Below are 144,179 nucleotides of genomic sequence, written 5' to 3'. Positions count from 1 at the left end.
GGAGCAATAAATTAAGAGAGATATTTTGCCGATCGGATTGATGTGTGAATTCGTTTTTCCCCCGAACCATAAAGGACTTTAAAAAATGCTAGTCGTTATTTCGTTAGAGCATTTTCTTTCATATGTAAACGGCTGGTGTTCTAACACCCCCTGCCGCACGCCTTTTTAGGCGGCTTACGGGGTAGTATGTAGATGTAACCTAAAGGGCAGTGAGTGCAACGAGGTCCGGTGCTAAGATTGGCTACATTCAGTTCGTGTTCCGCTCCCGTTGGGTATGGATGTGTTCTCACTCGGTATGGTTGACTCAACGCTATGCATCGCCGGCTGCTAGCCATTTAGTTTCCGGCTAAATGTGTGAAAATAGTTGCTTTCATTGAGTGGAAGCCTTATTTGTGCAAAGAAAAGTGTGATAAATCGAGCTTATATCCGCCAGGCCTACAACATCTTTCTGGCATTAGTTCGAGTGCAAAGTGTAACACATCTACACGGAATACCACTTTCATCAATAGCGATACCTGCCGCAAAACCTTCCATGGATTTTCTCTACAGGAGGCGATGACATCGAAGGATTTGAATCAAGAGGTCAATCCTGGAAATGTGTGGACTGCCAAAATTTAAGAAAGACATCCCGGATGGACAGAAGTAAATCGGAAGGTAAATCCCTTCAGGAAATATTTTATTTGTTCGTAGAGGTTATAAAATAACTAAAGATAACGGATCAAAAAAACTAGGGAACACTACTCATAAGCAATACGATAAGTTGGAAAACAGGTTAAAGTTATTTGAATCGTAGGGTAAAATATAAGAGAAATTTTTAGATCAAATATCCAAATAGTAAAATGAAAATGTGGTGCTTAAGACGCAACTTTCTGACGCACTTAACCGTTCTGATGGCCTTGACAATCGCATGTTAGGTATTAACACGGAAATCCATGGCATCCCCAGCCAATGTGATGACAATATGGAAGTAGTAGTGAATAAAGTTTGTGCTGCATTAGATGTAGAAATAAATAATAGCCAAATTGTCTACTACTACCCGGTTAAGACGAATTCTAGTTGGTAAACAGGAGGAATTCAACTCCGACTTCTGAATCAGCACGTAAATGATAACCTGTTAGCTAAGTGCCAAGTAAAAATTTTTTTTTTCTATTCGACTCTTGACCTTTTGATCCGTACCTCCTAGTGAAGTACAATCGTTTTCAATGATATGTAGACATCCACGTGTCCCATTTTAGTGACTTAAAATAATTTCCATACCCTAGGGCTATAAAATGATTTCAACTACGAATGTATCTGGTCAGTTATTGAGTATAGTTGATACTATAACTTGGGATTTTACTCAACGGATGTGACGGTAATTAGTAGCAAGGAAATTAAGATACAACCACTGTCACTTCCCCTACTTATTTCACCTCAGTGATTTAATCTGTTTAGAAAGAAATGTGTTAAGGTAGATAGAGCCATTATTTTTATAAATTTAGTATTGACTCTTGTATACTCTATTATTTTATAAAATGAAAATAATTATAATTCGAATTTAAACCCTCCTACATTTCACCACGACAACCGCACATGTAATGAACCTACTAAGCTATGGAGCGACAACTTCGTAAGTCAGAAACGGTCATTCACGTATGAATATGAAAAGAGGATATACCATGCCGCAAAGTCAACCTTTTTCCGGGGAGATATCGCGGAACAAAATATCAAATTGATGCAAAGATATCGTTCTGCCCACTAATTTCATTCCACTCCTCACAGCACGTGTTTCGATTCCTATACAGTCATAATCGGGTAAAAAAATTACTATTTCGGACAGAAATATATATCTTCAAAAGTAGCAGTGGCGAATACATATGCCCCTCCCTTGCGGGACCGCCCGCATCGCCTAATATTTCAGAACCTAAATTGTAACTTTTTAATATCATAAGATAGCATTGTCTTGTATATGCGTATAATCATTTTGAATAAAACTGTCTTAAAATTTGCATGTGACTTGTTTACTGTTCATTACGCTTAAAGTATAGGTAGCCCAAAATATCTTTTGCGCTCCCCCTTGAGTTTTTTCTATATCCGTTACTGAAAAGTAGTTAGGGGAAAGGGGGAAAGGATCAGAAGGAAGTAGGTGGAGGGGTTGTAGGAGGAGGCACAGACGGTAAGTCAAGAAGAGTTCATCATACAGACAACATAAATTCAGGACTTGCGGCATGTCACGATATAAAAAAGGTTTTGGGGAAGGAAGTGGGGTTAGGTAGCAGTCAGGGGAGTACATATAAGATAAAAAAACTCATTTCCGTTCAGTAAGTCAAATTTCTTCTTTTTCTTTTTCACTATTTCCCACTTCTCGGCCGCATCCCTTTTTCTTGGAACCGAATAATTTTAATATCGAAAATTTTATGCATGTTTTTGTGCCATTGGGCGCTTTGAAAAGTTGGGTCACGGTTCTCCAAACACCTTTTGCGTTCGGACACATGATTAAATAAGTTCCTCCCGGTGTGGCCGATATACACCCCCTCAAGTGAGTCACATCATAGTTTGTACTTGCCGCTGAGCCCGAAAGAAAACACTCCGACTGCCCAACGTGTGCGTGAGTTTCCTCAGTGCATTGAATCCGCCTGGGTTTTTGCCCCGGGAGTTCGACTCCCATTTCGCTAGCCAGGCTGCATCCGCGTCCGACCTCGTCGGCGACGTAAAGGCAAAGGAAGCAGCTTGCATTGAGTGCCAACCCTGTAAGTGATCACCGACACTGCCCCATCAATGAAATGGGACTGGTGGGTGTCTGCATATTATTGAAAACGATAATACTTGTTTACATTAATGAAACACTTTGCGCTGGTAGAAAGGTGGGGTGGCGCAGAATGATAAGCACTGTAAGTATATTTGGAATCGTGGAGGTGAAATTTATTTGAGAAAAGTAGAAAAGAAGCCAGCAATTGTAGTTAGCATCATGGATTATGTAAAACATCTTTTATCATTGCTTTTGTGATTCATACTTCAATGGTATAGAAGGTATGCCTAGAATATAAGCCTATTTTATGGATATAAATATTACTGTAAATGCGTTTAATGGAATGAATTCCCTATTGATCGTTCATCAGAATATCCGAAGTGCTAAACGCAATTTTAATTTACTACTTTCACATTTAAATAGCATGTAACAATTACCCGATATTATAGCTTTGAATGAAATATGAATACAATCTGATTAAAATAAAGTACAAGCAGTGAGTGGGTAGGTACTATTCTTATGGAAATTGTAATACTTTTGAAAGAGCTAGAGGTGTGTTAGCGTTTATAAGACATGACATAACAACCGTACTGAGGCCTTGTCATATAAGCCCTACTGATTGCTTGTTGATCAATTTTTCATGCAAGTTTTGATTATTTGATCTCTTTGTCGTCTACAGGGACAAAAAATTTCTATTGATCAATTTGTTATAGATTTTGAACCCTAATCAAGGGGCATATGTCAAAAATAGGTACTGGTCGGTGATATGAATGCTAAGTTACTATGCCCAGCTGCGATTCCAAGCTGTTAACAAATCCCATGAGTTCATGTGGCTTGACTGCCTTAATCAATGAAGCAACCAGAATTACTAGACAATCAAGAATTACAATTTTAATCTCCCATTTATGATTTGGGGTTTTTACACTGTGAAACCAAACTCAAGGAATAGAGAAATAGAGAAGAGTTTAGTAAATGCTAGCTAATCACACACTTGCACAAGTTCTTGGCAACCTTATAAGAGGAATTTCTTTTTAGACTTTTTAGCAGTAATTCATTCTATGTTGATGATAAAAATCGATATCATTGACGATACTAGTTATCCCTAAGTAACTTTTGCAGCCTTAAAAATATTGGAGTAATTTGTAAAACTAAAACGGAATATTTATTTTATAAATGCTACTTCATTAAATTTGGCGTGATTCTTGATGAATAATACTCGGACTTCGAAGCTAAAGCGTAGAATAAAACCGCAGACGCATCATTAAATACTTCTTAGAAATCCTACACCAAGGAATCAACGAATATATTCTACAAATACTGAGTGATGTGATAGTAAAGAACCTCGCAGGTTACAGCAACAATGTTAGGATGGACCTGAGGAAACTGTAAAACTTGCTCAAGAAGTCCGTTACGTAAGGTGAAAAATCGAAGGAACTTGAAGCAAAAGAATGTCGCAAGCAAGAGATACTCAGAGAAAATCTACAACTGTGGACTCGTTATTTAATAAAGATGGGAAACTTGTCAACGAAAATATTAACAAAGACAACGCGTTAAATTGTCACCTATAAAGTGTATGCACGATGATGCATGTAATTTCGACGTTGCATTCTCTGAGGAACCGATGAAAGAAATCAAGATTTAACGCGACGGCATACAAGTGGTAAAGAATAGTAAATCTCCGGGGCCCGAGGGAATACCCGCGTGTGTCCTCAAGGAGTTAGCGACACAGTTCACACCGTTCTTAGAGATAATATTCAAGAAGTCACTATCTGAAGGATAGTTACTTATACATTGGTAATTGCAAATACCGATATTCAAAAAGGGAAACAGACATGACCCAGGCAACTAATGTTCAATTTCATTAACGTCGATTATTATTAAATGTCATTAACGTCAAGAAAGGTTGCTTGAACATATCGTAGTTAGCAATAGCATGGCTTTCCTGGTCAGTCATAACTTTCTCCATAGCTGTCAGGTTTTCAAATTGGTGAATTGGAAAGACAGGTCGACGTACAACTTTAAGAGATTTCAAGAAAGCCTTCGAGACGGTACCTCACAACAAACTTTTATAGTAATTACAATCGTACGGATTAAGCGAAACAGTGGTTTACTCGATACAAGACTTTCGGAGTGATTGTAAGCTAAAAGTAGTTCTTAACGGAATTATCTCTAATGTTGCTAAATTGACATCAGGTGACTCAAGATGAACCGTAATCGGTCCCATTTTGTTCGTTATATACACAGATAAATGTTTTCTGATCTCGTATTAGCAGTAAAATACGTTCATTTGCTGACGACGCTGCCATCTATCGCGAAATTAACTATCTGTACGGCTTTGACATTCTATCATTGAATATAAACAACGTTCATGTGTCGAGAACCAAGTGTTGAGTCAAGACTCTCAAACTTAATCCGAGCAAATTTACAGCGGTACAATTCTTATGTAGGTTTTCTAACTATTCCCATTGATATTCAGTTGATTTTGTAATCATAAAAGGGGCAGATGACGCGAAGTATCTAGTAGTTACGATAACATCGAGGCTATCGTGGGAAACACGCAGAGGGAATATATATTTATTGCCGAGTCCAGAAGAAGCTGGTGTATGTCCAGCTTATTATGGGAATATTTTAGTATAAAAAGTAAAATAGAGGTGCTATTTCGCACTCGACCGACCACACCTTGAATATGCAACGAGTGTATGGGATCCAGTGCGCAAATAATTAATCCGTGAGCTTATTTATTTACAAAGTAAAGCGTCGTGATTCTTCAAAATATGGGCGATACACAGATGTTATACGAATCAGGTTTGAAGCCGCTGGAGACTCTGAGATTACGCGCAAAGCTTATATTGCTTGAGCAATTGAGAATGGAATTCTTTCAAAGCGGCACGTAGAATATTATAATAGAGCCCCACTACATTTCCATGTCCGACAGAAGCGATGCATTAAGAAAGATATTTTTCCTAACAGGTAGTCATGGAAATTCGTTTTCCCTCGCACGATGAAGGACTTGTATAAAATCCAGGAGTAATTCCGTTGTAGTATTTCCCTTTTATGGGTAAACGGCGACTGTCATTAAGTACACCCCCTGTCACACGCCTATTGAAGCGGTTTGAAGGGTAGTATGTGGATTAAAACACTCTGAAGGCCCAACGTATGCGTGGACGTGAATATTCTCAGTGCATTCCATCCGCTAATTTCTATCCGTTGTGGCTTTTGCTTATGGAGTTTGACTCTCCAGCGACGTTATCTCTTTCGCGTCCGCGTCCGTCCTCGTCGGCTCTTGGTGCTCTGAATACAAAGGATGTAGGTTGCTTCATGTGCCAACCTTCCAAGTTTTCACCGATCCGGCCACATCGGTTAAGTGGGACTCGTGACTGTCTACACATTATCGAAAACAACAGAATCCATACGAGGATTCGCAAAATAATAAAGGGAAAGTTGAAGCGGCCTACTGACAGGGTTGGGCTAAACACAGGGCTAGGAGTATTCGGAATGCAAAATACACAATACCTTTGACTTGGGTATTTGAAAAACCACCTACAAAATAGTATTAAAGTATCCCACCTTCTAAATAGTATTATACTATAGTAAAAAACTATCTTTTAAAATACAATATACCTTTGTATGGAGACTAAAGGATCTTAAAAAGAGATAACCTGCCTAGGCACATTATGGATAGCAAAAATATTTAGAAATCAATTTGAATGAAAATGAAGCAATATCTGAAACATAATGCCATAGAACTGATATCGGAGCTACTTCAAAAGTAAGTTAGCATTTGTTTTATTTCAAAATGGGAAAATACCAAAAATCTTTGTCTGAAATACAGAGTATAAGATACAATCAGGTCGTGTACTTGAAATATCAAACACGTATTACAAATGTATATAAAATATGTACGTGTTTTAAAATACTTTTATTTGAAAAACTGCCCACCCCTGCCTATAAAACTGTGAGTAGCCATTTCAAGGAATGGAGTACAAACTTAATACCCTAATGGACTAGTATAGAAATATTTTGACAACAGAAGCTTAGCTGAAAAATTATCGAAGAGGAAAGTGGGTTAAACAAGGATGATATGGGAGTCAGCATCTTAAGATCGGAAATTGACGCTTCAATAAGAGACCAGCGAAAGAAAAAGGCCCCAAAAATAAATGAAAATCCAGCAGTGCAAATTAACATGCAGGAGAGAAGTTCTTAGCTTAACTGAACTAACTAAAACTATTTTCGGTATGCACTCAACAAGAGATTTACCTAGTGACTTCGAGATGAAATTTCCTATTCCCAAAAAGAAAATAGCAGAGAATTGCGAAGATTTCAGGACCAGAAACCTGACGACAAATGCGTCGAAGATACCGACTAGATCATGAACAGGAGGACAGAACGAAGAGTCGAGGAATTCCAGGATGAGGAACAATTCGGATTTCAGAAAAGCAAGGGCATAAGAAAAGCGATTTTGGCTGCTCTTGGCTGCTCTTGGCTGCACATAGACAGCAGAATGGAAAAGAATAAAACGAATTTTATAGCATTTGCCGACTTGGTGAAGACCTTTGATGGCGTGGACAAACTCGATGCTTAGAATTCAGAAAGAATTTGGAATGCTCTAAAATAATTGTAGAATCGCTGACATTTTGAATAACAACCATGTAGCTGTGGTATACTGTGGACCCAACTGTGTAGAAGCAAGAAATGGAAAAGAAGTGGGACAAGGGAGTGCCTGGTCCTCCCTAATTTCTAATGCTTACGTTGGGGAGGCCATCGATTAAATCAAGGAGAGGGCCTTGGGTGTCAACATCCACGGAGAAAGAATTAATATGCTGCGATTGGTTGACGGCATTGGCTAGATATCAGTTGAAAATCAATAAAAAAGAGACTAAAATATTAGTATGAAGCCCAAGAGAGGGGTCTAGGACAAATATTAGCCTAGGAAAGCAAAAGCTAGAAGAAGTGAAAGAGTTTTGTCACCTAAAAAAGCAAAATTACCAAAGATAAACGACGCTCGAAACAAAAAGCAGAACAGCACAGGCGAAGAGGGCTTACTACAAAAAGAAGAATCTCCTAACAGCTGAGAATATAAGCATAGAACTGAGGGAACAGTTCAACAAACAAGGGAGGGGAGAATGCTAGAGATAAATGGATAGACCGAATAAGCAATGAGGAAGTGCTAAGAAGAGTGGGAGAAAAGAGAAGTCTTCTAAAAGCCCTAAGGAGAAGGCGGGACAACTAACTTTTCCACATTATGAGACATGGTTGCCTGATGAAAACAATCATAGAAGGACAGGTGGAAGGGAACAAGGGCAAGGGATGGCCTCGAAAAGCTCACATAGGACAAGCTATTAAAGGATGTAAAAGAGAAGAAATACGTCGCTATGAAAAGGTAAGCGGATAGGAGAGGGGAATGGAGAACTGCGTCACACAAATCGTAAAGTTGTTGACTTGTGATGAAGATAAGCAGACTTACTGCCTGTAAAATAATTAAGTGCCACAAATCTCCATGAATTTGGTCACATAATGAGATCTTTAAATACCAAATTCCCGTATAATTCACTTAACAGATCGTCAAAAATCTAGATGAAAAAGTCTGACTAATATTTCTTTGGAAAAATAACTCCAAAAACAAAATGCATTTGACGATTATTTCGCAGGCTCATACACGCCGACGGTAACTCTTAGAAATTGTTAACGGAAAGCAAGACAAATTGAATCCTGCATGGCAAAAGGTAAAAATCATTTAAATATTGCACTTCTCTGTAATAGACTTCTTTAAATATTATTGAAATGCAAACACTTACTATTTAATGTCACCTTCGAAAATAGCTACTTCCTGTCATGAATACAATTAACTCTGAATTCTTCTTGATCGCCGACTTAGGAATAAGCGTCACGAAGTGCCGTGCCAATAATATACCTGATTATTGGTAAAATAAAACTCAATTGGCATCGAAAGCATTGTAAAAAATCGTCTAATTTAAAGCATTGTAAAAAGTCGTAAATGTCCTAATTATTAAGACAGAAGATATAAATTTTACCGAACTATTTAGGGCTTTGATAGCCTGTTGCTAAAAATTCACGCAATAAGGAAAAGAAAATCGGTACATGGGAATATTTAAAGATACATAAAATATTTTAAAAGTGAGGAATATTGACTTACTATATTTTCCCAGGCTTCTCCATCCATGAAATCTCATCGCAACTCCCCGCCAAACCCCACCCATTACACGGAATTGATTCGCCACCCCAATATTACTCGAAAACCTGAAAAGAATTAAAACATATTAAAGGATGAAAATATTAAAGCCCAAAAAGATTACAGTTAACTGAAGCATTGTGTAAGGATGACAGTGCAACTGTGATGCTACAACAGGAGTTCATGCTTATGACACTGTATGTGCAACTTATTAATGTAGAGAAAGCATTGGTCATCAAATTCAAGTACTAATACTCATAGAGCGGTTACACAATTATTAATTAACGCACAGTGGATTAATGTTAGAAATAAAGCATGCTTGCTACATCGTAACTGAATTGGCGGATTACCACTACGTAGACCAAAATATCTTAAAAAGCCTTTGAAAAATCTTTTCACAATCTACTGTTATATTAACTCACTGTCGGGTTAGCATAAAAAGTAATGCATGAACGCCGAATGAGGGTTGATGACAGGCAACTGAAGCCATTGACCATGTGACAATTTTGACACGACAGTGTGCTCATAATCACTAAGGAAAAAGTGTGGCAGGTATGATACACTATTGAGCAACTACATTTAGCACACCGCAGTAACGGCCACAGCGATTCCACATTCATCTGCATGATCTTCGTAAAATGAATAGAGCAAGTTACCGCATTACTAAAATTAAGTTACCGGAGTGGGAAAGAGAACATAGTTCCAGGAAAGCAAACGTTGTATTTGATAATAATATTGATTACGGGTGAAACACGACAAAAAACAACAGAAATACTCACAGGTCACCTACACTAGTCAAATGCAGAGTCTAGATCGAAATCAATTACACGGAAGTAACACGTCTTACACTCGTAAACTGTTACATACGAACATGTTAGAGGAGGATAGAACAAGTTAATTAATGCAGTAATGCTCAAATTAAATCTCTTCGCCAGAAGATAGGAAATGGAACCTGTCTATAGCCGAAACATTTATCACAGAAGAAGTTATTTTCACACGAAATTCAGTGTTGAGTAGAAAACTTGGATTTGAAACCGAGTCAAAAATGTTTCCCTATCACAGACTTCCTTGAAAACACTATGATAATTTTAACACTAACAAATTCCTCACATGGAATTTTATGCAGAATCATGAAGATGGAAGTCGTAATAAAAATTAGTTTTTCAAAATGATAGTAAATCTTACAACGATTACTTAATAAATCAGAATAAATTGTATTTGCGATTAATCCTCGACTCAAAAATTGAAAATGCACTAATAATGATAAGGAAAGTATCGCCAAAAGAATGGGTTAGGTACTCACCTCTTATCCCCAAGACAGCTTGCCGCGAAGTGAAGTCCAAAGAGAGGGAATTCTGATACTCTCAGCCGCATGATGTATTGCTGTGACGTCACGATGCATTCCGATCGAATTATTTTTCAGCCAATGAGAAGCCTTAAAACCACTGAAAATCACATATATTATACTATTCGAATTTTTATAAATTAAAATGAATTTATAAATAGTTGTATTCCATATAATTATAAAATTATATCCCATTTTTTCGAGGGATAAAAAGATTTAAAAGTGGCACTGTATACGTAGCGAAAATTTTCGTAATCAGCCAACGGTCACAGCACACGTGGAACAATATTCCAGAATGCTCCAAACATATACGAAGGTCGGTTTGAGTGCAAAAGACGTCATCGAACAGTCACAGCTCGAACAGTCAAACGATCTTCATAGTCTCCATTCAACTGCTTTTTCTAATCCAGCACTCCCCCACCCCTCCTCCGCAACACGCCCTCATTCCCTCACCAAACGTCATTTCGATGAAATCGTATTTGTGTAAGTTTAAAACATTTCTTTGGACTGTTTCACCCGTTTCGTCGTTCATTGAAGTCACCGTTTTATTCCGTAGGAACGAGGATATGGTGAGCGATACAGGAGATCTATCAACAGATACACGAGGAAAATAAGCAGCGGTGTAGACTAAGGTACGTGTGAACATGTAATTGACATGACAGAGTTATAATGTACACATGATTTATTTGTAATTATGGTGTGTTCGAGAGTACACAATTGCAAAAATATCCGTCTCTAGCATGGCTTAGCATGTAGAATGATTGCCTATAAAAGAGAATAGCGGAGATTGCGAATTCATAAAGCGGAGTTTTGGAATTATAAGAACATTAGTAAATGCATTATGCGGTAAGTGCAAAAACTTAAAGTATAACGGTGTTCGCATTTGTGCATGAAAATGCTCCCCTCTAAAATATACTCAATAGCAATCACCACTTCTGTTTCGTGTGGCCATCGATGTATGAAGCCATATTTAGGGTTCTTGCACACACGCATGAACTACCGCCAACCATGGTCGGAAAACGGTGGTCAGAATCCCAACCATGGTTAACGGGAACTTGCGTTCACACCTCGTTTTGTAACCACGGTCGGGGCTAACCGGCGTAAAAAGAACGTAGTGTGAACGGGGCATAAGTGGCTTGCATTAAATTCAAGGCTGGTATTAATCGCTCAGTGGTAATACCATCTATTTCTCCTTCGCATCGACGTGGTATATTGGTGATAACATATTATATTCTATAACATGGAAATATTGTACTGATTTCCTAAATTAATTCCGGCTGTGTGTGTATTATTTGTTGTTTTCATAATACCTCTCCTAAATTCAATCCCGCATATGACACAAGTGAATTATCTCTTATCTAATGAATAGTACAAGCGTAACCATAAAAACCTCATAAGTGTCTCTACAGAACTTTCATTGGCAGGAAGTATCAAAATTCTAATGGCATGTATGTAAGTACCAATGAAATATGCAATAATAAAAGACCATGCAGTATGAATAATTATTATATTAGTATTTCAAGTGAACGTTATTGGAATGAAGACTCACGGATGAAATATAATAAGAACCTAATAATTTCTATTTTTTCTGTTTATTCACAGTTTCGTTTCCTTCAAAATTCAAAAACTGTAGCCATTGCAGAGTTGAGTACGCTGACGCCACTATCATAATACGAAATGGAATACCAAGTGATTTATTACGGGCAACAGTGAAGCCTCCATTATCAACTCAAGATATAATTTTCCTTTGAAAGGTGAAGAAATAAAGAAGTATATAAGGACCTGATGGATACAATTTCTCTCTACATGTGTGGTTTTCGTCGTCGATTCGTTTTTGAGGTAAGTAATGTTATGTTATCATTTGAATTGAACAGATTTCAAGACAAAAAATAGCTTGCAGTAACTTATTTGCCTTATAGCATTAATTTAGTTGTATTTAGTTACCTTAAGAGACAATTCTGCAATCTAGGCGCCATTAAAATCTGTGCATATTGAAGTTTCTGAGGTTCTGCATGAACATAAATACAGGAGAAACCTTTAACGAATGAGGTTACTCCAATTTTCGACATTATAATGCGTGCAGAATGCAAAAGAAGTGGTCACGATGTTATTTAGATTATTTAACCTTCAGCGCTCGCCAATTTCTTACCGTAGTGACGAAGTGACTTCTACATTACTAACTGCTCATCAAACGCATTCATGGATTTTAGTAAACGTCTCTTTGCATGGGAATGTTGCTAATGTTTTCATCGGTAGCGCTAAAGCGGCTGGGCCTGAAAGGGTTGTGCTAATCAGTATTGCACATATCATTCGCATTAGTCATAATAACATTGATTGGAAAAGTGATCCTTTGTATGGGCATATAAACCTTTAAGCATGAGTCACACGGACGGAGAATTTTGCTTTGTTGAATGACCCAACGTAAACTAAGACGTTTTATAGGAATACATCCAGTAAATGTTTTCATATTTGGCTTATATTCCGAAACGCTCTAGAAATAAATAATTTTAGTGGAGTCCATGAAGAAGAAAGGGATGATTTTTTTATTTTTGGAAAACAAATAAAAGTAATCAATTGAGCCAAGATCTTAAATTAGTAGACATGGCTTGTGTTCCCGGTAACCAATATCACCACATTACATATGCTTGCGAGTTCATGTTTCAGCGGTTTAGTGGGGAAAGCTTATCTACATCCCTCACTAGATACCTTTCTCACGTCAACCCACTTTTTTCTTGCGACGAATCAGTTTTTCTATTCTCTCTACATTAATTTTCACTAAACCCAGGTCAACTTGTTTTGCACGTAAGTTGAACTCCAAGAGACTTCCATTAACTTTTAACCGTTAAGAAAGTAAAGTAAGACGATAAATACGTGTTGCATCTGTTGAAGAGTACAGAAATGTACTAAAGTTCGCGAAGATCATTATATATTCCATGGCATCAGAATTAAACTGGGTCAAGCCAACAACAGTTTTTCATAATGCCACACAGGAATATAACAGATAAATATACTATGAAAAACCAATTGAACTAATCTGACTATTATATTTTTTCTATTAAGTCCCACGATAACACAAAATAAAACACTAGTGCCTGGTTAACAGAAAATACAAATTTTTATAATGATGCTGCCTAAAGTAAAATGATTAACATACTTTTATATTATGTAATCAAGGAGAACTGTAGAGAAGCCATCTTTAGACATAAAGTCATCCACCTGTTGTCTATGAAAGCGAACAAAGACCCGGTCAAACAGGGTCTTGACGGCCGACATCACTGCCTCAATTGGCTTAGCACGTAAATGTTTGGAGAGCGCAGTGGGAAGAGGGGATAAGCTTATCTCCTTCCCAAACTAAATACCTTCCTCACGCTAACCCACTTTTTTCATTCTGTGATTCAGTTCTATTATCTGCCACCCAATTTCCACTATGCCCATGTCAACTCGGTATGCTTTTAGACTTAATGAATCAACCGATTTTTTAGCTTAACTAACTAGAAGTAGTAAGTGGTTAACTAACCGTTTAACCGCTAAGAACACGCATAACTGCTGAATCTTTTAGAGTATGTTAGAGCATAATATTTATAATCTAGGAGAATTTCAAAGGTTATTATCTATCCCATGACACCGTAATTCAACTAAGTAGAACTTATTGCAATATGTTTCTTTTCATGGGGAATAATGAGGGAAAGTACTGAATTTTTATATCCAAGAAATTAATTATAGAATTGTATTTTTTTTCAATTCTAACCCACGATAGCACAAAATCACACTATGAAGCCAAATATCACAGGAAAGTTTTAATTTTCTAAAAACGCCATTAAGTGTAAAATAATTCAAATCCTCGTCAGAAAAAAATGTGTGCAATATCTAGTTTGGTTTCAAATAATAGTCTCTAAATATGTTTAAGCTTCACATCGAGTGCAGGAGGAGAAGACTCCCTACCTTTCGATTCGATGGCATGTCCATCGGCGGCAGAGCTCAGCTGTCCATCGGCGATTACACAAAATACACATATACACCAACACTTCACATTCAACACACAACTGACCCTGAATTTCTCCATACAAACTTAACACTTTCACTTCACTGTGTAGCAAGATGAGCACTGCCTTCTGCCAGTGGTTAACGCAGTATAAATATTCACATTATTTCCTTGGGACTACGTAGCAGACGGCTTGAAAGGGAGCCTTTTTAAGCCTGTATCCAATCGCTTGATAAATTGTATCATTCACTCCTTTCACGTTAAACCTGGAAAATAAAGCTATAACCCAAAAAATAAATTGCACCTACGACAATATACATCCATATATAGGAAAGAAGGAATGGTGACACTAGAAATGCATTCAATGCATATAAATTTTAGCAATTCTTTAAAACCTATTTTGTGATAGATAAGCTATTATAAGTCCTTGTTTTTCTCTGATCAGTTTTTATGAAGGGAAGCTTGTGCGAAATGGTGAAACAAATTAAAATATATACTATATTCTGATCATACTTTCGTAAAATATGGGTGGTTAAGATGTAAATTTTCACGTAAATTTTCGGCTCATGCATTCCTATACATAATTTCACTTAATATTTTGTCGCATAACCAGCCCCTGATACATAAATTAGGGAATCAAACCCCAAAAATTCGGGTTGCAAAAATAACTTTTGTTTTGACTACCTATATCTCAATGCCAAAAAGTATATTGTAATTATGAACTTAACGTGCAAAACGTAATGATTTAATATGCATAAAGATAATGGAATAAAATTCGAGAGTTTAAGACATACCTCCACTCTTCAGCAAACAGACCATCATCTCTCAACACTAAACTAACAGCTGTGAGACTCGGACTTCACTTTAACGGAATGAGGACTACGAAGAAAAACCGAAAGCGGTGCACTGCTTCTTACTCATTGCTATTGGAGGATGGGGTTTTGCTAAGGAATGTAGGGTGTGTATCCTGGCATGAATAGCCCAAAGCAGAGTCAAAAAGTGTTGAACTGAATTTGAGCCTCAGTGACACATGAGGTCTGACGGGTGAGTTTCGGTATAGACGTCGTTGGGCCACATAGCAGGGCAGGGATTGAGTTGGAGGTTAAGGAGAGGTAGGGAAAGACCGTTGGAGAGGACGAGGGTGGGGAAAGTGACTCAGTGCGCCACCCTCTACACATTAAAGCCATCAATTCAATTTAAAGATTGCAATATCACTGCATAAATTCGGTGTATGTGTTCTATTACATTTACTCTGGCTATTTTTAAATCTCGAGTCGAATCATCAGAACAAGTTGTAAACAATTCATGCGTAAAATTACGACGATAAATTATTTTCAGATTCCTCGTTCCAAATTAAAACAAATTAAATTGTATTTCTTTCTTTGCGTCGTTTAGGAATCACGATGTATCCCATCAGAGATCTTGATTTTCCCTGGTTCTTCATGGAAGGCTCTTATTCTTCTAAGGGCGTAGGAGAACCATGTGTTCCGCTCTTCCGATCGTATTTCAACACATCAATCAGCATAGGTCATTAGTCCATACTGAGAGGATTGTGCTAAGTAAACACTGGTTTGTTCACTATTGTCTTTCTTGTCCTCTAAGATGATGGATTTTATGCCGTACATGCATTTAAATTTTAAGACACAATTCCCCATAGGGTTGTGTAAGATTTCACTTTTTCCCGGCGTATGATGGCGGTGAATTCTTCTCGGGTTTCCATCCGGGTGAGCTCCATCTCCATCGCTGCCGACGTTTCGATAGAATCCTTTTCTATCGTCATCAGGGCCGATGATGCCAGTAGGAAAGTGCCAGGTTTATATATCCTCGGTCGTTATGTTGGGTCGTTCTGATTGGCGGAGAAAGAGTGCGCTTTTCCCGCCACTTTCAAAATCGGGCTCCATGCCTTACTTAAGTTGAAACCCTCGTCTCTGTTAAAGTTTTTCTTGGAGAGTCGAAATCGGCGGTTGCGGAGCACGCCATCAATCTCGACCACGCGATTCGCTGGGAAAACACCAAAATGCTCTGCCACTCCAGCGGCTACTGGGATCGTCTCACCAAGGAGGCAATTGAAATACAACTCTCCAAGAAAAACTTCAACAGAGACGAGGGTTTCAACTTAAGTAAGGCATGGAGCCCGATTTTGAAAGTGGCGGGAAAAGCGCACTCTTTCTCCGCCAATCAGAACGACCCAACATAACGACCGAGGATATATAAACCTGGCACTTTCCTACTGGCATCATCGGCCCTGATGACGATAGAAAAGGATTCTATCGAAACGTCGGCAGCGATGGAGATGGAGCTCACCCAGATGGAAACCCGAGAAGAATTCACCGTCCCCATTGGGTTGTTCCCAATCACCCGGGGAGGGGACCCAAACTGTCGCAAGGTGAATGATCTGAGGGAGGGGGGCGAGAGGGGAGGGGAAGTGCCCCCAACTGCCCCGACTAATAATTCCGTGTACTCTCCAAGTTTCATGTCTTTGTCAACTTTTAACCCAATCAGTTTTTAAGCCTCATTTTCACAAAAACAACACTGAAAAAGACAATAATAAATATGCGTCATGTCGTTCTCTTTGTTCCTGGCAATTTGACTGATTGAGGCGAGAAAGGAAAAATGTACGCGCCCATAGATGCGAACATGTTTCATGGGGTGGGAGTCGTAATCATCTGTAGTAGATGACGTCGCCACGCGACGAAAGCGGTAGTAAACAATTTACGTGGAATTTACTAAGTATTTTTTTTATCTAAAACTATCTGCAAATGAAACTTTTGCCCCATTTTACAACAACTTATCTTAGATCCTTCGTCATTTTTTATATGTAGATTGTAAAATAGATTCATATTATAATGAAGAGACCGTTTGTTATAATATGAATCATGCAACAATCTGTATGATTTTAAGCGTTAAAGAGAGGACTAAAAATGTGCGAGATGGTATGAAACGGGTGTTATGGAGCCACAGGTCATGGAATAAACAGCAAAAAATGGCCAAAATCGCATATTTTATTGTTTTCGTGGTGTTCCACCGCCTTAATGTTCCATTTTCATTAAATTAGCCGAAACGTATTAAAATACTCCTTCGAAACACATTTTTTCTTTGTGGCCCTCTCAAAAATATTTTATGAAAACTAGCGTTTAAAATTTTCAAATCGACGCCATTTCTCCTTATACCACTGAAAAGTTGTGAAAAACATTCGGCATCTGCTTCATTAAGAAAGACATCAAATGGCGCAAACTGCATTGAAAAATATTGTTTCTATCCCGAGATATTTAACACTAGAAGGACGGCAGGGGTCATTTGACCCATTTTCAGAATTAAAATTTATTTTTCTCTTATTGAAATATTTTTTTTAATTTTGAAACTTTTTGACTTTGTTCATTTTGGTCTATATTTTGATAAATTTGTGAAAATTCCACAATAATGTTTTGTTCGAAATTTTTATGACGTGTTATACCTAGGAGGACGGCTAGGGGTCATTTGACCCACAACTGGTTTTCGCGATATTTTCTTGCCCGTGAGCTCTTTAGTGCCATGTATAATCAGCAAGGGGCTAGTGTGGTAGATGATTTTCTTCATTTTGAATCTGGAAGTACCCGGTTCAATGCCAGTTTCGTCCCAAGGGCTCCTATCTGTATTCGAAAACCTAGGCATAGCGACTTGCTGTAATCTTCTTCTTTCTTTATCTTTCGATATTTTTTGGGCAGCAAAGGGAAATAAAACCTTTTCAATCCTTGATTTGCGTAAATTCATGTAATTATGATATTTTAATTTAGTTTTATTTATTGTTCAATGATTATTGCATTACCCACACCGGAAAATCGTCACGTATCCCAAGAACTGTTTTCCGTCGTCCAAGATTCAGAGCTCTTAGAGACATTATTTTCAATATCGACTCATCAGATTTACGAATAACTTTCATTTATCTGGCCTGACGACACTGTCACTTGACCTAGCCCCTTTGCCGTGTGTCCAGCATTAGTGCCGCCTGACCCCGTCGGGGTTTGGGGCGGGTTGATTGCACGCTGCGTCTTGGGGAAAAATCCTGTCTCTTTTTGAGAGAGCGGAGGAATTGGGTGGACTGTAAAATTCTACTGTAAACCCTACCCTTGGAATCCACACGTGCGTCGGAGAAGAAGCATTACTGCAAGTTCCTGGAAGATACGAATCAGGATACGGTTGGCGAACCCTGCCTTTCGAACGGCAATTAGCGTTACTTCTGAAAATTTTGTCCTTTTGTATGAATTTCTAATGCTCTCCAGCTCTCTATACCTCCAATGCAACTAGTGAAGATTCTACCATAATGCGCTTTCGTTTTTAGATTTTTTTGCATGCATATCAGTAGCGAGTTGAGGAAGAAAGTAAGAAGTCAGAAATATATCAAGAGAAGAGAATCGTCGCTTTTCAAATAGCTGCAGGGAATATTGAATATCAGTCTGGAAGTGAATCGTAAACATCAGTTCAAGGACATTCTGACCAATCCATCAACATCTGCGTGTGATGGAAGCGCCGAAGTCCAAGATAGTGAATCCGATGGCGACTTTGGCGTGATAGCAAATGCACAGCTCTATCCAACAAAATGCAGCTGTCCTTTTATGAGGTAAATTCCAAATAAACCAGACAAATTTGGAATCGAGTACTGGGTTTTGACAGATGTGAAATGAAAATACCGCCTAAATGTATTGCTATATTGTGGCAAAGATGATGATTGTCCATCAAATCAAGCGTTGGGGAAATAAATAGTTACTAAAGTGACCGTAACATACAAGAATTCAGGAATAAATGTAACTTGTAACAATTATTTTCCATCCATCAAGATAGCAGAAAATTAGAAAAAAAATGGAAAACCTCTCTTACATGAACGATCTGAAAAAAAAACAGGCGTGACGCACAAATGTCCATGACCCCTAAAATAGCCATGTAATCCATTCAACGCAAGTGTTCAAAAATACCTTAGGCCATACTCTTACGTAGAATCAGGCAAACTAGAACAATAATGTATTTTCACTCAGCAGCATGATCTCAGACGACACTATTTTCGAAACGAATAAAAGAATACCAGAGACCATCCTATTTCATAATAAAAAAAAAGCCGAAGTAGATATGATGGATAGCATGTATCAATTTATTTACACGTCTCCAAATCCAACAGCCATATCTCCACGGGCACAAAAAAGAAAAAGGTGCCAAATACCATCAAATTGAATCATTTCACCAATTTCCTTTCCATTTTCCAAATTCCTTTTCATGTGCAAATGGCTGGTGTCCTAACACCCCCTGCCACACGCTTTTAAGCGGATTGCGGGTTAGCGTGTAGAATTAGATGTAGATGAATAAATCGTCCAATGAACGCATTAAGTACAAACAAAATATTTTGTGGAAACAGAACTGAAAAAATACTGTCTGTCTGAGATTTATAACAAAGTAATAAGTTTAAAAAATTTTAATTCAAATTTTGTAAACCCAGTACCCCTATTGTTTAAACATGTAATACAACTTTTGCATTGAGTGTATGTGTTATCATTATTAGATTTGCAATCGACTACTACTTACGGTTTCATTCATGATTCTTTAAAATAACTGTTATTAACTTTTGACGATGGAAATAATATTTAATAATGTTAAATAGTGTTTTTAATGAACTGATTAAACAATTAATACGATTAAACTGAATATTGGTTGAAAATTAGGCGTTTTATTCCAAAATACATTTTAGGGGTCAAATGATCCCTAGCCATCCTAGGTAGCGCGAAACTCCCGTCCTCAGTGGAAATCGAAATTTCAAGCTAGCCGGCCCTGGCGGGCCTCTAGCAGGCTGGAAGTGTGGTGAGGTTAGTCATTTCTGATCCGAAATCCTATGCTGCAAGTCCGAAAAAAATCCTGGAGGGGGGACTTTTCAACCTCTTATTCGGCTATACCCTTTTATAACGACAGCAGTGTTTAATTAAGTTAATATGCGTTAAAGTGGATTTTAAAAATTGTTACCGCCATACCATGTAACTGAAAAAATTTTTTTGCAGAGAAGTTCGAAACACCGACTTCGGATTACTACAGTAGTAGGTCTTCTCCTTAACCACTAGTCCATCTCACTCGTTGACTCCGAAGGGGATTCATTACGAGATTTGTCAGGAAAGGGAATGAACCAGTCTTCTAGTGTCACTAAATCAAACTGAATTTTAACACTCAGAGGCATTATATGCTGTGATATGCGGCGGATATTTCATGTGTATGTTTTGTTCGCTATCTTTGATCGGAAAGCTTCAGCGTTAATTGTAAGCGACAATATACTTCGACGGATCGGCCAAACTACCAAGAGGAAGTAAAGTGACGTTCTGGACGTAAATTTATTATCTAGCACGAGCTGCACAATTTATGTGGAAATAAACACTGCACATATCCCGCATTCATTTCCCTTTAATGATGTTGCTATAAAAATATTGCAGGAAGTGGGAATGTTGTTCAAATTTCCCTCCCACTGGTGCAATAGAAAATACCGAAATTCGATTTCAAAACCGGCCTCGGTGGCGGTGGGGTAACGTTCTCGCCTGCCAAACAAGAGGTCGCGGGTTCGAGTCCCGCCTAGGTAGGTTTCCCCGGTCCAGGGCATGGTCGTTTGTGTACGTTTACTTGTTAAATTTGTTGAACACACCGGTGTAAAATGGCCAATAAGAGCTGTATCCGGTGGTTAGAGAATAAAAAAAAAAAAAACTGCGGCGAAGGTGGCGCCGCTACATTTGTTGCAATACTTTTGAATCCGACTGTACCATGAAACAATGGAAAGACCAGTTACAATTATGTTGATATTAGCGTCACGACTCAGAGATTATTCTCAAATCTATATTAACTAAACTATTATTTCTAGTCTATATTAACTCAAATTTATTATAACTACGTAAAGCAAGTTATACATGATTGAGGTAAGAAGTTTGGCTAAAATAATTTTTTGACAATGTAGGTTCCCAGCTACATAATATTATCACTGTACTAGTGTTTGAGACCCTCTTAAAAAAGGCTTAACAACAGAGTTAGATTGAGTGCAAAGAAGAGCTGCCAGGTACGTGTAAGGTCGTTACGATAGTCTTGTTATTGTAACTGACCTCTTAGATAAACTCGGATGGGGATCTCTGTCAGACCGTAGATTGAAAAATAGACTGAACCTTTTAGATAAATTCAAGAGCAGTGTCTTTTCTAACGAAGTTAGCCATATCTTACGGACGCCAACATACTACGGAAGATCAGATCATATAAATAAAATCAGTGAGATATACTGTAAAACACACAGATTCAGAATGTCTTTTTTTTACGATCAATAAGAGATTATAACGGCAGCGATAAAACTCATAAATAGATTAGATGACTTGTAGTGTAGCCTACTAACCTATGTAAAACTTAATGCATGTTTCTTAATTTTATTATTATTTCTAACAGCATATGGTGGTATAATTTGTTAGTGTGCGTGACGTTTTTTGTACTGCGTTGTGTGCATGTGGGAGTCCAATTGCATTCTGCATGCTGGTGATTGATCACACCCTGCCAAATACCCTGGAGGTGCCTTAGCAGGGTATTATGTAGATGTAGATGTACTGTGAGGGAGAAGAAATCTCTAGTTTTTCACCAACATCTATATAGTTTATGCATAATGATTAGTAGGTTTTAAAGAGCTCGTTTATTCACAACTTATCCCGCTATCACCTTACTTATCCTCGAAAAAAAATCCTCAGAAAATCACGATCAGGCTATGAGTGCCATTAGTTTTTTACCTGGTCTTTATTAAATACGTCAGTAGGCATTTAGAATGTGGACATCAAACGGAAATGAAAGAGTCCATAAATGGCGTTTTTTAATCGCTATTCATACTTAAATGCATTTTAATATTACGTAGTTAAGATTTATCATCAACCTGATTTGATAATTTTAATTCATTTGGTCAAAACCATTAAATTATATGATTATTTTTCTGATTTTGATCTAATATTAGTTGTTTCTATCTTTTCTTTGACTTAGGTTATGAAAGGCATATACTGATACAAAAAGAAATTTAAGAAAATTTAATTTAATTTAAATTTAACTCCATCGACAAGCTAGTAATATAACTATCCAATAAAGCTCCCTTAACATTAATAATATGAAAAGAATTCTTAAGTTTTGCGTTGAATGTTTTGCTGATTCAGGGGTCAGAAGAACATAAAACATTCTTGTTAAAATCCACGAAGTAGGCATACTCTTCCTGAGGATTTTCATCCTCTCTCTCGTTTCGGGTTGACTTCCTTTTCTGAATCCAAATTCATCGTCAACCAAATACTTGTTTACCCTCGCCACCATTCATTAGTTTAAAATCCTCAATATCACTTTCGCAGCGTGTGGTATTATGCTTATAGCGCTACAATCTATTCTTTCAACAGCTTTTTTCTTTTTTTGGACGAAGAAATAGAATCGTTTTCATGAAAATCTCCGACCAACATCCTTCCTCATGGATCCTATGTATAATTCGAAAAACCTTTGCCAACTAACTTACCTAGATTCTTGGGAAGCTCGCACGGAATATTGCCCATCCCCACCGCTTTCCTAGCCATCGCATCACGCAGGGCTCTCTCGATATCCGTATCAAACATCCCGACCCAATATTACCCTCCTCCCTTGCCGTTTCTTCCTCAATTCCTGTTCAATGTTTCCAGCCTGTTTTCTACTGTCATGCAGATCCTCCACACACTCCTTCCATCTACTTTGAACCCTCCGGTTGCTCAGTTGGTATTCTGAGAACTTTAGCCTTTATTTTTGCTAAGGCTTGCCCTCCTTTTCCGCCCTTTATATAACCTGTAAAAATTCATTTTCATTCGAATCGCAATCGATAAAAATCGCAATGAAATATCCTGAAAATGTAAAAACAAATTACTTTGAAAGTCTGGAATTACGATTGAATATCATATTTTATTATTAAAGGACACAATAATAACAATATCACGTACGATTTCTCTGGTAAATTGGAAATGGTAGTTCTCGAGGAATCCGATTTGTATCCACTTACTTTTGCCTCGCTATCCTCTCGTTGTGACTGAAATGTTTGCTTAGGAGCCTCGATCGGAACTGGAAGAGGACGCTACTCACGAGTTTACTCTGGATTCCCTCGGTGGCAGAAGCTTGTATCCATTCAGGAAGAGAGGCTGTGTTTTTCTTTCTAGACTGCATTGAGGACATGGGAGAATCGGTAAACCTCATTCAACCAAAACATTTGTTCCTGTCGTGGCTCAATTATATCTTCTTCAGTAGGAAATTGGTTTCATGGCATGTTCTATGGACTGGTATTTGGGAAAGATCGATGAACGGGATGTAATTTGATTCCATCTGCAACGATCGAAAAAACTTGTTTCTTTTTTTCTAGCATAAACCAGTGTATTTTGATAAATATACTTGGAAACTGGCTGGAAAGTTAGATGTGAAGTTGCAGTTGGTAATTTAATTAAAGGTACCTAATGACTTAGAACTTGGGGGACTATCATCACGCGAGTGCGTTTCAAAATTCAAAATTTCTCCGCAACTCAATCACAATAAGGCTCAATGAGAAGAAAGCTTTGAAGATATTAACCTAGATATCCGAAAGGGCTTTCCTTTTATTCGTTCGTTTTTTTCTTGGTTATTCGATACATATGACACGTTCATTATTTCCTCAGCCTTTAATTCATTCTTGGTTATCCTTTCCTGTGCTTTACGGTAACTGCTTGTATGTTAATAGGAGTGTTCTCGTAGCATGGGAGGACTATTATGATGAAAGAGACATGAAAGGTAGGGCTGGTGGATGGAGGAGAGGTTTTTACGTTGAAAGACCTCGCTGGCCATCTCGTTGAAGTGGTATAACGATTATGAGATAAGACTGAGTAATTTAATGGTATATTTTGTATGGATTCGGCGGAAAGACTCCAATCAAGATAGAGAGAGGGCAATTGGCACAAGATACTGTTTACAATGACTATTTTTTATCACGCTGAAGACAGAATGAAGAAATAGAAATCATTTCTGCTTAATGTAAGAAAAATGACTGCTTGATCAAGGTAATGTGGAAGCAAGGATAGCAAGGCAAGACATACAAAATACAAAGTTCCAGCATATCCTTCTACAATGGTAGAATTTTTTCTCCATGGATGTAACCGCCATAATTGATACATGATTTACTCACCGACTCATTACGACCAATAAGGCTTACGTTATACTCGTATTTTTATCAGGGTTAAGGATGGCTGTACAATGTACATTGAATGAGGGCCCTTTGAAGGATACAACACACCGGGGCCGGAACGCAAAGATTCAATTGATACGCCCAGTCGCCCGGGAACGGCATGGAATGATAAGGAAAAAGGAAGAAGGCGCCACTGCGATTAGGATGGCTGTACAATAAGGAGAGAGAGCAGAGAAGGGAAATAAAGCCGCAAAGAAAAAAAGTGAAGTAGGCAAGAGCCTCGGCAAAGGAATGCGAATCCGCAAAAGCGTGACAGAGTAAGAAATTGAGAATGCCGAGAAAAGGAACGAGAAATTGGAGGCATTAGAGGGTAGGGTTAAGGGTGTGAAGTTACCTTTGTCACTGCTAGGAATAGCAACGCAGTCGCGGCTACAATTGGCAAACTAGATTAAGAGTAAAAGAGGAGAATGAGAGCTTCTCTTTTTTTCGACTTCTTAGCTTTCTTGTGATATGGCAGGGTGAGTGGCCAGAAGCCTCTACGATTTCAATGTATTCGATATCACGTTTCGCGTCACTTTTGATTTAAGATTCCTTTGGTGTGCTTCAGGTAAAAAAAATTTCTACATGAATTTAATACCGTTTTCCCCACAGTAATGTTTTAACAAGTGCAGTGTAACTTTTTGGCTTCTATTTCAGTTTACTCTTTTTCGTTATTATCGTATTCTCGCGTTCGCATCGGTATGACCTGCAATCGGTAAGCGATTTCAATCTACTTTCTCATTATTCTATTAATTTTCAATCTACCGAGCCGTCAGCCTAGACATGGCTATCATCATATCCATATTTTATGGCGATTATCTTTTCCTAACCGCATATTTAAAAAATATGTTGTTATTTTCCTTCAATAAGCTATAAGGTGTTTAAAATATGCTAGAATTATTATTTTTTATAATTTGTTAGACTGTGTAATGGTGATTCGTTCATTAACACTTAAAGGACCTAACTAACTTACCAACTGATTTTTATTATTTTTTTGCATATCCTATTTATTTTACAACTAATTAAGGGATATTGTAAAAGAAAAGCCTGAGCAAAAATTTTTAAATGCGTTTTCAAGCATGTCCCCGAATGGGAACACGCCAAAATATTTTGCGATTGCCTTAAAAATAAGTATACACTTGACCAAAAAACTAAGTTGAACGATTTAATACATATTGATTTTTTTAATAAATGAGCATTTGTTTCCGGAAAGCGAGAAGAGGGAAAAATATCGATTATCCGCACACTCACTAAAGAGGTGATAAAAATAACCAATTTTGAAAATATATATTTAACGACCATTTTATACTCAAGTCAAGCAATTCACTTCAAAAACTAGTTCCATACTTTATTTACGTAACAAAAGCTATTAAATTAATCATAGATACTAAATGTAACTTTCATGAATTTTAATAAACATCTTCCCAAATGAGAACATTGAACTGTAAACGGTTGAAAGAGTTTACCTATTTACCCACAAATTAAGTCGTTAGACTAGATAAAATTTGACAAATAAATGTTCAATTCGAGATAAATCTATTTTATTACTGTGGAAACTTTTCTATATTTTCCGCCAAAGGTGTAAGGGTGCGTCTACATGAGAATAATTTTAAATGATAAATGTTTGGAGTATGAAAAGAACCGGTGAAGTAGAATGTTTTACAACTGGTCAAAGCGGCAGAGCATCATTCCATTTAAATAGCTGTTTATCATGTGCCTTATGTTAAGTAGGTGAGAAATATAAATGGCTAAATAAAATTTAAAAATATTAGCAGGGAATGTAAATAATGTAATCAAACTAGTAAATCGTGTTCCTATATTTCAAATCGCTGTCAAGGCAGATGAAATATACAGATTGAATAGAAATATTTGTATTTGATACTGATAATTCAGTTTTATTACTCATCTAATCGCAGCGGAAATTTATTTTTGTCCATTTGAAACCTGTATTTTCTCCTGGCTGAGTATTAAGAAATGCTGGGAAGTTGTCATGTATTTTCTTTTGTCCTTTCCAAGTTTGTCAGGTTCCGGGAGACTCGTTGGTTGATAACCGAATTACCTTCAGGTAATCTCGCGATTGTGCAGCTTTGAGCCAGTGGAAAGTTGGGGTCCTCTAACGCGCATTGAGTTTGGGAATGAGGAACAACAACTTGAGGTACACGACACCGAGACTACTTAGTGGAATTAGTTTTATCTTACTGTTCGCATTTTTTTGGAAAATACTCAGCTCTCGGAAAATTCAGGATATAATCGCAAGAAATAAGATGGACTAAGGAAGGAAATATGTGAGAGGACAAAAGGAGCTTGGCCCAAAAGGAAAGATAGGCAGTAGAAGGGCGGGGAAAATGGTATGATGTCAAGAAAAGAGAGGAAAGAGGGCGGGAGAGCTAAAGAAAGTTTTGACGCTTAGAAATTGGCTGAGTGGCAAGTTTTCTGAAAGTCCGGTTGACGAAGAAAGTTTACTTGAATCCCACGAGGGTTTGCTTGCCGCGCAAAATGCGTGACAGCAAGGAGGAGAATATCGGGGCAAACTTAAGTTCGATGGCGAATTACTGCATTATTAATTTTCCCTATTTACAAACCTTATCAGAAAGTTAGCCACTAAACTTAAATGTTATTTATCCCTCCCAGCGTAATAAAATTGCAGCTTATGTAACAGAAAATCCAGAAAAAGGTGTAAATTATTTACAGTTAAATAGTTTGAATCATTCATACAAGTGCGAGGTGTCACAGGGAATGAAACTGGTGCCCATAAAATGAATGTGTGAATTTCTCTCGCATGTGGCTAAGTCTAGAGAGAGTGAGTGAAGTGAGTCATTGAGTGAGTGAAAATTGTTAGCATTTGAATTGTTGATAATTGATAGAAAATTCGGGATAGTGGAATTTTTTTAATTGAAAAATGCATTTAAACATTAGCCATTATATATTTCCAATTAAGTCCGATACTAACAATCGTAAATTATTCGTTTTCTGCTACTGTAACCGAGATCAAAATCAATCGAGGCATTTGTTTCGCATGAGAATGAGAATTAAAAGATTTTTGCGCATACGAATACGAGGACGATGTCACTCAGTGTTTAACTTTCATTGGAAACCATTAAATATTTTTGCCTAATTCTCAATGGGTTGATGAATCTTATTTCAAAATTAAGCATTTTTTCGTGGTAAATAATAAAAAATGTTGCTTAGGGGCATGTAAAGAGAATTAAAAAAAATTATTTGATACCAAGTAAAAATGCTGTGAGCTATTCAAACCTAGCCTCCAAATAAGAGTTTTTCAATTCATAAAAATCAGAGGTGAAATATATTCTTTACAGTGAACTTACTTTACTCCCCGCAGTGTACCCCCTTTTCGTCAATAGTGAAATGCGATTCGTATGTACGCGATGTGTTATGGTTGACGTCTTAAAATATTAATTTCAACTACATTGATTTCCAAGGAATTATTCCTTGGTTTAACTTGATTTCTGTTCTATTTATGTTTGGCATTTTTTTCGCAAGATAATGATAATTAAAAGATTTTTGTGCATACGAATGCGAAGACGAAGGCTCTTGTTGCTTCCATATCTTAATTTTGAAATAATGGAAGGCATACTCGATGGTGTTTAAATTGGCTTCTTAGTTTTGGGTGCGGAGAATGACCAGTCAGAAGAATCTATAAAACAAACTCGAAAAAAGGTTCGTCTTTTCCCCGGAATACGCATTCAAAAATTAAGGTAAACCTCGTGTAAGGATTCCTTTTCTTTCAGCTCTTTTCACAAATATTGGGTATCTGGGTATCCTAGAAGCTCAGCATAGAGTTATCTGGGATGGAAAGGATCGTTTACTAGTATGCACGAGCAATTATGAGTCGCGTTTGGAATTTTCGGATTTTGGTTGGAAGTACATACATTCTAGATACCCATGGGTATCTAGAATGCGAGGTATTTGCAAATACCTCGTAATCGGAGTTTTAAAAATTACTCAAGCTTTGATATCTAAAGGAAAACACGTTGATTTTAATATGGTTTGCCATTTCTGTTGCGAATTAATCTATAGGTATCCCTTGGACGCTTGTAACACCAAGGTTCTTCCCTCAAAGTTGACCTGAATATGTCCATCGCAAGTTATCGCTCACATCGAGCGCATCGTGAATTCTTGATTAAAAGTGGACGTAAAATGCTTAGGAAATTTTTACTGCGAAGCACCATATATCACCAAAGAGTTTCGTCAGATAATGTTTGGTATTACTTCCCCTCTCCTCTTAACCCTTAGAAGTTCTAGGTGCCGATATATCGGCTCTCGGTTTTTGCCTCAAAACGCTCAAGGTACCGATTAATCAACACCGTGCTGGTAATTATTTTCTATTAAGAATATTACTATTTTAAAATTTAAATTTATTCATATTTAAACAGAAATAGGTTCTGAAGATCAATTCAAAATTTCATTATCCTATTTTAAGAACTAACTTTGCAAAAAATGCTATAAAAAACTGAAAATTTCAAAAACGGGACTGGAGTTTTCTGAGAGTGAAATTTCAAATTGCGTGAGTGCGAAAGGGTTAAATTATTGGATTTTCAAAGTTGGTTGCATCTATCATGACGTCAGCCGAAGTGTTAAGCGTTTATTTTTTATTTTTCACAGTATTTAGCTTGCACACCCCATATCCTTTTCCATCTTCCGAATTCAGGAGTTTTTTGTGGAGGATTTGGTTTGTGTGGTTGTTAGAGTGTTGGCTTTGCACTCCAAGGGGGCTGAGCTCAAGTGCTGTGCATGAATCGAGTTCCAGCCTCATTCCGGTCCTAGATTCAAGTCCTGTATTCAAGATTCCTACCATTTCCTAAGACACAAATTGCCTCAGCTGTCGATCCAAATACCTACATACCTCCTCAAAATACCTACCGATAATGTACCGTAAGAATTGTTGTCATTCTTAGGTCATCACCATGATTATAGTTGACGCCGAAAATCCGGGAATTCAAGGAGAGATCAAAAATACCTAATACGTCAACGTACGTGACGGGCCTACTGGCTGATATTTGGTGCATCGCTGTAAAAAGTTTCCAAACTTTTTTTACCTCCACGTGTAATCAAGAATTCTTTATGAGCTCGGTGTGTGCGGTAAGTTGCCAGGGACGGATTCAGGTCAACTTTGAGCGAAGGACTCGTCACGCTGTCACGAGCGATGAAGGAGAGTGTGAGGTGAGAGTGACCTCAGCAGAAATGGCAAACCGAATTATAATCAACGTGTTTACTTTACTGCATCAAAGTTTGAGAAAAAATGTGTTTTTTTTCTTGATCCCATGGCGAGGTATGTGAGTTCCTAGGATGTACTCTCAGCCAAAATCAAAGCATTGCAAACGCGTCTCATAATTGCTTGTGCGTGCGGGTGAGTAAGCGATACCTTCCCCAGATTAATCCAGCTTTGCTGCAAGGTCACCGAGCTACCCCGTATTTGCGAATAAAATAAACGTAGAAGGAACTCGTGCAGAGTATGCACCCTCATTTTTGGCTTTGAATTCCGGGAGAGAAGCATGCCCCTAATACTAGTTCATTCGATAGTTTGTTCCGACTGGTTCATTCGCCCAAACCAAACCCGAAGAAGCCAAAATGAAACGTAGCCGAGTTCAGATGTGTCTTTCCTTATTTTAAACTGCATGCATCGTTTCATGTCCACTTGTAATCAAGTATTCTGTTTGAGCTCGATGTGTGAGGTAACATGCGAGGGACGTATCCAGGTCAACTTTGAGGGAAGGACTTCGCTTTCACGAGCGTCGAAGGAGGTCCCTCGAGGCGAGAGTGGCTACAGCAGAAATTGCAAACCGAATTAAAATCAACGTGTTTACCCTGCAGTGCTTGTCCCCATTACTGGCTTTTTCCCTTGTGACTCGATGATTGCATTTTGGGGCAGGTTATGTGGATGTATTCTGGAGGTGGATGAATTCTGTTTTTTTCTCGGGAAGCAAGATAACTTGCAATGGAAGGGGTAAGAAAGAAATAGGGCAGATTCCTTCATCAACGAAAACGAAAGGCATTGATTGCAATTCGTTACCCACTATTAGTTAATTCATAATATACAAATTATTTGGTTTTAGAAATTCCAGTTTAGACGAATCCTAATGGTCAATTCTTACCTGATTTGAAAAAGGCCAGATTGCGATATGCGATGCCACTCCACGTGACGTCACAGGGACCTAGATTCTATAAGAGAACATTGGAGTTTTACATCTTCTGAGATTACCAATGCATGCATAAGGCACAGAGCTCAGGGAAACCTTTCTTAATAATCACCTATTAAAATTGCCAAAGATTGGAAAGTTTCCTTCTTTTGATAGGGTATTAATAGTCCTTATTTAAGCCAAGCGCTACCTGCTAGCAGGGTACTCTACGCTACCGACATGCTGGGCTGCAAGCAGCCCGCATCGTGGCGGCACTCATAGCCTCGCACCCAGGTGGCCTTACTCAGAGGCAGCCGGAACCAGAATGACGTTACATTTTTTTCCCAGCCTTTTCCCGGCAGTCGTATTTAGCCGTCGCGTTTTCGCGCGCTTGAAATTTTTCACTTTTCATTTAATCGCTAAAAATAGATATCGTCATTTAAAAATCTAAAAGCGTAAAATATGTACTCCAGGAGTAATAATCTTTCGATTTTGGCAAAAAAAATAGGAAACCAACCTATTATCAGCAGAATAGTCCAGGCGAAGAGAGCGTTTCACCAAAAGAAGATCTACTTACAACGGAAAATTTCAGAATTACAGTATGGAAGCAATTTATTAGAACATTTTTATGGAACTTATTTGCTTCTCTAAGGAGATGAGACATGGACAATTCAGCAGCGGAGAAGTCAAGGGTGGAGGCTAACCAAATGTGGTGCTACAGGAGGATGATAAGGACAAATGGATCGACCGAGTTAATAATGAAGAATTACTTAGAAGAGCAGGAGAGGGGAGAAATCTTGTGAAAACCCTGATAAAAGACGAAGCAATCTGATTGGCCATACATATCTAGAGATGATGAGGGCAATCGTTAAGAGACAAGTAGATGACAACAATGGAAAATAAAGGTCGCAAAAAAAATATTGGAAAAGGATAAAAAACGATGTGAAAGAGAATAAATACGTAGTTGTAAAACGATTAGCCGATAGGAGAATTGATTGGAGAGCCGTATCCAACCAATCTCAAGAATATTGACTAGTGTTGATAATGATAACGACACTTCAATGGTGGATGAAATAAGGGTAGGAGAAATTTTATTTGCGCCATTAAATGGCCTGAAACAGCATGAGAAGTAGTGTTCAATGAAATCGATTTACTTGCAAACATTAGCTCTGCATTCGGATCAAAATAAATTTTAAACATTTTATAAGAAATATTTATAAATTACTCAATTACTGTAATTGTCGTATGACGAATATTCTTATGACATTTTGAAGTTCTTTTTCTTAATATATATTTTTCCAAAATATTTTCGCTTAATTTCTTCCTCAAGTGTCTCATTTTTCATTATTTCGAGAGGAATCATGAACATGTGTTTTACTGCTATCCAATAATTGGGTTTTAATTTTGCTAAATAATACAAATAAAAATGAAATTAATCTTGAATTTAATTGATTTGGTGAGATACTATTTGTTTTCATTTTCACATTAATTATTTTCACTCACTGATAGATTATCTTTTCAAATTCTTCATCGTAAAAAAGAAAAATACGTATTTATTGTAATTATAATCGTGAGCAAGAGAATTATGATAATATTTGTAAAACCTGAATATCGATAAATAATATTTCCTAAATATGGTCGCAAAATCCTTTAAAATACACAGAATAAACAATTTTTCGATTTATATAAGGAGTGTTCCATCATAGGCTCATCAATTGTAAAAACAGGTAATTCACTTGGATGATTATGGTACCGTTCAATGACGCTACAATAGCTTCTCTAATCGCTATTCTTTCACACCTATCCTTCTTTTCCTCCTCCTTATACTTCCTAAGAGAAGTAAAACGCTTTGCTGGCAGCATGTGGAGAAATTATACGGGAGTGACTCTTATTCGTCCATAAGAAGCCATGGTGCCATGTACTATGAACGTAGCAGAATACGAAAGATACAAGGGGATGCGCCACAGACGAGGTCCCGAATATACCGCATTTTTCGGCATCATTAGTCCTGCTGTTTTCTCTGCATCGTTTTGCGAAGGAAGATGGAGCGATGTCAGTAAACTTTATTAAACGCCTTAATCATGCGATAAGTTCATTCTCGATGTGCAACTTAATTCAAACAGTTCTGCTGAGGAAGAAGATGACTGCATGGCATACTTATTGAATTCTTTTTAGTGACTTATTTTGCTCTTATTGGCCTAAGAAGAATATATTTCTTCTTATTTTGTCGAAAAAATAACGTAAGACATGTTGGCTACAGAATTTATTCCATTCCTTTGTTCCATTGAACACCGTACCCATCGCTGCGCTGATAGGAAGCTCTTTTCCTTGGCTGCAATGCTCTTTGTGCGATGATTTTCCTTGTTTTATTCTTTTAATTAGGGCTCCATGATTTTTGCGAAAGCGAATTTTCATTATCCCACCATGGCTTGCAGTTCTTTTAAAGAGGTCAGGTCCGAACACCATCCAAACTAGTGGAAAATTCGAAAATAAATCCATAGCCACTAAAACAAGTGTGAAAAATGATAAATAAATTTTAATCCACGAATATTTTTATTTATAAATACCAAGTTGCCCTAATCGTATGTACTACTGACGACCCATTTTTCGGTAGTTAGTCTGCTCCTCTCGTATGGCAGGCTGGAAATCGTTTTATTATTTTTTTAGCAAACCCTCTCTCTTTGTTTTCGAATAATGAAAGAGGAAGAAATTGAGATTTAGAATTTCTTGCCCTGAATTTGAGGAGAACGGAAGCCAGATGGTTATGGGATTTGATTTATTGAGCCCTAATTCATTCGAATTCTCGTCAAATCCTTTTCTTGGTCCATTATTCAGGGCGGCCCTAGCGGCAGCTGCGCTCTTTTTCTTCCCCTCGGACTGCACCATTCCCTCCACCGTATCCTCCACCTCTCCCGTTGTCTCTCCGAATGGATACCTATTACACATTATTCTCTTCCATCCAAGTTTCGTTATTCATTTTCGATCGAAGTTTCGTTCGATCCAATTTCGACGATTTCAAGGGAGTAAGGCGAAGGAAAGAAGGAAGACGAGAATTTTCTCATTGTCGTTCATCTTCCTTATTCGCCTTATTCTACCGTGTTCTTGTTCACCTAAAATGTGAATAGTATATGCCATTTTCGGTCATCCCATCTCTGTTCTTGGTAACAATTTCCCGACAAACTGCACTCATAATCCATTCTAGAAAATGGAAAGCGAATATTTGAATATTATCATATCACATAAATGGGAATTGCTCAGTAAGTTGGTGGGTTAAGTAATCCTAGGATTTGAATATTTTTTTAAAAGTGAAACGTCAGTCAGTAAATGTTATTAAGTCACAAGATTTTAAGTTTATTTAAGTAATATTTAAACGCAATCACATTTTTAATTGAAGATTATATCTTAAAAAGTGTGGTTTGGGTGAATAAAAACGATTCAAGACGGTAGGCGCATATATAAATCGTATTAGATATATGAAACTGTGACTAGCATAATTGGCCTAGTAGCTAAATAAAGTCCATTTGTTCAACACACCCACGTCAATAGGTTTGCAATGGGACTAGTTCAGCACGTTGCGTTGGTGGGGTAAGGAAGTAAACATGAGATTTCCACCGGCTTGCCTATTTGCGTTGGAAACCTATGCACGAGGATATGCTCTCACTAAGCGTCGCATGCATGCATAGTTACGACAGTAGTGTATGACAGAATGGAGATTTCAAGAAGATTTTGAGGTTTGCTTGGTTTTGTCTGAACGTCTACTTTCCTCGACATAAAATAGTTAAAATAACTCCGTTTGATTATAACAGTTGGGTTTGCATAAAAATTGTGTTACTACTGTTTATTTACTAGGAAAATTGCATTGCTTAAAACTTTGTGTAATATTTATTAGTCACTGATATAACAATTCAGGTAGGCGGATATATTCTCACAATTTCCGGATGAATCAGCATTTTAAAGCGCATTTGCTCTCAGTTATCATATTTAAAATCTCTAATATCAACACGCATGCCAAAAATTCGTTACAAACATTGATCACATGGCCAACGACCCGGGACTGAAGATTTTATCGGATTGTCTTGCCTTCATTTTATCTCTATTCTTATACCTCAAATTTCTCAGGCAACTACCTACTGTTGACTTACTTCTTGACTTACCTGCGGAAAAAATAATACGTCATATTGATGCACTGAATGATTGAGGCCTTAACTTTGCAGAAATCCATTTTAAGATTAGGAAAAATAACAAATTTGCTTTTCTACAAACACACTTATGCTGTAGTCAACTAGTTTCGATACACAGTATAATTCTCAAGACTTTCTTAAGGTTTAATGCTACACAGAGTTATCCATCCCATTAGAGCCTTCAGCCTTCAACGTATAAATCATCAATATTTTAAAAAATTGCCGCGGCTAACGGTTATACTGAACAAGTTATTGACGATTTGCTTGCAAGCAAAAAAAAGCTTTAATTTAGAGATACTTACTCTTCCTTCCACAGTGACTAAGTTTCATGGCAACGCATTAAATATTTAGGGAAACCCTCCATAGGCAATATATAAGGCAATTTTCAAAAAATAGGCAATTTTCTCAAAGCAGTGAACATTAAACCAACCTATAACAATAATAGAAACTTCAAGAGCATGCTACCTTCGGTCAGAGTCCCCGTAAAATCAGTCCATCAAAGAGGAGTTTACCAATTGCAATGTGGTGACTGTGACACCAAATACGTCGGGCAAACGGGAAGGAGGTTAATGATACGAGCCGAAGAACACCGACGGGATTACAAAAACGAAACAGGGATGTCCTAATCTGCAACTCATCTCTTTGAGGAAGGCCACCGAACAGATTTCACCCCGGAGATGCTTCGCAGAGTGAAGAAAGGGACACAGCTGGATGTTCGAGAGCAGTTAGAGATTTTCAAAACTGTGAAGAAGAAAGGACATTGCAAATGACCAGCTTTTCTCTTTCCACTCGCCCCTCCAAGATATTCCACTACTAGACCCTGAAATATCCCAACGACGTCAACCCACGCCTCGGTACTAACCCCTTTCCCACACCCCACTATCCCTATTTTGCATCCTTTCCCCAGTTCAACACCGACCTCACCCCCCTCGACCATAACCACCACTGGACTAGATATATAGTATTTTATACCACTAGTCTTAAGAATGAAACATTGTATCGATACTAGTTGACGACAAATTAAGCGTGTTTGTAAAAAAGTAAAGTTGTTATTTTTCCTAACCTTATACGAAATATATTGCCAAAATAATGTAGCTGAGAATGCTCTTCGGCACATTTTATCCCAACCGGTAGTGATAATTTAAAAAAATTGTCATGATTTACAAGAATATAAAGGCCCGAAAGTCAGTTTTTTAACCAGAAAATGTGTCATAAACGAATAAATTTTTTTGACGATCACCCATAATGTACACCCAACGTTTATTAAAGGTTAGTAACCTCATTAAATGTGCTTTTTACGAAAGCTGAACCTTATGGGATACTTTTCTGCGTAATAACTCCTTCTATGAGTCATAGAGAAGCGGAGAACGACCGAATTTTCTAGATTAATGCTCGCATGGAGCTTTGCTGTGCAGCTATTAGAGTGAAACATGCCCCCTCAAGAGATTATGATAATCCTTGTGCGGGCCACTGTATAAACCGCTTAATGGGTCGCATGGTGACGGTTAGCATTTTGGTTAGCACCACGCCATTTACGACGTCGTTGACTTCAAAGATGTTAGCCATCAATTATTAGGGAGTTGGGCAGACAACCGTGCTCACATTCGCGAACTAGATACAGCGTGTAGTTTCACTGGCATAGATAGAGGTACGTGGGTGATATAGTGATTGTAGAATGAATCGATTAAAATTTATGTCATTAAAATATTTAAACTCGCTATGAAAATCATTTATTTAACCAAAATGTTACAACGGCTGAATACTTACAGTTGAAGTGAAAATTTTAGGGTACTTTTTTGGCAATTTTGTGCTCTGTGCAATGTACTCCGTACAAAGAACATTCTTTCGCACAGCATTCTGTCCTTAGTTGAAGTCATAGATTCATTTCTTTTGGTCATAATTTGTTCGCGATACGAGTTTTGACATTGTTTGCAAGTACTATAAAATCGTGCGCAGTTACGGAGGCGCATTCAAGTACGGACACATCCGCGAATTCTTGTTCCCACATTCATTAATGCAGCTTGCCCTCTCACGGAAAATAAACGAATGGTTACAGCACCCGGGAAAGAAAAATCACCGCCATGTCAGCCTCCCGTGTGAGACGTAGGAGGAGAGTAACCACGTTATCAGGAAATATTATGGGGTAATTCGGACGAAACTGCTACTCATTAGCCCCTAAGCTCTGAAAACAACTCGCGTTCATTATCGCCGTCTCCTCGTTCTTTCCAGTTCATTGCCTGTCTAGCTGGAAACATGATATTCCTTCAACCTCATACATCCTCGCGATACTGCTGCGAAGTTGTTTCCGTCTTTTTCGTCTCAGTTCGTCAACCTCATCAGAGATGTTGTACAAGCCAGTGAAAGTGAAAGGAAAATATTTGTGTACATGTAAGATCTTCAGCTCACGCGTTGTTAAGGATGATGGGGAAATAGTTAATTTGGTTGTAGGGCTAAGGAAATGCGGGTTCCATGGTGGAGTGATGAAGTACTACCATAACAAGCGAGTCTGCCTAACTTAGATCACAAGAGCTCGTACCACTAGAAGGAAGAAAAAGCTTTAATTTATTAATGAGCACCAAAATATCTAAATATTTTGTTTCATTTACGTTGAAAACTGAGGTACAATATCGGAAGTTATTTTAGATTGCAAAGATATATAGACTCGACTGATTCAGGAGTTTTTATATTTTTCTAAATTTTTTTCAGACTTGTTTGACAAGCTTGTTCTTTAAGTGAACTTTTTGATAAGCTCAAAGTAAGAAAGTTTTGACATGGGAATAAAGGTAAAACTTTTTCGTAACAATCATTTGGAATTTGATTTCGACTATTAAATTTAACCATAACTTTCAAATAATTCACGACTTATCTTGGCTGTTTCTGAGTGAGCTCTCGAACATTTCGAATTGCAATGAGATGAACTTCTTTTTCCAAAATATAGAATATGATCCTACTCTTCATGTTGTAAATTTCGAGCTCTATTACAAGAAAATTTGTTAATTGTGTTGGGTTTTAGCAGGTTTTACCCTCAAATTTCAATCCATGAGCTTTAAAGAAGTTAGAATTCGTCTCTACTTAAACGTATAGTAATTACTTTTGGGTATTTCCTAATTATTTATTTATGAGCAGAAATCAAGGATCGCGAACGCATTAGTATCGATGGTACATTAAGTTTGTCGGTAACACAATTAGAGAATAAGGTAATTTTGAGCTCATTATGCGTAAATGATAATCGATTTCGTGAATGTTTGAGTTGATACTGAAGTAAGTTAGTGTGCTAATGATGTAGTTTCACCTCCGTATTTTAAATCAGCTGTGTACATATCCACTTCTCGTGGATAATTTGTTAAGTCAAGCTATAGAAAATATCTCCATCCGTCAGTTGGAGTCTCTTTCTTGAATGTAATGTTAATCAAATACTTGACATTTCCTGAAATTGGAGTGTTAGCTTCCATGCGTGGACTTTCAAATCTTTCCTTATTTTCAATGTATTGTTGCCGCGAATATCAAGGTGAATGCTTAAAGGAGATGATCCATTGATGTTATGGTGTTAATAGAATACCCCTCTCCATAGGGCTAAAACCTCGCCTCGGTGGAAAGGCTTCGGGTTATTATGACCAATAGAACTGCACTAGCGAGAGTAATTCTTCATTATTTCAGGTACGGTAACCCGTTTCAGATAGGTCAAAGAGTAGGATTCAGACAAAAGGTAGTCCACGCGATTTTGTCTCATAAAAAACTCGTAGAATGGAAGTGGGAAACCCTACCAACTATCTCTTCCCTAAAAACATTGAGCTTTATCAATTGAGCCTCGGATGCAATCGCGGGACCTGGCCCTCAAGGGTGGGTATCGTAGGCGTCAGCAAGGTTAGCAAGATACTCTACTTCCTTACCATGTGAATCCAGGCAGAGAATTATCATCAGCATCAACATATAAGAAACAAGAAAAGGAAACCAAGAGAAAGGAGAATAAGACAGCAATGAATGTAGGGATATGTAATGTGAGGACAATGATCAGGGCGAAAAAGCTACAAAATATCAAAAAGGAAGAATAAATGTTTTGAGTAAATAAAAAAATAAAAATAAAAGAGTAAGGGAGAATAAATGTTTTGGGACTTTGTGAGGTGAGATAGAGGAATAATGATGGCTACAGGAGTAATAAGTACAGAGTCACATACTATAATGGCGGGGAGGAAAGTCGAACAGGGACAGCTGCAGCATTAAACGGGAAACTGGATAAGAGGATGGTAGGTAGGTAGGTATAGAGCATGTTGACGAGACGATTCTGGTGGCAGAAATTGAGGTGCAACCTACCAACCTTGAGATGGTTCATTGTAAATGCCAACTAGAAAGGATAGAGAAGAACGGTCGATATGCAGTTCTAGAGTGCTCTCCGTAGCATTACCTGCAGGGGATAATTTGGGTTATAAAAGAAAACGGATGCAAGGGGGAAACTGCGGGCGGTCATCGACCCGCTACACTTGGGAACCTCCCGTTTTGAAGGGGAATACAAAAATCACATTTTTCCAACCTTACCCTTCAGCCTCCCCAGTATTTTCTACTCAGCTTTGCTCATTTCCTCAGTGTATGAATAGCTGACGTTTTCTCGGAGAGAATGAGAAGATACGATGGCCCTGGAGGAAGAGAATGCAAGGCACTGGAAAGCGATGGCCTACGTACACAGAGAAGGAATAAAAACTGTTATCATTGGCCTCCAACGAGCGGAGAGGTGGAAAACGCTAGACTTTTTCTCTCTATTTCTTGTCCGTTTATCGGGCTGCTTTTGATAGATGATAGAGGGTCAGCACTTAATCGCAGGCCTTACTTTGCATGCTACAAATTACCCAAAATACCAAATTAAGAAAGAAAATCCTGGTTAACTGCAGAGGCTATGCATCAGGAGGCCGTGATAGTAAACCATGTAGTATCATTCAATTCTACTTTTAAGAAAGCAAGATTTATTTATTAATTTATCAAACTTTTTCGAAATACAATGTATTTTACTGCACAACGATGTAAAGTAATGGATCTAGTAAACATAGCCGGAAATTTCAGCAGATATTTCTATTATTATTTCCTCCAAATTTCAGTATAGGTAACGAAAAACTCGTCTTCTTGGAAATCTTTTGTTTTCCCACACACCGATTTACGTTATTTTTGAATGTTTTATACCAAATGTCCACACCGGACCTGATTATATGACGTCGGAGGTGTTCATGTGAACAAACTTCGGCTAAATGGTTACAAAAAATATTTGCAATGTGAGGCCGCGCCAGTATTTGGGTGGCCGAAGTGGTTCTCGATCGATGCTGGTCGCTTGAAAAGAAAATGTGGCAGGACTCGAAGACAAGGAAAGTTTTAACAGGGACACTGGTCTCAACATTATCCGAACTTGGCTACCAGTCATCCTAAAAAAAACAACATCGTACTCAAATACCACTCTCTTCCTTCCGCTCTTCTTCCTCCCCCACCACCTAACGCTAATAGCAAATATAAATCAATAAAACCCTGCCTAGCCAGATACACATGAAAAATCAAGCAGCCGTGGTCGGTAATGGTTTGAGCCACCCGAGCAATGACGCGGCAAAATACCCCAAAAGTTTTTAACAATCATGACGAACATGGGCTAAAATTGTTACAAAGACTCAAAGGACACCTATCGCCGCCCACATCCTTTGAATCCTGGACACTGGCTTAGTTCATTTGTTACAGTCCACTTATAAAACGCCATCTCTCATTATTTCAGCCACACGTCCGGTAAAAAAATTACAGATCATATCGGAATCTCATCGTTATCAACTGCATCAACCCTAAGTATGGTTAGACGTAATTCTCTACTTAATTCTCCGATCGACTAATCTTATAATATATAATTATTCTGCCATACAGTATACATCCTTCAACATCTGCTCTATAGATTTTATCCAAGGCCTATCTCTGCCGTTCTTCCCTTCTTCCTATCCGTCCACATTAATGTCCATTATTCCATCGTGTCTCAAAAATATCAAAATATCCCGATTTTCATCTAATGGTTTTCAAATGACTTCTCTCCGACTTCTCTTAGAAGGTCCGAATTACTCACACGATCATTCAATTTGTACATACTTCATCAAAATTCTATGACGCCAAATTTTGAAAGCTTCTAGCCTTGATTTCTCCGCTGCAGACATTGTCCATATATCATTACAATAATTAAGAATGCTCCAAATTTAAATTGAACTAAATTGCTTCCTAATTTCAACGCTTGTTTGTAAACAGTACAATGACTCCTCTGTTTTAGGAATATCTCCTGGACTATTCTACGGACTAAGTCCTTATCGCTTCGTTCATCGGTCACTCGGCTACCAAAGTGGTAGATCTCCTTCACTCCTCAAGTTTATATGGTTTTATGTAGTATTTATGGTCTCCTATTTTCAGGTTAGCCTTCGTCTCTTCTACTGCAGGACTACTCTAATATATCTCTGGGTTAATTTTCAGCGTAAATCTAGTCATTTTATTTCCCGTACTTAATAGATTTTTCTTGTGGTCTATCTCTGTCTCTGATATTTCATTAGAAAAACACAGCATGCTAACTTTTTCTCATGGATTTACTCCTGAATATTTCTCTTTTATTTTGTAGATCACTTTCTCAACAAACACGCTGACAATTACGGGAAATAGAGCACCTTGTGAAAATTCGCCTCATTCCTTTCTTTATCTTGCTTCTTCGCTGCTGGCTCCATCTTTAATCACAGCTACTTCGTTTTTGCATAAACTGTGGACAATTTTCCGGTTGTTATGTACCGGTATCTACCAAATGATAATATCCCACATTTCACCCATCTGTGTTGGCGTTTAATTAAACTTTTCTATGAAATTTCAGTTTTTAGGCTATTATTTCCACTCATTTACGAGCAGTAAAAGCCTTTGGTCCCGCTTAAGTTAGGAAACAGCAGTTGCCTATTTCAATCTTATTACGCGCAGGGTTATAACTGCATTTGATCGCAAGGCTTTAATTTTCTCGGCAACTTCTCACCTTTTGATTTCTATTTCAGTCATTTCTCTATATGTTTAATATAACCAATCCTCAATAATTACGATTCCAACAAAGATTAATTAAAGAAGTCACATCTTACTCACTGATCGGAAATGTGCCTCATGTATTCCATTCAATGCTCAGGTACAATTTCAATCATACAAGACTTTTTTACAGACAGCAACGTAGGAGATAATCTTTTCCCTTTCTTTCTTATCTCCTCTTCTTTACATCACTTACACTTCGAGGCATATTCCCCAGGGTGACGTCAATTCAAACCCCTGACTCGTCCGACCCATCTCATTGTCAAGAAGAAACACATAAGAATACTATACCGTAAACCACTCGTCCCTCTTCTGACCCGAGCCATTGTGTTTCCATCGCTTCCACCTCTACAGCGGACTTCCGAGTCGTATTTTCAAGAGATAAGAGGTAGCCAATTTTTACCATATTTTCCATTTCCGTACGAGAAAGAGATCCGGAAAGACACATGTGGTCTATAGAATTGATTTTTGTCCCTAGATTCACCCAAAGCTTACACTCTTCTTTAGAAATCTCGAAGAGCATTACAAAAGTGTTATGTTAACGTAAAAGCCTAATTTTGCAGCGCGGAATTTAATTTCACATGGCCTCTTAGATAAACTCGGGTGTGAATATTTGTTACACCGCAGATTGAAAAATAGACTTATTATGCTAGATTCAATTCATAGACTCTAAGATAAATTCAAGAGCAGTGTCTTTTCTAACAAAGTTAGCAAATATCTTACGAACGCCAATGTACTACGGAACATCAGATTATATAAATAAAATAAGAGAGATAGACTGTTTAACAGACAGATTCAGAATGTCTTTTTTCCACGATCAATAAGAGATTATAAAGGCAGCGTTAGAACTCACAAATAGATTAGATGACTGGTAGTGTAGCCTTTTGACTTTGTATTCCTTAATGCATGTTTCTGAATTTTATAATTATTTTTAACAGCATGTGATAGCATAATTTGTTAGTACGCGTAACGTTTTTTGAACCGTGTGGTGTGCATGTGGGAATCCAATTGCATTCTGCATGCTGGTGATTGATTACCCCCTGCCAACACCCTAGAGAGGTGGCTCGCAGGGTATTATGTAGATGTATTTGTAGATCAGAGTTCAAATTCTTAGTCGGAGGATTGGCTTGCTTCGTTAAGAAAAATTACACTGCTTCAGCTTCTTAAACTCTCGCCCAGTAAGTAAGAGTAAGCATTTTACCCTGAATAACATTATTTTGCTTCATGACATATTTGGCCAATGTAATATCAAGCTTACATGAATAAGTTCTCGTTCTCCTATCAGTAACCAGCAATTCCCTACAGAGAAAAAAGGGCTCACCACGGTACATCTTCAAATTTTTGCAAGAGAAAGAAATTAAAAATAGATGCCTCTTACTTTAGAAGAATGATTATGCGTGATTAAAGTTTTTTTGAGTTCTCATGAAAAATATTATGATATCGTGATAACAATCGGCTAAAAAAGCTTGATAATAATAGCTAAATAAAAAGAAATATAAGGCAAGAAAACAAGTTGGTAACGACTTCGCATATGGGCTAGAAGATCGCGGAAGATGAAAAATATAATGCATTTATTGAGATCTTTCAGTTCTCTTTCCCTCTAATCTATTCCGTTTCCTGTTTTTGTAATCATCATCATGAAAATGTGTGATTTTTTGTCTGATTTTATCTACCGCTAAAGAAGTTCAATCAGTTCACCCGGAGTTTTAGTGAAATTTCACGGTAAATAACCATTTTAGCTTACTGCAACGTTTCTACATGCAAGTAAATCATGCATATTTTACTTTATATGAGCTAAATGTATAAATACAATTCTTATATTTTACAGTTACATTTACAATTACAATTACATTAATTAAATAATGAACAAAGGCGACCACACAGAATTAGTGTTACATGGTTTCCCCCACTCTTCGATGCCTCTATATGTTTTCAATCAAATATATGCTCTTTCAATTCCTCGAAAGCAATTTTGGCCAAACCCGTACTTTTCGACGAAAATCATGGAAAAAATATTACCCGAAGTATGATAGCTACGCTTCATTGATAGCTCTTGATGTTTTAAAAATCCTCTCCTTGTTTAACGCAACGCTATCCTTCAATGTCCAATCAAATTTATAATTACGGGCTGGAAATAATCCGGGTAAGAATTTTGCTCAGAGGGAAAAATGCAACCGGAACTGAATCATATTGGCAGAGGCAATCTTGAGGGATTATATAATGAAGTGGAGAGTAGAGAGATGTAAAATTTAGACGGATAGGTGGTCGTCCCATGATCGATATTTTGCCGCAGTATGCAATGCAAACTAAACGTGTCTAAGATACAAATGCGCTTAAGATGAGTTCCCAAGTACTCTATCGCCATTGACGTACAATTTCTTCCATGAAAAAATGCCTGCCCCTTAATCTTTTACCGAATACATAAAGGAAAATTGGCACTTGCCGAGCAACAGATGTTACCCGTTCAACTTGGCAACTTACAAAAGTTTCCACGCAATTTTTCCCCCACACAATCCTTCAGAAAAGAAGAGAGGAAAAGTAGAATGGAAAGCAGCCTCCTTCTTTTCGCTCGATTGGAACAGAAAAAAAAATATATATATCCTTCTCTTTAGCCCTCGTGAAATTCGGGGCTTTGGATGGGCTGGAGATAGAGAGTGGATACTGGGAGTGTTTGAAGGAATTATACAAGAAAAGGAAGAGGGAACGAAAATTCCTTTCTTTATCCCCAAAGGCTTGGTTCCATGTAAAACGGGAAAGATCGTGGCTACTCCGGCAATCCATCCTTGTGTGGGAGTCGCAAAGAAGTAGCCAAAGCCTTCAGAATGTGATAACATCCTTAATTCCACTCACACTCAAAGAAGCAATGGTCACATATATGAAACCCTTTGCCTTTTGACTACCATCACTGATATCCTTTCCCAAGGTTGACCCCGCAAAGAGGCAGCGCCCAACCCCTCCTCCTCCGCCCGTAGCCATTTACACTATGGCACTCAACGCCTACATGAAGCATCTCTCTCAAGCTATCTTTTAGATATCTTGGCCGTCCTCTCTGGTAAAAAGCGACTTTTTGCGGGGGTTGTAAACACATTGCTTCTCTAGGGGATGAAGATAAAGAGGGACGGATTAACCTAGAACATTACTGTGGAAAGGAAAAAGGAGACCATACAGCCTTTAAAGGAAGTGTTCCCTACTCGTGGGCGTGTCCACCTACTGTGGGTGGGCATGGGTGCCGTGTCAAGCACACACGGTCTCTTAAGGCGCGCATAAGCACCTTGAAAACCCAAACATCATACTTAATTCTAATTGAAAATTTTAATAGATTGTAATGAAAAATTTCTAGTAGAATTGGATAAATATAACGGGATTTTTTTTTCTTTTTTTAAATTACCTTAACATACATTGGGGCCCTTAATTTATTATCTCTAATATATAGAGACTAAAATTATTCGAAGTAGGGGTGCTCGTAAGAAGTCATCGAGCCCACGCAAAAAAATCCTAAACACGTCTGCGTCACCATTCCTTAGTTGTTGAGAGCACTGGTAGTGGTCCCCCAAGGCAAGTAAAAGAGTTTCAAATAAATGAGATGGAAAAAATGTAATTTTAAAACTATTTGCATGAGCCGCAATGAAGCTTCTATTCTACATGCATTCTTCCGTTCCTCACAAGCTATTAAACTCATTAATTCAATATCTCCTTGGAATTAGGTTAAGGGCAAGGTACTTAAGGAAGATCACAGCTAATAAATGTAAGGCGAGGATGAATTTGATTCGTACTTCATTTATGTCTTTTACATTGGTCTATAGACTCCTTCTGGTGGGGAAACTTTGCTTAAAAGAAAAGTAAGGATGGAAAAAGGAACTGGAACGCCGCGTTGAATGAAAAAGCGAGTTACACTGTAGTGGATCCCACAAATGGAATCGAAAATATATACTAAGTGACTTACAAAGTATTGAACCCAGAAATGATTTCATAGTTTCTTTAATTGGCTGGCAAAATTTTTTTCCAATACTAAGGGTTCAAAACTCAACTTTTCAATGGGTAAACCGTAAATAACGTATATATTTGGCAAATAATAAAGTGAAAAGGTCACTTCCGCGAGGACAATTTTTTTTACCAAAAAATCGATTAAAAATTTACAACGAAATAAAACATTAATTCAATAACGCATCCTTAAAAAGCATCTATGAATGGACAAGTTTATTATTCTTCCAATGATAAGGGATACCGAAATTAAGATTTTAATTATGGGATGGACAAGTTTTCCACATTTTTTTGCGGGTGAATATTATTTTATTTTGAAGTTGAGAGAATATCTAATTACAGCCGGAAAATAAAAAATGGTTGCAAGGAAAATGTTATCCTCCTACGAAGTTTTTCACTACTCTCCGGAACTGGCGAAATAAAAATTAAATATTATTAACAGATAAAAGAAGTGTGCCAGAAAAGAGCTTAAGTTTCCAGAGTGAGAGCTTTTTCCACTTTCAAGAGGTTAATTTATTTACTATATACATGTTAGTACACGCATCACATTACTTTTACATGCTTTACTAGATCAGGGGTTTTATTTGAACGCAGATTTTCGAACCGACCGCGATATTCTAAAAACTAGGCGAAAGGGTATCATCAATGCAATCTAATGCATAAACCTTGGAGCTGTAAGCAATGACTCTCCTGTTTATAAATGTTTAGTAGAGTAACTTAGCTTTCACTTCGAGTATTCGGTTTATTAATGGCGAAAATAATCTGGTATAATTCATGGAGTAACCTAGTTTTATTATGAACTCCATTTGAAGAATATTTAGATGTTTGAATTCCAATCTGTTCCATTAATTCATCAAATATTTCTAAACTATAATTAGTATAAATCACATTCCATTTCAATAAAAAAAGATCGTTTCATTTCAATATGTTAAATTTACTATTTTTCAGGCAGCTTCATTTTCAAATGGCTACAAATCCATTATTTGGTTTTAATAATAAAAATTTGGTAAACATTTCGCCGTAAAAACATTATTCAAAAATATCTTACTGGTTTTTTTGCTAAATTGAGTCACGATGATTAATGAAAATGAACATTATGATAACGACATCGCCATCAATACTCATAAAAAAACAATATCATCGTGTATAACGTTCCCAAGAATTCCCTCCAGGGTCACAAATAAAGAATAATTTGAAATTGCATTTAAACTTAAAATTCATAAATCTTCCTCCAAATCCATGAAGTGATAGGGGTAAAACAAATTCCATACAATTTTTGAGAAGTCATTGTGCCTATATAATCAGCTCCATCAATCAATTAGATGATAATGCTTCACGAAATATGCTCTGGATAAATTATGCATTAAAAAAATTGAATTATTGACTCATCAAACTGCTAGAGTGGAAAAATGCTGGAAGTTTGTAATTGAATTATGCACCAATTTTGTGTATTTCTAGTGTTCTTATCATTATTTCTATTAATGAATTAATGGAAGGTCAACCGACCTCAATGGTGATGCGCTCGGATATTATAACTCTCGGTTATAAAAACTCCTTTAATATTTGGCATTCAAAAATGTCAAAACGACTCCGTTTTGACATTTGTATACTTCAGCTTCCACAAAGTTGAGCCGGAAGCTATTGAAAGTATTGGGATTCAAAGTTATTCTCACGTAGCATCCTACACTAATTATTCTATAACTTACAGAGTAACTTCTTACTTCGATCGAAACATAACTAACTACCTAATATCCAGGCTCTTCGGCAACAAATTATTAGCCATTTCCATGGACACAAAACATCCCCATAAGGGATTGAGGAGTAGATGCTGTGGGATATTTTCCGTTAACATCCCCTCGGAATAGGATGCAGTCTTCAATGCATCTACAATCTATGCTAGCGGAACTTCCGAGGCAGGTGCTTGAACTAATGGAGGGGAAACATCCAGGCAGGAGTTGTGTTTGCATTGCTAATGGACTTGCATCTGACATTCCCATCGGAGTCTTACTAAGTGTCCACCACAGCAATTTCGCTACACTCCTACACATTGCTATCCACGGATGCTCATCACCAATGGCCTCCAACTCCGCATCTCTCAGTATAACTTAATATCTATCCTTCTCCCTCCTGGCACAGCCTTAGAGTAGATCCACATCTACATACCCACTACCCCGCAAGCCGCCTAAAAAGGCGTGTGGAAGGGGGTGTTAGGACATCGGCCGTTTACATATTAAAATCAAATATTGAAACAAAATTATGACTTGCATTTATAACATTCCTTTCATGGTTCGGGGGAAAAACGAATTCCCATGTTTGTTTTTTGACAAAATCCGTTCGGAAAAATATCTCTCTTAATTTATCACTTTTGTGGGACCTGGAAATATAGTAGCGCTCTAAGATGATGCTCTCCGTGTACTCTTACAGATATATCTCCTCAATTGTTCAAGCAATCTAAGCCTAGCACAGCCTCCGAGTATCTAACGGCTCCCAGCCTGATTCGCTTAACATCTGGGTAAGGGATGCCTAGAAAACGGAATATATCTCATGCCAAAACTGATTTTTGGGGTAAAGGTAGCTTTTGAAAGAAAAATATTTGCAATATTTACTTTGACATTCCACCCCGAGATCTTATTCGTGACCAATGTTTTCGATACGTAACCACATTATCAAGGTCTTAATCAACCACAATCTAACATTCATAGTGTCGTTTCATGACGAAAGTATGGTCAGTACGACTTAAATCTCAGGGAAGAATATACACAGGTTCTTTTCCTTTCCCATATCATGATCCTTTAAAGCTGTAAAGTTAAGCTGCAAACGCTACATTGTGTCCCGGTATCCATATTCGAAGCGTACCTACGTCTATGAGTTATGGTACCAATTTATATTACCCGGCAATAATTACTAGAAAATTCTGTTTTGAGAAACGAACTATATATAGGCTAGGACACTTCAATACATATATTATATTTATAATTTGAGGACACAATCGCTTCTTCTTCCCAACAATAGAACACAGGACTTCTTTTCCATATACCAAGTATGATTTTACTTTATATGCACAAGTTATGCCACAGGCAAAAAAGCTATCTTCTGTTATTAATGTTAAATCTTTTGGTGTATGATCGCCAGCACATTACCGTAAATGAGACCTTAAAAATTAAATTTGTGAAAAATACTGTAGAACAGATATATTTAGAATGCCGTGTTTTCCGTAATCAGTTAGAGACTATAACGGCAGCGTTATGATTTATAAATAGGTTAGTTGACTGTTAGCGTAGCTCACTAATTTCATTAATTTAACTAATTCCTTAATGCATGCTTGTGAATTTTCCTGATATTTCTAACAGCATGTTTTGTATGCTCTAGCTTCATAGGCAGATTACCTTCATAAGCCGGATATGGTAGATTATGTGTCATATGTAGCTTACATGACGCGTTGTGCATGTTAGTGGAACTAAATTTTAATCCTATGTTGCGATGGTTCTGTGGTGATCATACCCTGCCAGACACCTCTGTAGGTGGCTTTCAGGGTAATATGCAGATTTATATAGGTTTAGAAGGAATGTCTGTCTGCTTGATCTTAAGAAATAATGTTTTGTTGGGATAAATTTAATCATTGACGTGGAATAAAGAAAAAATATTTTTTTTTTCATATCCAACGAAGTATTTTCAAGTTTCATTTTTTTCCTAGACAGCACATAAAAAGTGATTTGATTGTTGTTCTTAAAGATAACGAGATGAACCGTAACTTTTCTTGAAAATATTCACTATCAGTTCGACATCTCTGTCAAAAATCCAACGTAAGACGCATGCTAATGAACGGTGAGAACCTCTATTTTTGGGTACCTGGCAGAAAGGCAGCCGTTAAAGGTAATCAAGAAGAGTGAAGTTTCCGTAATTAAAACTTTGCGTTTCGATAAAAATAGTAGGTGATGGACTTTTCGGGGGGACTTGACTTCCCTCCTTCACTTTGGGCGTACTGGTAGTTATTTCTAAATTAGTCCCCGCCATTCTTCCAAATGATGACGCCAGTATTTGCGTAGGTTATAAATGAATATTGAAGGTATACAAAATATATTAGCCATAGAAGTTATGGAAATGAGAAGTGCCTGTATGCACTAACTATCTTGAGTGCTAGATGGAGCATCGTGATTTATCGGTATTACTATAAAGAGTAATTTCTTGTTAAGTTCCTTCATCACAGTTTATTTCAGTCACAAAAAATATATGATTCGCATTTAAATACTTTTTCCGATATTGGATTGTATTTACTGTATTTTACCTTAAAAAGAAACCACTATTACTAAAGATCCTATACTAAACGCCTTGACACAGGAAATAACTACTTCATAACTTATAAAATTCATAAAAACCAAAGTTTTTCTATGTTCCTTCGAATTTGTATCAAATGTCAGTTACGTGACTTTACTTTGCTGCAAGTATTTGGTATGGTATTAGGAGGAGGCGCCCGGCTGCTAAGGTAATTTTTGACCAGAGGAAAGGATATGGAAGTATGGAGAGAAACCCCCGCGTCGGCATTAGTCTGCTCTTCACGAAAGGCGCCAAGGGGACCACGGCTTAACGTCCCATTCAACTGACTTGAGTGTTGCGCTTGAAATATCCTCCACACGACATTCAAGCAGGGATTGGGCAGTCTCTGAAATTCTCTGCCACCGCCGGGATTTGAATCCGAGCCCAAGGGTTGGGAAGACAACGCTAGCCACAACACATACCCGATCCCCTGCAAGCTTCTGAAACAGCAGGAGTATCTAATTTCCTACTTCAAAACTGTCTTCCAGGAGATCCCCAGCACTTGGAAAAACCAGACTATCGCCGTTGATTGATCAGAGAGCTTGCTTTGAGTGACTTTTGCGGCTGAAGGTGATTGCATGCGGTGAAAGCGGGTACTCGCGCACATCTCCGGATGACGGGGAAGAGAGTTAAGTGATGGGTGAGTGTTTTCACGCACCAATGCGACCAAAGTGCTATTCTTGCCGCTGGTCGCGAAGTGGAAGAAGCAAGAGAGTTGTGATTTACGATACCCCAAGGAGAGAAAATGATGTGTGAGCAAACAAAAGGGAGAGGCTTTCCCAAGGTTGTGTGTGGGATGCGGACAAAGTGCACTCTAAGTGAGAGGGAATCCAGGGGGAGACAACATTTTTTCTCTCTCGAGAGACTCTTGGCTTCTCCTGGTAAATATTACACACGCTTGCGGGTGCGAAGACAAAGAAATGCTGAAGTGGATGTTTCTTCACACACAAACTTTCGAATTTTTGATCCTCCCATTCCTACCCGACATGTGATAAATGTATTCATAATAGAAAAGATGTAATCTCACTTTTCTATAACATTTATTATGACGGCAGGGAAATTTTCTCCAAAAGCGGTAGGTTAACAATAGCGATTGTGGTGGTAGTTTGCATGAACGCAGTAAGTTGTAGAAATATTAAAATAAAATGTTTATTTAAAACCACTTAAAATAAATTGAAGTCCCACGAAGCGTCAAAATTTGGAATGTTTAACCTCCCATTCCTAACCGACTTATGATTAATGTATTAATAATAGAAAAAATTACTCTCACTTTTCCATAAAATTTATAATGCCGGCAGTACACATTTCTATATTTGAAGTAGGTTTACACAATAAATTGAAGTAGTAGTTTGCATTTACGCAGTAAGCCATAGGAATATTTCAATAGAATATGTATTTGAAACCGCTAAAAAATAAATTGAAATCTCACAACCCATGATAATGTGTTCAGTTCGACAGCGCTGTCCTCCATAACTGCCATACTGCAGTCTAAAAATGATCAATACAGACAATTTTAAACATTTCTATGTAGTCTTCATTGCAGTAATGGTAATAATATTCTTGGGATTAACTGCGATTTATCACGGCTCAGAAAAATTCAGTACCTCAAATCGTTGCTGATATCAAGCATTTATGCTTGGAAAGCCTGATTGGAAGCGACAATATATATTTTTATCAGGGAGTTGTGGTGTAAGAAAGCTTTTCAAAGTGAATCTATTGGATTGAAGACACTATTCGTAACACAAATGACTACTTATCGCATTGATAATTGGATTGCTGATAATTTCAATTTACTCTAAGGAATTCGTCTATAAACTTTCGGTAAGCATGTGCTAAATTTCGGATGTCAGGTTGTTCGCATAGCACCTTTCATATACATAATTAGCGATGAGTAAAATCAAATTCTTACCTTTCTAACTTTCACAGAAGTGAAATTCGTGCATTGTGAATACCATCTAAATTTCATTTAAAGGCCAATATCAATATCAATACAGATGTTTTGCTAATGTAAAACCATATTTGTGATACCCATCTCTGATTTACTCTATGGAAGAAGGTAATAGTCTGAAAATTATTGCGAGGAAAGTAAAATATAACCATAACGATTTTTATCATAGAATTTAATTACTTCAATATTAGATACCCCATTCTATCAACAATCGATTTCCATCAAACAAATTTTAACGGACCATCATACATGCCATATTAGCAATGCTTTTTTGCAAAATTAGCATGCTCAAATCTAAACTATGCTATCTTTCACGCCTTATTTAAAAATTCTATTACCTTACGGGGTGAAAAATCGAACAAAGATCATTAAATTATGCATTTCCTTACTATCAGTTGCGCTTAGGGCTTGGGTTAAGTACGCAATATTGAATTTACTATATTAATTGATCATTTGTCATTAATATTAAATAAAAAGCTATATTCCTACGTAAGTAACCATTTAAACGTCATTTCTACCTGAAAAAACGCCAAGAATCAATCTATATATAGGTATATAAAAGAAAGTCGAAAATCGTGTTAGTTAGAACACTTATAACTCAAGAACGGCTGCACCGATTTTAGTGGCATAAGGCTCTTTGGATTCGTCTGAGCTCCGGATAACATATAGGCTATTAAAAAAAGTATAATTTCACAAAAAAATTTCATCTCTTTCTTAGTTTTTATGGTTTTTAGGAGTTAGTAACGCAACAACAATTGATAAGTCGGTCAAAACCTCAGAGTAGGTCAAAACTACAAATTAAATTATTTGTTTTGTTTTTACCCATTTAATAACTGAACTTCGTAACAACATGATATTATAACTACTAAATATATTCAAAATATTGAAATTTTATTTTAAAAATTTAATTCTAGCTAATTTTAAGCCCAGCTCGAGTTGACTCTTCACTACCGTGTTTGTAAACAAATCTTCAAGCAATTGTTGACAAACGGTAATGTCCGTGTTCCTGTCGAGGAATCGAGCATTTTGACTACATTTTCTCCGAATATTTGGAAATTAGTTTCAATGGAAGGTGAGCTCATCAATAAAGAGTTCCAGAATATGATTGATCACCGCAAAAATAAAAAATGGTTGATTGAGTGAGCAATTTCGATGGCCTAGAACGAAGATGTGGATCACTCAAACTAGGTAAATCGGGATCAAATAGTTGGTACTCTGCATGAATTCAAATCTTTTAACTGAGTAATAAACGAAGACGAAGTCACCAACCATCTAACTGAATATATAAAGTCCTTGGACGTACCTTGCTTACCACGGCACGATTTACAGCTAAAGGTAGGCTCTGTGTTCATGATCTTTCGAAACCTAAACCAACCATAGCTATCCAACGGAACGTGTTTGGTTATTTAAAAAATTGATAATGAATGTGATTCACGCGATTTTACTCAAAGGAAAACTCAAAGATGAGGAAGTTGTCATTCCAAAGATTCCATGATCCCAATCATATGCCCTTTTGAGCTTAAACGTATTCAATTTCCAATTAGTGTTGCATTCGTAATAACGATTAACAAATCGCATGGCCAGTCTTTCAGTTTTTGCGATGTTTGTTCTCATTTGCCAAAGAAAACCTATTATTTTTTCATGGTAAATAATATGTGGTATGTTTACGAGTCGGTAAACTATACGCTGTATTTCTTTCTTCGCTTCAAGGGCGCAGCTAATACTACGGGTCTGTAGGGTATAGAAAACTCGCTAAGGTAAGTGAGAGGTGTGGGGACCCTCCCCCAGATAATTTTTTAAGATAAATAGTTCAAAAAAGTGGGTTTTGCGGCTGTGTGAATAGTTAAATATGTTTTGTTTGTTACCCATCCGTCTCCCTAAAATTAGTAACAAAAGTTTTTATAAAAAAGTTCTCTGAGCTTTTGGGGGGGGGTTTAACCCCCAAAAACCCCTCGCTGCGTCACTACTTCGCTTTGCTATATTTATTTAGCTTCATCCGCTTTATCTTACGCCTGATAACAAAACGAAAACTGTTGTTTATCAGAAGGTGCGTGACGTAAGACATTAAACCCGAATGTGTGGGGCACACCGTGGTGCGTTTGCGCATGCAGCACGTTTGCGCAGTGCATTTTTTCCAAACAGAGATACTATAATTGGCGCGCCTAAAGTCATTTGATACGATTGCTGCTTCATAGGGGCTTTTCTTACACGATTTTGAGCATCAGTCAAGCGTCGGTCTGGCGTTGTGTTAACCTGCCCCGTGAACGGGCTAAGTTTACGCAACAGACTTAAAACATAAACATTGTTTTACGGTTAATAGCCAACAACTGAATGCGTATAATTTTTATTTCATTAACTGCTTTATAAAACCACTATGCCTAAAATTTCTTAAGTTATTTTGATACTCATTTACGTAGTTTTATTGAATTTGTATCTTATTTTATTGTAATAAATTAAACATGATTATTAACGATACAGCTGCTCTTGATTTATAAATGGTGTTACTAAACTGTAAGTTCATTGATAGTTAGGCGGTACGAAGTCTGCCGGGTCAGCTAGTTTAATACAAGTCTAAAGTGGATACCAAGATTTTTTTCCCCTTTAATAAATTTTTAATGGCTTCTTTACAAGGGGAGGGCATATTTTCATCTCCTGTATTAGCATAAAGAGGAGAATAAATATTGAAGTATTAAATAATAATTTATGGAAATAATTTTTTTTGAGGGGGAATCTCAGAACTACTATTCTTTGGGCTATTTGATTTTTGTAACATTCATTTAGCTCCGGTATTACCTTCCTCACGTTTGGCTCAGACGAGGTCGTTCAACCTTGCTGCCTTATTGCCTCTGACTGGACTGGCTGCTTTTTTCCTCAGGCGTCAAGGAGAAATTACGTCTCTCGGAGTGAAATGCAATTAGTCGCTTCCGTTTCAAGACGGCAATAAATTGCAATGTGCGAAAAAAATAGGAAGGCTTCTTGAACCTAACTATTTGTCCCAGAAATATTTGTCTGCTCGAAACAAGAGGAATAGGAGATATAATATCCAACCTAGCCAAGGAGAGCTTAAAATATCAACAGAAAATGCAATTACGGTTCAGCGGTGCGAATGAGATGGAATTTTTTTATAACTGGGCGAATTAGGGCGTAAATACTGCCTTTTCCCGAGAGAACAGCTGCAAAAACAATAAAGGAGTCAAGAATCTGCTCGAGAACACGGAAAAAAATATCTGCAAGGTCAATGTTTATTGTGTCTTGATCTTATTTTTTAATAACTTTAAACTCCTATCCCTACCCTTTTCACACTATTTTACTATTCTCATTATGGAAACCAGTCATAAGCAATCACATAAATAAATTGCTTCAAACTCCGGATATTTTTTCACATCTAAGAATTCCATAGCTTATATTGGAGCCCGACATATTTTAATGAAAATCAAACTCGAAGATAATTTGCCAGTTTATGGTAAGAGAAGGAGAAAACAATTGATTGCCGTGCTAAAATACCTCTTGTGTCAATATTTATTTCATGTATGCCTAAAGAGAGACCGAGAGGTCGAATTTCATCCGAAATTATCAAAAACAATTATGAGCATACGGTTATTTTCACCTAAAGGCCGTTTTACACGGTACACGGAATTGCACAGTCTGATGTACGTGTGAAGGCGCAATCAAAATTGCGTCGTGTAAAGCGGTGAATTGCTAGAACACATGCGAGAATGCGTGGATGCGAGACGGCAAAATAGCCCCTGTTCTAATTTCGTTCATGCAATCGCGCAATTCCACACCATTTTAGAAATTAATGCAGCTCTAACCTGCGCAATTCCGTGTACCGTGTAAAACGGCCTTAATAGACGCTTGGCATAGGTTAGCCGTGATCAACTTAGTCGAATGGTCTTATAACCGTAGTGATTTACTGGAGGCCCCTGTTATATGCTCGAAAGGACTCAAGATGTCATGAAATATTTTCGTCATAATGGTGTGCCTGACTTGTTTTTTAGATTCACATGCAATTATAAGTCGAATGAAATATCATAGGCTCTCTTTCAAAGACCGCTATCACCGCCATGATGCTTCAGCGAGGGTGTTTCACCTCACGATGAAAAAGTTTATGCATGAGCGATTGTTTAATATACTTCTTTGTCAATTTACTTGTTAATACATCTTTATATTAACCCATGTGTTTAATTGTAACAGGTGCTTTTCGCTAGTAATATCACAATATAGGAGCATGAAGAAGAAGGAATTCCGATTCTCAACATGCCTCGTCGGGACTGCGGCACAGTTTTAAAGCTGATGAAACCAAATTGATGAGAGGGAAAATAGGTACGGACCTACTTTCCAGGAGTAATACGAGAGTCAATTTATGTAATGAAAAATCCGGAAAATTTCAACTTTGGAGGTGGATATCAGATGGCCACGACGTGGAAAACAATATTCTATCCCCAAGTCAATAGGAATACGGGAAGCAAATTCGAGTGCTATGTTCGGCGCTAAAAATTGCCTAAATATCGCGGCATATCCGGATTGGATACGCTTCGACGGATTTGATGCCTTAGCGACGGAGAAGAAACTGTTGTATTCCACTGAAAAATCAGAAGCATAATCAATAACCGGCGGAAAAGGCTTTCCATTGAACTTCACACTTTTATCAATATACAACTATATACAATGTTTACCAATAGCTCATTATTGTTTACAATACTTCATTGAATAAATTGAAGATTGAAAGGAAAAATTACGCAAATTATGATGAATTGAGAATTTATAAGTCTTTATCCTTTTTTCGGAGTAAGTATCGGCCTCAAATAAGGAAGCATATCGATGGCTAAGTTCTAACAACACGTATCTCAAAAATAGCAACTTTTCAGGAGAGCAAAAAAACGATTAATTTCTTTTACTTGCACACTGGAATTAAAAACCAAAAGTTCATAAAACTGAAAAAGAAGCATACATTTGCAAACAATTAGTTGTATTTTGCTTGAATTTTATTTTTTAAATGTTATTACTCTTATTTTTAAGATGCCTGTCTCAAACCGGCCGAATTTGAGATACGTGTCGTTAGAACTTCGCCATCGATATGGCTTTGCAGGCTCTCGCCATAAACTGAGACCACAATTCAGGCATTTTTCAGGTGGTTACTACTCCATCCTTACATAACCACTTACAACCTCTTCTCAGCGATCGGTCTTTGCGCTTAATTGAACCCGATTATCGACCCACTATTGTGGAGCAATGAACACGAATGCGTTACTCTAATGATCACTTCATTAAGGCGTAGTCTAGGCTAAGGCACTCAACCCTTTTCAATTATCCCCTTATGCCCAAACTCACCAGCATCGTCATCAACTATTCTTTTCCTTCCTGCAGCATTCCTCTCTTAGCATACATACCCAAACCTACTATTCCACAGGTCCTAGACGCACGTATTCACCATACTCTTTCTAGATACATCCCTATGCGTCCAAAATAACCATCCACTTACCCACCCATATTTTTACCCGCTGTCAATCCATTATAACAAAATGCAACGAGAAATTATTCAATTTACTCCACTTAATGAATGAAAAGCATAGTTCCAACGCCAAAGGTTTCGTTTTCATTAGCTACAGCACGTTTATATATGTTCCTACTCCCTATAGTTAGAAAATAATTAATTTTACTATTATAAGTCTATCGAGAAACCTATGGCTCTTTAGTAAAATTTGATAAATCTATAGGTTTGACGAGTGTAATTTATCTATCGATAATAAGAGAATTGGCCTACTCAAGTTACATCTCACTTATTGTATCACATGAGTGCCTTCCATTTATTTTACCAATCATTCCACCTCTTCCACAACTTTTTATTGGAACGCGTAGAATCACAGTAAATCATTAGGACCAAATATTATATCATCAAATTTCGCTATAACGTTAATTGAGATATATTACAGAAAGGGTCATTACGAAGGTACGAAGTATCTGCTCCGATTTTTTCTAATTTGTTAGGATGCCAGTGTAACATTACAAATTAATCAGTACCAAATTTCACTTGCATAACTTGAATTATTATGAATCAGGTGAAGTAATGGTATAATTCTTTAATCTCAGCACAAACCGCTCAATAATCGCGAAATTGATTTTAGAGGTGTCACGAAAATGTTTTGATCTCAAGGAACACAGCTCTTTCCCTTGCTAATGTTTAATCTCAAGATAAGCAATTTTATGTAGTTGTGTGCCAGCAAACCCTCCTTTTGTGTTTTCATGTTGTAGTTGTGCCACATTAAGTCAAGTTGTAGTGGCCAATATATAAAAATAGTATACTTCAGCCCTCAATTTCTCCTCTCCCTAAGCCAATTCTATCAGTATTGCCTCTTTTATTAAGTTTTTTTCTCTTGACTTCACTCGGGGGACTTTTCCCTCAATTTTCCCTATTACTAAATTTCAAACGTAATCTCAATACACCATAATGTGGCCTACGTACTGTAACACGGCCCTGTTTCTCCCAGCTAGATTCAGGTTAGGTCGATGACGAGGAGCTCGTATAGTTAGGAATCGAACAACCAAGGTGTAAATGTGGGCGCCAGTGCAGAAAAGGGGAGGTTAGGAAAAATCCGCCTGCACTCGGATGGAAGGTTAAGTGAAAGAAAGGAAAGTCCTTTTCGAAATTCCCTCAGTGACTTACACTCTTTATATGTGTCACAAGTCATGTTTCATCATTGGGAATCGCTTTTTTGAGAGGGGGATAGAAAAAGGAAGGTGAGAGAAAAGGTACCACCTCGAACTACCGACTCACTCACTCCCTCCGCTTCCACGGCCGTCGCGGTTATTTCCTTGGCAACCGAACGTAACGGACTCCAACGAAAAAACGAATCTTCGTCACAGGAGTACCGACCGGCTATAAACCGCGGTTGACTCCACTGCCACTCTGCGGCCCGCACGAAATACGCATAAACAAAAGAAAACGGGACACCAAAAACATATTGCGAGCATACAAACGCTACACCACAGGACGCTTTTTTGGCTGGGGATAAGCTGAAAGCAAACGGTGAAGCCAACATTGAAACCGCCAATTTCAGCATTATTAATTAATGTAATTAGAATAGTTGATGAAATAAAAATTATGGCAATTTTTCATATATAGGGGAACTCGGGGTAGAACGCGGGCCGGGGCAGAATGGCGTTTGGTTTTTTTTGCGACTAGGAGGCGCTGACAGCTATCAGAAAGTATTCGAGATAGATTAATCTGTTATTGCTCATCTTTTTCAGCCATGTTGGTTTAGTCAATTGAGTGTTAACGTGTGAACTGTGAGTTGTGTGAATTTAAGCCGTCGTTTTCTAACTTCGGAAGTTATTTTATCAATGGTAAGTCATATGCAAGCGTTTAAATTACAGTAATTTTTGGTATGTGTTTGAACGTCTAATTATCGTTAGTTTCGTTTTATTAACCGTCTTAATAAACGTTATTTTCGGGCGTTAGTTCCTAGGTAAGCGTAAACTTGTTTTTGGGGCACTACGGATGGGGCGGAACCAGTGGCGCCGACTCCATGGGGCCTGAGGGGGCCCGAGCCCCCTCAAAAATTGGTTATGGGTGTGACGAAAAAAGTGCCAGGCTTCTCCATTTTCCCCGGAGTGCCCAGATATCAGGATTCGAGTTATCAGAGTTCTAATGCTGATCATATGACTCTTCTAAAATGCTTAAAAAACTAAAAACTCCCTACTTATAAAATTTCCTTGGGCAAGATCTTTGATTTGGGCCCCCCAATATTTTTTGTAAGTCGGCGGAACCCCTGGGCGGAACGGGGAAGAAAGAAAAAATGAAAACAAGAATGATGGGACGAAGAGACAACTCTATGTTTATACTGCAGCGATTTTAATTAAAATCAGTTGAAAGCTGGGTCGCTTGTTCCACTTGTAAGAAGTTGGCTGACAACTAGTGTGCAGGAGTGGATAGCGAAGCAGATGATTCTGTACTTGTGAGTGAATGTTGTGATTAGGCTTCAAAAAAGGCTAAGTAAAAGTGCACTGAACCTAAAAATTCATTCAAATTAAAAGACAAGAACATACAACTCGAGTTTTTATTTTGTGTCACATGTTTAATTTGTTTTTGTGATTCATTTTCACATTATCCTATTCCGCCCCATACTTGGGGCCGAATGGGGCAAATGACTTAAGTTTTTGATTTTGGGAAAAAAATATGTAAGTAATTAAGATTTTTTCCACTGTACTTATGAATTTTAGGGTTCAACACATTTCAAAAGGTCTATTAAAAATCTGAGTTAATTTTCTTAAACCATTCTATGCTTGCTTTTTAATTTTTTGAACTTGATATCCCATTCTGCCCCGGGTTCCCTTATATACTACAATTTTACGTCACGACCGCCTTCAGTACATTTTGTATTATCTTCAGTCGACTTCATCTCAAAACATTTTGCTAAAATACCCTGGAGGGGAGGCAAGTAGGATAAGAGGCTGAGTAGGAGGGTGCGGGTGGGAGAAGGAGGGGGAGGGTATGGAGCGTAAATGATGTGTCGGGGGAGAATGGAGGACCAATGAATTGATGGAGGGATGAGAGGGAGAAGGCGCAAGTCTGGAGGACCTATCTACATTATGTTTAAAATGGTCACAAATACTTCGCTTATAGCTCCCCCGGACCTACGCCTTTTTCTCCTTCTTCCCCGACACATTGGTCCTCTATGCTCCTCCCACACTCCTTCCCCTCCTTCTCCCACCCTTATCTCACCTCTCACCCTCTTCCCCTACTTGCTTTAACTCCAGGATATTCATGTAAAATTCTCGGACCGGAAGATAATACAAAATGTATTTAAATGGGTCGTGAAGTAAAATTTAAGTATTTGTGGAAAACAGCTAGTAATTTTTATTTTATCAATTAATACCCGGCAGGGCCGCCCACAGACTTCTTGTGGCCCGAGGTAGATTTTGGGTGTGACTGCCCCCTCCCCCGAGGAGAAATAGCACCCTTAACTCTGTGGCCCTGGGCAGTCTGCCCCTCCATCCGGGTGGCCCTGATACCGGGTATTTCTAGGCGAATAGAGGGGTTTTAACACTTAGCATTATTTATTACACTAAACTTACGAAGGTGCTCACATTAAACACTTATAGGCTCTTATTTAAATTGTGGCAGTTGTTTTTTCATTTCATGCATCGTTTATAGCTTTAAGTTTTGCGTGATAAATAATGCTGAGTGTTAAAACCCCGTTGTTCATTTTCTAACACCCGGTAAATTAGAATTGCACGAGAGATTGAGCCTGAAAGCACTCTTACTTATGAATAGCTTTTTTTTTTAATCCTGATTTTTCTTCTTCCTAGTGGTCATGGCAGTGGCGTAGCCAGGAATTTCGTTCAGGGGGGTCCAAAATTAGGGGAAAATTTTTGAAAAACAGAGTACTAAGTAGAGGGTTTTAAACTAGTTTTAACACTTTTTATAATAAAAAAACGTCATTTGTCAAAGGAATCTTTTGCAAATTCATGACTTGTCAATATTCTGTTTTCTTTTATGAAGCAAAGTAATCGTGTTTTTATATTTCGGGGGGTCCGGACCGCCCGTACCGCCCCCTGGCTACGCCATAGGGTCATGGACATTTATAACCACTCAAAAATATGTATTGGTGATGAAGCTATCTTGAAAACACTTGTATCTCCAAATATACATTATTTTATGAGTTTTGACCTATAAATGAGTTATATTTCTTACACAGCCCCGATTAAAGGCCACTTCATTGCATAATGTATTTTATTGCCTCATATGAAATGCAGCGATTTCAAGGTAGATGTTAATTCAATACTAACAACCAATAAGCTAATTAAAACAAAATTAACTGTCTTGGATGCAGTATTAGGTGTTCCCAAAGTGTTCCTAAGTGATATAAACAAAATACACATTTCAATGAAGCGCAAACTGCTTTGCATCACAATGCAATATTTTCTGCCTGACGAGGTATGATAACTTACTAAGTAGACAATGTGAAAAAAGGCAAAGGCATTCTTGGTGAGAACATAACTGCTCCGAATGGCACTAATATTACTATGTGATAAATCAGAAAGGCATAGTCTCGACTCGCAACAGCGTGCAGCGCCTCACATGATGGAAGACGCTTCAAGGTATGAAGGAAAGGCACTGCATCATGAGGAAGTTTGATTGATGGGATGGACGAGGGGACACTTGGAATGGGCAAGAGGGTAGGTTGAATGGCTAAAGGAAGGAAAATGCTTAGAGCTGATAAAAGAAATGAAGTTGAGAAGGAAGAATGGACTTAGTTTTTCGAGATCCAAAAACAAGGAAAAAGAGGTGGTGTGTTTAAGCGATATATTTCAATTTTATTCCAAGTATATCGACCATTAAAAGACGGAAAATATCAGTAAATACGCCCAGAGCGGATGTACAGCGCATGAAAGATGCTACTTTCGTCGGGAGCAATGCCGTAGGAGCAAGGCGAAGGAAATAACAAAATATTTGCAATGAAAAATGACCCGGTTTAGAACGTGGCATCAGCAAATCGATACATATCTCTGTTTTTTTTATGGTGGCGCTATTCGGCTGAAACGGCTGTGATTCTAGGGAAGCAATGAAAGAACTAATTGGGCATTTTTTCATACAAGATTTACAAGAGTGACGACTTAGCTGTGGCGTTCAATAAAAAGTTTATATATATATATATATTCGCACTATGTACAAAATTTATTCTCCTTTTTTAGTATGTGGTGATGTCTACCCTTAGGTATGCAAACCAGCATTCGGTAAGAATCACTGGTTGAGAATAATAGGTACCAAATCCCGACAACATTTAGTTATAGTGAGATGATACATCTGTGTCCTTCACAGATTTCTTTTAACTAGTACTGACAAAGGTTAATCGTATTCGCATACCATCATCATTGGAATCTTGCTTGATACCATTTTAGAAATAATCTAAAGATTAATTATGCTAAAATCCCACAGAGGAAAAATTAATTCCATTGACCGGGAAATGAACCAAGTTTGTAGAATTTGAGACATCATTTTTACCACTTGAACTGCAAAGGTATCATCCTACTCTGCAGAGTGCCATTTTTGAGAGAGGTTTTTGTGAGATTCGGGTTCCAAACCGGCCAAAACAAATTAATCTTCCCCTGTAGAATTTATGCGCTTGCGGGTAACTCCGATAAGATAAGCCATTGGCAATTACACGGTCGTTGCCATGAATAATACTTATACTAAGTTATCATAAGTTTACTGAAATGGAGTTACTCAACATTACCTCCAATGACATTTATTCTACGAAGTTTGAGCACTCAATTGATAGCAAGGGCAAGGCCATAACTAGAAAAAAATTTCAGGTAGGGAGATAGATGGCTACTAAAAAGTATTTCCTGTGATTTTAATGCGACAATTTTGTGAAAGGTATGTGAAATGGAAAACTTTTCCTCAAATTTCCTGGATACTAGCAGACTGATTTCTGTTTGATTTTTTTGGGTAAATCAAATTTGAAAGCAGAAGGTATTGTCAAATCGAGGGAATAAACTGTGAATTGCAATCGAAAACATTTTTCGCACACATGCGCTAAAAAATGAAATTATAATTCACAGATGTATAATTCCCTTGGCACAATGTTTCCAGCGATTTGGGTACTTGTTTAAATTATTTCCGACTGAAAATTTACAAAAATACAAACTGTGAATTAATAGGGGAAAAAACTCGTAAAACCAGTGGAGTGAGAGGAGAGTTAACGAGGGGAGATCTAATAAACTTCAACCTTGGCCTAAGAGACCTAGGGTAGGAAATTTGGGATAGATATCTACATATCAGCAGGTCTAAAAATCATATATGTATATTTAAAATTGAACGGGAAATTTTCGCGCAAATGTAATACTTAATACGTATACGCTGGGATTCGCAATAACTATTAATATATTTTGGACTTTCCGTCATCAGCAAACCTAAAATACCTTTAATTGGCGTGCATAACTCAGTTGATGTCTTTCACCTCAACATACCTCTTACATTTTCGTCTCGACCGAAATTTAATGACCTGATATCAGGAGGGTAGTAAAAAATTCCAGTCTCCTTGAAGACTAGAGTGCGCCCGCTTCTCCAAATTTAATGGTCGAGATTTCTTATCTTTATTTCTATATATTTGTCATAAAATTAATGGCTACAGAAAAATATTCTCCACCTATCCATTAAACGTCCATTTCGTTGAAATTTTACGAGTTATTAAGTAACTAGCTTAGCATAGTAGTCATAGTTATCTTCCCGAAGAACCGCTCTGCTGTAAAAAAATGCAATTTATTGAAAAAATTACTTCTTTAGTACAATATTTCAGCATATCTATTCGTTAAAAGTGTATATTAACAACCAATATGGATTCCAAGAACTAGTTTTAATGGAATATTCCTACGGCGAAACCTTCTCAGAACTCCATTTTGCTGGCCTTAATAAGTATTTTAATGAGAAATAAAGGTCTATCAGCATTATTACCTTAGTGATATTTTGCATACAGATCCTGCTTATACTTGTCTATAGCTTTAAAATAAAAACGCAATTCAAGGTTTGAGGACGCAATGAGAACGCTGAATGATTTTAAAAAATGCCCTTTAATACCGATGTATCCTGCAAAACAAAAAATAGTAGCATTCTGTATTTTATCTCCAAATGTAAGCTATGGAGTTCGTGACCTATTTGTGACTTTCCTGGGCCCTCTTGCCCACTTAGAGGAGTAAAATATTGAATATGTTAGAAGAGGAAGATTTAAACTGTTTTTAATCTTACAGATCCATCCAAAAGCAAGCCTTGCGCAGAACATCATTTAATGACGTCGGATTTTGAAGAAGTTTTAAGGGCTCATTTGATGCAAGGACTACTACCACCGAAAATATTAATATCCCTATACAAATCCCTTCCATTGATGACGTTTTGAGAAAGAACTGACTTTGAGTTTCCTCAAAGCTCTCCATTGGGCACATAAAAACCGCTTTCAAGCAATTGGAGCGAAAAAGAGACGGCTGAGCCCAGGATATGATCCTCGTCGTGCATCGCCCTATTCGATTATTCGGTGGAGGGACGTAAAACTTCGGAAGAAAATAAATATCCTTTAACGCAAACAGTAATAGAATAAAAAAATAATATATTTTCTTCTCCTACCCAATAAAATTTCAGATTTAGAATTATATGAATAAAACTTGTTTAGTATGTGCACAATGTAGGTGACTTTCCAGTGAGCGCAATACAATTATTACAATCCTCGACTAAAATGCAGAAATTCACACCCACGACGACTATCCTGCGAATGCAATTTTATTCTATGCTAAACAGGATACACTGCTATTGAATGAATTCGCCAAAAGCTAAAGCAAACACAAAAACAGGTAAAATAAGTCCTCCTAAGAGGGGTTGATGCGACCTACTAGGTCAAACGATAATTTATGCTGCGCTGCTATGGTAGAACATACGAACACGCCCATTCAATGAAAAATAAACTACTTTCCTTTGGGCCATCAAGCAAAAACAATTACAGCTATCCGTACTAAAGGTATAGAGACTCGAATTTGAACGCTTATAAAAATCATACCCTTTCTTTTTGGTAATTTTTATGATATTGGTTCCATTACTTTTCTTATTTTTAGTGCGCATTGAATAATATGTTTGAGAGGCGAAGAAATGGGCGCTGACTGTACCGTCACTTGGCAACAGCATGGTGCCGACAGCCGCTGTTTTTACCCATCGGCGCCCATAGCTTCGCGTAAAAATATAAAAGTCGTTATAAAATCAACGCATGATTTGAAACAACTGATAATATATGAACATAGATACGGAAGATTAGCCAATGACAGCAATATCAAAATGTATGCAATACCTCGAGGTTGCATTAGAAAATGCTGTTCCATAAAAAAATACAATAACAATAGTTCTAACCGGGGGAAACGTATGGAACTTAAGATTAACGCTAAAAGAGCCTTATTCAATTACTTAATTAAATTTGTTAAATTTATTCATGCGTGTTTAACGTTGGCCAATGTTTAACATTGCGGTTACTTGCCAAAGCTTTAAAAATCGGTACTTTTTTAGCTTCCGCACTTATACCTACATTTATCTCGTATCGTAGGGTAAACATTTTTCAACCTTATTTATCAATGCGCAATATAGCAACGAAAGGAATGGTACCAAAATCATAAAAATAACTTCGAGAACATAGTTTTTATAAGCGTTCAAACTCTATTCTCAATACTTTTGGCACGGACAGCAGTGAGTTGAACATCCCCTGATATGAAAAAGAACAGGAATTACTTTTGCCGGCTAAACTCCCACGCATCGCAGATTTCCGGGCTCTTAAAAAAACGCCCTTGCTGGGGTTCGAAATAACGGAAGTGAAGGGAAAAATAGGAAAAAGAGAAGGTTCTTGAGCTCTTTCTTCCGGGCACATAAGCGCAGGGGGATAGAGATCGGATTAGTGGACTTGGAAATGAAGGAGGCTTAGGCGACAGAATCTAGCACTTTGCCCGGGATGTCTTAAATAAATGCTTCTATTTCCTCCTTTTGGGGTTAATTATTTAGCTTTGAAGTGGCCTTTCGGGTGAGTTTATTGTTAGAATTCTTCTAAAACTAAAGAGAACAGCATACTAGTAAGGTTGCTTTCATTTCTGAAGAGGGCATTATATTTTTTCCTTAAGCAATGGTCTTATCACCCACTGAAAACGTTTATCTGCACGAGATAGCTGCGAAAATGCTCTCCACACTCCAGTCATCCATTCATTAACTCTGTCTTTCCTTAAATGCCATTGAGCGCAGCAAAAATCGCCACAATTCAAAACAATGTCATAAAAATTCGATAAAATTTTGCTGGATAAAAATATAAAAAGAAGTTCAAGAAATAACTTAAGAGACCTATGTCCATTTTCACAAAAAACTTTTTGAATAAATCGGCTAGCCATGTTACGAGACATCAATGAATTCTATATCCCTTCTTGTCGTAAAAATAATCAATCTATATATGATTTAACACTTTCCCGGAGAACAACTTTTGAAAAATCTTCTCGGGATACCGCGCGGGTAAGATTATACTAGAGCGCCGACGTTTCGGGTACCGACTCGCTACCCATTCTCACGGCTACTGATAGAAAATTCGAAGTGACCGTTGAAGCCCAGCATTAGGAGGGGCCGGATTGGTCGAGATCCGATTGTTATCGCGGAATTTCTGGGATCGTTTAACCAAAGAGGCGATTGAAATAAAACTTGAAAATAAGAAAGTAAACAGAGACACCGGATTTTCGATCAGTGGCTCTTGGAATAGAACCCTTAAAAGAGTTATGCTTGCCAGAGCTAAGTCTACGCTGGTCCACGGTCTTCCGCGACAACAATCGGATCTCGACCAATCCGGCCCCTCCTAATGCTGGGCTTCAACGGTCACTTCGAATTTTCTATCAGTTAGGCATGGGCGGTCCTTAAAAATGTACCGGTGTTTTTGTGATGAGTATTAAAAACCAATAATAGTACTCTCCCGGTAGTACAGGCGAAAAAATACCGGTATACCGGTACTTTCACAATTGATAAAATATGTTAATAAGTTGAGATTTAACGCTTGTCTTACCCTAATTATCCGGTATTTCGGCAAATTAGCGTAACATACAGAAAGAATACACTGAAAAAATTATTAACTGGATTTTTTTTACGAAAATTTATCGGAAAAATGCATGAAGGCTAGATTCTCTAATAGTGATAAGGGTGATAGCGATGAAGTTTTATTTCTTGGAAATGGCCTATTTCGCTTGATATATTATCAAAACTCAATTGCTTAAGTAGCTGGCGGTAGGTAGTTGATTGATAACACATAAGATGGCAGAGCCGTCGAAGTACCGGTATATCTAGTACCGATACTCCGGTAGTACCGCCAAAAAAATACTGGCCGGTACTACCGAAGTAGAAAAAAAATAGTACTCGGTACTACCGAATACCGGTATTTTTTGCCCATGCCTACTAACAGTAGCCGTGAGAATGGGTAGCGAGTCGGTACCCGAAACGTCAGCGCTCTATTATAATCTTACCCGCGCGGTATCCCGAGAAGATTAAAAAAAAAAAAATCAATCGCACTAGATGATGATTTAAAATTCCATTTTTAATTAAATAATTGAGAAATTCATGCAATTTCTGTGATTAACTTTGTAACATAACTCTTAATTATCTATTCTTTGTGCCCACTTTTGAAATAAAATGTGCTAATTTTTCATGACAACCAGTCACAATAGCGAGCTTGGGCCACAGTGTCATAGCCAGGAATTTTGTTTGGGGGGGTCCAAAACCAGGGGGGAAAATAAAAAAACGGGGTACTAAGAAGAGGGTTTTTTCTTCTTCCTACTACTAATTTTAACAATTTTTGTAATCGAAAAAACTTCATTTGTTGAGGAAATATTTTGTAAATTCATGATTTTTCAATATTTTTTTTCTCTTATGAAGAAAAATAATTGTGTCTTTATATTTCAGGGGTGGGTTCCGACCCCCCGGATCCCCTCCCCCCACCGGCTACACCAACGGGCCAGGGCCTAGGAGTCCGATTCCTCCCTGAAATAAGTATTGGAGATACTGGTCTCCTTAAATTGTATTCTCTCCTCTGAGTAAATCTCTTAAAGATTTTTATGACTGATGTATTATATTTATATTCTAAGTAACTAAATTTTTGGAATATTTTCCTGTTACTAGGCCAGTTGTAATAGATTGATGGAGAATAAAAATCTCATAGTGCAAATACTTTTTACTTTCTTCATCCTATTCTCAGGGTGGCAAAAACTCCATGGACTTATCATTTATGGCAAGGGGACTATATTTTTATTTCAATATATGGAGCTAAAAAACATTTTCTCATTGAAATGTATCCACTTGAATTTTAAACATCCGTAATGATCACTGGAAGTAGTCAAAAGTCAAGTCATACTGATGGACACATAATTGTTGTTATTTTTGGTGCATGTTAAGTTTTAAGAAAAAAGTAGTTTTGATGCAGTAAAAAAAGCATGTACATCACTTGTAAAAGAATAAATAATCTGAACTAAATGTTAAAAGGCATATATAATAAGGGCATTATTCCAAATGGTGCACAGCATTTTATAGGGTACCCCACAAAAGTCCCATGAATTCAGACATAAACGTGTATAGATCCACAATTGTGGGGTCCCAGCCCCCTCTCTTCAATTTGCCCCTGAGATGGCAACTCTAAACATTGGCTTAGTCTGAATGCAGAGCTTAACCTTGGTGACAAGAGGCAATCATGCCTGTAAGGACACATCATGAATATTTGTCATGTTCAATTCATGAAACTAAGGCCTCCAGCATCCTCTCTATCTATTTCTTATACATTCCCTCCTATATAACCAATAAAAGACGATGGATTGATAGCTGTTTGGGAGGCCCGCAAGATCTATGTAAATTAGGTTAACCTATTTCCAATGAGATGCCCCATGCTATTTTATATTCGAATAGATGTATAGAAATAAAAATGAATAAGGCAAAGTATTTCATGAAGCAGGACCCCATTGACTTTGCATTTTTCACGACAAAGTATCAAGCAGCAGTACTCTTGGTGAATATTTTGAAGGTATATAGCATCAAATTCTATTTTAACAATCATGATAAGATTCAATCATTTCAGGAACATACCCATTAACTCCCTCAGTACAATTCAAGTATTTTTACTGCATATATGTAGGTCAAATATATTATAGAAGCAAACAATCAGAGCAATATTAATGGAGAGGAATGTTTAAAAAGTGGTAGGATATTGCATTCAGTGTCTATCACTACCAGGAAATACTGCCTCACAGTTGACGCTATGGAACTTTGAGGCAATAAATGTATTGATGAACTATTCATTATATCTTTCATACATTTTGGAGCAAAGCCACATACCCCAAATTTGTCAAATAGCAATTTTATTCACAACATTAGGCACCGCAGTCATCATTATTACCATTTTCTGACAAACAGATCTCTAAAATAGTAGATTTAACAGATAAAAGGTACACATAAGGGTACCAGTGCAGTTTGGGCACTTTTTGATAAGCCCCATCATGTTTTCAAATACATATACTAAAGGTAAAATATAATTTTTATTAAAAATCATTACCAAACTACACACTTAGTAAACACCCTCTTCCTATTGTAACGTTGTGTCCATGATGTTTGGCGTTAATTATGCACTGATGTTTAAATTGTTTTTTGTTATTTGTATGCGTATTTGTATTTATTTTGGTGATTTGGAGTTGAGGGCGCTAAGGTGATGAGGAGTAAACAGGGGATTACAAGAGATAGCCACTTGTGGATGGAGGGGATGAAATAAAGCGCTTAAGAGTATAAGTGATTATTATTTTGTCTCAGAGGAAAAAAGGTTGCAACGTCACACTATCTTCACAAGTACTTTTTTACTTCTCATCCACAATGTCATAGCTTATTTATATATATAACTTTTTCATTCTTTCTTCTCTTCAACACTTTCATTGCGGGTGTAAATTTCGAGTTCATATTCAATGGCGAATCTATTATTTTGCTAATTTCATGTTTAAAAGACTGATTACCATGCAATTTAGTCTTATAATCATATTTCCGTGAAAAAAAAAACATTTTTCTTAAAAAATTTCTTGACTTCATTAGCAGTTATCTGCCATAGCTTATTTTATATTATAAACATTTATATATTCGCCAAGAACAACTCCTTCCATAGCAATGCCTGGTGTTCAATTGATGGCGATGGGCCTAAAAGAGAACACTACCCAACCGTGACAGGAATCAAAAGAACTGTCATAGGCCCCATGACGGTATAAGCAGTCACTCACCATGGGCTGGGAGGCAGCACAACCGGTTAAGAAGTCATCTGCATGGAATTAAGTGCTAACCTCCTCACCTTCTCATCGTTCACCATATCCTCATCTCAAATACCTACAGCCCCTTACTTCTGTCCATTATGTATGTACGTTTCTGTTTCATATACTTAATTATATTTTGTTCAAGTCGATATCAATAAACATATAAACACAAAAAAAGAGGGGAAAGGTGTACGTGGAGAGGGGGTTAGGAAGAGAAGTTAGGATGCAATGTTCAAACCCGGAAAGCTATTGGCTTGCAAGTGCCAAATGCACGCCAATTCGAGGGTGTGAAGATTGAGGGTGGAGTCAGTGGGAGGGAGGGAGGCAATGACTGAAACTTTGAAGCATTGATAGAAGATGGAGTCGTGGGACAAACAATGTGAAGGTACTGGTAGAGATGCGTGGGGGGATGATGGCCAGCAGGAGGCGCGGTCATTATTAAAGATTGAGGGGGGTGGTGCATTAGCCAACATAGAAAGCGGGGCAGAAATGGCTATGAAGGAGGTAAATGATATTGGTGGACGTACAAGTGGTAGAGGGGAAAATCGCTAGGCATTTAAGTTTGGGGAGAAAAGAGACAGGGGGTGGAGAGAATATCTTGCAGGTTTTACACCTGGGACGATTGCAAGGTGAGGGTGTGGTAGTGGTGACTGACTGCGATTTTTGAAGAGGGCTCGTGGCTTTAAATATGGTATTTAAATTAGGTGGTCTCTTACGTAGGCGTGCATTAGGCACTTGCAAGCCAATAGCTTTCCGGGTTTGAACGTCGCATCCTAACGTCTCTTCCTAACCCCCTCCCCCTCTCCCCATACACCCCTCCCTTCTCCCATCTTTTCCCTTGTCCAACACTCTCCTTTCCTCCCCATTCTTACTTAGGTTGAGAAAGAAGTCAGTAGTACTTTGAAAGCTTCCAAGTTTACTTTCCTGTGTGAGTGTTTCTTTTTTTGTGTTTCTATATTTATTGATATTGACTTGAACTATTTATATTATGTGCTATGTGCATCTCATTTCTCCAAAACATTGCGTGTTTATATTTTGTTATATACACAGAGTATTAGGCCCAATGTCAGACTGTTTGCCACACTTTTCTTTACATGCTCACACTAAGATCATCTCCTCAATAATTTTATCTCTAATGAAACTATCATCTTAGACATAGCTATATAAATATTTAATGGCTCAAAGAATGCCCAAAAATCCCAGTTAGCCATGCTAAGGTGCACATAAGACCCCTCTGGTGAAAAGTATTAAGAAACCATTGTAACGGGCAAGCCTTACAGCATTTTCACCACAAGTTCTTAGTTAACTGGAAAGGGTATTAATTAGAGATGGCTCAAAAAGCAGATTTCTCGACCTTGAATATTAAATTCAAAAATTAAATTATAGCTCGAATATTCGATTATCTCAATTTTAAATACCTCAAATACTAGAATTGTACAAAGCATATCAAATGTTATTCTTCTATTTCACTTGATGAAATCTTTTACATCAATAACATCATTAAAAAATGTATAAATACTTTGACGATTATTCCTTAAAGTGAGGATACAGACTGTTCATTTTCCAGTAATCAAAAATTTTGCCACAAGGTTTGAGCAAATCTTCCCCGAATTTCTTCTTCTGGACTCTTTATGTGAGAACCTGGTGCTCTTGCCTTTAATTTTGAATAAAGTCCCCACATTGTATGTTGTTGCTTTATGTCAGCTATTTTCGGTCGCACTTTTCCTAAGGTATGTACCTGTTTTTGTTAGGTGACATGACAGACTTGTATCCTCCAAAGCAAATTAATTTTTAATCATCTTGACATTATTTGAATCTTGGAATACTACTATAATTTTGAATTGTGGATCAAGAATTGTGGAAAAAGTGAATATTTGTTCTTTTTCCAAAAATTCATACCGACTTTTAATGGAAAACAGCAACTCATTGACAAAACCTTGCAAATGACTTTGTGAAAACTTCTTAGTTTTTAGGAAATTAATAATGCTATTCACAAGGGGGAAAACTTAAGAAACAGTGACTGCACTTCCACTAGCAAGAAATGTTGCTCTTTCAAAAACATCCAGAACATCAATCAATTGCTTGATATCAAAAATGGGTAAAATGCATTAATTAAGGGCTAGCCCATCTTGTAGGTTGCTTACAATGGGACATAGAACTGGACAAGTCAATGTCTATGGTAAAAGTAAATAATTGTATACATCTTTCCTTCCGTTATTTACCAGTATTTTTTGTTATCTCAATTTCCTTGCAGCCTAAATAATTTAGTGAAATGTGTTTCTTTTTGCAATCAATCTGGTTAGGCCTTGTGTAACAATTTCAATGAAGAGATTAAGGAGAGGATAGAGGAGAAGGATTCTGAAAAAATCAAAGAGACTGTGAACTAGAAAAAAAAAGTAGTCAGAATGGCAGGAGACATTCAGGCATGTGCCATTCAGGAACAGTTTTTTTGCTAAATAGAATAGGCAAGGAATTCATCTCTCATTTATGATAAAGATGCTCAAAATGAGAGGTTTCCTCCTCCTCCTGAGCTAAAGGTGAATTTTATGACATGATCCAGGGAATTTAGATGGTTGAATATGTCCAATTCCTCTATTCTGTGTAGCCAATTAACATATTTTTCCTCCAAATATCTAACTCACTGAGTGAATTTCTTCTAATGTGATGCCAGGATCTTATTTTCAGACCACTACATTTACAGACTGGATAGAGGAAATTCTACAGTCACTCTTTCAATTTGTCTAAAGAACCTCTGTTACCATTAGAAGAATGAATTCCTACTGCAGAACTCAAATTGGTGCATGTAATCATCTGATAGGCTTGCAAAGGTGAAATACAGAATAATATGTATCAATGATAGAGATAAGATCCCCTTTCACCCATATTTCTTTTACTCTAGAATCAGCAGTAGCAATTATTCAATCTTACGTTTTCGCAGTATTAAGAACATTATATTCTAGAGAAGTAAATTAATGTCAACACACCAAAATCACCCTTACCATTTAGTAGATCAAAGACCTTGACCTTTAACAGGAGCTATTGGAGAAATAGCAATAGTAACAGGATTAATTAAATGATTTCATATATATAGAACCCAATTAATATTAATTGGAACTACATTAGTAATTTTAACTATATTCCAACCTGGATTGGAATATTGGTTAACAAGGACACCCCATCACCAAAAAGGATGATGAAGCACATTAAGGATGCTTGATTACATTGTCCAAAGAGCTTTAGATGTACAGGTATGAAGCATTCAGGTAGTGGTTCACTATCTTTTTTCAGTAAATGGAATAGGACAGACTTCTAAGCCTCTTCTTAGGGAACAAGGCATCCAGAAACTGGAGGTTGCCTTCTTCTTCTATTTGGATATTTGACTCGTAGAGGATTGGGCATCATCTTCTACTATATAAATGCATGCCTCCTAGCCATAAAGTTTACCATGGAAATAAGAAAAGAGTGTAGCTTCCCTTCTGATGATTTCCCTGCTTAATGGGTTCCCCCGAAAAATTGCTTATGGACAACTATCTGGACGCTTCCCACAATCACCACCAGCACATATCTCTAAAGAAGGCTTTCGTTCATCCAGCCTCCTCCATCTGAGATGAGGAATCTCAGTCTGCAGGATAAAAATTATCTGCTGCCGGACCTAGTTTGAACTTTTATTCATTAACCTCATATGCTTAAAATAATCCCATACCATGTACAGTAGGGTGGGCCGAGAAAAGTCAAATTCGTCCAATCAAAAACATGTACATCTTAAAAGTTGTGTACTAGCAGTTGAATAAAGGGCATGAAATATTAGGTCTAACGGATAAATGGCATAAAGTTTTATATTTTTGTGAAAAAATTGAAATTTTCAGAATATTTTAAAATATATTACACCAGGTCACACTAAAAACATATGTATCTTAAAAGTTTTTCTTTAGGTTATTTATCAAAAATAATAAATATTAGATGTGTGATACACCAATTTTAGATGCGCTATGGGAATGAAAATAGCGATTTTCGAGGTAGATTTCGAAATTTTTTCAACCGTATGATTAGATTTTAAGATTGTCATGAAAGCTTTGATAACAAAAGAAAATACATTGTGGATGTAATGTAATTGTCAACAGGGCCGCATAATTCTTAAAAATTATGTGCAAATGAGAAAACAATATGAAAATGAAGTAGTTTTGCTAACAGATGACAGGTATCAGTCTGGCATCGGCTTCAGCATTATTGAGGGATATGAACATATGTACATACTGGACCATCAACTTCACATTTTCCAAATTTTGGCAAAAATAAAGTGACATGAGAAAGAGTAATCGATTGTTAAGTATGATTTTAATGCTGATACCGCGATTCAAGATATACATTTTAATTGATGGGAGAATTGACCAGACTTTATTTATTGTATTGAGAAAAGTGGAGATGGTAAAAAGCACCAATGAGAACCTCCAAAGGACCACTAATCGCTTGTTCAAGAACCTGGTTCTAAATAAACAGGCCACTTTATTCCTTTATCAGGAAAATCAGTGGGCATTGCAAACTCCATCATAGATGATATGTCGGAAAAAAATATCAGTTTATTTGAACTTATTTTTGCAGGTTGTGATGGTTGCCCATCAAATACAGGCAAGAACAGTGGTGTAGTAAGAATACTGGATGAGAGAGTTAGAAAATCAATTCAGTGGGTAATATACCTTTCACACGTGAATGGCATCATTTTTGAAGTTATTAATGATTAAAAAAACAGGCCCTAAGGGATATAGTGCTCTAGCTGGGAAAGCTCTATCAGGCTGTCATAAACTGCCTCCGGTTAAGTTTGAACCAATTGACACCTCTCTTGAAGTACTACTTCCTGTTTTTACAAAATACCTTAATGCTTAACAAAAATACTAGTTTAATATTTTTTGACTGGTTTCAACTGGTAAGTGCACCCCATGATTTGTAGACAGACATCCTTACACACTAAATCATGCTACATTGGTTACTACTACCAACCTCATTTTACGACTCCAAATTGCTCTAAATTCGCCTTGTAAGGTATGGGAGGAATTGGCTAAATACATTACAAAGGTGTATCCACCAAGTTGGTGCACAATAAAAGTTAACCCAAAACTACAAAAGGAGGTAAAAAAATTGTGAATAATTATACAGTTCACAGGTTACATGTAAGATGAGCACAAAAATGTTATCAACAAAAATGCTTGGAATGGTAATGGATATTTATCCCACCCAGTTACACCCTAGTTTGGATGTTCAAAGACAGCAGCAGTGGCATAGCCAGGGAGAGGGTCCAGGGGCTTCAGACCCCAAAATATAAAAACAATTATTTTTCTTCGTAAAAGAAAACAAAATATTTAGATATCATGAATTTACAAAATATTTCTTTAGCAAATTAAGTTTTTTTTATATTATGAAAAGCGTTAAAATGAGTTGAAAACCCTCTACATAGTATCTACCCTGTTTTTCAAAAATGTTCCCCCCTGCTTTTGGACCTCCCCTCCCCCAATGAAATTCCTGGCTACACCACTGGACAGCAGGAAGCACATTAGCCAACTAGCTAGCAGGCGAATCATGAATGCTCAAAACAAAGCAAGCAATGGTGAAACAGCTTGTATCAGGGCATTTAATATACCGAAAACAAACATTTAGCAAAAGACTACATCGATTTAATTGCATGACAAGATGTAAAAGTGACAAAAGGTGTTAGTGTGCCTATTTCAATGCACTTATCTGAAGTTAACCTGCACAGAATCTCGGAGTTCATTAATGTTGACATTAATTCAGGAGGAATTGCTTTAAATTTGCCAATTCTTATGCTAGCAGTAGCATGGGCCGTCATAGATGAAACAAAGGCATCAGAGCAGGCATTTGATCAAAGTAGAATAGATTACATAATAAAACCTGCGACTACCACTAAACAGAGAAACCAAGCCAAAATTTGAATCTAAAAAATATTTGAAGGAATAATGTGTTTGCAGGAACTGAGGTACAGACACAAACGTGATTTGATGGTTGGGAGGGAATGCGTCGACTTGACATGCAACCACCTCCCCGTGGTGAGTCCTGGGTAGTTCTATACAGGCATACCAAATGATTGAACATTACTTTAGAGTTGCTTACTCATCATAACTGTCAGAAGATACAGACATTCAGAACTACAGCAGCTTTAAGGACTTTGCACATTGCTGAAGTATTATTTTATTATAATTTTCTATACAGATAGTTCATATATTAATTATATACTATTACATTTATTTACTATGTACTATAACAAATACATAATCTATGGAATGCTATAAATAATTTCGACAACTATTGGACCACATAAATAATTTTTACACTTTTCTAATTTTCACGAGAATTAATATTTTTATCCTGATTGCACAGCCTAAATTTGGTGTACCACAATTCTACTCTTTATTATTATTGATACCGGACATAAAAATAAGCCTTTAATAATAAACAATAATATGTTTTTAGTTGACATAGTATAACATATTTTAAAAACTTCTGAAAATTTCAATTTTTTCACTAAAATATAAAACTTTATGGCGTTTGTGCAGTCTAAAGATATTATCATTTAGGCCAAATATTTCATGCCCTTTATTCGACTGCTAGTATACAACTTTTAAGACATACAAGTTTTTGATCGGACGAATTTGACTTTTTTCGGCCCACCCTAATTTACAGTGGTGAAATATTTGGGACGAAGGGAGTGGGGGGTGGACATCTCTCAATCCAATGGAGAAGCCGACCAACAGCTGAAGTCATTTGCGCCATGAGGGAAGGGTAGACTAGGAAGGGTGGAGAGAAACCTGGTGTCAGTATTAGCCTGCTCTTAACGAATAGTTCCAAGGGAACCACGCCTTGATGTCCCATTTAAGTGACAAAGTGTTGCTCTTAAAATGTCCTCCACGCACACATTCTTACTAAATGTTCTTTATGAACCTTATGTTCTCATTTGTTTGGCCCATTAGACTCATTCACTGATTGCTGCTCCCCGCGAGAATGCGGCCTTATTTGCCTTCCATATGAGGCACATTTCTATAAGATTAGCGATTACTTAGTCCTACTCGCTCTAGCAAGATTCGACACAGCTTTTTGTCTCATGGACGGACGTCTACAGGTAATGTGACATATGCAAAGTCAAATTGATAACCCTACCCCCACTCCGGATGGATTTTCATGTCAGTTTTGATGGGATCTGCAATTGGAAATGTTGGTACGCATCTGTATATATAAAAGAGGATTAATGTATGTCTGTCTGCCATGCATTTCCATACGGTTGCACGGATTGCAACCTAACTTAGTACATAAATGCACATCATCCTCTCAAACGTCTTACTGCTACTCTCAGTTGCGTCCGACGCGTACTTCGCGTCCTTTTCTCATTACTGTTTGTAACGGCACGTCTTACAACTTCTGCGGTAGGACATCCTGCCGGGTAGGTATTCCTCATGACATGCTCATGGAGAAAACGTTAAAAAAGCCTACATGATCAGGAAATACAAGGGCCAAGTTACCCACTTTAGAGTGCGTTAGAGGACAATGACCAGCACGTAGACCCTTTTTGATCATCAGCGCCAACACTGTAGTGTAACCATGCTCTACCCATTAGGTCCCGACGCTTCCAATTTAAACGGAACTAAATTGAAGCAACATAACGTTCTTCGCGATAATAAATACATCCATGATGCACCAAGAAACTATCCAAGTATCTACTTATCGTAACTTTTCACCTCAAACGCTCCTCATAAATTATCTAAACCAATTAATCCCCATTATGCATCACTTAGTATCAACTATAAAATAACAGCTCGCGAAATATAAGTTTAAGTGATTATAATATTACGCCTACTACTTCGTGACTCAAACACACGTTCAGTAGAAAGGGGGAAGGAATTATGATGCGATATGTAGAAACTCTAGAAGAAACATATTTCTTTTTGCCTCCTCTAAGTGACACTCTCTACGCCATAGCCCCAAACACAATCACGGTGTCTAAAATTACGACGTAAAATGGGTTTCCTGACTGCACTTCGTTCATTTATAAAAATCGTCTGTACTCGATCCGCTCTTATAGGAATACCGAGGTGTTGAATACTATTATTTTCATGATATTTTTCAATTAATTTTATTTATACGCGCAGAGTACCAGTAACTGTAGATTTGCAAAGAAGTCGGCAAACCAATTTTCCAATTACTCCCGCTTGTTTTAAGAACCATTAAACGTTAGTCGATAAAAAAACCAATCAGAATAAATTCATCTGATATTTCCAAAGAAAAATACAAATGAGTTTCAGAAAAAATAACGATTTTTATTTATTTTCTCCATTGGACTTATCCTTGAGATACGTGTGCTGTCAATAAGTGTACCATTTATTCTATTACACGTCGCGAGCCATGTCTTATGCAGCTGCATGAATTTTAATGAGTTTGCAAAACTTAATTTGTCATAATGCATAATTTATAACAATTTTCAATGGATAACATTGTTTTCAAAAACTAGTAAGAAATCAAATCAAAAGAATTAATATTAATTACTTTTGCAGCTCAGAAATCTTCCTTCACATTCCAACAAATGAAGAATGATGTACACTTAATTTCGCGGCAGCATAATACCTTCATCAATGAAAACAAATATGTTATCGAGAAAGGTCAAAAAATATAGTTCTATTTCAATTTTTTTCACATGAAACAAAGGTTAAACTTTTAAATATGGTAATAAGCTTAATATTATCCAATATCAGTGACTTGCGGACATTTTTCATGATTAAAAATCAAATTTTCCACTTAAAGATAAAGGAGATATCAGGTAATATCTCCTTCAGCCGCGTAGCATTATAATAGCCGCCTTCTTTAATATTAGGGGCCAATACAAATATCAACTTATGTTAACTATGGGTATTTTAATCCACATTTTTTGACCCAAATCCAGCATATTAAAACGACAAACCCTACGCAAATTATCAACCTAAAACTTATGTCAATATTTTAATCTAATGGTAGCAAACTGGAAGGCGCTTAAATTTAAGTTCTAGTAGCTTATAATAGCATCTAAATAGTCTTGGCTTCATATGTCCTATTCTTCCGCGTGAAGATAGCCAAGTTTAGCGTGGTATTGGATGAAGTAGGGATATAAATTCATAATAAAAAAATATAAAAACATTATAGATAAGGCTGCGATAATGGTTAACACTTTGGTAACACCACTGGTATATGACTTATCGTGTATCTAGTTGGAGTTTGCCATATTGGCAACGGCGGCATTATCACCTAACTTCATTTGTCGAGATTAAATCAGTCCTTGTACATATGTTGTGAACCGCACGTGGTACTGACTCAGGCATGCGATAGGAAATAACACTTATTCTGCTCTGAGTCCCGAACTATAAAAGAGAACACCCATGGGATTTCGCTGGACATCGCTGAACGACATGGCCAAGTTAGCAACACTCATTCTTTTCATCGTCATCGGGACGGCATTGGGTGAGTTTCCTCGAAAAATACTTTCACTAACACAAGGCCCGAAGCCTTGGATGACTTCACCCTTACCCCCTCCTCCGAAACTTCTCCATTGCGACGACAACCCGTGATACACCAGCTGAGGAGAAAAATATCCCAGGGGCATTTCTCCTCTGACATTCCAGTTTTCGACGTTGTAACAATTAATAATGGCTCACAATTAGTAACGGTAACATTAACTTTCAGTAATATGCAAAAGAAACGTGCTGCTGACTTCATAAAGTGTATGGTTTTACGATTCGTGTGAATTGAGAACAAAATATCAGTCGGAATACCTCCCACGCACGTCTCCAGGATAATTAATAAGTGCTTGACAAATATCAATAAGACTGAGAGAAACCGGCCTCGGGGTGGCACGGTTAAGTCCTCGTCGGCCAAACCATAGGTCGCGGGTCCGAATCCTGCTTTGATAGGTGGTTCTTATTCAGGGCATGGATATTTGTATCCTGCTTTCAAAATTTATCCGTTGTTAAGGCCTCAAAGTGCTATTTACGGGGAAGTTGGAAAAAAATAAGTAAAATAAATACTGTAGCGATTTGAAATATTCACTTGCAAATTCACTTATTTATGCAATATTTTATTACTGGGCTACGGAAGGAAAATATTATTCTAATGATGAAATTATTGATTTCACTAACAGGAGCTGTCCCAAGAAAGCCGAGAGGTGTGGGGGCTGCAAAGAATCTGCCTGGACATCCTGATCCATTCATCCTTGGAGGAGATATCGTGGAGGGGAGGAAATATCCTGGACAGGTAAATCTTTCTGTACTATCGAAAATGAACCTTGAGTCACCTAAAGACCTACAGATGAAACACCCGTTGAAAATATCATTCGAATTTCCCGAAATGAAAAATCCTTGTTTCCCAATTAACAGCCATTTGACTGATACATACATAGGGGAAGCCAAGGCAAGAAGCAACGTATGAGGGCTCAGGGGAGCCCTGCGAGGAAACAACGCACCGAGGCCGGGAACCAAGCCAGTGGCTTATGCGCCCGATCACGGTAGGGGGAGGAGAGGAAGGAAAAAGGGAAGAGGCGCCGCCGCGATAGGAGCCCGACGACGCGTCTGGGAGAGGAAAGGTGCGGAAGGAACGGGAGAGGGAAAAACACCTCAACGCTATAGAAGCGAGGAGGGCCCTACTAAAAAGCGAAACCAGGCAAAGCCATTAATGTTCTAACGATCTTGGAGGATTATTCTATGAGGAAGAATAATCCAACGATCAGATAGTTAGATGTTAGATCAGGGCACGAAGCATTGTCGGGTAATAAAAATATACGGTTTTTCTACAAATCTCCGATAGATGGCGTTACAATACGCGTAGGCTAAGTCAGCTTATCGGCCAGGCAACACCATAACTGTAAAAGGGAAACAATACAGGCGCGCGTTTTTCATTTAAGTGGATAAGTAAGATTGCTGCTGTTTTTTACGACTTTTTCAAAGGTTTATACGAATATATTTTATGCACTGTTCGGTGATCAGTTATACACTCTATTTTGTCGATGGCACGTTTCTTTACTTTCATATTCCCAAATCCCATGCCGACAATAGCCACAATACTTATTCCACTATTTTGCATGTTCTCTGTGAAAAAGAGTTACCCGAAATTCCACCATTCAGGACAAACAGAAGGGCGATCATAACCATCACCTTCGGCGAGCTTCACATCACTGCAAATCAGACCCATACCAACTTTGGCCGTCCCCAGAACGAACCGTAAACATCAGTGGTAGAAAACAGAGGTATTGACGTCCAATTCTGAGAAAGTTGAGCAGGCTATGAAATATGAAAAATCAAAAAACAACAGACCTAGATTAGAATAGGACCTAGCAGATGAGAGTAGACCCAGAAATCTAAGGGCAAAAAGACCAATTCAGATTTCTTTTGCATGGTTTGCACCGAAAAATACGGCGAGCCGATTATCGAAGACTGGATATAGTGCAACCAGTGCCAATGATGGGCACACGAGAACCGCGCATCATATGCAGGAGTAGGCAGCTACTTATGAAATGATTGTCTAGACTAATTTGATGAGATTTCAATCCATCCTTTTTGCCCTATTGGCAAATGGATACAATTTTCCCCGTAGGAACTGTAGTAAATATTTGTTCCTTTACATTTAATTTATTTTAGGAGAATTTGTTGTTTGAGTTCTCATTTTTTTCATATTTGAGTCCAAATTTTGTGACACTAGGTACTAGTTACTAATATAGAAAGTTCTGTTGATCATATATTTGCAGACTTTTTTTTACGCTTTCCCTTAAAATATGCGTCTTGTCCGGGTCTTCCCTATACTATGACCTGCGAGAAGACGTCTCTTTGGCTTTACGATTTGACACTTAAATCGATTTTATCATCTTTGTGGATTATTTTTTTGTTTTGGGCTATGTTAGTAGACATAGTCATCTTCCAAAAGGAAAATAATAAACGTAATGGGAAGCCAAACTCACTCTACGTCAGTCGTTAAAGCAAATAAAATGAAAATTCGGATGGGTAGCTGGCTTTTTATTTCAAAAAATGGTACTAATGAAATTCCAGTGGGAAATGAAGGACTTCTTTTAAGGAAAATCCCAAAATATAATCTTCCGACAACACTCCATTACTGACGATAATTTATGCGGGATTTACCCAGAAAATTATTCTAGATTTTTTTTAATTTTAGCATAGGCACTTCGGACGCTTTTTGTCTCGGCATTGGAATGATTATTTCAACGGAATTTAAAAATTTTCAATGAAAAACTCAAAGTAATGGCCGTATTGGAAAGCTAGTATTAAAAATATTTTCTCACATTGTGTTCACATGTTTTCAATACCATTTTTCTGTTTTATTCTATTTATTTAATGTAATAAGCGAGCTTGAATATATCTAATGGCAACTAATACTTCTCAAAATGTCAGTAGAATTCAAGGGAAACTGCGAAGGAATATGGTAGAATCACTACAGAAATCGCTTTCAAAAGTATTTTAGTACTTAAATTAACTCTACAGCACCATATTATAAATTCCCTAGAAATTTTTTAAGGGTCTCAATTGAATTTTCCAGCAAAAAAAATGTCCAATATAGAAAAATACCGTACACATATATGCTTTTAAGCATTAATAGAAGCCATCAATGACAGCTAACATTTTTCTTGCCAAAAATACGGAAAGTGCTGGTTTTGAAATGTACAGCGGCGACGAAACCTCCATAATGGCGACATTAACTCTTTATTAATTCTATTTTCTTCACTCCACAGGTTTCCATAAGATTAAATGGCGATCACAACTGCGGAGGGTCCATTTTGAACCAGGATTATGTCCTTACCGCGGCGCATTGCTCCTATAGGTACGTTCATACTCTTTTCATACAATTACCGTATGTTTACATTTTTGTTCACCATATGTATCAATAATAATTAGTATTAACTCGATGATGACAAGGATAAAAAATATCCACGATATGTGGCATAAGTGTTATTACACAGGCAGTTGAAAGGAGACCAAGGCTCCGGCCTGAATTACTTTTCGGGAGTTGAATTTTAGGTATAAAATTTTTAGACATGAAAAATTCATATTTAGACATGATATCTTTTAGACCAGATGCCAGCAGTAGGAGCTGAAGATGAAGCAGACAGCAAGGGTGATAAGCGAGGAGGTACACCAAAAATAATAATAAAATTAGAACTGTGAAGTACAGTACAACATATAGAAGGAACCTGTGATTATGTCATGTGATGGGACATAAAAAATTCCCATTCACAGTCCCATGCACGCTAACTCAATGTCTTCTATTCACAGGTGTACTGAAGACCTCTCTGTCGTCAAAGCAACATGATATTCAATTATGTCACTAAGTTTACATTGTCGTTAGTGTGCAATTTGTTCACAAAACCGTGTCACCTGTAGGTGACGTCGGTTGTTGCTGGGTTAAGTGGTGGGAGAAATAGAAGAAAAAGTCCTCCGAGTAAGGGCAAGAGATAAGTACTTGGAGCAGTTAACCATCAAGAGAAGAAGGGCATCAAAGAAATGAAGGAACTTTTTGAGAAAATGATAAATGGAGGGTTGAATTTTGCCAATCTTAGGATTGCAGTGATGTAAATAAGTGACATCTGTAGGTGGTATATTGGTAGCGGGTTCATGATCAAACTTTTTGTAGGGGGATATTTGAACCTCTTGACAACCGCGCACCCTCTGGTGATTACTGCAATAGTATTCACAGATTCCTGGCACATTATGTCCCACCACCTTCGTATACACTCACGATTTCGTACCACGCCCAAGCTCTCTCTACCAAGCGAAGTGATAGAGAGTGCTCTCTCAATATAGGTAGAAAATACCTACAACTAGGTCAAATTGCGACTGAACTTCTCAAAGCAGATATTTTTTGCATCCTTTTTTAAGATATGTAGTTTCCGGGCATACTTTGTGGAATTTGTTGAAGATTTTGAATGAATAACGTAAACTTTATTTTCGACAGACTTCAACTGAAATTCAAAATAAAATTCATTCTGAAATTTAAATCAAATTTTAAAATTTTGTAGAAACACAAACGTTAAGTTATTCATTCAAACATCTTTTTACTTCAAAACTTTATCTTCCAAGCATGTCTCCCACTGATGTTAAAATCAAAATAAGGGTGCATATATTTTCAAAAATGCAACGAAAATGTACAGGCATTAATGCATTCACTAGATTTAGGAGTCGATCATGGTGTTTATATGAGTAGCGCGATTTGACTCGAATTCGGCAGGCAGTTGCCGATAGCTCAAAAAATAATTCTAAAACGTGCTTATTTGGTATTTATCTCATGTCTTGTTGAACTTTATATTAGTCTTTTCTTAATGATATTGGTATTCCAGTGGTGATAAATTTTTCCCAATGCTTAGAACATTAATTCCATTACAGCCAAAGTGATATTTATAATTTTTACTCATTAATTTTTATATAATATAGCTTCGAAAGTCCAATCACCCATTATTAGTCATTGAGGTGCAATTAGCAGACTTACTAAAATTTTAGGAAAATGACATATAGCTCGTTTCTCGATGGGATCTCCTTAAATTCCGTCCAACATAGATTCTTCTAAATCTTCTGATTGCCTAGGTAGCTCTCCGACACATCAACCGGCGATCAAGACAAGCCAATAATTCCAGAAGATCCGCACAAACTAATCAATATATTGTTCAAGAAAATCGCCTAGGACATTAATGTTGCTCCGTTTCGTGGCGAGTAGTAAATAATAAAACAAATAATATAATTCCTATGCATTCAAATATCCATTAAATTACGGAGTAAATGAATAAAGATGATCAAATAAACGTAGGGTTAGATACATTCTATTATAAAAGATAGTTTGCCATAAGAATGGATTTATAGCATAATTTTATAGCAATAAAAGTTTTATTCCGAAAGTTTTATACACGCTGTTGAGAGAAATAAGGGCTTAAGTGCAAGATATGCATATTCTTTTTTTTTCGCGAATAACAACATTTATCTGATTCACTTCTTGCAACCACATTAATGTCAATTCCCATCGCTTTTATGATTCACACATTAGTATCAAAGTAAAACTAGCCGAGCCGATAACACATTCGTATGGATACCATGCCCATTCTTAGAGTGACTACAAACACTTATCCTCATAACTTTTACATGAACTATCGTACAAGTAAAATGTTTTCAAACGAATGATATGCCGTCAATAAATATATGGAAACAGGGAAAGAGCATTAAACATGTATCTTAGATGGGAAAAATCTAAAATTGAAAAATCTTTCGCTTTTCAATCCAGTTACTTCTAATGCAGTGATATTCAAGAAGGATTAACTCTCTAAACGACAAAATTATTCAAATTTATGCTTTAAAATTACCCAATTGCGAGTATTTGGCGGTAAAATATGCTTACCTTTAAGCTGCATGGAGATAATATAACTCAAAATAATTTTTGAGATCGTGGATTGAAAACACTAAACGATAATTCTTGATTGAAGCTTTCGCGGCTCATGACGATTAAAAATAACTCACATACGGGTGTATGCCGCGTGTTGTAAAGGAGATAGCCCCGACGTTTCGCGACCGACTGCTGGTCACTTTTTCAAGGGAATAATGTTGGGATTGGTTTTTTTTTTTTTCGCTGCCTTTTATATATTTCAGGTGGTAGGGGTGGGCGGAGGGTGTGGGGAGTTAGGACTGGATGGGGAAGATAACGAAATGTTGCGGATGATTGGGTTCCAAGTATTGCTGATTCTTAATCCGGTATCTCTATTGTAGTTGTTCTTGTTTTTCTTTATTTCTATGGCCTCGCGGATGAGTCGGGTTTTAAAATGTTTTATCCTGGCGATGAGTCTTGATTTTTCGAAGTCGATCGCATGTCCGGTGGCTTCGTGCTCCGCTACGGCTGACTTTGAAGGGTAACCCAGTCGAATGGCCCGCTTGTGTTCTTCTATCCGAGTTTTGACTGTTCGTCCGGTTTCCCCGATGTATTTTTCTCGCACGATCGGCAGGGGATTTCGTATACTCCTTCAATTTGAAGTGGCGTCCTGTCCTTGGCATTTCCTAGGAGGTGTCGTACTTGGGCATGTGGTTTAAAAATGGCTTTAATGTCAAATTTCCGGAGGATATTACCGACGTTGTTCCTTTCACGCAGGGGAGGAAGGCTTTCTTTTGGTTAATGTCTTCTGCGTCTTGGGAATTGTTCCTGTTGTCCTTGTTGATAATCTTCTTAAAATTGCGGGATATAGCTCCGGTAAACGATAGTTTTAGCTATCACTATATTGGTTCAAAGGCAAGTAGGGACCCTGATTTTCTTTTTAACCTTACATTATTATGATATTATTCTCGTTCTAGGTATTCCATTAGACAACTTGCCGTCTTGTCGGGAACAAACAATAGGTTCAATAGGAACTATGTAGGTTCAAAGGCAAGAAGAGATTAAGATTGAGCGACCCTGATTTTCTTTTTAACCTTACATCATTATGGTATTACTCTCGTTCTAGGCATTCCATCATACAACTTACTGTGTTGTCGGGAACAAACAATCTCAAAAATGGAGGCACTCTACACGAAGTAACGGAGATACATGTTCACGAGGATTACAATAGAGCGGACTCTTGGCATAATGACGTTTCAGTGTTAAAGGTAAGCTTTTTATACCTTCCTGAGCTATTGCAGTCAATGATATCGTCCAAGGAGGATTTTATATACTGGATGGGGCACCACTGGTTCCGAGCGTGGAGCACAGTGTGGCAGGAATAGGGGTGCTTGGGTAGGATTAGCCACGCCTACTTTGACCAAAACATTGACAATTCCATGAGGGTCAATACTTACTATGTGGTGAAATTTTTGGTCATAACTCGTTAATGTATTAAAATAAATCATGGAACCCAAACTATGAACCTTTTTATCTTACTTCAATGGTAGGCTTTACTGGAGTCTATACCTCGAGCATCTTTTTCCTGGGAAAATGACTATAAAAAACCACGGTTACGTTCTACAACCAGCTTAACGGAAAGTAAAAGCTACTAGGGTATACTAGTCACTTCCTGCACATAAGTTGGTATTTAATTTATTGCAGGCACTTTAACAATTAAAGCACAAAAGTACATTTTGAAGGATATCTCCATCAGTAAAGTGGCTGACAGGAGACAAGAGTTACTACATTAATAGAAGTATTGCGAATGATGGGAAAAACTCCGATGACAATCACCGGGTAAATACGAGTGATTATGGTAGCATTTTTCACTTATAGTAGTGCATTTTCAAAACAAAACTTAACCTCCTCAAAAGATCATTAGGGGACTAATTGTAAGTCTAATAATTGTCAAACTATGATGGCGGAACATTGACCTCGCTTAAAACTCGGAAACAGCACCTCTTGTATATTCCAACTTCCTTGATTCTGTCGAACCTCGATAAGTGATAGTCCAAGGGACCGGCATTTTTTATGGCTTATAGAGGTTTCTGACTTACACGATGTCTCACTAATAAGGTTCCGGAATGACCTCTCCCACTTATAGAGGTTTAAATAAGGAAGTAAGGGGAGGAGAGTGAAGGAAATCCACCATTATATATTTATTATGCATTAAAGGTTTTATAAAATTACTAATTATTTACAATTTTTATTTTAAGAAATCTTTTAATTTCTTTTGAGATTCCCTTTTGGTATAATTAATATGTTTTTTGATGGAGGGCTGCAACAATATAAAATTCTGAAATATCTTGCGAAAAAATATCACTGTCTTTCTCTCTTGATTCCGTCAAAGTGTGTGTTGGCAATTGATCGAGTCACAAATAATGTGTTCCCTTCTTGTCAAATTTAACGATAATGTCTACAAATCTAAATTTTGACTTCGCCATAGGCTTCCCGTCATTCCATATTTCCTTATTCGGACAGCGTGTACAAATTTCCCCGCCTGAATTGGGACAAAAAATCTCTTACTCATATATGTTCCAAGATTTTCACTTATAGATGGTTAGGGCCGTTTTGCACGGGGCACGGAATATCACAGGTTAGAACTGCATCAATTCCTAAAATAGCGTGTAATTGCGCGAATGCATTAACGAGGTTAGAATAGGGGCTATTTTTCCATCTCACGTCCACGCATTCTCGCGTGTGTTCTAGTAATTCACCGCTTCACACGACGCAATTTCGACTGCGCCTTCTTTCACACGTCAGATTGTGCAAGTACGGGCCTCGTATAAAACGGCTTGTGTTATAGAGGCTTTACAAGGGTAAAAAAGATGGGACCTGACAATGAGTATCTCATATAGAGGTCTCTCACTTATCCAGTTCTCGCTTATCGAGTTTTGACTATTTATTGAAAGGTTGACCACTTTGACTATGGACTGTCATTTCCTATCACAAAATTCCTTCACTTTTTGGTATCCTTCGTGTGTCTTCGACCCTGTCGATGAAGAGTTTTTTCTTCTTCTATGTCTACTCACCTACTTTTCCTCCAAAATGGCTGTCAGCTAACCCTGGTCAAACCTTTTTCCGTCCTCTTCCTCCAAATGCCTCTTCCGTTCATCACTAAACCATTACTGAAGGTTAATATAGTAACAATTCTTAACTTCTCATGATAATCATAAATATAAAATTGTACAGTATTAATAATTCACTATCACTGGCTACGAACTTAGATAAAACCTTCCACTTTTTTGTGCAATAAAATCATCATTAATGTAGTAATTCATATAAAGAATCACATTCTCTGATTTCTCTCTTTTAATTATTAAATCTAAATTTAATGATATATACATAAAATAATGGACACCTTTAATATATGTTTAAAAAATTTTTGTAAGTATCAATATTTTTCTTAACTCTACTCGACTTTTAATAATACCTACAGCTGGATTAAGTTTTTTCATCGCTATCCAGGAATATTTTGGTTGGAGGAGAGAAATTTTTTTTAAAGATAGATATCTTTCAAATAAATAATTTTTACTGTAAACATATAAATATTGCATATTCCAAATGTCTACAACTGGCAATTTAGTTTTAATGTAAAGTTTAATTTAGTGTTATTATAAAAAAATTTTAATTAAGATAATCTCTATTGAGACTGGTGATCTCATAGACCTAATTATGGTAGTAGTAAAAACCAAAATGTTGGTTAAAATACATCACACTTAATTATATACTTAAGAAAACAAATTAAGAACCTCCGAGAAAACACGAAGGTATTACGAATAACAGTAGACGAGATAAAACCTTGTCTCAGCATAGCTGGTCCGAAATGATGACGATGGTTTTTCTCTGCATGTCGCACCACCTCTAATGCCTTGATTTTTTTTCTCAGGTGGAGCCACCCTTTGAGTTTGCGGCAGGTGGTGTCACCGCTCCCGTTAATTTACCAGTGCAGGACCAAGATACACCAATCGGGGCCAACGCAACGGTCATCGGTTGGGGACGATTGTCCGTAAGTAGATCCCGAGGTGCAGTGGTGAAAAGCGAAGGCTCATCGAACCTGCACCCGCGAGAGTACACCCCGCCAGCCCGCCCACGTTTCACCCGTCCGAAAGTAGATCACTGGAAAATCGTAGAATTTATCTTCCTCATAAAGAAATCTTTCCTTTCTGTAGAAAAATAAAATTATGTTTTCACTGGAAGTGGCCCACATCGCCCCAATAGCGGCGTTGGGATTCCCTGTCTCCTCTCTTCCATTCCTATCCCCTCCATGGAGGCTCGTCGGGCTCTCATCGCGGTGCCTCCTATACTTTTTCCTTCGTCTGTCTTAACCACTAAGGATGTCAGGTTATTACCACAATCACACTTCTGTACCTGTTTACGGGAATGTGACTTCCCCAACAGGAACCAACGCAGACAACGCTGCTACACAGATGTTATTCTTCGCGAGGCTTTATCTTAGTGATGTCCCTTCGCGAGGCGTATTCCTGGTGCGGTCCCATTAGCCCTACGTAGGATCCAATGTTGCAACACAAGGTTACCTTAGTGAGGTCTAAATGTTGCAAAGGTTTCTAGTCGGTTGGGGTATATGCGGATGTGGTGTCCCTAGCGAGGAAGTAATATTCGCGTGAACTACCATAGGAGAGTTTACTGGTTTTTAGTTTTTTTTTCTATTTATAACGAGTGGTGCCAAATTTTATGGCCATTGGAGAATTGGAGACATACGGCCTCTATGAAAATATTACCTCACGCTTAAACTACACACAATCTACCGTTGGTTAGTCAAATCTTTGAGAAGTAGCATAACCAGGTCGCGTCTCAAGTGAAGTGGATTAGGAATTTTTACAAAATATAAAATACAATATAGAATACACACAATCTACCGTTGGTTAGTCAAATCTTTGGGAAGTAGCATAACCAGGCAGCGTCTCGAGTGAAGTGGATTAAGAATTTTTACAAAATATAATAGCATGAAACATGTAACTTCGTACGCTGTCACGCGCGCGATTGCAAAGTTTCATACATATGCTGGAGGTGAAATTCACCATGAAAACATTTTTTGCGTTGTTTTTTCTCTCTCAGACAGCCGCTAAGCAAGCAAGACCTTTGTAGCCTTGCCACAATATGTCATGAAATCGAAACGCTAACAGCTTGTTCGAAAAATCAAGTCTGAAATTAGCCGCAAAGGACGACAGTTATGTCAAATGTTTTGTGGTGTAACAAGCAGCATACCTAAGCATTAGGCTACACCGGATTCGGAATCCCAGCTATGCTAAATGTTATTTTCATGACCTATTTCACTCTTTGTGAACATGCTTTCATCGTGATCACCCCACTTCAAAGAAAAAATTATTTTAAAACTAAGCATTTTTATTAAAATTTATTATGTGAGATAAAGAGACATTTTATTTAAATTATTAGCGATAAATTCAATTTAATAATATCATCTAGGTAATGGAGTTTTATTCTTAATTATATGGAGTTTTAATCACGTTTGAAAATAAGAAAATAACGTTTCTTCATGTAATAGTACTAGTAACTTTTATACTTTTCAGTTTTCGCAATAATTTGCTTCATCGGCCCCTTGCATAAAATCGATTACTCAATGACGCCTTAAAGGTGATATTTAACGTTATGATTTAACGCCAATTTTTTGGGGTGTAGTAGGCAGCATACCTAAGCATTAAGCTACTCCGGATTCGGAATCCCGGCTATGTTAAATGTTTTTTCATGACAAATTTCACCCTTTGTGCACATACTTTCATCATGATCACTTCAATTCAATGAAAAAATTACCTTGCAACTCAGTTATTTTATTAAAATAAATTGTATGACATAAAGAGTAATTTAATTTAAATTTTTAGCGATAAGTTAAATTTAATAACATCGTATAGGTGATGAGTCTAATTCTTATTTATATGGAGTTTAAAAATAAGAAAAAAAACTTTCTTCACGTAATGGTACTACTATAAAATTTTAATCTTCGACGTTTCCGCAGTAATTTGATTTATCGGCCACTTGCATAAAATCTTTCATTTCTATGACGCGTTAAAGGTTATATTTAACATTACGATTTACTTCAATTGATAGGTATACTAAAACGACTTTTTCCAAATTTGATTGATGGATTTTCATTTTATACTTAGGAAGGGGGAGAATTTCCCGACGATTTGTACGAGGTAACAATTCAAATTTGGGACCATGACGAATGTAATGCAGCCTACCAGCCGGATGAACACGTTTACCCCGAACAGATCTGTGCAAATACGGCTGAGGGAAACAAAGGATCTTGTAACGTAAGTACGAGCGGATCAAGATAAATGCCTCTAGCCAAGGAATTTCTGTTGCGTTGTCTGAAGATATGTCATTTCCTATGGAAATCTGACTGCCACCTGAAGATTTTTTTCTGGCTTTTATTATCAAATGAGTATGCTTTAATACAATTTCTGATCTTTTTACAAGAAAATCCAATTTACTCTGCCATTAGAGAATTACGCATAAAAATTTTACCATTAGAGAATTACGCATAAAAATGTTACCAAGATTCTGAATTTACCTAAGTAATAACGCGCTGTATCGTGGATTTAAAATTGCTACATAATGATACGTTCGCTTTCCTGATAAATTTATTCAGTATTCGATTCATCCAATGAAACCCAAATGAATCACGGTTTCGTCGTGCTATTGAATTCTTACTCTCCACTATGCAAAAAGGTCCCATTGTTGGATTTTATCTGAAATTTTATCTATTTTAACAATAAACCCACAACTCTTAACTTCTTAGCGCAACACCCCTCCTCTTTTGGTAAAAAATATATTTTCACCCACCTCTGAATCATACCGGCTGTTCACCTTAGTGTCACCCTGATTCGTCCAATTCTACCATTACCAGGCCCTCTTTCAAGCGAATTCTTACGAATGACTTCAAATAGCCTATATTTTTTCTGTATAAAATTTGGTATGAATATTCTTTCAACTCTCCACTCATTACACTGCCTTTTCACCTTTGGTGCCTGGTTGTGATAGCGTAACTCATATACGTCTCCATATCGCCGCATCACTGTCTGCTTTATCATATCGTACTTGCTTTTGTAATTTTAAAGTCAAGTAGAGGCAATGATTGACGGATAAAATAGCATTCATTCAAGTACTCGCTGAGTCTCATTCTTATGTTACATCACTGTAAACTCCACGGTAAAATTCAGTGCATAATGAATTTTTCTATGGTTTCAGGGGGACTCTGGTGGACCACTCTTCGTAAACAACCAAGTGGTAGGATTGGTGTCTTGGGCAAGAGGTTGTGATGAGAAGGGTTACCCCACGGTGTACACACGAGTCTCTTCGTATCGTAGCTGGATTGACCATATGGCTAATCCTTAATCTAAATATATTATATGAGATGATTGAGGGCATTAAAAATTGATTGAATTCGCAACTGATAAGTGAAAACATCTGCATTTTGTTTCATTAACCCTCATATGGATTCGCTGCGCCTTAGCGGCGCTCGTGGTTTTAAAAGTGGTGTAAAAATTTTCCATTCCAATGAATCATTTTGAAATTTTCAGTAGTCTATTTTTTCTGCTTTGTGCGTCTAAATATAAAATTTTGTTAGCGTAGTGTTTATAGTTTACATTTTATTGGCCTCTAATGGAAAAAGTTACGTCGTTGGATTGTCGGCGCCGCTGCGGCGCTCAGTATTTCCTCGTCGCTACGTCGTTGACTGCACTCTCAATGTTAATGTCAAAGCAATTATGTTTCGTATGAAATGCTATAATATATTTATAATCATATTATTTATATTTCTAAACATTATAAACAAAATAAAATTGTTAAACAAAAGGAAAATATTACCATACCAATTTTGCTTTCTATTTTAGCTAAGAATCAATCTATTTGCCTCGTTATGATGTTCATTGACAAAACTTCATCTTTTTACGAGAATTATTCATAAAAACTCATGGCTAGTCAAAGTTGTTTTTTCATGGGCCTCCGACTTAGTTTTGCTTGGGCCGAGAATTTCCTCGTCGCTACGTCAGGGTCTGCACTCTCAACGCTAATGTCAAAGCAATTATGTTTCATATGAAATGCAATAATACATTTATAATCCTATTATTTATTTTTTTTTAACTTATAAACCAAGTGAAATTGTTTAACAAAAGGAAAATATTACAATACCAATTGTGCTTCCTCTTTTAGCTAAGAATCATTATGTTTGCTTCGTTGAAATGTTCATTGACAAAACTTCATCTTTTCGCAAGAATTATTCATAGAAACTCATGGCTAGCCAAGTTTTCCTTGTTTTTTCCGTGGCTTCCGACTTTTGCTTGGGCACCTTCTCCGCACCGCGCCCACGTACCTGCCGTGGTGATAGTCACCTTTGGGTACATCCTAGGGTGACTCTGTTTAGAATTACTCCAAGCCGCAATTCTAAGAAAAATTTAACACAATGCATTATCCGAATTCGTAGAATAATGCTTCCTCACCGTTGTGTGAATATTTCTCGCTGAATGAGTAACTGTAACTTGCCAGGAGATTCAGAAATTTCACCGACTACCGTGAAGAACACATCGCACAGTTATTGTTATATGTCTTGTACCTTTCATTCGAAAAAAATCCCTTTGCGTCTAAGATAGTCTATACAAAATTGCAAGCGTTTATACAGTTACTGATGACGTGACAGTTTACCATTGGGGTGAAATCCAGATAACTACCCAACTAATTGTGTGATAGAAAATAATTTCTCTTTCCTGACGATGAGTTTAGACTTTACATGGTAAAAATCGTTTCATTATGAATAGGTGAATAGACAATTTACCGTGAGGTGAAAATTTGTGAACATATTTCTCGTTTCTTTGTGTACTGAAATGCACAGATGTTTTATGCATTGGGGGTGTTACTAACGTAAAGGGGTGAGTGAGGAGGAGAAAGGAGAAGGAATGCCAAGAGGTTGTTTTGAGGTGAAGTGGTGGTAGTGTGTCGACTGCCAAGGATCGGGGAATACCCAGATCGTTAGGACAGGTAGGAGTAGAAAATCCTTATCGCGGAAAAGGTTGGGAGTGCAAGGAGGCAATTAGATACAAAAGCATGCTTTTTCTTCTTCCTTCCATCGCTGCACGAGGGACAGGGAACAAAAGCCTTGTCAAAACGCCCCGCGGTGGCCCTCCCTTCATTCCGAGAAGGTCTAGCTCGGGTGGGTCATTAGGGTGGAGAGAAGTTGAATCAAGTTTTGTGGGAGGGGGGAAGAAGGTGGTGAATGACGAATAAGGGAGCTTAGTGGGAAGGTATGGACATCTCAATGTTTGGGTCAGTGAAACGCTAAGAAAGAAAACGGAAAGAAAATGTAAGGGAAGTCCTTCCAAAGTGAGGGTATTTTTGTCACCCCAGAGCATTCTTTCATTGGTTTCTCACGCAGAGCTGGACGAAAAAAAGGCAGCTGCTCCTTCTCCCCTACCACCAATAACACATACTTCTAAGAATTTATTTTTTTTGGATTTCCCACCAATCCAGGAGTAAAACCTAATCTGATGCACTCCCACGCAAAACATTTACCCGTCCATATCTAAGGAAACCTTTTCCTTGGGCTACACGTCCCCAGTGGGGGAAGAGGGCTCCGTGGTAGGAAAAGAGTACCGACTCTTCTAGCTTCAACTCCAAAGAAGCGTAGGGTTCTTTGACACGTCGCTTGTCATCCCATATTTTTATATTTCAAAACCCATAAGACTTGATTTTTTTAATGCAGGACATAAGCTCCCAGAATATTCGTAAGATTTGTCTTGATCGCCAGAATCTTGTAAAAATCACGAAAGTAACACTCGTCTCTTCTCACTTAACCTACAGCTGTTCCATTATTAACGTTTAATAACTTTTCCTTCTATATACACTGCAAAGATATAACAAATGGGTGGACGTAGTGAAGCAAAATTATGTCATATGGGCATAAACGAATTTTATTCGGTCATCATTTTTAGTATTTAGATACATAAAATTATAAACAATATAAACATTAAAAAGCGGAGTTTGTCGAGCTCTGCATATCAGAAAAATATTTCAAACAACAATAACACATAAAATTAAAACTTTCATTCAAAAATAACAAACAAAGGGAACTGAAATAAAGAGCATTACGGCAAGAAATGGGAAAGAATGCAGCGTTCAAGATTTGTTGTTATAACTTCAACAATAAGGGTTTAAATCTAGCAAAACGAGGTAAGAAATAAAGATAATAGATGTATTTACCATTATCAATCGGAAAACTTGTAAATTCTGGCTAACTTTGAAAGATAATAGCAAAAAATGACGCGGCGCCGCTGCGGCGCCGAGAATCCAACGACGTAACTAATTTTGTAAATCCATATGAGGGTTAAGGACTATGAGATAATAAATAATTATATCATAAAGAAGGTTGTTAATTTTTTTCCTTTTCATCATCATCATCATCATAAGTCAAAAACCCTAAGATTGGTTTGACACATCTCTCCATTTCTCTCTCCCGTCTGCTACTTTTCCTATCACATTTAAAATCTTTGTGGGTGACCTTCACTCAAAGTAGGGGGAATAATAATGATTACATTGGATAAGCCTCAAATAACAGTGCTTTTATTGCAAATGCTTTGCAATATTTTTATTAAACTGATTCTAAGCGCAAAACTGTATCATGAGACTGCTACAAAACATGTTTTCAGTAAAAAAGTTGAAAAATAAGGTTTCACAAGTTATACTTAACTAAATATTATAAGAGTTGGAATTCTACCGAAAATTAGAACAATATAGGACTTGTGTTTGGTATTAAAAAATAGCCTATGACATGGGCTATTCAAAGCCACTAGTTTGAATATAGTCAATAATAACATGTTTGTCTTACCTCTGTTCAAGTTAGTCTATAAACTATAAGAAAAGTTTACAAAACGGAAAAATAATTCTTCACATACACGCGCGTAAGGGCAGAAGCTCCCAGATTGTTTTAATCGGTTTCGCTTTCCTTCCGTTATGCAGTACCTAGTACTTCCCAGTGCTCACTACATACTCCAGTGGATATAAAATTATGGTGCACGGTAGTGCCCCGCCGTACGGTAATACCCCGGTCTCCCCTACATATGTGCATCTCATACTCTCAAACCTTTCGGTTGCGTCCGATGCGTACTTTGCGTTTTTTTCTCCTTACTGTTAATTACGTCACGTCATACAACTTCTGCGGGTTGACATCCTGCTGGGTATGCAAGCCTCTTGACATGATCAAAAAAGAAAACGTAAAAATACTACATGATCATTCTGTGGGTGCAATCCTTCCCGAGCAACGCCGGGTGGTCAGTAAGTTTGTAAATAAATAGAAACTCTAAATATGTATGCTTGCTGGGAATAGAGTGTTTACCATATTCTATCACAAATGCAAGTTAAAGTTTTCCTATTCTGACGTTATTAACCAGGACTTCAACCCAAACTTCTACTAGAATAGGTAATGATGAAGCTCACTACAGAATGATAATAACATGAATATTTTCAAAACTTAAGGGTTAGACGATAAGATCCTATTAATAGGCTACTTTTTACTCAGCGAATTTTAGTTTGGGGCGTTAGAGAGAATTGATCAGCACGTAGACTCTTTTTGATCATCAGCGCCAGCACTGTACTGTAACCATGCTCTACCCATTAAGTCCCGACGCTTTCAATTTCAACGGAACTAAATTGAAGCAACAAGAATTATCTTCGCGATAATAAATACATCCATGATGCACCAAGAAACTATCCAAGTATCTACTCATCGTTACTTTTCACCTCACGCGCTCCTCAGAAATACCAATTAATATCCCATTATGCGTCACTTATTATCAACTAGAAAATAACAGCTCGCGAAATTTAAGTTGAAGTAATAATAATATTACGTCTAGTAATTCGTGACTCAAACACACATTCAGCAGCAAGGGGGAAGGAAATATGATGTGATATGTAGGAGCTCTAGAAGAAACACATTTCTTTTTGCTTCCTCTAAGTGACACTCTCTACCCAATAGACCCAAACTTAATCACTGTTTCCAAAATTACGACGTGAAATGGGTTTCCTGACTGCGCTTCGTTCATTTCTGAAAATTATCTGAACTCGATCCGCCATTACAGGGATACCGAGGTGTTGAATACGATTATTTCCTTGATATTTTTCAATTAATTTTATTTATACGAGCAAAGTACCAGTAACTGTAGATTTGCAAAGAAGTCGGCTAACCGATTTTACAATAACTTCCGCTTGTTTTAAGTAGCAATAAAAGTGAGTCGATAAAACAACCAATCAGAATAAATTCATCCAATATTTCCAAAGAAAAAGACAAATGAGTTTCAGGAAAAAATAACGATTTTTATTTATTTCCTCCATCGGAAATATCCTTGAGAAAAGTATACAATTCATAAGTGCACCAAATATTCTATTACACGTCGCAAGCAATGTCATACGCAGCTACATAAATTTTATTGAGCTCACACTACTTATTTGTAGTAATATATAATTCATAATAATTTGCAATTAATAACTTTTTTTCAAAAACTAATAAGAACTCACATAACAAGAATTTCCATTAATTTCTTTCGCAGAGTATATAATTTCCTTCCAGAAAATGAAGGATGACGAGCAATTGTAACACATAATTTCTCGCAAGCATAATAGGTTCATTCTTCAAAGCAAATATTTAATCGAGAAATGTCAAAAAATATAGGTATATTTCAAAATTTTTTCACATGCAATAATGGTTAAATTTATAAAAATTGCAGTAAATTTACTTATAATGCAATATCAGGGACTTTTTCCTGAATAAAAATCAAATTTTCTACCATAAGATAAAGGAGATATTGGCCGATATCCCCTTTAGCCGCGTAGAATTACGTGAGCCGCCTTCTTATTATGGACCATTTCAAATATCGAATCATGGTAACTATGGGTGATTTCATCCCCATTTTCAAACTCCAATCCAAAAATCCAATAGAAAAACGATATAGATTAGGCTGCAATAAGGGTTAACACTTTGGTAACACCACCGGTAAATGACTTATCGTGTCTCTAGTTGGAATTTGCCATATTGGCAACGACGGCATTATCACCTAACTTCATGTGTCGAGATTAAATCAGTCCTTGTACATGTGTTGTGAACCTCACGTGGAACTGACTCAGGCAAGCGATAGGAAATAATACTTATTCCACTCTGAGTCCCGAACTATAAAAGAGAACACTCATGAGATTTTGCTGGACATCGCAGAACGATATGGCCAAGTTAGCAACACTTATTGTTTTCTTCGTCATCGGAACGGCATTGGGTGAGTTTCCTCGAAAAATACTTTCACTAACACGAGGCCCGTAGCCTTGGGAGACTTTACCCTAACCCCCTCCTCCGAAACTTCACCATTGTGACGTCAACCCGTGATACACCAGCTGAGGAGAAAAATATCCCAGGGGCATTTATCCTCTGACATTCCAGTTTTCGACATTGTAACAATTCATAATGGCTCACAATTAGTAACGGTAACATTAACTTACAGTATTATGCAAAAGAAACATACTGCTGACTTCATAAAGTGTATGGCTTTACGAAACGTGTGAATTGAGAACAAAATATCAGTCGGAATACCTCCCACGCACGTTTCAAGGATAATTGTCTAAGCGCCTGACAAATATTAACAAGAATGAGAGAAACCTCAAGAAAAGGCCTCAGTGGCGGTGCGATTAAGTCCTCGCCGGCCAAACCATAGGTCGCGGGTTCAAATCCCGCCTGCATAGGTGATCCCTATCCAAGGCATATATGTTTGTGTCGTGCTTTGTAAATTCCTGCATTATAAAGGCCTCCATGTGCTGCTTAAGGGGAAGTTGGAAATAAATAAGTAAAATAAATAAACTAGCCATTTGAAATATTCACTTGCAAATTCACTTATTTATGCATTGTTTTATTACTGGACTACGGTAAGATAATATTATTCTAATGATGAAGTTATTGATTTCACTAACAGGCGCTGTCCCAAGAAAGCCGAGAGGTGTGGGGGCTGCAAAGAATTTGCCTGGACATCCTGATCCATTCATCCTTGGAGGAAATATCGTGGAGGGGAGGAAATATCCTGGACAGGTAAACCTTTCAGTACTATCGAAAATGAACCGTGAGGTACCTAAAGACTAACACATGTAACACCCGATGAAAAAATCATTCGAATTAACCGAAATGAAAAAAAAACTGATTTCCCATTTAAAAATCAATTGACTGATGCATAAATAGGGGAAGCCAGGGCAAGAAGCATTGTGCGCGTAAGAAGAATATACGGTTTTTCCAAAAATCGCTGATAGATGTCGTCGCGACACGCGCAGGCCGGGTCAGCTAATCAGCGGGGCGAATCCATAACAGTTAAAACAAAACGATGAGCGCGTTTGTCGTTAAAGTGGATAAGTACGATTGCTGCTGTTTTATTTACGACTTTTGCAAAGGATTATACGCATATGTTTTTGCAACTGTACAGTGATCAATTATACGTCATATATGTTCGAAGGCACGTTTCCTTACCTCCATATTCTCAAATCCCATGACGACGAAAGCTAAAATACTTATTCCACTATTTTTCTCTAATAAAATGAGTTACCCGAAACGTCTACGTCTTAGTTAGTTGGTTGAGTTGAGTTCAGTTGAGTTAGTTAGTTGATCTTCTGCGCTCTCCGCAATGAAATGGATGTTGAAGAATTGATGAATTGAAATAAACACACAAGACAGCATAACTACTATCAAACCCCATAGAAAGAACCCTTTATTTTCCTTTTTTTTTCTCTACCTTCACCTGAAGCCTTCACCCGAAGACTCCTTCCATTCTTCACCCGAAGACCTAATCCTTCACCCGAAGAATCTGAAAAAATCAGCAAAACTACCGTCCCGGTAGCTCTCTTTATTTTATAGTCTTACGTGAATAACATTACTTGCACTCCCAAACAATTACACGTCCCTCAGCGGCGACGTGACAGAGCCCCGGGGGGAGGCGAGCAATACTGGACGCTCATTCCCTCCCTTCGGGTGGTGTCTGTTTGCGTCTTTCCCTGGGAAGTCTCGCCCAATACCTCAGGCACGGGTAGCGCAAGCACGCCCATTGCACGTCTGGGGGACTTGGGTGGGTCCCCTCGCTAGGTTCCCATGCCCTCCCGATCCCCCGCACCACACCCAGACATGCACTCACGGAAGCAGAGGCAACCGATTAAAAATCCCTCCCCAACGGTCAACATGAAGACTCCAGCGACGCCGCTAGAAGTTCCATCGGCCCTCTTCAGGGCCGTCCCACCACCGACCACCGCCAGAAGCACACAACAATCTCCAGCGCCTTCCACCAGCAGCCAAAGTCCGGTTCCGGCCCCCTTAAGGACCTCATCATCATCAAATGCACCTTCTCCAGCTCCAGCCGCCGTCAATTCGAGTCAACATGACTCCATTCCCTCCCTGATGTCCGTCAACACTGCTCCTACTCCATCAACCGCCAATCAGCCTGCTCAGCCCGTTCCTGTGGCCCAAAGCTCTGCTTCCGTGTGCTCACACGCCGCCACTACCGCCTCTAACGTTGCGCCCATGCACGATAGGGAATTTGAAGTCGTACAGAATAAACGCCGTCGCCATATGGCCAATGGTAGTCTTTCCTCCCCACCTCCGATCAAAATTAGCAATCGATTCACTCTAATTTCCACTCCAGCTTCTGCCCCCGTAGCCAATCAGCCTTCTCAAACTCCCGAGGACATGGAAACTTCCGCGCCCTCCCGCCGAGTTCGTCTTCCGCCCTTCAGGCTCGCCAGCACCGAAAACTGGCCAACTTTGTATAGCCGCATAAAAAATGCTTGCACCTTCCCCCCGGCCGCCCATTCAACAGGACCGGCACATGGAATGTCCGCGCCGAAGGCGCGTCTGATTAAACTGTACCGGTGAGTCAGCCTCACCACAACCAGTCAGACAGAAATTACAATAATATCATGACGTGTGTATAGTTCTGTTGTTGTGTGCTATGTTGTTTGTGTGAATAAGAAACTTAACTACTATGGACATGGCATTGAAAATTGACACTAAATATATTTAAATTAATGCATGATAATTGAGTTGAAATATTTAAACACACATATTTTTTTTTATTAAATAACTATTATAGTCTATATATATTTTTTTTGTCTAAGATATTTTTGGATTATATCTTATTTTTATTTCTTTTTTTTTATGTATTATTTTGTTGCTTATTTTTTGCCATTTTTTTAGGGTATTTTTTTTCTGTTTTGTATCATTTTTTTTTTATCTATGAATTTTTTTATTTTTTGCTATCTTTTTATTTTTATTTTCATATATAAATATATATATATATTTTTTTTTTTTTCCTCATTTGAATTACACAATAACCACATTTAATTAGTTGATATTGAAACAAGATAATTTAATAAAACTGAAAAACGGTATGATCTAAAACCTATGGAAGAAGGAAAGATATAGAAAAGACTCATAGACGAGTGATTTGTAGAGGCAGTGTGTATGTGGTGGGGATACTTGGATCGTAGTCCCAAATGTCTTTAATTAGTGTGTTACCTGTGCCCTTCAGCCTGGACTTAAAGTTATGAACGAGATGGTTAATGAAGTTATTAATCGACGGGAGATTGTGCGCTGCACGGACATGATTGATGTTAGTTAATTGGCCTATGTTCAGAAGCGAACGGATGGTTTTATTTTCAAACTGGTTTAATTTGTTCCTGATAGACCTATCTTTGGCAAAGATCTCGCTTGCGTATAGCACCACCGGACGGATAATAGTCTTGTACAGACGAATTCTAGCGGAATGGGAGAGAGGACTGGAGGATGTTGACAGACACGAGACAGCTTTTCGTGTCGCAATGCCTTTCCCGAGGCAGTACTTTAGATGGGGCTTATACGTCAATTTGCCGTCAAGAACGACGCCGAGAAACTTGTGAGATGTGGCTCTTGGTATCCTTGTCTTTAATTCAGCCATTATTAAGTGTTCCACCCCTGACGACTTCCGTGCAACTGACCGAATCCTGAAGGAATTAAACATTCCTTACGTAACCTACGCAATATCAGACGAAAAACGAAAGGAATATGCCGTCACCGGCATACTCCAATCAGTCACGACAGAAGACGTTATGACTGAACTGGAAAATTTAGGCTTCCCTGTCGTTCACGTCGAACGAATATTTTCTACTCGACCCAGTAACTACGAGCGACAGCTCGGACATAATGCCGTACCAAAATACCCGACCAGAACCTGCCGGGTCTCATTGGCCCCTCATGCCGACCTTCAAAAATTCACTTCCCTTCACCTAATTGCCGGACTAAGCGTCCGAATTTTTCCCTTCCGTAAACCCCTTCAACCTGTTCAATGCCATAGGTGCCAACGCCTTGGGCACACAAAAAACCACTGCCAGCTCCCTCCAAACTGTGTCAGATGCGGTGCTGACCACATTACCGGACAGTGTACAAAGCCCCAAGGAGCCGATCCCACTTGTTACCTCTGCCAAGGCGGCCACACCGCTAGCTACCGTGGCTGCCCCATTCATAAAGACGCCAGGAAAGCACTAATTGCTGCAAAATTCCCCTCTAGGCCCGATTTTCCTACCCAACGTTCAAACTCAATTCATAATTCCCGCAGCTTTGCCTCCGCAGTCGCTAATTCACCTCAGCCAATCACAAGCCCCGAAGACCCAAGTCACTCCGAAATGGTACGATACCCCGAATACCCTCAAAATTCTTTCTTTTCACTAGATTGCGCGCCGAAGGCGCGTTTAAAGCCGTTCCGGTAAAGCGATGTTTACCCCTACCAGCCAGTTTACAATACAATAATTTTGGGCGCAGTTGTATATGTTGTCGGGGTAGTGTGTTGTTTGTGTTAGCAGAAACTTACATATTAAACATCAAAATACACTAAGCTACATACATCTTGCAATTTCTTTTACAGAAGAATGATGAGTACAAGGTAATTAAAACGGAGTTGGAAAGAACGTCCACATTTGTAATGGGCTCTTTTGATTTTTTTTTTTTTTTTTTTTTCCTCCTCTGTTGAATACGTTTTATTTTTTCATTGTTTTTAATAGTTTTTATATATATTTTTTTTTATTGGCCCCTTTTTTTTTCTTTTTAGTTAATTTTTTTTTTTCATATTGGTTTTGTTGCTTTGTTATTATTATTATTTATTTTATTTTTTTCTTTTTGTTCTTTTTTATATATATGTTTTTTTCTTTCTTTTTTTTACTGTGGACACACAAAACAATGCTAACCTAGCAATACTAATATCTAGAAGAAGGAAAGATATAGGATAGACTCATAGAAGAGTAGCTTGTTGAGGCAGTCTGTATGTTGTTGGGATTGTAGGATCGTAATTCCAGATGTCTGTAAGGAGAGTGTTGTTTGTTTCCCTGAGCCTGGACTTAAAGTTTTTTACTAGTTTGTTGATAAATTCTCCAATGGACGGAACACCGTGAGCGCAGCGGATATCTTTGGTCCTTGTGAGTCGGGAGAGGTTAAGTAGAAGGCGGAGGGATTTATTTTGGAAGGATTCCAGTTTATCTCTGATGGATTTATTGTTAGCGAAAATCTCGCAGCCGTAGAGTAATGAAGGACGGACTATTGCAGTATAAAGCCGGATTCTAGAAGAATGCGGTAGCGGGGAGGATGAGGAGCAAAGGGAATAAACCGCTTGCCGTGCCTTGATGGCTTTAGCAGTACTGTATTTTAAGTGGGGTAGGAAGGTGAGTTTGCTGTCCAGATAGACGCCGAGGAATTTGTGTGATCGGGCTCTTGGTATACGGATTTTGTTGATGTGTGGTTGTGTTTGTGGGCCGAATTTTTTTCTGCGTGAAAAGTGTATGTGTGTGCTTTTGGAGGCGTTGATGCGAATCTTCCAGAGATTCGTCCATTTATGGATTAGTCTAAGGTGAGTGTTGAGTTTGCCTATGTTTGTATCTCCCTTCCATGATGTAGCGGCAATTGCTGTATCATCGGCGTACATGTGGAGCGATGTTTTGCGTGTGGAGGGCATGTCGTTTACATAAATTGTAAAAAGGAACGGGCTGAGGATGGAGCCTTGAGGTACTCCAGCTTCCATGGGTCGCAGAGATGATAACGTTTTGGCTTCGGCGACTCGGAATTGACGGTTGTGCAGATAGGAATTGATGAAAAGAATATCTGAGGGAGGGAATTTCAGGAGGTGAAGTTTGTACAGGAGGCCTTTATGCCAAACTCTGTCAAACGCTCTTGCAACGTCGAGGAAGACCGCGTCAGTTGTGTAGCGGCGGTTGAAACCGTGGCTGATTTTTTCCACTAGTCTGAGGATTTGGTGGGGCGCAGACATTTTGCGCCGAAAACCAAGCTGATCAGGTCGGATGAGGCTGTTTGCGGAAGAGAAAGATTCGAGGCGGGACAGAATAAGAATTTCGAGAATTTTTGAAAGATTAGAGAGTAAGGAAATGGGACGAGAGTTTCCGGGGATTTTTGGATCTTTGCCTGGCTTTGGGATGAGGATGACTTTGGCTTGTTTCCAAGCAGCGGGAATATATGGGGCAGAGTAACAGTGGTTAAAAAGATCAGTGATTGCAGAGAGAAAATTTGGGGAACGGCTGGCATATTTCAACTGGGAGTTGGAAATGTTATCCAGCCCGGGAGCTTTCTTGACAGGAAGAGTGTTAAGAATATTGCGGACTTGAGAGGGATTGGCGATGGTAGTGAAAGTGGAGGAGGGGGGAAGGTTATTGTAGAATGAGTTTATTTGGGGTTCTATTGGAGAAAGTGAGGAATCAAGGGATGTTGTTTGTTGAAGATGATCAGCTTGGATTTCGACCTTCTGGGCGGGATCGAATATCAAGGTTGAGTTGGAGGAGATTGGATGGAATAACTGTTTGTCCGTGCGTTTGAGAGCGCGGATGGTATTCCAGATTGGTTTCTTTTGGGGATCAGTCGGATTTTCTAGGGTAAGTGTTGAGATGTGGTTCTCCCAGAGTCTTATGCTATATTTTTTAATTTCTTTTTTAACAGAGTTTGCGAGGTTATTATAGATGGTTTTGTCGGAAGGGATCCTGAACTGCTGCCATACACGACGAGCGGTGTTACGGCGTTTGATGAGGTTGACTAAGTACTGTGGAAATCTGTCTGGCCTTTTGGCGCGGGGAACAAATGTACGGGAGGCGGAAGTTTTGGCCGAATGAAGTGCAGTCGTGATGGCTTCTGTTTGTTTTTCTATCAATTCCGGCGTGGGATTGGATATTGGGGGGAGAGTAGAGAGAGAGTCATTTAGAAACGTTACAAATTTGTCCCAGTCTGTGACAGTAAATTCGGAGGGCAGTAGCGTAGTATTCGTTAAGGGAATGGAAAATGAAAGAGGTAGATGATCGGAAGTGAAAGAATAGATTAGATAGGGAGTGAATTGGATGGGAAGATTGGAGGAGAAGCCGAAATCGATTACATCGCTGGAACGGGGAGCATAGTGTGTGGGTTGGAGTGGAGAGAGAGGAAGGAGGTTTCTGTTTTTGACGTAAGAGTACAGGATTTTTCCATTTTTGTCGATTCTATTGCTGTTCCAGTACGGATGTTTGGCATTCCAATCGCCGAAGTATATTCCGTTTGAAGCGGAGAACAGGTTATCAAGGTGGTCTTTGGTGATAAGTTTATTTGGCATGTGATATACTGTGTAAATGTTTAAGGGACCGGCTTGAGTGTGTACCGATACACCAAGAGCTTCGAACACTTCTGGAGTGGGGGAGTTCAGGAGGGAATGGGGAATGTTACTTCTGATTAGGATTGCAACTCCTCCGCCTCGGCGTGTGTTGCGGTCCAGTCTGTATATGTTAAAGTGTGGAGAGAAGAAAGAACGAGTCGGGTTTAGGTGTGTTTCCTGCAAGAGTATGATATCTATGTTGTTGTCTACGGCGTACTGAAGGAGTTCGTGTTTTCTAGTCAGTACGCCGTTGCAGTTCCAAGAGATGACCTGTAAAGAGTGTTTGGTGGTATGGTGTTGGTTCATGGCGAGGGCTGGAGGAGAAGCATTTGGGAGAGAATGTAGGTTTTTCTCTCCTCAATAGTTTGGAGAGAAGACAGGTGGGAATTGATGCTGTTGAACCATGAGAATAGGTCATTGGTTTCGGGTTGGTCGGTGGATGATAGTGAAGGGAATTCATTTGGATTGGTGACAGCAGCGAACGAGCGGGTTAGTGGAGCGGGTTGCGGAGCAGTTTCTAAGTTTTTGCGGCGGGCAGCCATGGCTGCTTTTGCCGCACGAAATTTTTCACAGCCGCGGTAGCTGGCGGTGTGATCACTGCCACAGAGAGCACAAGTAGCCGGAGTTTGTGTGTCTGTCTTTGGACATTCGTAGGAGAAGTGTCCTTGGGCGCATCGTACGCATTTGGGCGGCTGATTGCAGAAGTTTTTTGTATGGCCGAGGGCCTGGCATCGATGGCATTGCACAGGTTCAATTGCCTTTTTAAAATTATCAATGCTGATTTTCAGTCCGGCTACATATCTGGTTTGAATGAATTTGGCAGCGTCGATGGAGGAGTCTGTGATTACGTGGACTACTTGTGTAGGGTATTTCGGGACTGACGGCACTCCCCTGCCGCGCTGTGTGGCAGAGGGCCGGGTTGAATAGATGCGTTTGCAGGATATTATGGGGAAGCCTAGGTTCAAAAGATCTGATTTGATTTGCTCGTCCGCCACGGAGGTGAGGGTACCGCGCAGAGCGAATTCTCGGCGTCTGTTCTCTGGCAGGCAGTAGGTATTGTATGGAATGTTCATTTCTTTTAGAATCCTCTTGGCTTCATTAAAATCAGGGACAGAGCTGCATTTAATGACGGCAGCAGATTTTGAGGTAGCATGAGATATTGGTGGAGATTTACAGAATTTAAGCAATTTTGCGTGAAGGGCGGACCAATTAGTGGTATCAGAGATAATGATTGGAGGAATTTTGGCTTTGGTAGGAGGAGAGGGGATGTTTACAGATGGAGTAGAGGTTGACGGGATGGCAGTGGGAATGGAATTGGTTGAAGGTGCAGATGGAATAACAGTATTTTCATTAGGTTCGGTACTATTGAGTGCAGGCTGGATTATCTGATCAGTTTCCGTTTCGCAAGTCGTTGCCAGAATGGAATACTTATTGCTGACAGCAATGATAGGAGTAACTGAAGTGACTTTACGTCTGGTAGAGATATTTTCGTCCAGGCTCTTACATTGGGAGTGCGCATGACTGAACTGGCTGGCAGGAGTAGCACGGCTTTCTGTTTGCTCGAGAGCAGGAGACTGCTTGACGGCTTTTGATGGGCCTGAGGGGCCGGGTTGTGAGGCAGCAGGCTGAAGAGTAGATTTTACTTTTGTTTTATGCCGTGTAGTTCTGGGGCTAAACTTATTGGAGTTTTTCTCTGTTATAACCGGGCATGGCGCTGGCGTCTTGGAAGAGACGCGCTGTGGAGCGGCTTCTGGTCCCGCGGAGGATACTGCCAGGCGGAGTTCAGGAATGGTCCTCTTTAGGACCGCGGCCGCTTTCGATGACTTTTGCCCTAGTCTGGCTGTTAGGCGCGTGATTTCGGCGAGGATTGCCGCTGTATCATCGTCTTCCGGCGCCGCCGATTCCGTGGGGGAGTCGGCGACGTCGGTTTTGGCCGCCATTGCGGCCTCTTTGGCGGGGGAGGGCAGGGGAGGGGCCTAATTCCCTAACGAGGGGACCCGGCCGTTTCCCCCGGACTGTGCAATGAGCGATGCTAACGGCTCAGAAGGGTGTCCGGGGTAGCGGCCGAGAGCGACCGGGGATGGTTGCCGTGCAGAGGGGGCGACACCCGAGGGTGAGAACCGCAGTGGCCGAGCTCGAAATTAGGTACAAACTCGGCCAGCCGCGGCCCCCCGGTTGATCCCTTATGGCAACGGGAAGGGACTGAAGAGTTCTCCGATGATTTTGATTGAAGTGCGAAAATGGCCCTCTTTAGGTCCTACGGCCTTTCCTCTTGCCGCCTCCTACGGTGATGACGGACGCCGGCGATGGGAAGACGACGCGCAGATGGTGTCGGCCGATGACTGGAAGCCGCCGGGCGCGGTCTCGGCGGCCCGAGCGACTCGGCGCCGGTTGACGCGGCTCCCTCGACGTTGTCCCTCGCTGATGCTCCCTCGTTGGCGGCGTGCCGCGTCCAAGAGCACAAGCCGTGACCAAGCAGAGGAGAATAATCAGTAAATAAGCAATGGAGCTACCCCAACAAGCATTGAATAATCATTCAGGAATACCCTCAGCCGACCCCGACACCGCGGAACTGCTCCGTTGGTGCCGGGGAATATTCTCACAGCTCCGCCACTGCAATTCCGTGCAGGAAAAGAAGATTTTCATTCTTGAGCAGCTACTTACCCTCACCGCTACACCATGAACAATACGACACACTGCATACCTACACTCAAGTTACTCTCGTGGAACTGTCAAGGCATCACGAACAAGAAAAACGAACTCCTGCAATATGCATTTGATAACATGATACACGTAATTTTATTGCAGGAAACACACTTGAAACCACATAATACACTATCTAACGCCCATTATAACATACACCGCCTTGACAGGGACACGCGGGGTGGGGGGGTAGCTGTCTTAGTTCATAAATCGCTTAATTATTCCATTCTCAACGTCCCCGTCCTAAATTCCCTTGAGGCCCTTGGAATCGCACTTGACACCCAACACGGTAAACTTAACATCTTTTCAATATATCAACCTGCCACCAAAAAGCTCAGCAGCGACGACCTTGAGGAACTTTTTTCCATGTATTCGAGCGGCCTTTTCATAGGCGACTGGAATTCAAAATCCCCTTCATTTAATTCGTACGCTACGAATAAAAACGGCAAAACTCTGCTTAAATTCATTACCGGCAAACCATTCTCCGTTCTTGCTCCAACTTCACCTACTCATTATTGCTCTTCCCACAGATATTCTGCCGATATTCTTGATTTTGCCGTTTGCAATAACCTTCCCATTACTTCAACTCCTGATGTAATTCATTCATTCACTTCCGACCACTTTCCAATACTTTTTCACATTCCCATCCAGCCGCGTAAAATAATTCCTCCTGCCAAAATTTTCACTAATTGGTCTCGTTTCGTTAATTCCCTTACCATCAATCTCGATTCTATTCCTCTCCTTGATTCCCCCTCCACGCACGATCTTGATCAGAGAGCTTCACTCATCAGTTCCACTTTAACCCGGGTTAAAGATTCCGTCACGCGATCCATTCCCGTCTCCGCGAGCGCGCCCAGTCACTTCGATCAATCTATCGTAGAACTGATTAAGCGTCGTAATGCCGCGCGTAGGCGATGGCAACGCTCCAGAGATCCGTATGACAAGCTGCGCTATCAACATCTCTGCGCAGGCGTCAGAAGGGAAATCTCAAAACATTCTTCCGAGCGTTGGAACACACATGTATCTACACTCTCATTCGAAGACAACACCCTTTGGAAAACATCAAAGTCCCTCAGACGCACAGTTAAAGTAATTTCTCCCCCAATTAAACATGATAACAAATACATTTACGACCCGCAACACAAAACCGAAATCCAGGCGGACCATTTGCAACAAACCATGGCACTAGATCCTTCTCGTTCTCCCCTTGATAGACAAATTGCCTTGGTTCTAAGTACTTTTTCTCTCCCAAAGCCAAATTTTGATATTACCTCTTCTTTTGAAATCGAATCTATTATCAATAAATTCCCCAAACACAAAGCCCCCGGTTTAGATGGCATCACCAATCTTTTATTGAAAAACAGTTGTAAAGTTCCCCGCTTCAGTCTTCTCCTTGCTGATCTATTTAATAATTGCTTCAAATCCTCCCATTTTCCGGCTGCCTGGAAAGTAGGCAAAGTAATTCTTATTCCAAAACCCGGAAAAAATCCCACCATCCCAGGAAATTCACGACCAATCACATTACTTTCCAACATTTCCAAAATTTTTGAAAGCATCATACTATCGAAATTAGAATTACACATTCAACAAAATAACACATTACGCCCTGAGCAATTTGGTTTCAGGAAACGCCACTCTTGCACTCACCAAATCCTTCGCCTCGTTGAACAAGTTACACGCGGATTTAACCTTCGACGCCCTACAGATGCGGTTTTTTCTGGACGTTGCCAGAGCCTTTGATCGCGTTTGGCATGACGCGCTCATCTACAAAATGTATCTTAATCAGTTCCCGATGTCTCTGATCGCGCTCGTCAGAAGTTACCTCCGAGGCCGCTCGTTTAAAATCTCCGACTTCAATATCTTGTCGTCGGAAAGACCAGCGCGAGCTGGTGTTCCTCAGGGCTCGCTGTTGAGTCCGTTATTATTCAACATTTTCGTAAACGACATTCCCACAGACGATGACACTACACTCCACATGTATGCAGACGACACAGCCATTTCAGCACAATCCAAATACACCGACACTAACATCAGAAAACTCAACAGACATCTTAGCAAAATTCATAATTGGACCGAAAAATGGAAAATTCAGATAAACGCCTCCAAAAGCAGTCATTTACACTTCGAGAGAACCCGAAAACACGAACCTAGAAATTCAATACTCATCCAAAACACACGCGTTCCAAGGGGTCGATAACCACCGCTTTCTTGGCGTCATCCTCGATCAACGTCCTCCTACAAATCCCATTCCACTGCAGCAATAGCCAAAGCCCGGCAGGCACAATACGCATTAAAACGGACTTTTATGTAAAAAATCGCCACTGACTAAAGACAATAAAATACGGCTGTACAAAGGAATAATTCGTCCCATCCTGCTCTTCGGCGCAGAGATTTTTGCAAATTCCCTCCCAATTCAAAATAAATTAAATACATTTCAGAATAAGTCCCTCCGTTTCATCTTGCATTTTCCGCAGAGAACCAAAATTTCCCATGTCCTCAGAGCTCACAACCTAACCACCGTTCAGGAATTTATCAGTCAACAAGCAAATCGCATGGGCGCTCGTCTTACAGCTACACAAAATCCGCTTTTAATTAATATCTGGAATTACAACGAAAATCTGCCTACTACACATACACTGCCTAAGCATATCACTCGTCTATGAGTCTTTCGTATGTCTTTTCTCCTTACGTTGCGTTCTTTTTTAATAAAATTCACATAAAATCGTTATAAAAAAAAATTATAAGATACGTTAAAAAACTTAATAGAAAATCTAAAAAATACTTCGAAAAATCCTCAAAAAAAAATATAATATATTCAAAAATGAAAAGGACTCTAATCTAAAACCAAAAAAATAATAAAAAATATACCATTTAGGTACCGAAAATACAAAAATATTGTTGCGAAAGCTATGTTCATTTTTTTTTCTTTCTTTTCTCATCAACTTTGTTTTTAATTATTTTTAGTTTTAGTTCTCCAGTTCTATCAACAGTTACTTTAGATTATAAGTTTCCTCTTCTCACAAACATTACACTACACAAGTCACGCAAACCTCCGTAATTTTTATTTTAATTATTTTTGACAACATTGGTAGTGGTGGCAAATAGCTACCGGGACAATTTTTCTTGCGCCTTCGGCGCGTCAGACAGTCTGCTCGTCTACGTCTTTGCCTTATTCCACCATTCAGGACAAACGGAAGGGCGATCAAAACTATCACCTTCGGCGAGCTTCACATCACTGCAAACCAGACCCAAACCAACTACGGCCGCCCCCAGAACGAACCGTAAACACCAGAGGCAGAAATCAGAGATATTGAATCCCAATTCTCAGAAAGCTGAGCAGGCTATGAAATATGAAAAATGAAAAAACAACAGACAAAGATATTAGCTAGATATTCATTCTTCCCAATTGAATTTACCAGCAAAAAATGTGGAATATAGAAAAATACCGTACACATATATGATTTTAAGCATTAAAAAGCCATCAATGACAGCTAACATTTTGCTTGCCAATAATACGGAAAGTGCTGGTTTTGAAATGTACAGTGGCGTTGAAACCTCCATAAGAACGACATTCACTCTTTATTAATTCAATTTTCTTCACTCCGCAGGTTTCCATACGATTAAATGGCAAACACAACTGCGGAGGGTCCATTTTGAACCAGGATTATGTCCTAACCGCGGCGCATTGCTCCTATGGGTACGTTTTTACTCTTTTCATACAATAACCGAATATTTACATTTTTGTTCACCAAATGTATCAAAGAATATTAATATTATCTCCATTTTAACAATGATAACAAGCAGCCACGATATGTGGCATAAGTTTTAATACACAGGTAGTTGAAGTGAAGACCAAGGCTCCGGCCAGAATTACTTTTAGGGATAAAATCTTTAAACTTGAAAAGTTTTAGGGCAGATGCCAGCAGTAGGTGGGTGTTGAAGATGAAGCAGACGGCAAGGGAGATAAGCGAGGAGGTATACCAAAAAATAATAATAAAATTAGAACTGTGAAGTACAGTACGCCATATAGAAGGACCCTGTGATTATGTCATGTGATAGGACATAACAAGTTCCGATTCACAGTCCCATGCACGCTAACTCACTCTCTTCTATTCACAGGTGTACTGAAGATCTTTCTGACGCCAAATCAACATGATATCCCATTATGTGACTCAGAGAGAGACTAAGAAATTTATAAAATATACCTTATCACTAAGTTTACATTGTTGATATAAATTTGTTCGCAAAACTGTGTCACCTGTAGATGACGTCGGGCGTTGTCGGGTTAAATGGAGGGAGAAATAGAAGAAAACGTCCCCCAAGTAAGGGCAAGAGATAAGTACTAAGTTAACCATCAAGAGAAGAAGGAAATCAAAGAAATGAAGGTACTTGTTTGCGAAAATGAGAAATGGAGGTCTGCAGTGTGCCAATCTTAGGATTGCAGTGATATAAATCAGTGATATTTCTAGGTGGTACATTGGTAGCGGGTTTATAGCCATACTTTTTGTAGGGGAATAATTGAACCTCTTGACAACCGCACACCCTCCCTTGACTACTGCAATAGTATTCACAGATTCCCGGCATATTATGTCCCACCACCTTCGTATGCATTCACGATTTCGCACCACGCCCAAGCTCTCTCTACCAAGCGAAGTGGTAGAGAGTGCTCTCTCAATATAGGCAGAAAATACCTACAACTAGGTAAAATTCCGACTGAACTGCTCAAAGCAGATATTTTTTGCATCTTTTTTTTTAATTGGTATCTCCCGGCTATACTTTGTGGAATTTGTGGAGATTCTGAGTGAATAACTTAAACTTCGTTTCTTGACACACTTTTAATTTAAAATTAAAGTCATTCTGGAATCTAAAATTTTGTGGAAAAACAAATTTTAAGTTATTATTCAAAACATCTATTTATTTCAAAGCTTCTTCTTCCAAGCATGTCTCCGCAGATGTCAAAATCAAAATAAGGGTCTACAGATTTTCAAAAATGCAACGATGATGTACAGAAACTAATGCATCCACTAGCTTTAGAAGCCGACCACAGGGTTATGTTTCAGTCAAATCACGCTACTTATTTGAAAATAGATTTTAAGATTGGCATTCCAGTGTTGATAAATTTTTCCCAATGCTTAGAACATCAATTCCATTACAACCAAAGTGATATTTCTAATTTTTAACAAAAATTTTCATGCAATATAGCTACGAAATTCCAATCACTTATCATCATGAAGTACATTTTGCAGGGCTTATTAACACTAGAAGGACGGCAGGGGTCGTTTGACCCATTTTCAGAATTCAAATTTATTTTTCTCTTATTAAAATTTTTTTTTTTAATTTTGAAACTTTTTCACTTTATACATTTTGGTCTATATTTTGATAAATTAGTGAAAATTGAGCTATAATGTTTTGTTTTAAATTTTTACGACATGATATATCTAGAAGGACGGCTGGGGGTCATTTGACCCACAACTTGTTTTCGCGTTATTTTCTACTTTTTTCCTTGCCCGTGGGCTCTTTTGTGCTATGTATAGCTTATAATCAGCGAAAGGCTAGTGTGGTAGATGATTTGCTTCATTTTGAACCAGAAAGTACCCGGTTCAATGCCAGTTTCGTCCCAAGGGCTCCTACTTGTATTCCAAATCCTAGGCATAGTGACTTGTTGTGCTCAATCTTTCGATATTTTATGGGCAGCAAAGGTAAATAAAACGTTCTCAATCCTTGATTTGCGAGAAATTCATGCAATTATGATATTTTTACTTTGTATTTCTTTAATTGTTCAATGATTATTGTATTACCCACACCGGAAAATCATCACGTATTCCATGACTGTTTTCCGTCAGCCAATATTCAGCGCTCTTAGAGGCATTAATTTTCATCATCGCCTCATCAGGGTTACGAATAAATGTTTCATTTTTCTGACCTGATGGCACTGTCACTCGGCCTTGCCCCTTTGCTGTGTGTCCAGCCTTAGTGCCGCCTGCCCCGTCGGAGTTTGGGGAGGGTGGACTGCACGCTGCGCCCTAGGGAAAAATCCTGTCCCCTTTTGAGAGAGCGGAGGAATTGGGTGGACTGTAAAATTCTACTGTATATCCTACCCTTGGAATCCGCACGTAGGACGGAGAAGAAGCATTACTGCAAGTTCTTGGAAGATACGAATCAGGATACGGTTGGCGGTTGAGTCCCTGCCTTTCAAACGGCAATTGCCGTTACTTCTGAAATTTTTGTCCTTTTGTATGAATTTCTAAGGCTCTCCAGCTCATTATACCTCCAATGCAAATGGAGAATATTCTACCATATTGCATGCATATCAGTAGCGAGTTGAGGAAGAACGTAAGAAGTCGAGAAATATATCAAGAGAAGAGAACCGACGCCATTCAAATAGCTGAAGGGAATACAGAAGATCAGTCTGAAAGTGAATCGGAAACATCAGTTCAAGGACATTCTGACCAATCCATCATCATCTGCGTGTGATGGAAGCGACGAAGTCAAAGATAGTGAACCCGATGGCGACTTTGGCGTAACAGCAAATGAAGAGCTCCATCCAATGAAATGCAGCTGCCCTTTTATGAGGTATATTCCAAATAAATCAGACAAATTTGGAATCGAGTACTGAGTTTTGACAGATGTGTAATGAAAATACCCTTGCCCATGAAATCAAGAGTTGGGGAAATAAATAGTTACTAAAGTGACCGTAACAAACAAGAATTCATGAATAAATGTAACTTCTAACAATTATTTTCCATCCATCCAGCCAGCAGAAAATTAGAAAAAATGGAAAACTTCTCTTGCAGGGACGATCTGTAAAAACAGACGTGACGCACGAATATTCATGACCCCTAAAATATCCTTGCAATCTATTCAACGCGAGTGTTCAAAAATACCTTAGGCCACTTACGTAGAATCAGGCAAACTAGAACAATAATGCACTTTTACTAAGGAACATGGTCTCAGACGGCACTATTTCCGAAACGAATAAAAGAATAACAGAGACCATCCTATTTCACAATAAAAACAAGCGGGAGTTGATATGATGGATAGCATGTATAAATTTATTTACACGTCTCCAAATCCAACAGCCTTATCTCCACGGGCACAAAAAAGAAAAAGGTGCCAAAAATATCACCGGATTACACCAATTTCCTTTCCATTTACCAAGTTCCTTTTCATGTGTCTGGCGTCCTAACGCCCCCTGACACACGTCTTTTAGGCCGCTTGCGGGGTAATATGTATATTTAGATGTAGATGAATAAATCGTCCAATTATGCATTCAGTGCAAAACAATATTTTGTGGAAACAGCGCTGAAATAATAGTCTGAGATTTTCAACAAAGTAATAATTTTTAAAAAGTTATGCAAACTTCGCAAACCCAGTGTGCCTATTGTTTAAATATTAAAAAAAATTGTATTGAGTGCATGTATTTAATGATTAAATTTGCAATCAACTACTAAATATGGTTTAATTCATGATTTAAAAACATAATATTTATTAACTTTTGACAGTAGAAATAATTTTATAGCAATGAAAGTTTTATTCCGAAAGTTTTATACACGCTGTTGAGAGAAATAAGGGCTTAAGTGCAACATATGCATATTCTTTTTTTTCGCGAATAACAACATTTATCTGATTCACTTCTAGCAACCACATTAATGGCTGTAAATTCCCATCGCTTTTATGATTAACACAATAGTTTTAAAGTAAAACAAGCCAATCCGATAACACATTAGTATGGATACCATGCCCATTCTTAGAGTGACTACAAACACTTATCCTCATAACTTTTACAGGAACTATCGTACAAGTAAAATGTTTTCAAACGAATGATATGCCGTCAATAAATATATGGAAACAGGGAAAGAGCATTAAACATGTATATTAGATGGGAAAACCCCAAAAAAATCTTTCGCACTCCAATCCAGTTACTTCTAATGCAGCGATAATCAAGAAGGATAAACTATCTCATCGGCAACATAATTCAAAGTTATGCTTTAAAATTACCCAATTACGAGTATTTGGCGGTAAAATATGCTTACCTTCAAGCTGCATGGAGAAAATATAACTGAAAATAATTTTTGAGAGCGTGGATTGAAAACACTAAACGATAGTTTTAGCTATCACTATGTAGGTTCAAAGGCAAGTAGAGACCCTGATTTTCTTTTTAACCTTACATCATTATGGTATCATTCTCGTTCTAGGTATTCCGTTAGACAACTTGCCGTCTTGTCGGGAACAAACAATCTAAAAAATGGAGGCACTCTGCACAATGTAGAGCTGATCCGTGTTCACGAGGATTACTATAGAGCGGACTCTTGGCATAATGACGTTTCAGTGTTAAAGGTAAGCTTTTTATTCCTTCCTGAGGTATTTCAGTCAATGATACTGTCCAAGGAGGATTTAATGTACTAAAGTGGGGCACCACTAGTTCCGAGCGTGTGGCAGGAATGGGGGTGCATGGGTAGGATTAGACACGCCTATTTTGACCAAAACATTGACAATTCCGTAAGGGTCAATACTTACTATGAGGTGAAAGTTTTGGTCATAACTCGTTAATGTATTAAAATAAATTATGGAACGCAAACTATGAACATTTTTATCTTACTTCAATGGTAGGCTTCACTATAAGCTATGCCTCAAGCATCTTTTTCCTGGGAAAAATTACTTTCAATCACTGCGGTTACGTTCAACAACCACCTCAGAAAAAAAAAATTTTACGAGTGTAAAATAGTAATTTCCCTGCACATAAGTTGGCATTTAATTTATTATAGGCATTTGAAATCCAACAATTAAAGTACAAAAGTATATTTTGAAGGATATCTCCATTAGTAAAGTGGCTAACAGGAGACAGAGTTTCTACATTAATAGAAGTATCGCAAATGACCGAAAAACTCCGATGACAATCACCGGCTAATACGGGTGATCATGGTAGCATTTTTCACTTATAGTAGTGCATTTTCAAAACAAAACTTAACCACCTCAAAAGATCAGTAGGGGACTAAGTCCAATAATTGTCAAACTATGATGGCGGAACATTGACCTCGCTTAAAACTCGGAAACAGCACCTCTAGTATATTCCATCCTCCCTGATTCCGTCAAATTTCGATTAAGTGAGAGTCCAATGAACCGGCATTTTTTTATGGCTTGTAGAGGTTTCTGACTTACACAATTTCTCACTTACAAGCTTCCGAAATGACCTCTCTCACTTATAGAGGTACAAATAAAGAGGTGAGGGGAGGTGAGTGAAGGAAATCCACCATTATATATTTATTATGTATTAAGGATTTTGTAAAATTATTAATTATCTACAATTTTTATTATAAGAAATCAGTGCCTTTTCAGATTCCTCTGTGCTATTAATAATGTTTTTTGATATCATTTCTCTTACCAGAATTGGATTGTTACCTTTAAGAAACATGTCTACAAAAGCATGTCTTAATCCATTGGATTCGAAGATGCAACGATGTAAACTTCTGAAATAACTGGCGAAAAAATATCCCTGTCCTTCTCTCTTAATTCCGTCAAAGTTTGTGCTAGGAATTGATTGAGACACTAAGAATGTGTTCCCTTCAAGTAAAATTTAACGATAATATATACAAATTTAAATTTTGAGCGCGGCATAGGCTTCCCGTCATTCCATATTGAGTGGGACAGCGTGTACACATTTCCCCACCTGAATTCAGAGAAAAATCTCTCACTTATAGAGGTTTGGGGCCGTTTTACACGGGGCATGGAATTGCGCAGGTTAGAACTGCATCAATTTCTAAAATGGCGTGGAATTGCGCGAATGCGTGAACGAAATTAGAACAGGGGCTATTTTGCCATCTCACGTCCACGTATTCTCGAATGTGTCCTAGCAATTCACCGCTTTACACGAAGCAATTTTGACTGCGCCTTCTTACACACGTCAGATTGTGCAAGAACGTGCCACGGGTAAAACGGCCTTTACAAGAGTAAAACTGATGGGACCTGACAATGAGTCTCTCATATAGAGGTTCGTCACTTATCCAGTTCCTGTTTTTCGAGGTTTGACTATTAGATTGAAAAGTTGACCACTATGAATACGGACTCTTTTTTCCAATCACGAAATTCCTCCACTCTTTGGTATCCTTCGTCTATCTTGGACCCTGCCGATAAAAAGTTTTTCTTTTTCCTTGTTTACTCACCTACTCTTCCTCCAAAATGGCACTCAGCTAACCATGGTCCACCTTCCTCCAACTGCCTATTCTGTTGGCCATTCAACCATTGTTGAAAGATAATATAGCAACCATTCTTAACTTCTCATGATAATCATAAAAAGACAATTTTGCAGTATTTACATTTCTCAATCACTGGCAAAGAACTTAGATAAATCGTTACAATTTTTCGTGTAGTAAAATCGTCAATAATGTTGTAAATCATATAAAGAATCACGTTCTCTGTTGTCTCTCTTTCAATTTTTATCTAAATTCAATGGTTGTATACAATGGGAGACGGATTTATTTCATACGTTCAGCATATTCACCCGATATGGAATACAAATCGGCGACGATAGCTTTGTTAGCCATCTTCAAAATCAAAGGATGAAGTTCGCCATGAAAAAATATTTGACTTAGCCGGGATTCGAACCCGGATCTCCCGATTGCCGGTGGACTTGTGACGTCAACATCTTGTTTAGTAAAACGCATCCCGAAGTTCGCTCTGAGAAGATGGCTTGGTGGTGTAACTGGTAGCACGCCTGACCGGCAATCGGGAGATCCGGGTTCGAATCCCGGCTAAGTCAAATATTTTTTCATGGCGAACTTCATCCTTTGGTGTATTTAACTTTGCACCCGTGCGCGTGACTGCGTACAAAGTCACTTGTTCCTTCAGTGCTTTGAAAATCGTCGCCGTAGACCAGCGGAAAATAAGGGTTTTTCTCCCCGACAGTGGCTTAGTAAGCACGACCCTCGCCACATGTGCCACAGTGTGGACTTGTGACGTCAACATCTTGTTCGGTAAAACGCATCCCGAAGTTCGCTCTGAGAAGATGGCTTGGTGGTGTAACTGGTAGCACGCCTGACCGGCAATCGGGAGATCCGGGTTCGAATCCCGGCTAAGTCAAATATTTTTTCATGGCGAACTTCATCCTTTGGTGTATTTAACTTTGCACCCGTGCGCGTGACTGCGTACAAAGTCACTTGTTCCTTCAGTGCTTTGATCTTCAAAATCAATTTTTTTCAATATAAAATACGTGTAACTTGAATATCGTCATCTGCTGAGCAACTAAAGTTAGATGTTAGAGATAATACAGCAATATGCGACGAAAGTGTACAAGGGTAAGCTCATAAGAAAACTAAGTGAGGAGATACGTCGAGCCATTCTTAGGAATTGATTATATCTTGATTTTTCTCACAGGTTGGTCGATAATTTGTTAAGCCATAGTTATTATTACAACCATCTTCAGAGCTTTAATGTGAGCACCAGACTCATTAGATATTAATACCCCCAACGATCAATTCAATAATAAAATAATATATATAAAATATAATGGATACCTTTATACATATTTTATAAGTAAGTATCAAAATTTTTATTACCTCCCTTCGACTATTAAAAATACTCCTGGATTAACTTTTTTCATCACTATCAAGGGATATTATTGGTAGGAGGAGAGAAAAAATTCTAAAATAGACATATTTCAAAAAATATTTCTTTACTGCAAATATATAAAAAAGCATATCATTACATATAAATGTGCTCATTTAGTTTTATGCATATCGTGTTATTATAAAAATGATTTAATGAGGGTAATTAATCTCTATAGAGACCGGTGATCTCATAGACCTAAATATGTTAGTAGTAAAAACTAAAATATTGGTTAAAATAAATTATACTTAATTATATACTAAAGAAAACTAATGTTAATAGCCAACCTCCAAGAAAACACGAAGGTATCACGAATATCAGTGGACTAGATAAAATCAATAACGTTATCTTAGCATTGCTGGACCGAAATGATGACGATGATTTTTCTCTGCATATCGCACCACATCTAATGCCTTGATCTTTTTTTTCCAGGTGGACCCACCCTTTGAGTTTGCGGCTGGTGGTGTCACCGCTCCAGTTAATTTACCAGTGCAGGACCAAGATACACCAATCGGGGTCAACGCAACGGTCATCGGGTGGGGACGATTGTCCGTAAGCAGATCCCGAGGTGTAGTGGTGAAAAGCGAAGCCTTATAGACCCTGCCCTCGGGAGATTAACCCCCCGAACCCGCCAAGGGACCACGTTTCACCTGTTCGAAAGTAGACATGGAAAATCGTAGGATTTCTCTTCCTAATAGGGAAATCTTTCCTTTCTGTAGAAAAATAAAATTATGGTTTCGCTAGTAGTGGCCCACATCGCCCCATTAATGCGCTGGTTTCCCTATCCTCTCCCTGGAAACGTCGTCGTGCTCGACGTCTTCTGGCGATAAAAGAAAATATTTTAAAAGATAAGTAGTCTCCATCCTCAGTCTCAGAATAGAAGTTCTAGCCATTTTTTTTTTTGAGGAATCAACAATTTCTTTGTGGTATATATATTATTTCGCTTCAATTACCAAAATCACAAGTTTAAACATGCATTAGAAATTTTTAATCGTTATTTACCCTTTGCGCAGCTATTTGATGGCTTTAACGTTTTTTTCAGCGGAAGATGTTCTATCTATCCGTTGATATTATCGTATCAAAGATGTCGACTTGTCCCTAGCTAGTATGCTCCCCGCATCACTTAGCTTGTTTTTTTTATATTTTCATTTCACTACTAAACAATTTGTTGGGTTAAATCATTATAAATAAGTTTATTTGCATCTTTAAGGTACAGAATATGCAAATTCTCATTAATATAGCTATAATTAAGGCTATACGGAGTTTTGGCCAGCTTTTTTCGATTTCCGCCCAATGTGCGGCGCCTCCTATCCTGTTTCCTTCGTCTTTCCTACCCCACTAATGATGTCAGGATATTACCACAATCACACTTCTGCACCTGTTTACGGGAATGTTACTTCTCCGCCAGGGACCACCGCAGACCTCGCACGCCACCCAGATGGTATTCTTCGCGAGGCTTTATCTCAGTGGCGTCCCTTCGCGAGGCGTATTCTTAGTGGGGTCCGTTCAGCCGTTCAATGTTGCAACCCAAGGTTACCTTAGTAAGGCCTTAATGTTGCAAAGGTTTCTAGTCAGTTGGGGTGTATGAGGATGTGGTGTCCCTAGCGAGGAAGTAATATTCGCGCGAACTACCATTGGAAAATTTTCTGGATTTTAATTTTTTAGTTTATAACGAGTGGTGCCAAATTTTATGGCCATTGGAGACTTTGGAGACATACTGCCCCTATGAAAATATTACCTCACGCTTAAACTACACACAAGCTACCGTTGGTTAGTCAAATCTTTGGGAAGTAGCATAACCAGGTCGCGTCTCGAGTGAAGTGGATTAGGAATTTTTTCCAAAATATAAGAGCATGAAACAAGTAACTTCGTACGCTGTCACGCGCGCGATTGCAAAGTTTCATACATATGCTGGAGGAAAATTCACCATGAAAACATTTTTTGCCTTGTTTATTCTCTCTCAGACAGCCGCTAAGCAAGCAAGACCTCTGTAGCTTTGCCACAATATGCCACGGAATTGAAACGATAAAAGGTTGTTCGAAAGATCAAGTCTGAAATTAGCCGTAAAGGACGACAGTTGTGCCAATTTTTTTTGTGGTGTAACAAGCAGCATACCTAAGCATTAGGCTACACCGGATTCGGAATCCCAGCTATGTTAAATGTTATTTTCATTACCAATTTCACCCTTTGTGATCATGCTTACATCATAATCACCTCACTTCAAAGAAAAAGTTATTTTAAAACTAAGCAATTTTATTAAAATTAATTTGTGAGATAAAGAGACATTTTATTTAAATGATTAGCGATAGATTCAATTTAATAATATCATCTAGGTAATGGAGTTTTATTCTTAATTATCATCATCACCACTGGTCAACAATCCTAGGATTGGTTTGACGCAGCTCTCCATTCAGTTCTCCTATCAGCTAATCTTTTCACGCCTACGTATTTCATCTCTTTCACATCTTTCTTTACTTCTTCCATATATTTTGTTCGAGGTCTTCCTTTTCCGTTCTTGCCTTCCACTTGTCCCTAGACGATTGTCTTCATCAAGCCATCATGTCTCAAGATGTGGCCTATACGGTTGTTCCGTCTTCTTGTTAAGGTTTTCATGAGGCTTCTCTTCTCTCCTACTATTCTTAGGACTTCCTCGTAACTAACTCGGTCGATCCATTTGATCTTCATCATTCTTCTGTAGCACCACATTTCGAAGGCCTCTATCCTTGCTTTCTCCGCTGAGGTCATTGTCCATGCCTCACTCCCGTAGGGAGCATACTCCAAATGTAGGTTCTTATAAATTGTTTCTTTACTTCCATATTTAAGTTTCCCACTGTAAGCAGGTCTCCCTTTTGGTGGGATGCTCTCTTCGCATGAGCTATTCTGCTGATAATTTCTTTCTTACTTCTCCCTTATTCTTAATAATATGGAATTTTAATCACGTTTGAAAATAAGAAAATAATGTTTCTTCATGTAATAGTACTAGTAAATTTTAAACTTTGACGTTTCCGCAATAATTTGCTTTATCGGCCTCTTGCATAAAATCGATCGATTCAATGACGCCTTAAAGGTGATATTTAACGTTACGATTTACTTCGATTGATATATAAAGACGACTTTTTACAATTTTGATTGATGTATTTTCATTTCATATTTAGGAAGGGGGAGACTTTCCCGACGATTTGTACGAGGTGACAATCCAAATTTGGGACCATGACGAGTGTAATGCAGCCTACGAGCCGGATCATAAACACGTTTACCCCGAGCAGATCTGTGCAAATACGGCTGAGGGAAGCAAAGGATCGTGCAGCGTAAGTATGAGCAAATCAAGATGAATGCCTCAAAATGAGGAATTTCTGTTTTTTCGTCTGAAGTTATGCCATTTACTATGGAAATCTGACTGCTATTTGAAGAATTTTTCCAGGTTTTTATCTTCTAATGAGAATGCATTAATACAATTTCCGATCGTATAACAAGACATTCCAATATATTCTGCCGTAAGAGACGTACGCATTAAAATTTTTAACAAGATTCTGAGTTTACTTAAGTAATAACGTGCTGCATTGCGGATTTATGTACTTTTGTTACTAATTTATTTACTACCATATCAAAATTGTAGATACGTTCACTTTCCTGATAAATTTATTCAGCCTTCAATTCATCCAATAAAACCCAAATGAAACACGGTCTCATTGTTCCATTGAATTCTCATTCTCCACTAAGCAAAAAGTTCCACAATTGCATTTCATCTGAAATTTGATCGATTTTAACAATTAACTCACATGTCTTAACTTCCTAACGTCACACCCCTCGTCTTCTGGTAGATAATATTTATTTTTTCATCCTCTGAATCATACCGGCTGTTTACCTTAGAGTCACCCTGCTTCGTACAATTCTACCATTACTAGGCCCTCTTTCAAGCGAATTCTTATGAATGACTTCAAATAGCCTTTATTTTTTTCTGCATAAAATTTGGCATGAATATTCTTTCAACTCTCAACTCATTACCATACCTTTTCACCATACGTTGAAAATTTATTTCAAACCCTCCATTCAACGCACAAGGTATATTTCTACCACATCCCTGAAGAGAAAAATCCACGCAATAAATCGGGACTAATAGTTTTTTTATGGCTTAATTAAAATGATGCATTTTTGATCAGTTTTTGAATTGAATGCTCCCATAGCCAGCGAATGGCTTAGGAAGCCCAAAACTTAAAATTAACGTAATATAACAGAACATTTTAATCCTGATTTCTTGCTTCACTGGTATCCTTACGACTCAACGCTCTTTCGTGGAGAATGTTGCGCAAGCAACGATTCAAATGGTCCCTGGGATGTGGCTTATTTTCATATATTCTTTCTGACGCTCGATTTCAACTCCTTAATATATGATATGGGGAGTGGAGTCGTTACCCTATAAAATTAAGTCGATATTTTAACATCGAGAAGTCGGTAAAGAGCAATTAATGCATTAACAATTACTTTTTCAAATGGAAAAGTGAGTATGTTCCCTGGGAGTGAAACTCAACAAAACGTGCCATTCTTCCATTAACGAAGAAACTCATTCTCTTAGTCTTTAAATGTCTAGCTTTCTTCCGCCTAATATCATATTGTGTGATATCCACCAAATCTCACAGTCTTCCACTTAACTACGATATTTTACGGAGCCTTATCACAATAAAAATAGTCACATATGTACACTTTTATTCTCAAAGCATATTTATCACTCAGTCCAGGTTTCTACACAAAATTAATCATTATCAAGGAAAAAATACACAAGTGGCAACCTCATTTATTCGTATAAACCTCACTCATTCCATGATAAACACACTAAAGTGCCTGGTTTTAATAGCGTAACTCATAGACGTCTTTATAGTGCCGCGTCACTGTCTGCATTATCATATCATATTTACTTTTGTAATTTTAAAGTCAAATAGAGGCAATGATTGACGGATCAAATAGCATTCATTCAAGAACTCGCCGATCCTCATTCTTATGTCACATCACTGTAAACTCCATGGTAAAATTAAGTACATAAAACATTTCTTGTGGTTTCAGGGGGACTCTGGAGGACCACTCATTACACTGCTTTTTCACCTTTGGTGCCTGTTTGTGATAGCGTAACTCATATACGTCTCCATATCGCCGCATCACTGTCTGCATTATCATATCATACTTGCTTTTGTAATTTTTAAGTCAAATAGAGGCAACGATTGACGGATAAAAAAGCATTCATTCAAGTACTCGCCGAGTCTCATTCTTATGTTACATCACTGTAAACTCCACGGTAAAATTCAGTGCATAATGCATTTTTTTATGGTTTCAGGGGGACTCTGGTGGACCACTCTTCGTAAACAACCAAGTGGTAGGATTGGTGTCTTGGGCAAGGGGTTGTGATGAGAAGGGTTACCCCACGGTGTATACACGAGTCTCTTCGTATCGTAGCTGGATTGACCAAATGGCTAATCCTGATGAATGATGAATATAATGGTTGAGGGCATTAAAAATTGATTGCATTCATAACTGAAGAAGTGAAAACATCTGCATTTTGTTTCATTTAGGACTAATAAATAATTATATCACTAATAGAGATAATAAATAATTATATCACTAATAAGGTTGTTTACTTTTACTTTACCTTTTCATCATCATCATCACAAATAAAAACCCTAAGATTGGTTTGACACATCTCTCCATTTCTCTCTCCCGTCTGCTACTTTTCCTATCACATTTAAAATCTTTGTGGGTGACCTTCACTCAAAGGTGGGGGAATAATAATGATTACATTGGATAAGCCTGAAATAACAGTGCTTTTATTGCAACTGCTTTGCAATAGTTTTATTAAACTGATTCTAAGCACAAAACTCTATCATGATACTGCTACAAAACTTGTTTTCAGTATTGAAGTTGGAAAAGGAGCTGTTTTGAAGATTTATAAACTGAAAACTTAATATTATGAGAGTAGCCGTTCTACGAAAAATCAAAATTTTCTCCATAGAAACTATTACTTTTGATTACTCACCAAATTCCAGTGAGTATTGGAACATTTACTTTTAACGTCATCAGATACACGATTTCAAGTCAAAGAGAATACTTAATACAAGAAAAAGAGTCTATACATAGATCGCAGAACTCTTGTAGATACATAAGAAGTTTAGCCAGTCAGTGCAGCCAATACAGCAGATTCGAAGTAGAAAAGGTGGGATCCACTTAAGGGAAAAATTAATTTCGTAGAAATTTAAAGGTCGCAAAAGGATGTTGCACACAGTAAATTCTCGAGGAAAGAGGGATAAAGGCGGCGGAATGATGTCACACCAAACTAAACAGATAAAAGTGTTATCAAATTCTGGGTTTTCCAACTAAGGAGACGATTGTTTCCATGGAGGAATGGCTATTATCCCTCAAGCACACGAATAGAGGACACAGAATCTCAGATCACATCCGGACAGCATGTGCATAAAACTTAACAAGAATTTCAGAAAAAGGGAAGTTTATCGGGAACTGGGTAATAAAATTATGCTCGTTAGCAGCTAAGAAAAAAGAAAAGCAGGATAAAATGGGAAACTTAAATAGAATGAAAAAACTAGTGCGCTGTCCAAAAGACAAAAATACCCAAAAGTAGATGAACAGAGTTTAAAGCTATGTAGAGATACTGAACCGTTGAAGTTACCCGTAAATAATCCAATTCTAAAAGAGGCAAGAATAATAAGATTGTGTCACTTAACCTAATTTTTATCGCTTTTTTATTTCGTTTCCATCCAAATAACTTTTTTCTTTTAATAGACATCATACGTAGCCCATCACACAAGTAGCATAACATAAAGGCATGTATTTTGAAGAGGCAAGCATAACAGATAAAGCCATTTGCGCCATAGAGACGGGTAGAGAAAGAACGGTGGAGAGAAACCCGGTGTCTGCATTAGTCTGCTCAGAACAAAAGTCACTAAAGAGACCACAGTTTGACGTACCATCTGACGTAGGGATTGATGTACTTGATATGACATCCATGAATCATTCGGTATCTGAAAATTCTCAGCGACCACCGGAATTCGGATTCGGAATAGGGACACAGCGAAAACTACCAATTTTAACAGGGAGACGCAACGCTATTGGATTTTTTATGGTGGATAACGAAAAGGTAGGTCTGATCTCCTGGGCCAGAAGTGAAAGAGGATGCCCTTTGTGTAAACAAGATTATTTTAGACAACTGTTTGATTGAGTTTCTTAATGATTTTTTGTAATAAAATGCTATTGAATTTGTCTAAGGGAAAATTTTTATTTATTTATTGAAACTAACTTAAGTCATGTGAAACCTACAAAGTCTTTCTATTTAACAAGATATTCTCCCTATCGAGCCTAGATAAACTCGAAGATTAAATGATCTGAACTTACTTGACAAATATGCCTTAAAATTCGCACCAAAAATGACATACAATAAGCCACTAATTGAAGAGTGAATAATAAAATTGGTCATCTCGCGCTGTAATCTGAATATAACCTATTCACACTTGGCCTCATAAAATAAACTAAAAATATGTGCCTTCCAATATCTATAGGTACATTTTGAGTTCTATTTTAAAGCATTACTTGATTCCTGATCAAGCCTAATGTAGTTTGTTGATGTCATTGGATCTAGAATTATTAAACTTTCAGTAATCATAAAGTAATCAAGACGGCAGAATGCCCTCATTGCCTTGAATAGGAATATTTCCGTAAAATTAAGAATCGCATCTATATGATGAAGCAAGAGCTTTCGAATATAAAGTTTTTACCACATATTTAATGTATTACAATAAAAATTAATCAATTCTACCTTCCACGATTCTCCTATCATTGGTATTTCTGATCGTTTTGCTTCGCTATCTAATGAAACCATGTCATTCAGCCATAAGCCCTAAGGGATTCCCTAAATCAAAAGAGCTTAATTTACGGATGAATAATACGTTTCGCAATCAGATATTGACTTGGTATTATTTCATTATGAAATTCCGAAGGAAGCCAGTTAATCTTATCTCAGCAAATTTTTGGCAAAGATTATTCAGTAATGAATTGTCACACATTACTGCCGGGCTGTAACACAGGGAGTGGAAATGAATTCAGGCTCGATCCGTATTTTATTCCTGCTGGCGTGTGTGGGCGCAGGTGAGTACAATGTTAATACTTTTTAAACCAAAAATCGTTTTTAGATACAGAAGGCATTTTTTTCGATTTCGCAATCATGGATTTTCCGTCATTAGTTCGCTTACACTCGTTCCTTCTTTTCTTTCCATTCCACTCCCATGACACGTTATGCGCATGCGTAGAAAATTAGGATATGAAGCAAAATGGATAGAAATAGGATTGCTTTCAATTTTGTTTCTGAATGGAAAGCAAAAGCTGGCTAAGCCTGATTCTTAAGTCATCGTCAGGCAACTGGAATGAAAATAAAAATGGAACGTGCAAACAGTTACATAGAGTGAACAAGGCTTCAGATAATGGACATCTAAAGCGATTAAATAATGATAGTTTGATTTAAAAAAGCCATTTTACGGTAATGAACATCGCTTGAAACTTCAGTTTAGTTTTCAAAAGTAGTTTGTATCACTGTGAAACGAGCAGGAATGTTGTAGAGAAACTCCAAGTCCGCTAGAGTCTGCAGTTATGAAAAGAAGCCAAGTAGATCTCCGCTCTATAACCCATTCAACCTAAGAATACCTCCACTTTAAGAATACTCCATGCGGCGCCCAAGTGGGAAGCAAGATTCCTCTTGATAGTGTCCATCATTGCCAGGACTTCACCCATGGCTCTCGGAATGGAAAGCCACATCTAGTATCGTCATCAATTAGATGCCTCGCGGTAGAAAATTTGCACAGCATGGAATTAGTAGGTATTATTTACAAAATAATACCTATTATTTATAAAATAATACCTACCAATAAATATGAATAATAGAGAGAGAGGTAGAAAGTAAGAAGATTCAATTGCCTTATTCTATGCTTAATACTTAATGCATAATCAATCTATTTTGATCATGCATCCAGCTGAGGAGATATTTTATTAGCCATCTCCTAGCAGCGTACACCCGAACAATAGTTTACTAGAAGCAAACTATGACTCTTACTTTTGATGACAAGCGAGACAATGAGTAGTTATCGATACCACTAGGTCGTAGGCTTCGGTGGATGAACCCATCATCAAGTCCACGAAGATATCGCTCTCCACTCATTCGTGAAGACCCAAGAATAGAACCATAGGCGGATAAAGGAGGGGGTAGCGGGGGCACGCCCCCCCCCCCCCCAAGGCGTTTAAAAAATAGACAAGATATTTAACCTTCCGTCGCGCAATGGATCTGATAGGCACAGCGCGATTGTTTTTTCATTTCTCCATGCCACTAGGCGGTATAGATCCTTGGCGCATATAATAGCTGTTTGTTTTCACACGCTCTATGCAGCCTTTCATTTTTCGCATTAATGCCGACAGATCAGTGGCGAATTATTCAGCATAATTAAGCGATATAATGTCATAATAAAGCAAAATAAAACCATTAATATATAAGCGAAATATAAGATAGCGAAAGAAAAAAAACACTGATCTTATAGAATGCACATGCAGTGGCGCCGACTCCATAGGGCTTGAGGGGGCCCGAGCCCCCCAAAAATTCGTTATGGGGGTGAAGCAAAAATGTGTAAGGCTTTTCGATTATCCCCGGAGTGTCAAGTTATCGAGAATCGAGTTTCCAGGTTTCTAATGTTGATCAGATGGAATCTAAAATGCTTCAAAAAACTTTAAAAATCACTCTTGATAAATTTTCCCGGGAAAGGCCCCCGGATTGCCCCCCCCCCCAATATTTTTTATAAGTCGGCACCCCTGTGCACATGCTAAAATATATTTACATTTAATGATACTTAATAGCCTAGAGGGCACGTTAAATTGCAACTTGCTTGATCAGTCTGGGGCCGTATGACGGCATGTGAAGGGGTTTATGCATAGCACGAAAGACATCATGAAAGTGTTCGACCACACTAATAATAGTGCTATAAACTTTAAAGGTGTACCACTAAGCCATACTAAGAGTTATAATGCTTTTTCACATCTGTTCCTGATAGGCACGTTGCGCCTGAATCAGCAATTCCATTATTGCGCCTGACGAAAGGTTAATACGACCCCGTAATAATTATGTTTCTTTTCGTTTTGTGTATTACGGATCCACAATTACTTGAGCCTTGAGCCCGAGTCAAGAAGACAGATTTGCCGGTCATTGGTCAGCGCTCGAAGGGGGGAAGGAAGGGCTTTAATGCCTGCGAGAGCGGACGCAACGCGGTGACATTCTATTCGTCACAGGTTCTTTCCTTTCCTTCCGTGCGTGTGCACCTAAGGAAATACATACGTGCAAACAGTTAAAATCTGAGTTCTACGACCTTTCTCCACCTTACGCCGATTAAAAACATACCTTCAGACTCATTGACAAAATATCGTTTGAATGGACTGGCTTTAATGCATATCCATCAAAAAATTGTATCAAAAATAAACACTAATGAAGTACTCGATATCTTCAGTAGGAAACATAAGAGAACAGTAATTATTATAAATGTAACTTATTAATATTTTCTTATTAATACCTTTATATATTATTAAAGAGTAATGTATTTTTTACATTAATTTTTGTACGTTGCTTTTAATCCCAAACATGAGAAGAGCGTTTGCCTACCAAACCCTTGTGCCCCCTTCCCAGAAAATATCCTGGATCCGCCCTTGAATAGAACCAATTAATCCGCCTACAAGAGGACAAATAATCCAGTATCAGGGATTCACGTCATCACCGACTTACGAGTACAGATACACACTCGCAAAATGTTATATAGATAATCATTAATGCCAGAGAACATCAAATAGGAATGGACTATATATTTTAACACTGGAACATGAGCATTTTAATGTATTCTTAATAATAGAAGACTTATAAGACTTGTAATTCATAAGGGTAGATGAGCCATTATACTTTTTTACCATTTTTATACCATTTTATAATTATTATCCAGATTGCTCTTACATTAATCGATTAATTTTGCCATTTAATCTAATTTCTTTGCAAATATTACTCGAAATAACTAAGACTACTCCATATTAGAGATGCCATGGCATATGCTTGCCATCCAGAGTTTTACACTTGAGTTAGTCCCTAAACCATCCGGCTGGTAAACTATATTGTAAATGTGCACATCAACCATTTTAATTGCCGATGGGCTTTGTTTAAATATCCTATTTCACATGTCAACTAAAATAATTTAAATAGCCCTAAAATCCTTATGAATTACAAGTACTCCATTGAGCAATTGAGGGAAAAAAATATTCGGTATATTTGCTTATATCTGTCTTATATCTGACTCGAATCGATGCTGAAGATAATACTGGCGAAATAAAAAAATATCAAAATTGATTAAAAAGGAAACATTATGACACATTATAGTGCAAATACGACGTTATTTATTTGACGAAGGATATTCTCAAGTTTTCTAATGGGGGTGGTTTTGGGTAATAGGGTGGTTTCCTATAATTTTTTTATTGCCTAAATCGAAAGATTATTACTCCTGGAATACCCATTTCACGCTCTTGGATTTTCAAATGACGATATCTATTTTTCCGGTTAAATGAAAACTGAAAATTTTCAAGCACGCGAAAACACGACGGCCTAGTAGGAATGCTGGGAAAAGTCCGTGTGACGTATTTCTGGTTCCAGCTGTCGGCGTGTGGGGTGACCTTGGGGCGAGGCTTGAGCGCTGATACACCGCAGGCTGCTAGCAGGTAGCAGAGTACCCTGCTAGCAGGTAGCGCTTGGCTTAAATAAGGATTATTATTACCCTATCAAACGAAGGAAACTTTCCGAACTTATGCAGTTTTAATAGATGATTATTAAGACATGTTTCCCTGAGCTCTGTGCCTCATGCATGCATTGGTAACCTCAGACGATGTAAAACTCCTATCCTCTCGTGTAGAAACTAGGTCCCTGTGACGTCACGTGGAAGGGCATCGCATGGGCGCCAATCTGGCCTTTTTCAAATGAGGATAAAATTGACCCTTGCCATTCGTCTAAACCGGTATTTCTAAAACCAAATAATTTGTATATTATGAATACACTAATGGTGGGTAACGAATCGCAATCAATGCCTTTCGCTTTCTTTGATGAAGGAAACTACCCTATTGGTCCCAACGTCTCGAAAGCTGAGTCCACCATCGTCTTCAGGGGTAGAATTTGGAGACAAATCGATGTCAGTATTTTGATTATTTATTTATTTGTACCCTTAAATATAGATAATAATTTGGCTCCACATTCTACCCCTGAAGACGATAACAGCCTCAGCCTTCGAAAAATTTGGGATCAATTACCCATAACCACACCCGAGGTGTAATCCGAGAATTATTCTTTCAAACTATACGCCGGGAAAAAAAAACTAAAATTTATTTTACGAGTCCACTAAAACTCCCGGTCACGCCATTCTTTACTTTAACCATCTTCAAATCATTATACAATTCATTCCTAGATTACTCTTATAACAATCTAGTAGTTTTGTCATTAAATCTAATTACCTTGTTAATATAACTCAAAATAATTATCACTACTCAATTTTACAGGTGAATGCTTCAAAATTCATTCATCTAAGCCCATTGGTATTGATAAATATATTGTTGGAGGTGACGTTGTCAACGGAAGAGAATTCCCTTCAGTGGTAAGTGCACTTAGTTTCTTAACTGAGAAAGAACTTACTATGGAAGTTACATGTTCCCTTTCATATACAACTGCGCCAACGAGACAAAGAAAATCACAACAATAAATCATGAAAAACAAATAGATCCGTCGTTCAGTCACTGGATACGAAGCTTTTGTTTAATGGAGATTCAAATATGTAGAAATAAAAGATGCTTATCTTCAGTAATTTTTACGACTTCTGGGAAAAAAACCTTTATACCTTTCGAAATACCCAAAAAGAGTAAGAGAAATAAAAATGAATATTACAAAACCCATTTTAACACTGAAAATGTTTCCTAGTAGCCTTAAAAATGGAAAAGTCGTATGCTAAAGACTAAGTAATTACCATTAAAAGTTGACTATTGATTGAAATTTTACGTCGCTCCGTAAAAGTGTAGAGATATCTTCTAGTGTTGACTAGGCGCTATGTTATACGCCAAATTCCTGTAGTGAATACAGAGACTAGGTGAACTGTTTTCATAGAATTGAAGATAATATGTACCACGGTCATAAGGAAAATTATGCGTAGTCTTTCAGGAATTGAATTTCTATTTCATGGAAATTAAAATCAATGTAGGATTTTAATGCTAATTATACAAATAAAAGCTCAACATCTGGATTAATTCCTTGTAAGAAAGAATACTGCGAGCAATGTAGTCGTAAAAATACATATAAAAATCACTTCATTTAAACATGATTCTCTCTCAGTCCGACTGGATGACAAAAAAATCCACTTTGGTCGCAAATCGCCTTGCAGTAAACGATTAGAATTCACCTCTTAACTTCTTTCCAGATTTCCATACGCGTTTATGGAAGTCACACATGCGGTGGTACCATCGTGAATGAGAATTACATTCTCACTGCCGCACACTGTTCACAGTAAGTTGCTAAATCTTATGCTGAATTGCAACCCTCTAAGATAAAAGGAAAGTATCAATTTGTGGCTATGTAACTCAATTTGCATGACCAAATTTTGTTTATAAATGATTTTTACTTTCATAAAAACTAATATCATATTGAATAATCGGTCGGAGATGAAGGAGAAATATTGGTAAGGTAATATTGCTATGCTGATAGCAGTGCAGGCATTAAATATTTTATTTCCTCTAAACATTAAATATCACCTCACGCATATCTAATTGTCTTTACCTGCAGAATAAGTTAGATACACATTCACATTGTGCATAAAAATGCATTAATAATTTGGATTGATCTAAACGTAAAATTTTAAGAACATTTTCTAATATTAATCAATTTGATCCCAATATTTTTACAGCCATTCTCCTGAGGATATGACTGTCCTGGCTGGCACTAATAATAGAACCAGCGGAGGAACTGTACACCAGGTTACGGAGATATACCAACACAAAGATTACAACGAGTATGATTCTTGGCACAATGATATTGCAGTGATGAAGGTATTCGCACAATATATAGTCTCATGTACCTACAGCATTTCCTCCTGCCTAAAAATTCATAGCATGCTTCTCTGTTATTATAAACTCTAACATGGCCACTATCAAGTACTGGAGCTTTTTCCTTAGATCGGTTTCATACAAAACAAAGAAGTCTTAACGTGAGAAACTTCTGACTAGTCCTTATTTAATCATAAAACAGTTATCTGGTGAGTAGAACGTAGGGTAATCTTGAGTTCCCAGCAGCTTCTAGAGCATAACGCTTCATTCGTTACCTACCACAAATGATTTTTAAATTAACAGAAGCAACTCATTTTATTTCGATTGCTGACCATTTTTTGCAGCTATTTCTCAGTCTTTACCAGATGAGATTAGCAATTTTATGATACCAGTGACTTATTTCTCCACCCATTTTTCTTGATTATGGCGAAATGGACGACGAAATTTTACAACGACAAAGAGAATTAAATATCATTGCTCTCTTTAACTAAGTAATCCAAAATATCACTTTATATATCACAATGAATCAATAAAGAATATTTTAACCAAAACAGAAGGAAATACTTAATGATGTGCTAATGAATTCTAATCCAAGTTCTGAGTAGAAAAATCAAAATTAGGTACTTATAACAGTCCTCTGCCTTACACTGCCCATACTCTTCCAGACACAAAATACATTTCAGCAACCTAAACTACAATGCTGTAAAATTTTACTACTATTACCCGTTCCTTTTCAGCAAGCTTAAGTAATTAAATTTTAAATGTTCATTCCGAGGCCTGAGTTCAACAATATGCTACCTACATTCAATAGTTTGTATTTTAAAGGTGTATGTATACTTGAGTGCATGTGGTTCGACAGTACGACTCCTCAATGACACTATTTCACTGTATTAAAAATGTCTGAAGATGATAACTGCATGAAATACTATAACTAGTAGGTAGAATCTTTGGGACTCTAGAAAGTGACATTAATTGGCGCTACAGTTCATTTTCCGCCTTTTAAAAAATAACTTATAAACAGGATGTTTCAGGAGGTATCTGCAATACTTCAGGTATTGCAGATTACTCCTGAAACACCTTGTATATCCGTACAAGTATCATTTTTCTCATTAAATAAGACATTCAGAACTCAGAAATTAAAGTACTCTTTTGCAGGTTGAGCCACCATTCGTCTTTGATGAGGGAACTAAAGCAGTAAGCCTACCCGCGTCTGGTCAGGAAGAAGCCGTGGGAACCAAAGCCACAGTTGTTGGGTGGGGAACAGTAAAGGTACTGCAACCTTGAAACTTTTCCCACTTAACAAATCCCAAGTCCTGATTCTAGGTTATTCTATATTTTTCATGCATTTTTAAGCTAAAAATGGTGTTGACCAATGTAGAATAACCCGGAAGCTTGATTTTAATGTAATTCAGTCTTATCATAGCAGAATTTACCTTGCAACAATTACCAGGAGATGACATAAAAAATCTAAACTGATCGTAGTTAAACAAATATAATACGAATTAGGGAATTGAAAAGTTGAACATCTTATTTTGTTAACTTAAGTTAATTCTGCTATTGCTATAATTAAAATGTAAGAGCTACAATACACCTTTCAGGAACAAACAGAAAAAACATCATTTATATTCATTCAAAACCTCAATAAAGTAGAAGAAACAGCAATTTATCACTACGAGATTGCAAGGTATATAAAAAACCATCTATACTTGAATTACAATTTCAAACTAATTCAAGCATCGCTTACGCGTATTCTATGTACTTACGAGGGTTTCCCAGAAAGTAAAGCACCGAATTTATTTTCCTTTTATTGCACAAAATGAGAACTAAGCACACGAAAGAATTTTTTTTTTCAAATATACACCGTATTTTTCCACATAATGTCTGTACCGTTCTATGGCCCTCATCGAGGGAGACACAAAGGCATGTTTGCCCAGTTGGTACCAATGCTTGATCAAGTCGCAGACCGTTGCAAATCCTGGAGCACCGCTGGATCGCCTTCTGATGTTCTCTAACTTTGAGCCCAGAGGCTAAATGTACCCCTGTAGACAGTGGATTCGGGGAACCCAGGGCGGGCCCGCATGGGATACTCTCTCGAGGGCCGGGAACCAAGTCCGAGACTTATACACCCGCGCCAACTCGAGAGGGGAAGGACAGAGGAAGGAAAAAGGATGGGAGGCATTGCCGCGATGAGAGCCCGACGGCACCTCCAGAGGAAGGAAAGGGAAGGAAGGGAAGGGACGAGTAATCCCGCACCGTCACAAAGGCGGGCGGGTCCCACCATCAGTGAAACCAGGCAAAGCCATTAATGTTCTAACAATCTTGGAGGATCATTCTATGAGGAAGGAGGATCCAACGATCAAATCGTTAGATCCCCTGTATACAGGAGATGCTTCATAGACTTTGCACCAAAGTTTTTGAATGTTCCTTACAGTTTCCTTCTCTGCAGTGCGAAATACGATGACGGCACGCTGCTTTATAGCGTACCTACATCTCTTGCAGATGCCATTTTGAAACGGTCCTACGGCTAAGCTATCCGACGGAAAAGCCAGAAATTTTGCTTGCGCACCAATGAAACTTCAGATAAGGCTATTAAAAGAAAAATCTAAACAATAAACAAGAAGTAAAAAAGGAAAGCAGACTCTCAAGGACTCTCAAAAAAATCTCAACTGCTCGTAGTTACACAAATATAATACGAATTATACAGAAATACTTTTCGCATTGTCACCATTGTTGTCAGTTGAGGAAAAAATTACGGTGCACTACTTCCTGGGAAACCCTATTTTGAATCTAAATAACAATAGCAAAAAAATTCTTCTTATAGTTATCGAGCAGATATTTCAACTCAATTAAAAATTATGACAATTTACGAAATCACGCGGAAATATAATCTGTATTCTAGACTGTGAAGCCAATTTCTTTTTCTTTCAGTACGCTGGGCTCCTCTCCAAAGTCCTTCTTAAGGCAGATATATTTATTTCGGATCGCATTGAGTGCAATAAGACGTATTCCGTGGACTACCACAAAATATATCCAGAGCAGCTCTGTGCGGATACCCCGGAGGGTGGGAAAGGATCTTGCCAGGTAAAACCCGGGGAAAACGTTACACAAAAGAAAAAAGAATCAGAATTTATAAGTACTTCATGGTTTATTTCGTCCCTTCAAGCTCAGAATCAGAAGCATTTATGATTGAAATCTACTAACAAGGGAGGTCCCTGGAGTGTCACCACCGGACCTCGAACAAATTTAGCTTGGTGATAGGAAATGAATATCAATAAGGTAGGCAGCGATTCTTCCGGGTTTCCTTCCGCGTTTATCCATTTTGCTGTACAATATTTCGCCAACGTGCCAGTTGGCTTCCTCAGGTTCACTAAAGTGTTGATGCAGGATTTTTTTCCTCTTTGTATACAAACCCCTGTTTGGCTCCTATTTTGTGAAGGCGTACCCTGATTGGTCCATATCTTGGAACTCCCGTTTCCACGCGCTGGAGAGAGTGTAGCCGTCTTCACGGTCGAAGTTCTTGGGTGTTTTGGCGATTTCAACAACCTCCCTGATGGCCCTTGGGTAACAGCAACCTTCTTAATTCAATCAATGATATGCAGTTTTTGGTTCAGCCAACGCTCAGTAATTTTCTAAATATTCGCGACGGAAAGAACAATGAAAACACGAATTTATGCAACCCGCAGCGCAGAAATAGGCCCATACTCCGGTGCCAGGACGAAGAGCACTGACGATGTTTTGCTGTAATGTGTTTTGCATACATTTAGGAGTTCACCTAGTACTTTCCATCGCTAATAGCTCGAAAATTATTCAGTATTTGCGGTTGAAACAAAAACTAAACCTCGTGGGTATTCATTCCCTATCACCTTGCAAATTTTGAACGAGATCTGGTGATGACTATTGGGGGGCTTTCCTTGTCGTTAATGAGAAAAACATCGGTAGCTCAAAAAGGCAAAAGTATACAGTTCCTAACAAGCTATGAAATAAAATAAAGTATAATTCAAAATTCAATATTTAAAGAAAAAAACCATTTACTTGAAAAACGCAAATGATTTATACCGTTAACTCATTATTTAATTTATAACGAGACACTCACGCACCAAAATGAGGATTTTAAAAAGGGGATTAAAAAAATGTTTTCTTTCCACAGGGTGACTCCGGAGGACCCCTATATGTTAACAATCAGGAAATCGGTATTGTCTCCTGGTCCAGGCAATGCGTCGTCAAAGGATTTCCAACAGTCTATACTTCAGTATCACACTATATCGACTGGATAAAACAGCATACTAGTTAATCACATCGTTAGCCGATATATATATTTTTAGCATCCATTGTTAAGTTGTTCATAAACTTTCATTGGTGATCCTACGGACATTCATTCAAAAATCATCATGACCATCTACATAAATTGTGACGACCAAAAAAATTATTAAAATATTAGAAGGAATGCGGTGTTTTCTTATTCATTCCGTGTCTTTCCATCAAATGAAATTATTATAAAATAAAGCTGATCTTGACTGAATTAAATAGCTTTAACTACACTCTGGGCATTGATTTTTTCTTCACTGGTTTTAAACTGTGGTATTATTAAAATATAAATGGATATTATAGGTGCCAAGTGTTCACAAAAGAAGTTTAGTTTAAAGAGAAAAAACGCTAATAAAAAACCCACAATCTATTCTGAAAATCCATTTACAAAACCATAAGTAAAGCTCTTATCCTCTACTTTTGGGAATTACTGACTTTAAATAATTACATTAACATTTTCATTCCTTACATTTACTCCTTTACGCGTAAAGAATAAGGTAAAAAAACTCTAAAATATTTCAACTCTAACAGTTATCGAACACTGAAGCACATGCTAGCCTAAATCATCCTCTTCACATGCCTAGGAGTGACTGTTTTATTATATTCAAAGGATATTCTTGCGTATTAATACTACTAGTACTTAGTAGACTTGGAAAAAAGAAAGCAATAAAAAATATGCTGGAGCGCTTAAAATCTCTAAAACTTTAATGTCTATAAGGTTATCGTCAAGAGAAGTATAAGATTCGTTTTCCTACGTTCTCCGTAATCCAACTCCTTTTTTAAGTATTATACCCTATTTATATTTTACATAGCCCTCAATCCTCTTGTAACCTGCGCCGACTACTTCGTTTCCCAAAAAAATATCACCTTAAATAAGTGTGTAAAATTATCCGGGAATCGGGCAGCTTCAAATTTGATAATGGCATTTATTTTTGCATAATAATTTAATAAATGTGCCTTAGCGATGAACAGAAAATTTAAAATCTCTAATAAGTTGGGGACTTCAATAGTAACTTCTACATGAAAACCACAGTTATGTCTCCAATGAAAAATTATGATAGCACTAAGGTAAACAATATGCTAAAAAAGGAATATCTATACGTATAATCTATACAGAGTACTCTGAGACCTAAAAATATCGTCTGTTAAGTTTGACAGGTTGAAATCAGCTAAAGGATCAGCATTAGAGCAAAATAAAACGCCTCGAATGCGATGGACAATAAATTACAAATTTGAAATATCCCCACAAGAAATTAATCTAAACATTCCCGCTTCCGATTTTTTTTAACACTTTCGAGCTATAATTAGTATTTACAGCAAGAACAAATAGTATATTAATGAGAAGGATAGAAATAGGAATTACTGGTGAATAGAAAATTTGTAATTTTAAGGAAAGTCTGCCAGTGGTAAGAAAATCTGGTCAAACGTAGAAAAACGTTTTTCCCGCACTCACCATGCAGAACGTTTAAAAACGTTCCCGCAGCCTAAGGGTTAAACGAATCATATGATGATGTATGTGAATTTAACTTATGTGTTTTCTTGCTTAATATTTTCCCTACCAGAGGCAGTTAAAATATTTCAATTATTGCATCAATTTTACTTACCATACGAGCTCACTTCATAGGTCTGGAGGAATTGATAAACCATCACCGACTGTAGGAACCTCATAACCTTAAAATACTTTCCCGGCCCAATTTCAAGGTTAAATTCATAAAATTCGACGAGGAACCCAGAGTTTTAATTAAAATAAAATTTGTAAAAATATCGATGAAATAAGTCATTGACAGATCTTTCGACATCCTGCTACACCAATTAACATATGTTTCGTCCTTTCTAAATGTCTGAACTTATTTCCAAAGATCCAAAGGCATTTTTATACACCGCAACGAGTAATTCAAAGAAACCTATCATCAATATCATATGCCAACAGCCAGATTACTAATCTTTTCTGGGATAAAATTAATCCGTTGATAAGATGGTCTTTTCTTCATCTGATTATTTTCTTTTATGATCCCAACTCGAATTCAGGATATGAACTGCATGGCTTCGAATTTTTACCGAAGAAAAATAAATTTCTTCCTCTGTATTCCCTTCCTGTACTCATCACCGCGCCGCGGACATTTTTGAAAACCGATTATAATGCGACCGAAGTGGCAACAGAAATCAGCTTTCTAAGGGATAAAATTAAGCCTCCTATTTGCATTCCCCTTAGATTCAAGTTTCTCCGTCTGAGAAGATGAAAGAAGAGTAATTCTTCAACAAAGTACGTTTAAACTAGGAGCTTCCATTAAAATTTCAGAAATCATAATTAATTAGGAAGAAAATAAAGACATTTTTACAATGGGCGTCAGTAAATTAATTGCAGTTCAGCTTTATGCCGGCCTATATATGTAAGGAAAAATATAAACTAAAAACAGTGAAAGCACAAGTACCTTGGTAGGTCTGCACGCAACTTAAAATTATTTTCTCAGCTTGTATATTTAGGATGAAATTGCATATTCGACTATAAATCACCGGCGTTCCATACCACAGTATTTGCACCTCAATATTCACTACCTATTCAATCGAACTATACGTTAATTCCCATGTAAAACCCACGTTCCGAACAGGCTCCATCCGGGCTTCAAATGCCGTGCTCTCGCTGAACGGATGAGCAATCTGAATTTTATGGATAAATAAGCAAGAATTCGGCCTTTCAACCGAAAATTATATTGAAGAAGACTATCGAGCGTTTATTTAGGTTTGATCCGGTGGCATTCAAACATATTATGCATTTAATCTTTACGTCAATTTTCCGCTAACGTTCATGCTCACGCGACTGATTTCAATGAATTTCGTATCATTGTCAGGAGCCTTTTTCTTAAAACATCTCGTTTATGTAACATCCTGGATAGGTTTCAATACAGAGGGGTAAAGCCCACGCATTCTACCTCAGAGATCACGAGCTCTAACCTCACCTACGGTTCCGTTTTCACCACCCAGGGAATGGATTCAGATAATCAGAAAATGGAAGTGAAATGATAGAAAGGACTAATTTAACTAATGTCATGGAAATTATGAAGAAATGAAAAAAAGTAAATAAAAATACCACTGTCCATTCTGCATCATCGACAAAGCATCAAAAGTTGCCATAAGAGATTGCATTGGATTGGTTGGAGATTAAAAAGTAACACATACAAATATAATACAAAGCTATCTTAATTATAAAGTAAAGGAGAATTCACCTCAATGACGGTCTAGGGAACGATTGTATAGAGAAAACAATCAGATTGCAGAAAACAGTAGCACAGGTAAGTGAACGTGCAATTCGTGTGTAGGGAAAATAGGGCATAGCAACAAAACAATAAGGCATTGGAAATCTAGTGTTGAAATAAGTTATTGAAAAGGAAAATTTTTAAAATTTCTTTAACACGGTAAGAACATATAAAAATAATAATACTAGAATTTTTTTATACAAAATATGTATTAGGTATGATTTCTTGATTGCTTTCAATGGCGTGACCGTGAAAGTGATTGCTCAGGTGTTATTCGCTCATTATCAGTTGACCTTGGACCAATCAGCTAATCTATATCTCAAGTCAATGCACTAAATCCGATCATCTTTATCTCCTGAAAGAAGAGATAAGTTATCACTCATGATAACTCATCCCATAAGCTATCGACGATGCCATGTTTTCTCGAGAAAATATTTATCGCAGAAAAGCATGTGCTAGAGCATGCCTCCTATTAAAATAGTTAATTACCAACGCATTAGAAATTTTCAACTAGACCTCGCTTTCAAACTTGAACTTACGCTAGCATAACCAAATGAGAGATATCTTAAGTAAGCATATTTCCTTAATTTACTCATCTTTAATGAACGACAAGTAAGAGAAGACATTTTTGGATAACGCATAATAATTTTTAGCGATTTTACGCAACGCTCTTCCATTCTTTATATCAGCAATGTTGATATGTGAACATTTTTTAAATTGCGAGATGATTTTTTTTTAATAGGAAATGCAAATGAGGTATGCTTAATCAGAAATGTTTAAAGAATATTTATCAAAAACCAAGTTGAGATTTTAAATAATACAAAAAATCCCCAAATTAGAATAGTAAGCGACAGAGAGACATTTTCGTAGAAATAAAATGACGCATTGATGATTAATATACAAGTAAAAAGCGTGCGCCCGCAGGAACATTATTGCACTTCACAAAAAGTGACTCAGAAACATAATACTCATTCTCCTTTAGGAAGAAACGTCAAATTGAGAAACCTACGGGTAAAGGCGAAAGATACCTTGAGTATGAATATTACGCGAAAACAATACGTGATCCAGTATGAAATTGGAGATACTGATGCACGTGAATTTGAAATGACCGTCGTGGAAATAGCGTGAACTGAGAATTCCGCTCAACCAAGATGACAAGTCCGCAGAGACTCAGCACAGCCT

General features: G+C 37.9%; 2 protein-coding genes across 2 annotated transcripts; both read left to right on the top strand.

Annotated features, from left to right (window-relative positions):
• Nucleotides 1–80,198: 80,198 nt before the first annotated feature.
• On the top strand, nucleotides 80,199–93,754 carry LOC124157852 (mite allergen Eur m 3-like). The gene is made up of 7 exons (XM_046532900.1): nucleotides 80,199–80,383; nucleotides 81,060–81,172; nucleotides 83,655–83,743; nucleotides 87,393–87,534; nucleotides 90,198–90,317; nucleotides 92,452–92,601; nucleotides 93,539–93,754. The coding sequence occupies exons 1-7, from the start codon at nucleotides 80,302–80,304 to the stop codon at nucleotides 93,683–93,685; spliced, it is 843 nt and encodes a 280-aa protein (XP_046388856.1). The 5' UTR covers nucleotides 80,199–80,301; the 3' UTR covers nucleotides 93,686–93,754.
• A 5,669-nt stretch (nucleotides 93,755–99,423) lies between these two features.
• On the top strand, nucleotides 99,424–139,807 carry LOC124158209 (transmembrane protease serine 9-like). Its single transcript, XM_046533397.1, has 14 exons — nucleotides 99,424–99,600; nucleotides 100,288–100,400; nucleotides 113,307–113,395; nucleotides 117,894–118,035; nucleotides 121,732–121,851; nucleotides 124,455–124,607; nucleotides 126,626–126,775; nucleotides 129,348–129,441; nucleotides 133,909–134,003; nucleotides 134,817–134,902; nucleotides 135,300–135,441; nucleotides 136,594–136,707; nucleotides 138,367–138,519; nucleotides 139,586–139,807. Exons 1-14 carry the CDS (start codon nucleotides 99,519–99,521, stop codon nucleotides 139,727–139,729), a joined length of 1,677 nt encoding a protein of 558 aa, XP_046389353.1. The 5' UTR covers nucleotides 99,424–99,518; the 3' UTR covers nucleotides 139,730–139,807.
• The last annotated feature ends 4,372 nt before the right edge of the window (nucleotides 139,808–144,179 follow it).

The sequence above is a fragment of the Ischnura elegans genome, chromosome 4 (genome assembly GCF_921293095.1).
Source record: "Ischnura elegans chromosome 4, ioIscEleg1.1, whole genome shotgun sequence".
In the NCBI taxonomy this organism is placed as follows: Eukaryota; Metazoa; Arthropoda; class Insecta; order Odonata; family Coenagrionidae; genus Ischnura; species Ischnura elegans.
Note: the sequence above shows the minus strand (reverse complement) of the source record. Positions and strands in the feature narration are given on the sequence as shown.

Bases quoted from the DNA above. Each gene is read 5' to 3' on its own strand.
- LOC124157852 (XM_046532900.1), top strand. From the start codon at position 80,302: ATGGGATTTCGCTGGACATCGCTGAACGACATGGCCAAGTTAGCAACA. The intron at 81,173-83,654 runs GTAAATCTTTCT...TTCACTCCACAG, and splicing joins GGAGGAAATATCCTGGACAG to GTTTCCATAAGATTAAATGG. The intron at 87,535-90,197 runs GTAAGCTTTTTA...TTTTTTTCTCAG, and splicing joins ATGACGTTTCAGTGTTAAAG to GTGGAGCCACCCTTTGAGTT.
- LOC124158209 (XM_046533397.1), top strand. From the start codon at position 99,519: ATGAGATTTTGCTGGACATCGCAGAACGATATGGCCAAGTTAGCAACA. The intron at 118,036-121,731 runs GTAAGCTTTTTA...TTTTTTTTCCAG, and splicing joins ATGACGTTTCAGTGTTAAAG to GTGGACCCACCCTTTGAGTT. The intron at 134,903-135,299 runs GTAAGTTGCTAA...ATATTTTTACAG, and splicing joins ACTGCCGCACACTGTTCACA to CCATTCTCCTGAGGATATGA.